At 43.9% G+C, this 144,179-nt stretch overlaps 1 protein-coding gene across 1 annotated transcript; it reads right to left on the bottom strand.

Annotated features, from left to right (window-relative positions):
• Positions 1-22,170: 22,170 nt before the first annotated feature.
• sema6cb (semaphorin 6Cb) lies at positions 22,171-113,332 on the bottom strand. The gene is made up of 20 exons (XM_029503530.1): positions 113,202-113,332; positions 100,965-101,130; positions 79,001-79,201; positions 75,487-75,601; positions 74,304-74,361; positions 70,142-70,198; positions 69,673-69,774; positions 63,057-63,147; positions 61,937-62,059; positions 61,197-61,285; positions 60,823-61,040; positions 60,155-60,286; positions 59,803-59,958; positions 57,783-57,959; positions 57,236-57,373; positions 49,562-49,639; positions 39,256-39,314; positions 39,021-39,071; positions 36,439-36,594; positions 22,171-26,154 (listed from the first exon to the last, which is right to left on the bottom strand). The coding sequence occupies exons 3-20, from the start codon at positions 79,140-79,142 to the stop codon at positions 24,821-24,823; spliced, it is 3,276 nt and encodes a 1,091-aa protein (XP_029359390.1). The 5' UTR covers positions 79,143-79,201; positions 100,965-101,130; positions 113,202-113,332; the 3' UTR covers positions 22,171-24,820.
• Between the last annotated feature and the right edge of the window lie 30,847 nt (positions 113,333-144,179).

Consider the following 144,179-nt stretch of genomic DNA (forward strand, 5'->3'; position numbering starts at 1 on the left):
TCAGAAAACTTTTAAAATCTTTGAAGCGTTTCAGTCTCAAGCTGTTGTTATGTTGACATGAGGATGCACAAACTGATCTGCAAGGTGTACTGACTGCAGGATCATTCTGCAGAAACCCCCTCCGTTTGCTTCTATCCAGCAAAAAAAAAAAAAAGAAAAAGATGTACAATAACACAGATGGAAGCTGCACAAGCCATAAAGGAGGAGGTGGTGCAGAATGTACACAAACTGCGTCCGACACACTGAAGGTAGCTCGGAGTTATCTAAGTGCAAATCAACTCATCAAAGAAATAAACTCAAGCTGGGAAAAGATAGAAAGTTTAATCTGCTAAATCTCCATTGATACTATAATTAGGGGCTTTACTGGGGCCGTGTGTGCGTGTGTCTACACCCCGTCGTGCTCCCCGAGCTGCAAAAGCTCCAATCCCACGCTGCTCAGAACTGTCATAGCGTGCGATGTGGCTCATGCTGAGGTGAGGACACGGCTTGAAACTCTTTAAACTAGAGGACCTGTGGCGACAAGTGGAGCCACCGAGCCGACTTTGTTTCAGATCTGAGGAAGTCGTCTGGCAGTCTGGGCCGGACTCAAGTCGCAGGCCTCATGATGCATCAGAAAGTCCGGCTCGGTACAAAGCTGGGTTGTTCTTCCTGCCAGATGATTCCCTTCGACGCAGCACAACGTTTGTAACAGTTAACACAACACGACATGTGACGCAGCAGACTGAGCTGCATCAACACAATCTGAACCTGCTGACCCTGAAAACCAGTTTTAAATACAAATTTAAAAACAAAACTCTGAACTGAGAACATCTTCTCTGCTCCCGCTCGTCAACCCGCCATGAAGATGAAAAGCTTTGTAGAGGAGCTTCCCCTGACCTTGTTCAGACCAGGACTGCAGCTCTTTAATCTGCCTGCTAAACGAGTACAGCCATATTTTACTTCCATCAAAATGCCCGTTGTGGCCAAAATCCAAGAATCTAAACCACAGGGTAAACAGATCGTCTTGTTTTTGAATGTTGTTCAGAGCTTATTCAACTTTTTGTCGAAACCCAATCTGTATTTATTTCCTCGGTCTGGTCCATTACCAACTTCACACGCTGAATATTCCTGGCATCAACTGAAACACATAACTTCTTTTAATCCACAATTTTACAGACACCGCAGAATAAGTGCAAAGTCCGTAAAATTGTGGACAAACATGTAAAATCAACTATTGAACATTCACAGTTAAAAATCATACCGACAAGCCCGAACAGCATATTTGATCAAAGCTTTGAAATTTACTTAATCTTACTTAAAATGTAAGATTTAGTTTTTTTGTGTTGAAAGGAAATTGAAAATATCAACAAACCTGGAGGCTTATTTTATTACTGAATAAAAGCTGTATGGTGAGTAAGTGAACACAGTACATGAATAAGTGCCTGATCTGTCATGTTGTACCTTTAAAACAGTGGCTGAACACTCCCAGCTCAGTGGTAAGATGGATGTCGGCCAGCTGAGCAGACCCTCGGTGGCCCGGTGGAGTGACGCTGAAATCACATCTTTACCGCCGTCACGTCCCCATTTGGCCGAGATGAGAGTTAAACAGCAAGGCTGCATGGCTGCAGTCTTAATATACACACCCGTCGTGCACACTGTCGGCTCAGCAGCCTCGAAGAGAACGAAAACACAAAGCACAATGCCAAAGACTCACAGCCAACACATGCTCCATGATGTGATGCCAGAGACTTGGCAGCTACCAGCTCGAACCTGCTCATCTCCACTCGATACCGCTCAGCACTTCACTTATCCCTGCTTTTATTTTCTAAATGCTACCTGGCTGGTGTCAAATGGCTGTGAAATAATAAAAAAATAAATAAATAAATAAAATAAAAAAATTTTAGAATAAATAAAAAAATGTGTTGAAGCGCTGATCCACCTTGAATGTGTTGGCCCACAATGCCCTCACCTGATGTGTTTTTTAGTTTTTTTTTTGAGAGTTTGAGGGAAAAACCAGAATAAATTGATGCTTATCAGGCTTTTCTCATTACGCATGGTGATACAAATAAACACTTTTCATGCATCGCCTCCTCTGCCTCATCTCAGCTCGGCTAAAAGCATCATGAAGTGCTGAGGGAAATAATTTGGTTGGAATGAGATTTAATTTGGGTCATGTGGCAAAAAAAAAATTAAGTCTAACAAACAGGGAAAAAAAAAAAAAAAAAAACACTACCAGGTTCTGGACCCGAATGGAGTCATTCCAAAACAAAGTACTACACATTTTACTTTATTTAAGTTTGTTTCTGCCCTCTGACAAACCCCACAGCGGTCCTGTTACTAGAAACAGTGAACACGCAGACTGTAGCGAGAGTCGGATTTTGTTGCCACGGTTCCTGCCATAGCCCTCAAGGCGTAGTTGGCTTTATGAAGACGTGATTAATTTAACATCCGTTGACCTCCGTTGCCACGGTTACCACCATAACAGCAGAATCACCATTTCACACAGAAATCAAATTGCGTTCTGCTGTGTCCTATTTTTTAATAATTTGTGGTGATTACCGCGACCGTCAGATGTCGTCCAGCAACTAAACCGCTAAACCGAACAGGAGCTGCGTTGCGTTGCATTCTTTGGAGGTTGGCGGCCCCCAAAGTCTCTGCAGACCGAAGTATCGTCATTGTCAGGATGGCCGAGCGGTCTAAGGCACCAAGATCTGACCTCCAAATGGAGGAGTGGGTTTGAATCCCACCGTAGCTGAATTTCCCTCAGGATAAATACATTATAAATCTATCTATCAAACTTTGATGTCACATACGGGTTTATTTACCCAACACTTAAAAACCAAAGTAATCCCGATGTGCATTGAATTTCAGGATCGGCTGGGATCGACCTCGAAGGAAAAGGAGTCTTCTTTTATCACATCGGCTGTATTGTATCGTCCTGAAATAACAGAAAGGACGCGGCTCCTGAATTAAGACCAAGCTTTTGGGCCGGAGGAAGCTGAAAAAGAGTCTGCCGGCTGAAAACAAACAGCAGGCGAGTGCTTCATGTATAAAGGAAGGAAGCTCAGCGGAGGTAACCAGAGGGCAGAGGAGGCAGGACAGGGTTTAATTTCACAACACACACACACGCAGTGTGGTGTGTGTGCAGATGAAGAGGCTGTCCCCTCCGGAGGCCCAGTTTGATTCCCCCCTAAGCCTGTCAGGGAGGTGAAAACAGGCCACCGGCACCAAATATAAAGAAACCTGGCAGACTTGGAGAGACAGGTAATAAAGCCTGACGAGTGGAGAAGCAGCTGAGGCACACTGGAGCTGGAGCTTAGTAAGGCAACAGTAAACAGCCAGAAACAGCCAGAGTTCAGACAGAAGCTTCCTCCTGAGAGACGAGGTCAGCTCCACACTTTTCAAGTTCAGCCTTTAGCTTTCGCCTAAGAGAGTTCAGGTCGAGACACAGAAGAGAACAACAAGCTCAGGTTCAGGATCACATTAAAACAAAGACAGTTCGGGTTAACGCTCAGGTTCAGACACAGAGACGGACAAAAACGAGTTCAAACTCACATAGAAAGACAATCTTTAGTTTCAGTCTCAGGATCATTCAGAAATGATTTCTTCATGTCTCAACTCGGACTAAGAAAACTAATTTAGATGGAGCAGTTTGAGCTCATTCGCTAACAAACACACAGAAGAGGGGGGGCAGAGACAGAAAGATAAAGATCAGCTGCTCGACAGAAGAAATGAGAATCACTGACCGCGGGGAGCAAAGGAGGAGACGGACTGGGTGACTCTGAGGGAGGGATCTGTAAGGAACCCGGCGGGGGCCCAGAAGGTCTGAGCTCCTGTCAGCTCTGGAAGACTCAGGGGGAACTTCAGCTGGTTGTTCTCTTCTTACCCTGAAGGATAAACATACTTCTCCACAAAACAACACAAATTAAAAAAGAAAAGTTCAAACTCACGATTTAATGAACGAAACGATAAATGAAAGTAGTCACATCACGCTCAACACCAGCTCCCAGCTCCTGATGAAATCTTATGAATGAGTATTCAGTATTTGTTCCTGCAGCTGAAAATGTCTTCAAATCCCTTTGAAGAGGATGATTAATGTGATCTGCTGGTTCTTCATAGATCCACCTGAGTGAGCTGGAACCAGAATCTGGACCAAAATTCTCTTAAATATCTGACTACATAATGACGGCAGTCTTTATTTTACCAAGCACATCTCAGACTCTCTTAAAAAAGGCAGATATAGAATAGAATCTGTGAAAATCAAAAAGAAGATGAACAGATCAGGAGAATGAAAGCAGCACATTTTAGGAGAAACTAAACTATTTACGGGAGATTGAAACCAGGAAAAGCTTCTCTTCTGACGGGACAGCCTTAATCTGAGATCTGCTGCGAAAGGACCCGAAGGCGCTGAAATACAACGAGGAGAGTTTAGAAAAGTGATCGAAGTCGTTTCCAAACAGGAGCGACGTGTCGGGTTCAAGATGTAAATTCTGTCCTTTTCAATGAATAACCAACGTAGGGCCTGACTGCACCTCACAAGGAAGTCAGATTATATTGAAGTCGATGGGAAAATTGCCAAAGTGAATCAAACAGGACAGACACTTGTTTCCTTCCTTTTCCATGTGAGGTACATTTTCACTTCCCTTTCCAACAGAAACTTCTCTTTTCTCTCGTATTTTTTCAACAAGAAAAAAAAAAGACAGAAGTCAAATTGAGACACACAAACAGCACCAAATCATCCTCGCAGCACAAACTGAAGGCGAGATGTTCATTTATTTATTCCCAAATGTGATATTCTGTTTGATACAGAATAATGTCGGCATTCAAAGTAAGCTACAGAATTTTACAGCATCAATGCTGAGAGAATTCATCCGGATACAACAGAGATCAACAGCACTTTCTTTACTTTAATGTACTGGAATAAAAAAATAAAAAATAAAAATGCTTCTCTGCTCTCCCAGTTTTCCTTTATTTCACCTGACAGGTGCATTTCTGTTTGACTCCTGAATAATTGGTTTTTACAGAACAGGACAAAAACAAGTGCTGGTGAGTTTAGAGGCTTAAATAATGGAAGTCTTGCAGACCTGAAATGTAATCCTCAGACGGTTAATGCGAAGCAACGATTAAGTAACAAATAACCGGAGGCAGTCGTTTGGCGGCGTCAAGCTTAATTCTCAGGAATAACTTTCATCTAAAAGTTCTCTTTTATGTCAAGTACTCGGAGAGAGGAAAAGTCATTTCACCAAATCTGTTAGGCTCATGTAACAAAGTTACGTAACGCGTCATTTGCATTTAAAAAGGTGCGTTCGACCCTCGCAGGCAGTGCACCTGATTCGGGGAAACTTGTGGCGGACGCATGAGGCCTGATGGTCTTTCTGGTCTGGCCTTATCCGCGGGACGGAGGACTTTCTAATTAAATTACATTTCTAATGAGGCCGCTAAATTTGAGAAAGCAAGTCAACAGTACACGTTGCTACAACAGTACAGTTTTTAAATCGGGGATAAAGTTTGGAGAGGCTCACGTCCGAGTCGGCCATCAAGGGTACTAAAAGCATCGATCAGGGCGCTATTGATTTCTCCGCTCCTCTCAAGGCTTTTTCCTCTGACGGCTACTTTGCCTGACACCTTTTCTCCCACAGCGGCTCATCTTCACTGCTGCTGTATGAACTCTGTGGCACACACACACGCAGCATTAATTAATAGCTTTGTTCTGCCTTCAACTCGTCTATTCCTTCAGACTAATTGCTGGCAGACACATCTCGGCTAATCCAATTTGGAGTCTGAACAATCTCCAGGAGAGTCTCAGACATTATTGAGTATTTGTGGGAACCAGCAGGCCTAATGGCTGCCGCACGGCTCTCTCATTTATCTCATCTTAAAGAAGGATCCTCCTTTTTTTTTTTTTTGTTGCTCATTAGCAGCCGTGGATGTACATCACGCTGACTCGATGGCCCCGGACATGTTGTCTCTGAACTCTGCGTGTTGCTGACAGCGTGAGCACCTTTTAGTAAAATATAAAGGTTGGTAAACAACATGTATCAAACTTAAGCAGATGACAGCAGCTGGAAAAGACTCAACCTGCACGAATGGCTGAATAGCGCACGTCCTGCTGTAGCACCTTCAGCTCCACATGGATGTATAGATTCCTTTATTCATTAGCTCTGAGGGGGCCGATGTCGGGTAGGTGTCATTTACATTTCAACTATTCAAGGACGCAGCAGTGTGATTTCATTGTGCCCTTCTGGAGTCTTTTAAACGTTTTAATACTTTAAAATCAACAGTATCACGTCTGCAGATGTTAATTAAGCCGCTCCCACACCCCCCATCTGCACATTGGGTTAATTAGAGAGTTGAAATTAATGAGGTGTGTATGTGAGTGTGAATGGCTGTTTGTCTCTGTGTGTCAGCCCTGTGATAGACTGCTGACCTGCCCCCCCTGAACAGTTTTCCCTTAAAAGGTTGAACACCGGATCACCTGTTTAGCCATAAAAAGGCTAAAACCAAACATTTATGTGTCGACGCCGCTCAGGAGGAGCTGCACCAGCAGCCAAAGGCCACAAGGTGTCAGTCTGTCACTGCAGATCCGCTGCAGGAGACGGACCCAGGGATTAATGGCTGTGGTTAAACGTAGTCTGGGGGGCCTTCAGTCCTAACAGACGGGATATTGTACACCGATGTGGTGCATAGAATATGGCCCATCGCGTCTTAGCCGATGGGACGAGTGTTTAATTCAGCAAAGTGACTGGAAGGAATGTGTGCTGCTCGCTGACAGGACACTGCAGAAAATCGACCGTGCACTATATCTCTGGCTGTCTCGTCCACATTTCTGCACACACACACACACAGTCAGACAGCCTCTGTGTTTTTGGGCCATTGCATCATTTATAACCTCTGCCCCCTGTGAGCAGAAGCCGTCCAACGGTCTCTTGGTTTAGCTCATAAATTGGCTCACGACTTTGTGTTCATACGTGCTGTTTACTCCAAAATGAAGGATCAGGGCCACAATCCTTCCTCCGCCGCTCGGAGGCTAATTGGCCGGATTAACTAACCTTCTGATCGCCACGACAAAGTTTTGTTGTGTTGGATCGTTAGAATTAATGCAGCAAGTTGATTAGAAACCCAGACTGAAGGGACTGGAAAAGTGGAGAACTTTTGTACCTCAGAGTGATTCCCCTCAGTGCTCAGCACCGATTCTGGCGGCTGTGGTTTATCAGACTGAGAGAATCTCTTTGCTGGTGATAAATTTACATGAATTTTTCTCCGCCGTGTTCGGGAGGGTGAGTCAAGATGACATTTTGCAGTCGAGTCGATCACAGAACTTGAAATTTCTTCCTCTGCTGTCACGTTGTAATAACTGATTTCATGTCAGTCTGTTCGGGAAGTACATTTTCCTGAAAACCGAGGAACGTTCCTCCGCCGGCCTCGGCGCAGCACAAATTAGTGGAACTTTTTTAATAATGATCTTAATCGTCTTTAACAATGCTGCGACATGCCGAGTGACGATCATACGCGTTTCCACAGGAGACTGTGTGATATTCCGGTCCTTGTTGGGAGGAAGGCCAAGCTGTGTCGGTCCACCCCTACATTCATCCAACAGCTCAGCCTAATTGGATTTTAATCCAATCCCTTTTACTGCACCGTGATGATTTAATTCATACGTTAATGCTGATTTCCTTTTTTCTTTTTTTGGAACGATAGCCACTCGACATAAAAATGCACATTTTTTTCAGGATCTTTCAAAAGCAGCAGATTAAGCGGAGAAGCAGCAAAGTGAAGCAGGTGGATAACGGTGCTGCAGGAAAACAGATACTTTAACCTGATGCACCAGATGGTTCGCTACACCGGAGAGTCTGGTGAGGCTTCGTGGGAAACTGTTTGGAAAAGGGAAAAGGGCAGGAGCTTCTGAAAACATACCTGCCAGATTGGATGACTGGTTGAACCATCTGCTCATCATGTGACGTAGGAGGAGGCGGAGCTGTGAAGATTGGTAGTTTGGTGGATGTTTTACATTAAGAGCTCAAAAACAAGTTCCCTCCTGTTGAGCAGAGATCGGTCACACTCGGCTGACACCTCGGTCTGGTCTTTGCTGTCCTGTAAGCACAGACCAGCTAACAAAGCCACAGACAGCACATGCTGTTGTAAAAAACGTTGTTTACTCAGGTACGTTCGGGATGAACAGATAGATGGAATGAAGTTTGGTGGCTGTAAAGCGCTAGTTTTTGGTCACAGGCTGCTATCGTGGATACACAGTGACTGTGGCGCTAAAATAAAACACTGGCACTCTTTTTCAGTCATGCTTTTGGCTTCCAGTCCAATAAATGAATCTTATTTTAACTCTCGATTGGTCTCAAAGGAAGTGGTGAGAAAAATATCTGTCTTTCTAATATTAATTTCTTTCACCAGCTAGTTCTTGCAGAACCAATAAATGGCTAAGAGCAGATGTTGGTCATTATATCTATTTCATTTTATTCCATTTCTGAGTTCAGTCTGGTTCCAGGAAGGGAGGAGTGAAAAGCTGTTGCTAATCTTCAACTCTTAAAGCCGTGACATGCGACAGACATGATGGAGTGTGATGGAGATACAGATGGAGTGAAATACTACGACAACAACATAAATGATTTCAGACTGATGTACAGTGGAAAACGACATGACAAGCAGAAAAATAACCAAAAAACTAAATGGGTTGAATCCAGAGGGATTTAAATCTGGAGTTAATGTGTGATTAGTGATGTATGTGTGGAGAAAGCTATTCTACCATGTGGTGTTTTAGCGTTCGGCCCAGCTCGTCTTTTACTGCCTTCGCTTTCAGTTATTTTGAAGAAAAAAAACCAAACAAACTGTTGATGAAGTAATTAAAGAGAGCAAAGACGAGCAAATCTCTGAAAATTAGTCTGATTGTGTCTGCTATCGTGTGACAGCGATTTCTCTACTTTCGGTCTATCAGGATTTTAGAAGAGTCTGACTGCTGATTAAAAATGAAGCGCACATAAATGAATAATAAATTTGAAATAATTATGGTTGGTCTTCGCTGTTTCGGGGATCTTGTTTACATGGAAATCAGAGCTTGAAATCGTTGATTCCTTCTTCATTCTGGATATCGATATGAAACTATCGTCTGCTGAAGCTCTAACTGGTGAGCGAAACGCGGCCGAGCTGATTGTGCTGAATTCAAACTGACGGGAATGATTACATATTCATAAAGCGCCGTTTTCATCTCTTCTTCATGCGGTAGCGACACAAGTCTTATGAAGTATGTCTGTTGATTTGTCGAACAAGAAAACAAATGGGTGGCGAAGACAGAAATCAATGAGGTGAGTCGTTTCGATCAATCCTGTGGTCGCCCTGCTTCTGGTTTCCATTTTCTACTCGCGCACAAACACACACACTCACACTCCGCACGACCCCCAGACTCATTTAGGGCGACAAAGACTGAACACGGCACCGCCTGCACGGAGAAATCTACATTCCTCAAAACTGTCATCTCCTCAATCTCACGTCGCCAGTAATGATCCTGAGACGTCGTCATTTTGAGACGTGCAATTTAAAGAAAAAATGAGTTTGAGGAGGAGGACAAATGTTTCAGAGGGAAGGGAGGGAAAGTGAGAGGGATGGTGATGGGGGGGGGTGTTAGCTGTGAATCATTGGTTGGATGGGAGCACCGATGTTCCAGGACTAATTGAGTATCAGAGAAGGGGGGGGTCGGCCTCAAAGCTGCCGTCGTCAGCTAAAAGCAGGTGGGTGGCTGCGAGGGGACGTTTGGAAAAATGGAGCCGCGGAAAAAATCCCTGACTTTAACAGCACAAAGCTTCAGATTTTTTTTTGTCTCCTCAACTTGGCGTTCAAAATGTTTCTTTATTACGTCGATTGAAATAAACAGCTTCCTTCATATTAACACCAAAATATATTTGATGCAGTAAATGAGTGTGGAGGAAGCTGAATTCTAACAGACACGGCTGTTTGAAAATTTGTTGTCATGTTTATTAATATTTGATCGTCTGACGTCTTGGTGATGTTTCTCATGTTGGTAATTAACTTTAATAAGCTGAATCTGCTCATTAAAGGAGATATTTCTCTTGTTATTGTGAAATAAGCAACATGTTTGAGAAGAAATGTTGTAAATGTTCTTTCACTCAACAGCAGCCTCACTCCTTTCCTCCATTAAAGTGAGCGTGCTAAACAGACGTACTGCAGCAAAACAGCAGCAACAGTCGTTACTTAAGCCGTCTTCTTTTGCCTCCAAAACGTTTCGTGTTAACATTTCAGTTTGTTTGCAGGTTTGCTGGTTTCATTGTTAGCTCGATGCTAAGCTAATCACAGGCTGGCTGTAACAGCGTGTTAACGTAGAAAAGTGACGTCGCTCATCTGATGGAACTCTGGATAAGAACGAGAAGAACACCCGAGGAGGCCGTCTGATCGATGAAGCAGAGAGAAAAATAACACAACTTTCACTTCACTTTCACTAAAATCTCTGCTTTCGATTTGTTGAAAGACGAATCAGGTGAAACAGAAATAATGGAACAAAATTGAAGATGTTCTTTTGATGTGTCACCACGACTTCAACATCACAGAAATAAAATGTCTGGCTTACTTCTCAGGTATGATTTTGGTGTCTTCAGAGTTTGTGCTGTCTGTGTGTGGTTTGTGTTTATGTGCAGTCACACGCCGATGACAAGATGAAAAGAGGCAGCTCCTTATTTCAGCTGATTACTTTGATTTGTGAGTTAATCTCTGACACTTTTTTTGCAACAAGAATCAAAGTGCTGAGCGGAAGGCGGGAGGGATGAAGACGTAATCATTTCTCGCCGGTTTGGCTCTGCGAGGTCAACGAAGGTAAATGGACGACATGTTTCTCGCTGACGTGCCGGTCACACAAACAATTAACTTATGACCCGCGAGTAATCACCTCTGGTTCAACCATTCAGGACACCGAAAGAGACACATTTCCTCTTCCCGCAAGAAAAGTAGCAGAAACTGGCCCCTAATCTTCCCCGGCTGATTAGAAAAAGAGTTGAGAGGGAAATGTGCGGGAGAAGCTCTCTCCTCCTCCTGATATGATATGACTGCGGCACGATTTGGTGAATTATCGGTGAGAAATAGAGACTGTGCCAGGAGAGAAACGGTTATATTAGCTGCTGACCTCTTTAAAGTTGTAGATTATTCAAAGGACAAAGTCTGAAAAGGCCACTTTTTCTTTTCCTTTGTAGGTTTGAGATCTTCTGTGAGGACGGCTCGATTGTCAGACACAAAACCAGTCGCTCTGGAGGAGAAAGAACATTCTTTCTTATTTCGTACGTTGATTTTCAGTTGGGACCATGTTGGACGATTTGCTCTCGGCCTTGAAAGAGAAACCTTAACTCATCTCGGTTCCGTGGTTCCTTTCTGCTCAGTTTTCCGAGCACGAGGAACACGTGGATATCAGGATCCAACATCTGTCTCCTCGTACCCATAAGCTCTCGGGTTTTGGGGGTTTTGGGTGGTTTTCTGTATCTGTTCAGGATTACCTTCTCACTGTTTCACTTCTTCAACAAGCCAAACTCTCTGTGTGGTCACAGAAAAAGAAAACGCTGGGAACTATTTGTCTGGATCTTTTTAAAATAATATCAATTTAGCCATTTTTGAATAAATCCCCTGAGACTTTCGTAGTCTGACTAACTCAATTATTTCTGTAAAGGTTTGCCCACTTGATGAAGTAAGTACGTACGTTTTTCGACTGTCTAACCTCATTCTTTTCATTTTTGGTCATAAATGGCAGAATTTAGTGAATGAACACTGGATAGTTTAAATAACAGTCTGTATGAACACAGAACCAAACAGCAGGTTTGTTGGATGTTCTACAAAAAAATCTTTCTGCAGTTTAATTGCTGCTGGTCCGTCATCCTTCACAATAAGAACAACGTCAAGCGTTTGACCGGCAAAAGGAAACATAACAGGTCAGTCTGTTGAACAGCTGAAACAACAGCAGGCCCGTTTTTAAAAGGCCCATTAATCAAAGTTTCTATATCCACAGTCAATCAAATGACTTTGTTTCATGCACTATAAAAAAGGGGCAGCTCTCGGAAATTGCCCCGCTGAGAATCATCAAACTCTGCAGCTTTAATTAGTTTTTTTTTTAAGCCTCTTTTACCAAAACTTTTTGCTTAATGTGACAGATGATGTTCATCACTTTTGTCTCAGGCAGCCGCAGACGGTAAAAAGTGAGTAAAATCGAGTCATTGCAGTGAAATAAGTGCAATCAGTGCATGAATCAAAATCAATACTAATGTTGTTAAAGAGGCAGAAAACACAAAAGAGGACGATGTCAAACTGAAACAGGAGGTGGACCCAAAGCTGTGAAGAAACAGCATGATGTCTTTAGATTTTCAGGTTTCAATTAGACAAACCAAATGTTTGTCTAATTGTACATTTATTGTTCACTTGATAAATTGGATGCAATTCTTTTTTCCGCTTTGCACAGTTTGTGTGTTCACCTGCAGAAATCTGCAGAGAAATCTGTGAGCCACTCTTGAAAGGATGATCTGAACTGCACATCATCGAGACAGCGAAACGAGCTTCCCTCCTCAGGAAAGCTGATACGGCAGCATCAGTGTCTGCTCATCGATTGTGGCTCCTTTGTGCATCAAGAGGGAAGCAGCGGAGGACACAAACTAAAAAACAACGTCTTGGACTTTAACCAGCTGCACACAGATTAAAGGTCGAATGTCAGCAGAGGGATCAGATTTCACGCTAAAAAACACGATAACTGCTGTTTTCCACCTCTGCTTTGAAACCCGGTCTGTTTTTCTGTCTGATCGTGGACACGGTCGGTCTGGCAGGACAGATTTGTGCACAACGAGCTGTCGGATGATGATTATCTGGAACGGGAGGGAGCGCCCAGAACTGGTTGTGCTGTGGGATTTCCAGCTGGCGCCGGCAGGACAGCGATAGAGGGGGGGAGGCGAGGTGAGAAGTGGGGTGAGATGTCCTGGTGAGGACAGGTGCAGGGCGAACAGGTCCTCATGAAACAGACAAGCACAGGTGGCTCCTCGTCTCCGGGTGAAGGCGTCCGGACCTCTGGTCGGCCTGACCGCTCCGGATTGAACCGGTATCACACACAGACACACACAGACACACACAGACGTGTTACTGTCGCACTGTGTGGGTGTCAGGCATCGAGCCACGAGTGCCAGACATGCCGAGCATACCGGCCGTAGCACATAACCTCCCACTGACCTCAGCTCTCACTGTGGCAAAAGGCCAGAGTGTGTTTCTGCACACAACAGACACACAACACCAACACCTGCACTGTGTGTCGGCAGTTTAAAACCGGAAAGCTCAGCGACTCTGCACTGACTTCCAGAATCAGTCAGAATCAGAAATTATTTCTGGTCAGTTACAGACGTTCTGACAAATATGTACAGAAAAGCATTAAAGGACCAGTTCACCCAAATTCACATTTAAAAAATATCTGGTGGATTTTTACTCTGAATATTTTAATTGTTCCTGATTTATTCGGCGATATTCATCTCTGATCTTTCTGCTGACATCTCTATAATAGAGGTGAGTGGAACTTCTTGTGCGGCGCTCAAAGCAATCAAAAATGACATTCAAAAGTCAGCAGACATCTTTTTATCATTTCCTGAAACAGCGCCCCAGTTCCGTTTTTGATAACGCTCATGAGTCGTGTCCACATTCGATCAATCGATGATATTGAATGGGCTGACGGTGAAAACACTTTTCTGAAGATAATAAAATGGATCACATAATAAAGGATCAAGTATTAATAATAATAGTATGTTTATCTTTCCTGCTCAGTGTGTAAATAATACACACTTAACTCCAACATTTAAAAACCTTCTTATGAGCCAACACATAATTACCTGCTGGCAGCATTTCCAGAGTTCGTCTGGATCTGAAACAAACAGAAGAATATAAGATATTAGAAAGAAGGCGTCGTGAGGAAGCTCAGAGTTTGACTATCGATTATTTTAATATGTGAAACAAAACCCAGTTTCTGCCGGAGAACAGGCAGTTCAGCTGATCTCCGCTCCTCTCATTACTTCTTCTTCGTCTGGATTTGGTTTAACAGAAAACAGATTTCGTTTTCAAAGGTTCTTCGGCTTGATGATTAGAACTAAAGACAAGTTTGTTCGTACTGACACACAACTGAAGCTAAAATAAACCGACAAATTAACAACTAAAGTCTGTGGACAGGAAACCAAAATGATCTGAACTAATTCACTAAATTAAGGCGACGAGCTGATTGTTCCAATCATGTAAACGGCCATTTAACCTCATCTGAAATGTCCAAGCAGGCAAAGAGATTATTATGGGATGGAGGGTTGTGTTAGATTTTTTTCATGTTTGTTCAACAATACAACACCAGACACAGTCTGGTTTATCTCACTTATCTGGTCCTCTGATTAAAACACACTTCAGTCTGAGAATTCTGTTTTCCCTCCAAAAACAGTTCAATAATAACCACAAAAAAAGTTTATTTTCTTCGTGTTTCACACGTAAAGTTGATGAAATAGAGGCGGCTCTCCGACGAGGTTCATTTTCAGCTGTTTTAATGTCAGAAGATGTGCGGCTTGTGAAATGTTTCGGTGACTGTGGGTGATAATAATAATAATGATCTGTCATAATCTGTGATTAGGTTCACGTCTCCTGCTGGAATAATTAGGTTCAGACCAGCTGCTGGTCTCGTAAAGGGGCAGGGAGGTGCAGAAAGCCTCGTGACACAGTTGCAGGAAATAATTGAAAGTGAACCGTCTCCTTTCGCCGCTGAAAACGCTCTAACAGCTGCTGCTTTATTGGACGAGCCACGTCAGTTTTCTGCACATCTGTTTTTTGTCTCGTGCTGAAATGGTGTTTTTCAAGACAACTTTTTCTTCACGAAGAGAAAAGCTGATAAAATCTTATAAGAGGCGAATTCTGCTGTAACAGAAGGTTTCAATCCTGAAGAGGGATAACAAAAATAAGAAAGAAAAAAAAAAAACAGGATCAGGGCCCAGACCTGCCTGAAGAAACAGAACAAACCGCTCGTTATTGAGTCAATCTCCAGATCCTCGATGAAATGTGCTGAAAGAGCCGTTCTGTGGAGGGCGGTGTTTGTAAAACGGTTGTTGGTGGCGGCTGGACGGAGATGTAGGTCAGCTCAAAGTCAGCGCTGAGTACAACTCAGTGAATCAAGTGGAAGTGAGGAAACGAAACGTTTAATCAGCTCCTAAAACGGCTGCCACACAGGAGCCAGAGGGTTTGTGGGTTGGTTTTTTTTTTAATTTGTTTTGTTTCTCTCCGTTCAATCAGTCAGGAAGGATTTCATGAGTCGGCCTGAGCCCTGTGACGTCGTGTAACTGCTGTAATTTCTGCTCTGGCTCGCCGCAGCATAAAAGGCTCTTTCATGGAAATGCTTATGAAAAGGCAGCAAAGCCGTATCAGATTGAGAAATCTAATAGTTTTCACTGAAGCCATTTTCGGGGGAAAAAAGGGAGTCGGGGGGACGGACGGACGGACGGACGTCTTGTCTCTGGGTGTCCTGCTGCAGCTCCAAGTCTTTCTCCTGCCGTGTTTATGGGGCATTTAAAAGCCTCCAAATGTGCTGCGGTTTGCGGCCTACAAGCCTCCCCCTGCCTCCCCCTTCCTCCACCCCCCCGGGCGAGCTGCCAATGTGGGCTTACAGTTAAAATAAACAGCACCGACACAGCGGAGGGAGACTTATGAAGGGATGGGGGGGGCTGAGATTCTGATTCCTTTCTTGGCTTGTAAAATAACTCGACTTTATTTTTATCCGTCTGATAAAGAGGTTGCGGGCAGCAAAAGCAGCTTTCTTAAGTTGTATTTCATGTAAATATTAGGAAAATCCTTATTTAGCCTCCGTTTACTGAGACAGTTGAGCAAAATCAAAAGGTATCAAACTGGAAAGGCGAAGCGCCTGGACTTTCATTTCAGAGGCTGTATATCCGGCTTTAATGAGCCTTTTTTAAGCCAAGAGTAATTTGTGTTCCTCGCTTCTTGTTGCCGCCGCTCGTGGTTTGAATTTCACTTAATTACACCATCATTTCAATCATTTGCTCAACAGCAGGTTGGAGAAGAGATGCTAATGCCGGGGTCAGCCATCGGCCCAGTAACGGCCCGTTCTGATCATTGGACGACGCTTTGGACCTCGAGCCGTTCTGACATGTCCGACATCAGAAGCCATCCATCACATGGAGCACCGAGTCTTTGAATTTAGTTTCAGATTCACCAACAAAAACTAAAACGTGCAACAGAACACAGATTTACAGCTGCAGAGCTGCACGACTCCGACTACATTTAAAGAAAATTATTTTTACATTTACTACATCACTACTACTACTATAACTACTACTATAACAGTTTTTTAATTCCTTTCCATCAAAGTGTTGAGAATTTCTCACCTGCAGTTTGTCTGCTGCTGCAGCTGAGGACGCGGACTCGACTGGTGACGTGTCGAGATGGTTTCGGCTCAAACGCTGAACAGTAAATCGTTTTCCGCATCACTCGGTTTGGCTGGAATTCATCTGGACACTGTAGGTGGGATCTTTTTGGGAAACCTCGGACAGCAGCAGCAGCCTCTCTAATTGAAAGAAGAAAAGCTGCTGAATGGACACTTTTCAGTTCAAACACTGGACACTGGCCTGTTTGGACAGACTTCAGTATCATGGCAGCACCCAGATATGATGCAAACACCGGACACTGTGGAGCTGCGGGGGCTGTTTTCAGGACGGGGACTGAATTTTAAAGATGAAAACTTTAAGAGAGTCATTTTCTTCCCCGTCAAACTCTGAAAAGGCCAAATGGGCAGATAAGTGAGCTCTTCGGTGCCACAGAGCTCCATTTTCAGTTGTTGGTCAGATCCTCCTCTGCTCGTGTCACAGTGACCTTGGAGAAGACACAAAACCCCAAACCGGATGATCAGGCCATCTTTGTGTGTGTGTGTGTGTGTGAACAAGGCGCATTGTGAAGCAGAGCGGATAAAAGAACACAAACACAGTCGGTCTACCAAACGCCTGTCGGACAAAGACAGCGACTGGCAGTTAAAAGCGTCGGATATGAAGGAAATGTTGGAGAAAACCTGAACTGAAGGGAGAGGGAATGTTTACCTCCTTCGTATCTCATCCTTTAACGCAAACAGGTCTGTTGTCGTGTCCTACGACGACCTGGCCAAGACAAAAAAAAAATAAAAATAAAAATAAAAAAAAGCACACCTTCTACACAAACACAGACAGGATTTATCACACGGACAGAATTCTCAGTGAAATTTGTTAAAATCCTGAACCAGACCAGGATCCAGAATAAAACCGCAGCATCAGCTAAGTCGGTATCAAGCTGGATCCTTTAAAAGCAGGTCAGCAAAATAAACTACTGTCAACAAAACAAAACCTACTGACAACAACAACAACAACAACAACAACACAACATAGAACGAATATATCCGGGAATCAGAACGTGGTCATTGGTCGTTGTGGACATTTTGTTTTTTTTAAAGCAGAAGATAACATCTGAGGGAGAAGGTTGATCCGACCTCTCTGTCCTCCATCCTGACTGTCAGGCAATCAGTGTGCCAATCAAACAGCAGCCCCGCCCCCTGACATTTTCCTTTAAATCATTTAAAAAAATTAACCTCTCGTTGTATCATGTTGTCATTTTATAGGCTCGTCACATTTTACATGTAAACTCTTCTTTTGCTCACTTAGCGAAGATCACCAGCAGACATTGAACCGCGATGACGTCCATCTTACAGAGAACGTTTTAATTCCTTCTCTCCACGTTCAAAGCCTGCAAAAGTTAATTAGAAAACCGGCTTCACAAAAGTTCTAGCCGACTCCTTCACCCCGTTTTCCAAATCCGTCCTGACAGCGAAGGCTCCAGCTGCCAACTTCACTGAAAACTTCCTTTACTGTCAACTTCAGCAAGTTTCTGTCACCAAATGAGATGAAAGTGGTGCCGGGTGTTCAACAAGCTCAAATTAATGCTCACTTTAACGAGGCGCTTTCTTAGATCCTTTCAATCGAATCTCGGAGGTGAAACGGTGAGGAGAAATAATGTTTATGATCCTGAGGAGGTAGACCACCAAAGGCTCCGCTCCCTTTGTTAAAAGATCAAATTGTTGTCTGATGGATGCAGAATAATGACACAACCCTCCGTCATCAGAGACGCTCGGACATTTCAACCAGCGGCTGACTGCTTCGCTTTGGAGGTTTAATTATTGATATATGGATATTCCTCTAACAAAATGAAGGCCATTCAATAAAAAAAACTGTCATGGCAAGTTTTGGTTTCGCTGCTAGGCGACGAGTCATGGTCGAAGCGATGACTGTTTTCCAACTGTGCAGTTTTCTGAAAGTAAAAAAGTTCGAAGCTCACTGCGTCCTTTTCTTCGGCTGTTACAGCTAACAACTCGTCCGTTTAGCTCCTTTAAATACATAAATCTCTTTGGAGCGCGTGAGCGTGCCTGATCTGGCCTCTGCGCTGTGTTTCACTGGATGGTGAAGACTTTTCATTTTGAAGCTGGCGACAGTGATGAATGAGGGAATATGAAGAGAAACCCTGATGGAGGGCAGGAAGGGGCGAGGAACAGCCCCGAGCATGAGTCCTGAAAACAGGACGAGCGTTTTCCACTGATGAAAACAAAAGAAAAAAAAGAAAAACTTGTCAATGCCGGTGATTATTTCACTGACAGGTCTGGACAGTGAAACATCTCTTTGCCCCCTTCGCAGCTTTTCAGACAGACATAATGAGTTGTGATGTCGGCTGTCAGACGTGGGGAACAGAAAGCCATATTGAGGTTCATTCCATGATTCCACTGTAGATGTAGTTTTTTTTTTTTTAAGGCTGGAGGGTTGTGCCAAAGGTGCAGGAGGTCACGCTGCAACGGCTGACAGCACAAAAACCCATTTAAAGGAGTAAAAAAGCAAAAATCCACACAGTCGCTGGTCAGACAGATTAAGGGAGGTAGGGGAGCGTGTACTGTAATTGGAAAATGTTATTTCTCTGTCAGTCACAGCGTGATGCTTTCTTACCGTTTCCCTCTTCGCGGACTCGGAGGGAGCAGAGAACCGAATTAGAAACCAACACGTTTTGGTACGAGAACATCTCTGACCACATTAAGACAAAAAAACAAAGAGGTAAACATATTAGACTTACTTTTTGGACACAACTCCAGACAGCCTGATCCTGGGAAAAAAGGTCAATTAGAAAAAAAAAAAACGTTTTCTTCGTGTTGACTAAATCTTCCATTTCACACTTGCCCTGTTTTATAACTGAAGCCAACGACATGACCATGTTGTGCCGTCCACTTATGAGCGCCGACAGGTGAGGAAGGGAGCATTGATTCTCTGTCAGTGGGCGGGAAATAAGAGGCGGCAGGTGAATGCTGAGTCCTGAAGTTGGTGTCGAAGCAGAAAAACGGTGAAGATGTGTGAGACTTCGATCAGGACCGACCACAGGCAGCGTCTATGTCGAGTCCATGTTTGTTATCATAGTTATGAATGATGAAATTATGAGGGAAGGAACTTCTTCTTCTTCTGATTATTTCGTTAGTTAGTTAGTTTTTTTTTTATTTTTGCTCGGCTTTTATTTTTTTGTGCCCTCAATAAAGAAACGATCCTTCTCTGCATCAGAAGTGGACTGAACATCTCAACGTTAAACTGTCTGATATGTGCGACAGAAAACCATTTTGTCACACTAAAATGAGTGTGTGTGTCTGACGTTTGAACAGTTTTGAATCTGGATATTCATCGTGTGCGTCTTCTTCTATTTTCCCAGTTTGGCTCCTTCATCTGCCAACAGCGAGCAGGAGACACGACGCTTTGAGATATTCCTGAAACAGAAAAAGAGCTGCAGTCCTTCAGAGTCCAGACAACCGAAGAGCTTCGATAGTTTCAGCTGTGATCTCCGCTCAGCACGAACCATCCAACATGGTGTCCGTCATTAACAGAAGGGGGACGTGCGTCTTCACTCAGATTACGTCAAACGCATATTTGACCTTTTCTTCTCATCACGTCTCACCCGGAAAAACATTTACAGGTCTAACAAATTACAGCGAAATAAATATCCTCCTGCCGCCATCAGAGTTATTGACGAGACTCAAAAAACGTCTTCCGTCTTATTTCCATCATCGGCAGCCATCGAGACAGAAACATGTCAACAGGCCCGACGGAGGCCGACCTATCCGGAACGACGGGCCATCGACTGCTCAGAGTCCAATAATTATGCTGAGCTGCTCACGGACCGGAACAAACATGGTCACCTCTTCACACACAGACACACACAGACACACACAAACACACACGATTATCTAATAGACAGCAGGGGGATAATTGCATAAATGGATCGATACCGCCTCATTAGGAGAACTGTTTCGGCTAAAAGGTCAATCCGGCCGCCCATCAGCCCGTTCACCGTGTATATTAAGAGCTCGATGTCGTTGTGCCCGACAACACAAAATGGATGTATCCAAGAAAATCGCTTGCTTTTACAGGACGGCACGTCGAATGGAGGGATATTAGAAGGAAGCTCACACGTGAGAAGTGTGTTCTTCACGTTAACATCAGACTCCATGAACTCCTCTGTGGGTCCTCCGGCCAACCAGATCAGACCGCCAACTGGACACCACTCATCATGTTTCCTGGAAATAATTTCCTTTCCTAAATCAGCGGCCTTCACAGGAAGCTGTCCTGTCAGCGACTTCCTGTAACTGTTGACTATCTCCCGGAGATGATAGATCAAGATTATCTGTTAATTGTTGGATCTTTTTGATATCAGAAGCTAAAAAAAAAAAAAAAAATCACACCTGCTTCTGATCGTTTTGAAATAAGACCTGTGAGTGACGCTTCTGAGACTTTTATGTCATAATCAACACCTCAAACGTGACCCGCTGAATTTTATTCCCATCCTTCATCGTGAACGAAGCAGCTAATCAGATTTTTATCTTCCATCTCAGCTGGAACGGACTAATGAAGTTCAAGCAGTTTGATCTAAAGGAGGAAACGTGAATTTTACATCTGTGCTGCTGATTTGAATTCTTTACCACGCAGATTATTTTCTGTTAATGCCTCATTAGCATCAACTAAAAATCTGTAATCAGAAAACTGATTTATTTTTTGTTTACTGTTCATCGTGAACTTGATGCATCGGTTTTATGCTGCACGGCCTTTAATGATAATCAGCATTGTCTGTATTTCAGTTATAATCACAGACTTTATAGAAGTTATAGAAAGTAAGAGAAAAACTTTTCATGGACATAAAAAGACTTGAACACTTTGTTTGCAGTCGGAGAAGCAGCTCAGGTGACTTCAAGGTCTGAAATAGAAAATCTGTTTCCATGCCAACTTTCACCATCTGAGGCGAACAAATCATTTCGAGGCTTGTTGTCTATTTTCTCACTAACTGATTTTTACACTCCGGATTCAGATGTAATTGAATATGGAAATGACACAGTTGGGTGAAGATGAACGGAGTACTTCAACATTTTGATAAAAGCACTCGGCTGAGAAAGGGCCCATATTGGAATATCTCTGCTGTTTTATTTTGAAGGGCAGACTTCTTTTTGGTTTTAAGAGCCAAAAAGCATCTCAGTGTAGTTTGACATCTCCTCTCTCAGGCTTCTCTCTGAAGAGCAAGGAACAGCAGAACAGCCAGCCAATCGGAAGACTGCTTCGTTGTGACATCAGAAAGTCCCAGAAATCAGACGGCTCCGTTTCTGAATACAGACTGTGAGCATTTTTCTGTCCACTGAGACTTTTGATGCTTTCACCGTATTAATGTAGAACCTGGACCTGATTTAGAATCAAAGACCACATGGAGGTCTTCCTTCAGACCACATGGGCCTTTAAACCAAAACATTCACCCCCCCCCCCAAAACAAAAACAAAAAAACAACAACAACAAACCGCTCTATAAGAGAAAGTGGTCGAAAAATCATGTGATGGAACATCAACCTCCTGCATCTGCAGGAGAAATCACTCGGTACTCAGCTGATTGTTGACCTTTCCACCATCTTAACGTGTTTTTGGGATGGACAGTGACCTCAGCGGGTGGCGGGGGCACATTTATACAACATGATAAAAACAAAACCGTACCCTTGCAGCTCAATATTTCCAGCTCTGTGCATGAATTTCAAATTATGGCACCATAATGTGTTCCTTCACCTCTCAGGATTAGTTCAACACATTCACCAGTGTGGACACGTGCATCATATTTTCATTTTATTCTTAGAATAAGAGACATACAATGGTATTCTGTGAGACCAAATTCATAGTAATTCAAGAGGCGTAGCCAGAAAATCAAACAGAATAAAAAACATAATACTGAATCGATGAGACCCCGCCCAGAGAGAATGTATTTACACCAAATCAAATACTGATAGACCTTTTAGAGGCGACGCCGCTCCCTCTCTCCAACAATCTGTCACCGGCAGATAAAAAAAATGAACCCCACTCTCCTCAAACTCAGGAGCTGACGTTTGTCCTCCCAGAAACGTTCACGTGTGACCTTAAATCAGGTTGGAAGTTGAGTGTTTGTTGTTCAGAAGGCCATTTAATGCTCTGCTGCCCGTTAATAACCAAATCAGCTTTCTTTACAACAGGCCTGGGGGTCAGCCATGTTTTCCTTCATATGCTGGAGTTGGAGAATGAAGGATCAACTTAACGGGTCAAATGAGCTCTGGGAAGCTCCAATCAATAAACACTTCCAGATACAGTAAATAGCGTCGTGCTGTTTTCACAGACATTGATCACGGCTCCAGTCCAAGTGGCTCTGCTGAAAGTCACGCTAACTCGGAGGCAGCGCCAACCGGCACCGCCGTCCCCGAGAGGGAATCCGCCCCCCAGCGGATGTTTTGGCGGCGTGGCCATGTCGCTTCCCGAGTGTCCGTCGATCCGGGAGACAATCTCAGCTTGTCGGATCACAGTTCATTGCACTTCTCTGTGTTTCATGTTGCCTAAACAGACACTTTGTCATCTCCACTCCCACTTTTTTTTTTTTTTTTGACACAGGTGAGTCAAAACCTACAGCCGTAACCATCGCAGAAGAATCATGTTCATAACCACAAAATCCTGACTGAGAACTGTCAATTCTTTAGCTAATGTGGCTTCTGTGATGGCTACAGGCCTGCAGGCGACGACACGAGAGGAGCCGTGAACTGCTCCTGAAGAAACGCTGCTGCTGAAAGAACTAAAGTGAACAATGGCACCCAAAGGGAAAGTGACACCCAGTGGAAAGTGACAAAACATGGAGGAAGGAAGTCAAACCTGAATGTCTGCAGTCTTCGGCTGTGAGGACTTTTCCCAAAATAATAATAATATTAATAGAAAACCAAAAACATCTGCAGTCTCACACTTCAGGGATGCTAAAAAACAATTTGAAACAAACAAACAAACAAAAGAAAAAAACAACAACAAAGCAAAATGAAGGGTTTCATTCCAAAACACTGAATCCATAAAAAAAAAAAAAAAAAAGGAAAGAAGGCTCAATATTATCATAAAATATGATTCCATATTAAATGTTACAATCATATTCACAGTTACCAGTTTATCAGAACAGGTGACAACTTTTTAAATGACAAAGATCTCATTCTGGAATGAAACTCTTCAAATACACAATAGATACTTGTATGACACATACACCTACAATATACTGTAGCAGAGTAGCCGTCCGTGCCCCTCATTAGCCCCGCCCCCCCAAGTCACACACTATTATTAAATAAGGCACACATTTACACATACAGTTAAAATTTGGCTAGTAATTATTCCTTTATTTACAACCAATAGCCACGAAGTTAATAATTAGAATAACTGCAGTCCGTTCTGTGATTCTGTGGCACGTTTGTCTCGTCCTCTTTTGGGCTCCAAACTATTTCTGAGTTTACAGTTTTGTTGACTTTCCGTCTCGGAGGAGCACCGATCTGATAGAAACATTCTCGGGGGAACTTAAATGGACCCGAATACGTCGCTGACCTGACATCTGCTGGGACGGGAAAAGAAAAGAGAGAGACGAGCGTAGCTGCTTTTCTGAAGTTTTTCCTTATTTCTTGTCGACACAAACGAAAATTTGGTTCATTGTTTTTCAGCAAACTGACGATGAGCGTTGTGTTGATTTGGTGTCCCAAAGATATTTCTTCAGGAGTGATGGTTGTTTTGGGGGGGGGGGGGGTGTGTTTGATATGGCCAAAGATGAAAGCGTATAATAAGGCAAAGACATAACTACTTTCAGGGGAATTTTGCTGACTTTTCACCACAGGTTACATATACTGCATATGTATATGTATACATATACGGTGTGGATATAAACACACATATATATACACACACATGCATAATATAAACACATTCGAGGGTGGGGGTGGGTGGAGACTGGTTACCAACACTACATCAGAAAAGGTTAAGCAAAAGCCTGAATCTAAGCATCGCAGGAGCCTCCGGGCTTTTCAGTGTTCAAGATGACTGATGTGACAAGTTCTTCCAACACCAACGCGTCCAAAAACTAAGTTGCATTGTAAATCCACACTGAGGACATCGGCAGCCTAATATAAGGAGGTGGCGTCACGTCACCCACCTCAGCGGTTCTATAAGCGAGTAGCTGAGCAATACCAATATGGTACAAAGATATTCGTTGGACAAAAAGAAGAGGGGGGTGGGGGACAACAACAACAAAAAAAAAAACAAAAAAAAACAAAAAAAGTTTGGTTGAGGCTTTTGTCCACGGTGACACAGGCTGTCACATGATCGCTTGTGTTTTCTCGAGAAGAGGCGCAACCTCGAACCCACTGCTAACTCTTCAAAGGGAAGGTCCTGCAAGAAGACACAACGAGGGACGCTCCCTCTGTAGTCCACAAGTGAACGTCCTCAGTAGTTGAACTTCCCCTGTTGGTTGACCGGGGACGTGGCGGGTATGAAGAGGGGCTTCGGGGGAACGTCGGGTTTGAGAGAGGAGGCCCGGCGGATGATGGCGCCCCGGTGCGGGACCTCCTGCTCTCCGTTGTAGCTGTGCTGGCGTGCCAGGTACCCGCTGGGGATGAGAGGGTAGTGAACCTCGCATGCGCTGCCTGTCGAGTTCATCCTTGCTAGCAGGGGAGGCGGCTGGTGCGGCCCGCCGTTTCGTTGGCTGAAGCTGTGCTGGCGAGGGACCATTCCTCCTCCTCCCCCTGCTCCGCCTAGTCCACCTCCGTTGGGCATTTTGGTGGCCGCAGCTATCAGTGAGTGCCTCTGGGAGGAGTGCCTCCTCTCCAGGGTGGACTGGTGGTGCGGGGGGATGTCAGGAGGAACATCCATGCGTCGGGTGAGGCTGTCTCGAGGTAAAGTGGAGGAGCTGTAGTACGGCGCCGACTCTGTTTCTGGAATTTGGGGTTGGATGCGGTTGGCGAAGGCTAGCTGGCCTCCGCCACCACTGGCCATCAGACCAGACGGACTCATTAACTGGGAGTTCTTGCTGCTGCTCGCTTCATGGATGTGCTTCAGGAGCTCGTCCAGCGACGTCACTTCCATCACCTTCTGTGGATAGCCGGGATAAGGCTGCTGAGAGAGCACACGCTCAACATTGTGGATTTTGCGCTCCTCTGGCTGGAGGTGACCTCCCACTAACGGCTGCCCGTTGGCCAGGCCGTGGGAATAGGGGAAGACCTGCTGGTGGAGCAGGGCCGAGCTGGGCCTGGAGCCAACGTTATGGGACTTTGGTTCTTTGGCATTGTTGCAGTTCTGGTTCTTCTCCCACTGGTTCTTGAAGGCTTTCATGCTCTTGATGGGCAGCTCCGGGGTCGAGTCTGGTGTCGGCAGACCGGAAAGCTCTGAGGAATGGTGGAGGTGGTGGTGGTGGGGGTGAACCAGGTCTCCCATTGTCATTCCATGATGGCCGTTCCTCCTCGGTGGGTGATGCTCCTTGCTGTTGGTGAAGAAGGAATTGTAGATCTTTGGAGATGACACCTCCAGCTTGTCGTCCTTACTTTGGCTGTCCAGGAGGCCGTTGAGCTTCGCCAGACTGCGAAGGGACAGAGCGTGTGGGATCGGGGCCTCGGGGTCTTTTGATAACTTCTTGGTCTTGTGGCCCGTGTGGTTACAGTAGCAGGAGACCAGGAAGCCGGAGAGAAAAGCGCCGAGGACGAAGGCCACCAAAACGCAAGCGATCAGGAGAGTATAGTGGACGCTGTGATTGGTCTTGTCCAGCTCAGGTGGCCGCCTCACACCTTCAAAACAGAAAAAGATTGAGAAGAAGGTGGATGCATTAGAGCTTTTCTGACTGAAGCACAAGAAAAATAAACACACACACACACACACACAGACAGACACACATTTCAGCAGCTAATATAGGTCAAGTAGCAGCTGGGACAGACAGGTTGTGTTTACAGGGCTTCACCATGTGGGGAACAGCATGGGAGACATGTTTGAACTAAGCTCTTGGCTTCTTTTCTTTCCAGTGTTGATAGATCAATAGTCTTTCTTTTTAAGACCTGTGCTTTCCCTTCAGACCGGCTGAAGCCAAGAGTTCCCCCGTCACTGAGAAATCAACTCTGAAATGAGTTCGAGCTTTAAATATTGATGGGAACAGCAGCAGGAACCTGATGTCATTTTCACAGACTTTGCTTTCCAATGTAGGGATCGGGGGCGAGAGCACCTGGTGTGATGAACGGGCCAAAAATAACAGGTCTATCCAGCAGCTCAGTGAGCGCGGCAGCTTCGCCAGCATCGACTCAAATGAGGTTGTCAAATTCTTTCAAAATGAAGCCGAGGGGACAGTCTGCGCATCAATGCACCGAAAACACAAGGTTACTTAGCCGAGGTAAATCTACCATGTAAACGTCCTTGGGTGATGTGACCTTTGGACTGTGTTTGCCTAATGGCGTGAAAGGCGGCGCTGATAAGAGGAGTGAAACCTGCCACCTCTCGTAATCAGAGCTCATTTGCAAGAGCCTGACGCCATCTGTGGTGTCAGCCCCTTCTCTCTGTCCTTAATGAGAACTTCTGTGAATCTGATTAGTGAGGGCGGGGGCGGCGGACTGAGCTGCACCGAGGAGGAAGAGAAAGTGCAGGTGTTCCATACGAGTTCAGTTCAACAGCTCTTCGGTCGAGGAGTGAAAATGGGAAATGTGTAAATTAGGCTTGATGATGGTTTATGAGATGTTTAGAGTGATGATGATGAGGCTGGTGTCAGGGAGATCAGCCCAGTAATTTGGTCTGCGTTAGGATGGATTTTAATCTTTTCCCTGAATTAAGTGACCCAGACTTGATGGACTGGCGGCTCTCTGAATATTCCTGAAACAAACACAGTGCATCACAACCTGGTACATTCTCAGGAATCTCAACAGCCGACCGTTGATGAAGCGACCAGATGTTTTGGCTGGACCAGTTAACTGGGAAAAGAAAAGTCTCACCACAGCTTCAGAGGACGTATGATATCACTGCATCATCCAAACCTGTCTGATGGTAAACCCAAATCCTTCAAACCCGATGAAACTCTCCAGTTTTCAGCTTTGAGACGACGTCTCGAAAGGATTTTAATTTTAGTGAAACAGTCGATGGTGCGATTCAGCGAGGCCTGGGTGAACATTATTAAAGGTAATGAGCTCGTCCTGAAAGGAGCCAGAAAGAGTCTCCATCGGTGTTCGCCTGTGATGTCAGAGGGAAATATGAGTGGAGGTTAAAGAGGGTGAGAATCCGATCAGAGACTTGTAATGAATCCACACGGGGGAAAAACCCGAATGAGTGAAATCTAAACTTGTTTACTTTCGCCTAAAGAGACACCTGGTAACTCCGCAGCATGTGAAATGGAGAGCCCTCGTTGCAGCTTTGATTTGATTGAATCTCATTACAGACGCAACGGGATGCAACAAAATTAGAGTCAACGTAGTTTTATCTGTCATCATGACGGATCAGCAAAGAGAGTTCACGGTCAGTTCACAGAGAAAGAACCAATCACCAATCCACCTCATCCAAGGGGTCTGAAGTTAAATCAAGGGCGGCTTAACTTCGTTTAATGAGAGCTTTCACAGACTTCAGGTTTATTGGAGGTCATAAATGTCAGCTGGTATAAAGCTTGTTTGGAGAACCGGAGGCGTCATGTGCAACTAAACAGCGTCCATGTCACGTCCTCAATATAAGCTCTGCGACGATACGCACAATCTGATACAAAGCCGATATAAAGTGGAGAGGCGTAATTAAAACACAACATTTAACAGGCGATGTAAAAAGGGGCGACGAGAAACTTCCTCCCTTCTTTATCCGCCAATCTGGAGGCATTGTGGAGATTTATTACCTCATCGTCACGTATCAGCGTGTTCATTTCGGAGGTGTGCTTCTCTGCCATTTTCCAGAGAAAGGGAGAGAACAGGAGACACTGTGGTGCACCATAAACTCTCTGGAAGTAACTCTCCAGTTAAAAATCATCCATTACATGAGACGCCACTCAGCTCTGCAGTTACCCCCCCCACCAATCTCTGGACCAGGCTGGACGCACTGAGAGGCTGCCCCTGGTTGAGGGGTATGAGTCAAGTGCTGCGACGGCGGGGTGCGTGAAATGTGCGGTTGAGGTAAACAAATCCAGAGCCTGCCGACGGCCTGTCACAACACGTTTCATGAGCAGGCTGGATGACTCAATCAGCGGGTATGTGGGACATATGGTGCCACCGGTCACAGTAAAATTAATACGCCGTGAATCATACCAGCAGCCTGGCAGCAGCGAGGTCGCACACAGGAAACGCCTGCCAACTCCACACACCTACCTGATATTGTTTGCACTCATTCATTAACATATGGAAACTACAGCTACACAAATATTTGATATTTTTACATGTATCTACGTATATGAAAAAAAGGAGCTAATGAATGCTTTACATTCATTTCACAAATTGTCTTTAATGTTTACATTTAATTCACACTGAGTCAGCGTGCCTTTCTAAAATTGTCACATTATATTTCTGTATTGACTCAGTATGGTCTCAGCTCAGTTAAGGCTTAATATAGAGAAGACCAAGTCTGCCAAAAGGTAAAAAGACAGATGGGATGCGTGAGTAGAATCAAGGGAGGAAAAGAGAGAGGGAGCGGGAGAAGGAGAGAGGGATGGTGACAGCCGGGGGGGAAAAAGAAGAGAGATGAAGGGATGAAACTCAACCTTGGTGACAAACTGGCACTGAAGAGGGGAGTGAATGTGAGAGGACTGAGAGATCTGAGACACGGGGGAGCGAGAGCAAAGGAAAGGAAGGGAGCGGGGATGAAAGCAAAAAAAAGGAGATGGAGAGAACGAGTGAACCTACGTGCGAGGCGCAGATTTAATGGAGGAGGAGGCGGGGGAGGGCCAGGCGAGAGACAGACAGACGTGACGGGGTGAGTGACGGAGCGTCACTCTGCTGGGTTTTTGAAGCCGGGCGCTCTGCGGCACAGCTGTGATACGGTTGGAGAACAACCGTCACGCTCCTCCACAGCGCCGTCGGAGGAGAAACACTCCACATTGTTAAAAATAGATGGCGCAGTACATTATGTAAACAGGCAGGTTTTTACCCAGCGTCGCCGGCGCCGCCTCTTACTAATTGGTGACGGTTTCTGCATGAGGGAACTAAACCGAGGAAGTCTGGCTGTTGTTGTTTTGTGTGAAGTTCTTTTTCCACCCCCTGCAGGTGATGAAGTTCAGTCTGAAAACAAATTACAATGAAAGCGATGACTTCTCCGGAGCACGTGAGCGATTAAGTAAATGGCTGTCTTCTCAAACTCAAATCAGCTTCATTAGCAACACGGCTTCTCCGTGACACCAATTACTGCCAACACGGAAGTCTCGTACTTCGAATAAAGACATTAGAGCATCAGAATCTCCACAACGCTCTGTAGGGAAAGCAGCACCAGGCCACTTCTGTTTCATGTTCAAGGTCAGATAGGAAATAACTTTTTCTCTCCGGTGCACGGCTCCTCCATTATATCGAGTCTTTTCTCGAGGGTGCGTTTAAACACTTTGCAACCTGAGAACAACTTGTGTTCTATTTTTTGCACATCAAGTGAAGACGTTCTGAAATAGCCCTTAATTAGTTTCTGCTTCCACAAGCTTACAAGTGCATGTAATTGTTCCCTTAATGGCTACTCCATTCCAGTGAGAAGCCAACGAGACAAAACGGCCCCGAGCTCCATAGGCGAGCACGCAGCCCCCCCCCCCCGATCAACCAACCCCCTCCTGCTAATACTGCAGATTTATTTCTCCCTCACTAAAAATAACCATTTAATTCCTGAAAGACACCCAGAGGTTGAAGATTGGAACAAATGAAAATTTTTTTTCTTCCTGTCTTCCAAATCTGGGTGAAAAACGGAGCAGCAGCTCTGCTGTGTCGACGTGAGCTTTGGTAATTTGACAGTTTTAATACCTGATGTCTGCGCGCTGACAGACATGGTTAACAAACAGAGCGTGAACGTGTGTCAGGACACGTGCACGCACACACACACACACACACACACACACTTGAGTCTGCCGGTGTTCAGGGCTCTGGCTGTTGACTGAGTGAATTCAATCATGTACACTTGTTATTAGGAATTTGCATAATATTCCAGCTCAGTGCTCAGTCAGCTAGATGTGGTTTAATATATGCACATGAGCTAACGTGATATGGTGTAAATGTAACAGATCCATTCCAATTGAAAAGTAGTAGTAATGAGAACTACATTTCATTTCAGGTGTGCCGGTTCATAGATCTCATTACAGTTTTGATTGAATACTGTTAAATTAAGCGTGCGGTGGCATCTGGCAATCGGAGCCACACTGTCTGTATGAAGTCCTTCAGTATTTACACCTGTACTTTAAATTGAACATCCGGGTGCCAAGCAGCAGTACACATTTAGTTTCTAACAGTCACACAACAAATAGTTTGCTTCGTGGGTTGCTTCATTCAGATTGCAAAAAAAGTTTGTGCTAATTAAAGCAGAAAAAAATAATAAATAGAGGATTTTATAGATTTAGTTTTATTTAGTTTTACTATATCAGACGTTTCAGTTCAGTTTTTCAAATTTGACTTTTAGCAGCATGGATTTTAACCTTGTTGTCGTGCTGGGTGGATGCAAACACCTCCTGAAACATCTCCAGCACCAAAACTGTCTGTAACTGTAGTTTTTGCAGCCTGGGTGAAGCAAACCTTTAAACGGGGATCTGATGAAGTCATCGCAAGCTGTGAAACCAGGCGGAGCACATGCACAGGGTGAGGTACATATTCTTTTTACATGCAGTTGCATCAGAGATGTAGAAAAGGGAGAGCTGTTTATTTTCCATTCAGCGGCAGGTAATGCAAAATGGTTCCACCTGTTGATCCGATCTGAGAGGAAAAGGCAGCACTGGAAGAACCTCGGCTTTACCGGCCAACTTAAAGAAACCGTCCACACCAAAGTCAGCTTTCTTCCACGAGGTGAAGCTTTGACCTCTTTCTGGTGCTGTTCTACCTTTCGGACTGAAAATACCACACTGGACGAGGATCATAAACAATCCATAATAACAATCACCATGTGGCGGGCTTTTATCGCTAAACCATCAAATGTTCGGAGGTATAACATTTATTTTCCAAACAATCTTTGTTTTACAGCTCTCTCCTCGTGTTTTAATACATATCTATCAATTTGTCACTGTCTTTGGAGTGAACTGCTGCTTTAAGAGATGGAGAAACTGCTGGCAGGCCTCTTAAATACCCGTGCGCAGTTTCAGCCATCAGCTGTAAATCCCGAACGACAGATCATAAAAAGACGATGAAAAGGGTCAGTGGAGGATTCAACAAAGGAGGCAGGTACATCTAAAGGGTTAGTCCAACTAAAAGGAGGAAAAGGGAAAAGAAAACAGGCAGGTAAATGGGAGAAATAGTCCCCAGAGCTCAGTGAAACAGATGAAAGGGTAAGGGGTTAGGGCTAAGAGCCAGGACATCAGCGTGGGTGGATTTGATCACTGTGGGCCCCGTGGATCGCCGCCGAGCTGACACCGAGCTGACACAGAGCCGGGCCGTAACGGCCGGCGTGGAATAAAAAGACATTAAAGTGTTGGTTATGGAAAGTGGTGTGTGTAATGCCTATAAGGTTCGTTTTTACAGCTCATCGCAGGGTGTGTTTTCGTAGTAAAACATGATGTCACTCATAATTACTGTAGAGTGCCCTGAGCCGAGCTGAGGGGAAAAATGGCCCGGTTTGTGTGTGACCTTTAATGAGTGCCATTACACCATAACTATGACTCAGGGAGGCCAAATTGGCATCAAGGTCTCAGAAAGTGTTTGCCTGTGTGAAAAAATTGTCCTTACGTGTGACGAATCATGTGAGAGCAGACAAAAGGGTTAAAGACGACGTGGAATGTTTTAATCTTCAAATTTACAAACTGCCTGAGGTTTGAAAACGACTGCGATCCATCTGGAATTGTTGGTGGTTCTGTATTCGTAAACACTGACTGCTGAAACTTGTTTATTTTTGCTTGATATTATATTCAGGAAGAATATTTAATATTAAATGTTCAGTTTTTGTTTGGTTTTGCTTCCCTGATGTGATTGGAGGGGACACACGGTCTGAGCTCTATCAGTGGCTGGATGGTACAAGTGGTGTCTGTTGCCATGGTCTTTAGAAGTATAAATAACTCTTTGGAAAACTAGCTGGCATCGATGCCCCCCCCCAGGACACCAGCCCCTCTTCATGGAAAAGGTTCAGTCCGAGTTCACTTTCTGCTCTCCTCCTGTAGTGTTTTAATTAGTCTGAAAACGCCTGCTCTATTATTGAGCCATCTCCCTTTGCATGTCAGCTAAATTAGCTGCTAGCCTGGCTTTTTAGTCCAACCCACGCTGGCTCATCTAAATGAGCAGAAGAGTCAAGGAAAAGGTCAAATCACAATACTGAGCAGGAGAGGGGCAGAAAACAAACCAGAGAGGTCTAGAAAGCAGCAGTCCTGAGCAACAGTTTTGCTCTCACACAGGTTTCTGTGTTCACACACAATGGAGACGTGGGCGTATTCCCCCGTCCAGAGGCAGCTCGGCTCAAACCTGACTGCTGGCATTTTTCTAAATAACAGCAGGTCAACCGGTTCCTGCCCTTGCCTTTTAGTCTTCACTGGTGTTTACATAATCTAATGCAGCTCCCCTTCTCAGATGTTTCACCTAATGGTGTTCAGCTGTCGATAACCGAGCCGCAGAAGTCATACAAACTAGTTTGGTTACCTTCAGTGACTTTGTTTCTTCTTTTCTTTTTTACTGTAGTTGGTTTCTTTGACTTTCAGACTCTTTAAGAAACGACATATCTGTCTTAATGGTCACACACAACAAAGAAGAGCCTCTGTCCTGCAGCCTCACTGTAATTACTGACTATGCAGATAATTATAGTTTCTCTAGTGAAAGAAACCGAATCGCCAGTTTGATCCAAAGATTTTTAATGTCTGTGAGAGAAGGAAGCATCTGTGAGAGGTTGAGGGTTTGGCTTCTGGCACAACAACAGCTGGACTCCTGTCAGAAATGAACCTGTTAAGTCCAGTTTTCTGGAGGGCTGCCCTGCAAGCTGCTGTGTTGGAGCCTCAAGTTTAGTAATTTAGACATCAGCCATCATGTTTAATGTTTTGTTTTGTTGTTTTGTTTTTTTTTTTTAAGCAGAAGGTGGAGCAGAAGGTGGAGCTGAGGAGCGGTGAGAGGGAGGACCTGACCTTTCCTGCACTTTCTTATACAATCTGCTTCCTGGTCTGTTTCCCTGCAAATGTAGCATCATTTAAAAAATGAACATCATGTTGTGAGACTGAGACCATAAAGTCATCAGGAAACGGTTTACTGAGGAGGAGGGACATTTTCCCATACACGTCAATACAGTATGATTTAAATATGTAACTGTGAGAGACGTCTTGGATACATTAAGTTTACTTTTATGTGGTTTGATTGATCGTCAGCAGCCGTCCATCCACTTCTTCCTCTCAGCTACAGCTGTGCACTCAGAAGGGCTTTAGCTGAATACATAATTAATACACAATAGACGGACACTCACAGGAAACACAACTGATGCTGATGCCATTAAACTGCTGCAGTTGATGGAAATACAAATGGATTCCTAAAGCCTGAAAAACGTGGCTGACGGGGGCTGAACTCAAGACCTCAAGTCCTCTGTGCCAAATCCAGGTCCAGTCTGCGTTATTCTTTAAAGATGGGACTTCGTAGCTTTTCTTCACATTGTATCAATAATGTTTTCTGCTCCAATCCCTTATTCCACATTTATATTTGATAATAAGATCTAACGGTGAGCTGGCAGCTAACTGGAGCTAAAACAAGAAGATTCTGTTGCTTCTAAGGACAATGAAAAGATGCGTGTCCGTCTAACGCCACTTTTCTTTCGGCACCTTTTCTATTTTCCTCCGCACTCGGACCGGCCCACCTTGTGGCTGCTGGGAGATCTGTGACCCAGCTGCAGAGCCTCTACATAAAGAAGTGCTGACAAAGAAGCTGATATACGGTGAGAAATGGACAGGAAGTGAGCGAGGGAGATTGGAGGCCGTCCTGGAACTGTGATGCTGTTACTTCCACACCGACTCCTCTCCCGCCTTATCAACCCGCCTGCCCAGCTGCTCCTGATTGAACCGGCAGCGTCACAGCGGCCGGCTGAAATAGATTGTGTTGCTGTTTTCTTGTACATCCAACACCTCCCTGCCAATTCCCCTCCCTCCTCCTCCTGTTGTCCGACTCCCTGGCTCAGGTCCCTGCTGCTTATTTATTTGTTAGGGCCTTTTCTCATTTGAGCCGGAGCAGCTCATCATTGCAGCAGCGGAGTCTGGCTGTGTGAACAGAGACCTCTTCCACCCGGGGAGGATTTATGCTCCTCTGACAGGGCACAGTACGAGCGAGCAGAGGACAAATACAGCCCCGTGTATCACGTCCAAACTGAGCTGCACATTCTCCCTAAACATGCGGCAGCTCATGCTTTAGCAGAAAAAAAAAGCTCCTACAACTTTGTTTTTTTCTTTACGTTTGTTTTCTTGCACTTCTCGCCATGACACGCCTTGTTTCTCAAACCCAAGAGGTTGTAATGTTAATCACTGTGAGTGTGGACTGTCAAATTAAAAATGTAAGAAATAATGAGACTCCAGCCTATAAAGATCAAGGTGTAATTAAATATTCAAGAACTGGTGGGAGTTTTATAGGTCGTGTCATTTATGGGGGCAGCTGGTGCAGATCCACTGCAGGATTACAGGTTTGATGACTTTAACTTTGATGTGTGAGTAGAGATCTTAAAGCAAACCAAAAAAGTGGCGTCCTCCACAATCCCTCACATTACCAACACCAGCATCACAGTTCGACCTTCGGAGCCTGATGATCAACCAATTCAACTTTTTTTTTTTTTTTACATTTGAGATTAGGCTCAATCTATTTCAGGGTTGAAAATTGATTGAAGTATATGAATCACTGTATTCTCTCTGTCTCAGTGTTTTTCTGTGTAACAAAGGAAATAATTATTCGCTTTTGATTTAATTTTGGAGTAACAATTATAAAAAGTAAAAAAAAAAAAGAAGTTTTATTTATTTACATATATATATATATATATAGATATATATATATATCTATATATATATATAGATATATATATTAATAAGATGTTGTAATTTAGCTCATATTGTAGTAAATTCAGCTGAATTCATCCTTTCAGCCTGACTGATGAACAACAGCTGCTGGAGGTTCTCTATACTTCCAGTCCACGTTAGCCGCAGAGGGAAATGACTTCTGTGCTGCTCTGTACAGCAGGAACGGTGATTATAAATGGAAATGAGTGGTCTCGGGGAGAGGCAGAGATCTACGTAGGTTAGGATTTGAATTTTTTTTCAGCGTGTTGGAAAACATTGAGAGGAATATTTAAATTGACGAGCTAAATAAAAGATGAGGGTGCAGTGTTGTTTAGACTCAGGTTGATTTGAGGAGTTAATTAGAGCCGTTGCAGCATCTATTTAAGTCATTAAATCTTTCACATTAACGGCTGTCGCGATGAAAACAGTGAGACGTATGCCTGAACATAAAGGGGACGACACCATCCTTTGCTAATATTTTCCGAGCTTTAGCTCATCGACGTTTATCTGCGTGTCCGACCGACCGACCACACACGGCTCTGATTATGCAAAGCTGTTTGCAAATAGCGCATCACCAGGAAGAGAAAGTCAATGAGCAACACTTTCTGCTGTTATCTAAGAGACTGGTTTAATGAGTTAATGGTTAGTGAGCTAATCAGAGTGATACTTCAACCTGGAACAACAGCCCACCAACACCCCCAACTCATTTCACTGGTTGAAACAAGTGCCATCGTCAAGGACACACAGGAGGGTAGGTGGGATGACAGGAGTGATACAGTGAAGGTATGGAGGCTGAACACAGGGAGGGAGGGGGGTGGGGGGGTCTGTTTGTACCAGAGTGAAACATCAGTTTTCTAGTTTTGTGTTTTTGGTTAGTCTGCGTTAGAGGTGTGCGGTGAGGCGTTTGGGGCCCAGCAGCGCAAAAACCCTGCAGGTTAGAATCCCTCCCCCTTACCCTCCATCTCCACACTGATTGGCTCCGAGTCAGGTGACCCCTGTTCCCCCACTGGGGGAGGGCCATCAGGACCTGTACCTCTTTCAGGGTCACCTGCCTCCTTTGGGAATGCCGCCCCATGATGGGTGGTGCTGGCGCTTGTGGGTGTGGTCTTCCCTGTGTTGTAATGAAGGAGGGGAAGGAGGAGGAGGAGGAGGAAGGGGGGAGGGGAGGGGGAGGGAGGGTGACAGAGTGAGTGATTAGTGAAATGTGAATCAGCTGGTGGGACAATCAACTGCAGAAAAATGAGGGTGAGTCCTGAGTGGAGAGAAAACCGTCACCCGTTAACACAAAAACTCAGTGATGATAGTGAGCAACGTGATGGCACACAGAACAGGAGTTAATTCCACCCCCACCCATGTTATTCACCATCTGGGACACCTCACACCTTAATTTGGATACTTCCATAATCTCATGGGGCCTCAGCTCAGCGTATCAGCGGCTCTGTTTTTTTCCTCACTACGAGCTGAATTGCTTCACAGATCTGTCCTGTCACCTCGAGGCAGAGCAGCAAACATTACGATGGCCGTGTTTGGATTCATTTCAAACATGTGCAAAGAAACATGCTGGGCATTAGCTGCCACGGGCCTGGTATCATCAAGCATATTCATCTTGATGACACAATCCACATCTTGATTGCGTTATTAGCTCTCCATTGTCCTTGAGGTCTTGTGAGCCGCATGCTGCTATTGGCTTGTGCCCCTGCACTAATAAGCCAGCCTTAATCATAGTGTTCTGCAGAGCTCACAACAAGACTGGAGGAGAAGGACTTGTTCTCTCTTTCACCGTGAGCCAGTTGACAACGTTCTCTCTGAATGAGAGGCCCCGTCAGTCCACCATCTGCGCCGGGCAAATTAAAACTGTACACTGGGGGGTGTTTGGCCCTGGCACCTCAGACAATAGCTCCAGGACTCCATCATCAATTCATCACAATTGTGTTCTGAGTGCACATAGGCACTTTTTGTTTGTCCTCTTTTACTCTTGATGAAGTAAACAATAGAAAGTGCACGTTGCACAACAGAGGAACATTTGATTACCTACAGAAGCGGGCGTTTGACTCGAGCCGATTGTTTGGCTGAGAGGGAAGAGGAAGAAAGAAAAAGGTCCAGCTTTGGTGCACTTTTGAACAGTAACCCAGCCTCAGTGTGACTACAGCTTTGTGTGGCATACGGGGTGTTTTATTGATAACTGACTTAAAAGGCCTTTCGTGTGAAACAGATAGGGACAAAAAAGCAGCAAAAAATGAAATGATAAAACAACAGAAACTGAATCTGACTTCAAACAGCGGTGAGGCATCGGCCCGGCCGGAGCCCCGTAGGATTAAGCAGAAGGGTTGCTCATCGAGTCTTGCTCCCGACCGAGTGGTAATTCCTCCAGCAGGGACGTTTTAGAGACTGCTGAGGCATTGTGGGACCGTGGAGGTCTGGGCCGAAGATCCTGGCAGACAAAACGGCCTCTGTTCTGAGAAAGACATTGGAAGCGACGCAGGATGGATGGCTCTGCCGAGGCCGTAATGACTGACATCCTCCAGCATGATGGGCTCAGAGCTGATACTAATCACTGTGTTGGATCAGCTGCTGCCATTAACTCCCCTGTGTCCCAATTTGCTCAGTGACAAAGGCAGCTGACTTTGAGCAAGTCCTAAAAACTTCTCATAAAGTTGAGACGGGCCTTCAGTTAGTTTGGCTGGCACGTAGCTCTCTGATTGAATATGAACGTTCTGAATGCTGCAGCTGAAGAAAGTTGTGCAGCACCACGCCTTCGATCGTTTGCGAAGGCGAGCCAGCTCAGCGGCCTTTCTGTTCCTGCTCCAGTCATGCCAGGAGCTGAGCGGCGTGGCCGGCAGGGGAGTAATGGGACGTGACAGGGATGATGATCCTTCTTGATACAAGGCATTAGGCAGCCTGGCCAGGGGGGGGGGCATACAGCCGCCTCAAGAAAAGACTCTGTCTGGGGAAACATTTAATTTAGCTACATTTGGGTCTGAATGGGTCTGATTATTATTTCACCGATTTCATTAACATGATACGAAACAGAAAAGGACAGGAAGCAGATTATCAGATCAGAGTGGTAATCGTCTTCCAATCTTACCAAACATATTTGGGGAATTACAAAAGAAAAAAAATAAATAAATAAATAAACAGTCTTCGTGGTCAATTGCAGCTCCTGTTCTGGACTACAGCTGAATTTAGAGCTTCATTTACAGATTCACTATCCGATAAGTGCTATAAAAAAAACTCTGCTTTGTTTACACCACCGTCATTATCTGTCTGCTCATGTACTTTGTTCTAACGCTGGCACAGCACCTCAGGATTATCGTTCAGTTTATGTGTTAACCGTAAAGAGAAATGGTGGAGAACACTGAAAGTAAGGCCTTGGGCTGCAAAGCAATAATGGTTTGGACCACGGAATAAAACAAAAGGCCTTGTTGCACGGCTGTTGATGGACCAATGCAGCTTCTGATGGAATCAAACCAGCCGGTCACTTTACTAGCCTTTACCCTGAAGAAGCTAAGTCAGAAGGTAAAAGACGTGTCCACTGACCATACGCTGAATCTAGCGCCGTGTTCTGCTTGCGAGTCGTCGCCAAGACATCTGGAGAAGAGAAACACAAAAAGGCGTCAGTGTGTCTGCGCTGTCACATCCAAGACACATAAAGGAGAAAAAAAAAAAAAAGAAAAGCTGAAGCTAAATTTCACACTGAAACAAATACATCTTAATGCTCCAATTCAATTTGTTCGACCTGCAAATGAGGGAAAAGCAAATGTGTCCATCTCACCGTGGCAGGTGTCAGGCTGCTGATGGAAGCCGGTCTCCACATCCTGTTCAAACCCGCCTCTGTAGAGAGACACACAAACACACAAAGACACCGGTCAGTAAATTTGCATCTTCCCCCAAATCTTTCCCAAAATGGGTTTTTGCTGATGAGGTCTGCTTAGAGACGGGGAGGTAAACGCACTGTAACAAAATGTAATTTGTTTTGTGTCTGGCCGAGGTCGAGGCGCGCGTAGCTTCTATTTGTTTTTTGGACTCGGTGGCCAGACCTGAAGGGAAAATCCATCATCGGATTTTCTTACAAGGACGCACATCATCAATTTTCTGGTGCTCAGCAGATTCCAGGAGTTAGTAAAAGTTGTACTGTCCTTTCTTTTTCCACTCCTCCTCTGCTCACTCTTCTGTTAATAATTTTAAACAAATTTTAGGAGCCATCGGGCACCTTCTGTGGCCGCTCTGTATTTTAGTCTGCTTTGGAAATTGGTACCTGCAGTCCCAGTTTAAAAAATAAAGTGGAAAATGTTGATTCAGAGCGACCGACACAAAAACCGACACATGTCATTGATGTGGATATTTTCCTGGAGGGCTGAACACATTAGGTCCGTGTGCAGAAACAGCAGAATCACACATGAGGTTGGGTTTTCTTTTTTGGACGGTGAGCATATGGAAAAGGGCCGGAGTCTGCAAGAAAACCAACCACACATACCAGCACCGCCTGCCGGAGCATCAGGAGGACTTATCGAGACCTCAACCAACCCTGACGTTGCACATCGGTTTGTGAATTTAGAAAACAAATATTTGGAGCTGAGGAGGAGCGACGGCTGGATCGGACCTGTTCTGGACTCTCTCCCAGTTTTAAAGTCGTCCCAGATGTTTCTGGGCTACCTGAGAAACTCATGAGGGCAACAAACTCAGACAAAAGCTGGTCTGTCCAAAAAAACCCAGAAACCGGTCTCATGTTGGCTGTGTGACGCAGCGAGGAAGCACAACAACCACTTAACAAACACAGGAGGCCAAATGCATGACTGTTTTCTTTCTTTTTTATTTTCAGAGTCAAAAATCCGACTTCAAGAGGCGTTTCAAGTTGAAATTTCCAACTGAGTTAGCTTTAGGAATTTACAGCCCAGTCCAGTTGCCCTTGATTGCAATTGTGCAGATTCAAGGCAGAAACGTTTCTTTTCACTTCTTCGTACCGTCTCATGTTGGAATCCGGTGATGAAATAATGAGTGAACTTTGGCAGGTTGATTAGTTTTTGTTGTCAGAGTGGTAATTATGTGTATGGATGATTGGATCTAATCAAATAAACTTCAAATCTGAGGCACACCGACAAATGAAAGCTCAATCACGTCAAATGAATTCTTCCAAAATGTTTTTTACTTTGTAGTTTCTGCCACCCTGGACTTGTTGCTGCGCAATTCAAACCTTCGTTATTCGTCTTTTGAAGCTCTCCAATCTGACATGAAAATGTGCTGGTGATTGATGGGACGTTCTCTCTCCAGCAGACACAAACATCTTTCACCTTGGAGTCAATCACAAATCGAAGGCTCATCCAGACGCATCCATTTCGGCGGCGGAGTAATGGGATTGAGCTGATGCACGGTGGAGCGGAAGCCCTTCTAGCTCAGCGGGGCTTTGCATCAACGCCAACAAATCCTCCCACATGTTGTAATGAACCAAATAAATAGACACAAGCTCAGATACTGCACAAGCCGAGTGTAATGATCCAGGAGCCGTGCAGAAACACTTTGTACATGCATGCACGCACGCCTACTCTCTAACAAACCAATTAGTTCCTCATATAACCTAAATACAGACCTACATCTCACACGGATGATATGCAGCATCCGTCTATAATTAGCAAGCAAACCGCACTTACACACACATACGCACAATTCATAATGCTGTATATAGTTTTGTTAAGAGACTCACAATCATTGACAGAGCAGGAGAAATAAGAGCTATCCAAGCTGGACACGGGAGACAGTGAGCAGGGAACGACTGAGAACCTTTGATGCAGCTCAAACAAAAAGAGAAGAATGCACTTAATTTCTTTCTTCAGTGTGTGCGTTAAAGCAACAACTCGGCAGTCTTCTGTCAGGTGTAGAACACCTGGTGCAGTAAATTACACCCTCTGTTACTCACAAACGCCCGGCTCTCTTATGGTGAAGGACGGGGTCCTGATTATCAAATCAAAGACTGCTGATGCTCAGCGCTGAGGATGAGCAGAGAACAAACTTAAAGAAAAAAAAAAAAGGAAAAAGGCAAAATATTTTGAAGAGTTCACATTAATCGCACCATAAAGGACGAGCTTACAAGCGACTGCAGCAGTAAAATGCCTGCATGTATCAACACAGCCGGCAATTCATATTTCATTTACAGCTTCTTCATGGAAAGCACAACTTCTGCCTTTGCTCTGACTGACGTCTTCCTTCATCAGAGTCCACATGGTGTTTGCAGTTTATTCCAGAGGAGTTCTCTGTGACTTCTGACGTGAGCTCCTGATGCAGTTGTTCAGACTGAGCTGGAGGGTTTTATGACACAGAGGGATGAGCGCTTTCAGGCTCTGGGGCCTGCTATATGAAGACCACACAGACCGTGAAGGCTGAGACGGTCCCAGTCTACTGTCCAACAGCAGAGTCCTGTCCTCTTCTTGAAGACATTCATCACCTGTACGCTGAATCCTATTGGATTACACAAATGCCACATTCTTTGAGCTGATTTCAGTGGCTGAATGCAGCCTTTGAGGGACGTGGGCCCTGAATTGAGACTTTATTGTCGCCTTCCGGTGCTTCAGGAGAACTGTTGATAAATGATACAAAGATAATGAGACGGTTGCTGAAATGACATTTGCTCCATCTGCCTTAAGAAAAGGCTTGGAATGTGTGACTGAATTAAAATCTATTTTCAGCCCTGGAAGCTTCAAATGTTCACATCACACCTGTGAAAGCTGCACACTGGACCGAAGCCCTGTTTCACACGCCCACGTGCAAAACTCAGGTTTAAGTTCATCACGGAGAAACATGAATACGAAAACAGACATTTTTTGACTTTAAATCTGTTAAATCTGAGCCTGCAAACAACGTTTAGTTACCCGGGAGGATGACAGGTCACGTTTAGTGGACTTCTCACCGAGCTTCGCCATAATAGACCTTCTCTGGACTTCATGCACTTCAACAAATACACAGAACGCGACCATCAGGGAAGAATTAATTTTTGTTCTGCTCGGCTTTCCAAGCACAAGATGCCTCTGGCTGTCAGATATCGACATCTGTCTGCCTTTACCCATAAACCCTTTCAGGCTGGGTCGGTGCCCTGGTGCTGGCTCAACAAACATCCTGACTCTTCAGCTGATGACGTGACGCTGCTGTCTCAATGTATTGATGGCGTTGTTCTCATTCAGCTCCCCCCCAAAAAACTTTGAGTGAGTTTTGGTTGAGCAGTTTTGATGTGTGATTATTATTTGTGTCCTAGCAACGATAATAAACGAGGCACAACAACGATCCATTTAGCAGATCGGAGAAAACACATTTTTGGCCGGCTCATTTCAGGATTTAATGAACGCTGCGTTGACTCAACCTTAAATAATGTACCACACAGATGTATTCACTTAAGGTGAGTGTCTACACAACAAATGAACACCTGCAGCTGAAAGTCCATAAACAAGATAAAAATGCAGCCAGAACGTAATGATTTTGTGAGCAGCCCATATGATAAAACCACCCAGTGCATGAATACAAATGAGTTTGGATGGATAGAAATGTTTTGGTGCCTAATCTGCAGAATGAAAAATAAAAACTCTTCCATAATGACACAGACTAAACTGAACACAACCAAAACATGATAACGATGATAATCTCATTCATGCAGCCCAAGATAAAGCACTCTGAACAAAAAAATGAAAATGCATAGAAGCATTAAAATCTAAACTCCAATCAACTGATGAAGCTTTTGAACTGTTGGATGCTGATTTCATGGATTTCACTGTAAAGGCTGACCATGCAGCATCTGTCCACGTTCACGGAATATAAAGAAAATGGACGCAGCTGGCCATCTTGGCGGTGTTCTCCCAGCCAATCCTAAAAATGTTCATCTTTCAGACATATCTCAGGTCTATGTCCATTTTTATGTCCAGTTTATGTTCTCGGCCCGATTTTAATAAAATCGTTTGTCCTCCTGACGGATCGGGACGAGGTGGCGCTGACAGTCAGGAGATGTGCAGTCTCTAAAATCAAACAAATGAGAGCAGCAGACAGCGACTGAGGTGCTCAGAAGGTGATTAGAGAATCATTAAACACGGTTGATATTCAGGACGGCACTCTGAACTGCTGACATTATGCAGCTGAGGAAACTTGGATGGGAACAACCAAAAATAGCGAACAAAGACAGAGAGAGAGCAGCGTGGTTTATTCTCTAATCAAATAATTCAGGTTTTGAGCCAAAACCATAGCTGAGATTTCCACCTGGCTCTGTTGAAGTCCTCCAGCCCCATCTGCACCGAATTTTGAGCCTCTTTATCTCCTCCAGCATTAACATTTTAACACAATTTCATGTGGGATTTTGGCCACAGCCTAATGACACGAGTCTACCTCAGTCGTCAGTCGTTCTGTATGAGCTGTGTCAGACTGCCAAGGTAAAAAAAAAAAAAACAACAAAAACCTGTGCATGTTGTTGGAAATAGCTAAGTGTGGGTGTCTCATTTTGTTTTTAGGTGTTAATAATCCTGGTTTTCTCCTTACAAGGGCAGCACACATCTGCGGCAAATCATCAAAACACCTACTGTCTTCTGTTTACGTACACACACAAATCAGCATCTTTACACTGGGAGATGTCGTTGTCTCAACGATGCGCCAAAGAAAAGATCTAATGTTCCCGGACCGGCTCCTCCTGTCTAATGTCCAATGGCGACACAGCTTCCATCTCTTTGTACTGTACTGTGTACTTGTTTTTGTACAGCTCATAGTTTTACATGTTTTTCTTCTATTTTGAAACCTCCTTGATTTTCTGTTTTACTTAAGTCAATTATTATTTGTAGCTTTTATCTTGAGGCAATTTCCAAACAGAGCTGGATTAGACATTCTCTTGAAAATATTTACAGAGACACAACAATTCCCACCAAGAGTGAGTGACTGGAGACAGTGGTGAGAAAACCCTTTTAAAGAGGCAGACATGTCGAGCAGAACCAGATTCAGGGTGGGCGGCCATCTGCCTCCACCGGTTAGGGTGAGACGGCGAGAACGGGGGAAACGATCGCCAACAGAGGAAACCACAGAAATGTTCTGCTGCCTTTGTTGAGCACTTTGCAACGATGACTTTGGAAAGCGCATGGACAGAAAAAAGAAAACACCATGAGACCACCAACCGCCGTGTCAGAAAGCATCAAGACACGACTCAAGATGCTGCATTCTCTGACATTTTGTGCGTTTTCTTAACAATAACCAAAAAAAAACAAAAAAACAAAAAAAAAACCAAAACAAAACACAAACAAACAAAAAAACAGTATATCACCAGCCTCATCTGCAAAGGGGCTTCAACCTGCTCTGCACAGCTGACCTGCTTTTCCTTCCCATCCAGAGTGTTTATCCGTCTCCTGTCCTTGGCCGTGTTCTGTTTTGGCACTGTGCTTTGGCGAGACTGATGCATTATGGATGACACAAGAAGTAAAACAGCCCCAAACGCTGTGAAGTTGAGCCGTCCGGCCGCACAAACTTTCAACGTGTGAGATGAAAAGACAGAAAGAGAAAGAGAGCTGCAAATCCTCCTTTCCCCCTCCATCTCCTACCCTCTGGATCAGCTACAAATCAGTCATTAAAATTTATGCCACCTCTGGATGAGAAAGGACTGGAGTAAAAAAAAGGAGGCTGATAGTCCATGAAAAGAGTGATCTGACAGAGGAGACAGAGAGAGAGAGAGAGTGGCGGCGGCGGTTGGGAGGAAGTCCCAGGAGGTTGATGACTATTGAGCCGCTTCATCTCAGACTCGGGTCAGGCTCCTTCTGCTGCCGCCTGATTCACATCAGTTCCTCCTTCTCGCCATCCTTTTATCGCCCTCCGTTCTTTTCTCCCCTTTCAGCAGCTCTTCCTCACCTCCGTTCAGTGATATATGTGTTTTGAAAAAGGAATCACTTAAGGCAGGTTCAAAATCAGATGTCACACAGACAGCCTGTGCCAAACGTTTCTTTTCTCCCAGAAAAAAGCCAAAATGTAAAACAGATGGTTTGACAAAATTCTGCACTTTCACTCTCCCCTTTCTCACTTTAGCGCCTTTAGGTTCGTTTATTTCATCCTCCTTTACATCCATTTCCTCTTTCACACCTCCTTTTTCTACTGTGCAGTTCATCGTGGCCGGTTTGTCTCCTTTGGTCTTCCTCTTGCTCTCTGGAAGGGGCCTGATGGCTGAGACTGGACAGGATTCCTTGGTTCTGGTCCACTGGTTTCCATCATGGCTGCATCCTGAACGCCAAATGCCGTCCCATAAATCAAACCTTGGCGAGCAGCTCTGGAGTGCCTCGCCTGCGTGAAGCCACAGCGCCACTTCCTCTCTCTTCGCCTCCAGTGACAGCTACCAACTCCTAACCTCAAACCACACACCTCACTCTTTACTTCATCCTCAACTCAAATCCTGAACCTCACATAAAACTTTTCCATCCTACTTGCAAACCTTCCCTTCTCATGACTAAACTGGATCCTTCAGTGAAATCTGATTAGCTTTAGATCGTTTCTGTGTGTATTATAACAAGCTCCAATGTTGCCTTTCACTCCTGAACATCCTGCCTGTTGTGAGCTGGCTGATTGTGAGTGTCCTCCTTTTGACTCCTCAGCTCATGACATAATAAAAGAGTGATTGTGCAGAGAAAAAATGCTTGAAGTTGAGGATCTTATGTGTTTTTTTATGCTCTTGCTCCGATGGTAAATATCAGGTTAGCTTAGCATTTAGCTCCGTCTCAAAGGTCATAAAATGTGCAGCTCATTTATCAACACGTTGTATCCTGATAGTTTTATCCGGAGAAGATTCTGGTCTAACAGGAGGATTATGCGCATGATTATTTCTTGGCCGGCTCAGAGGCTTCATGAAGTCTCGTCTCCACCATGACTGCCAGACGATCAGCTGCTGGAAACAGCTGAAGGACAAAACTCCCCAAATTCACTGCAGACCGACTGTGAGCAGAAACGAGTCCTTAAAAGTTAAAAACAAAAGCCTGCTCCCACTGTGAGGTCTGAGAAAACAATAAAGGATGATAAAAATAAGGGAACCCAAATATCACACTGTCGAACACACAAATGTAGGAGGGCACCGAGAAACCAGCCTCGAAAAGAAATAAAGAAATAAAAAATAAAACCCCATTAGCCTCTGTCTGCGTGAGGGCAGGGACAGAAATATGTCTGACTGGCCAAGCAGAAGAAATGCAATAATTCCAGGTCTGCCCATTTTCAGACGTCTGGGGGGGTGAGTCTGTCCACACACACACACACACACACAATATTTAGAGCCAATGTACATAAAAGTAAAAGAGCAGTGATTTAGCATCAGGCTGTACATCAACCACACAGTGACACGTGAAGTCCTTGGCTGTCAGGAAACAGACAGGAGGAGTAAAGAGTACCCTTAACTGCCTCTGCTCCTCCTCATCCTCCACCCTTCACTGCTTCCATCTATCTGTCCATCCAACCATCCATCCGTCTTCCCTGGTTTACGTTGGTGTGTCGCTGTGAATGAAGCTTAGAGAGGAAGACGACGGCGATCAACAGTTCAATAACCGACCTGTCACTTTTAGAGCAAACTGGAATCATATTGGATTTTACCACATAATGCTGCTTATACTGTACAAAGATTTGGTGACTGATGTTCGATGGGGAAACGGAAAATGGCTGTTTACAGGTGAGATACAAACAGTATCAGTCAGTTTAAAGGAAGGAATTTTTTATAAATCACAGTGAAATATATTTCTGAAGTTACTCATTTATACAGTTATTGTAATAATAGTGATGATAGTATTTTTACAGCACTTTCAGTGGAGCTTAGAAAGTACTTCACAGAGTCAAATGTAAAACATCCAAATAAATTAAAGTGAAATGAAATTCAGAAACTGAATCGTGACTTTCTAACCAATTTGAATCCAACCGAAGTCCAAATCCTCCTGACAGACTTTGAGCTCTCAGTCTTTAAACTGCATCTTTTTAGATAAAAGTTCGGAATCATCACGTTCAAAGTTTGAGTTGTTTTTCTGCAGGATTCTTTCTGGGATGCTTTTACCTCGTCTTACATTTTCCAGGCTAATCATCACAGTTATTCCCTACAATACTGGGAATAACATGCCACAGCTATTTAACTAAAACTCAGACTGTATTTAAGGAGCTCAACACTTTCAGCTGTGAACTGTTCCAGCACCTACCAGCTTCTTTCTGACCTCCAGTGTATTTAATCACACGGCTGCACTTTGTGTGTTTGTGCAGAAACTGCTGTTCAGACGTTCTTTATGTTGACTTTGCCCACTTGTCTAATTTGCAGATAACCTGCTGATCATCAGGAGGCCGAGCAGGAGCTCAACCAGAGCAGATATGAAAATGATTGCTTCTTCTCCTGCTCAGCTTCACATTGTTGACTAAGTTACACATCTGTCCACCCTGACTGAGTTAGAGAACTGATAATGACTTTATAGAACTGTGTCCACCCATGTGCTTTCAGACTGACCAAACAGCACGCTGTCTGATCTCACTAATTAGTCCAACTACGTCCAGGGAAGACTTAGCGGCTGAAAGCTCCTGCTGGAGTGTTTGATTAGAGAGCAAATCTGCACACTGTTGTCTCTTGGTTGCTCATGTTTGGAGACCTCTGTTAAAGGACAAGTCAACAATGAATCCAGTTTGGGGGGAAAATTACTGCTGCATCGTTAATAAGGGGAAGGTTTGAAGTATGCTTTATTTCTGGGCAGCGATATGAAATCAGTACGAGGTGTCAAAGCAGGAAATTACTATTTAACACATAATTAATATGATGACATCCTTTTATTTCTCCCTCACTGAGGCTTGAAAAGTTCTTATTTAACTTTATCTGACATGTCCACAATGGGACATGTCACAAGGCCCAGTCCAATTAATGTATGATATTATGAACGTATTGGAGAAAATTTTAAATGCAGCTGCACGTTGGTGGTGAACCTCCATTATGGGGGGCTGTGGGTTCCCTCCAGCTCCCTCTAATAGCCCCAGGGAGAGGCATCGGGGTAACTGGGGACTCAGAATAGTATCTGGGTTGACTGGCTGTTTGTCTCCTTCCTTTACCTGCCGAACCCCAGCCTCACTCAATGTCAGCTGAGATTGGATACAGATGGATGAAATATTTTAAAAACATTTCACTGAAACTTTTCCTAAACCATCTCAGTCCTTGTTCCACTCTTCTGTGAAGATTGAAACGACCAAAAGAAATTCACAACTAAATTAAATCATCGTTTAAATAAATCCAAATCATGACAGCCTCTTGTTTGTGTCAACAGTCAGCAGTCCTGCTGCTCTGAATGTCTCAGTTTACTTTGAATGTGATTGTTCTCTGTACCTCCCAAACTTAACAGCTTGACTCAGGTGACATATTGTGATATGTGATATTATTGTGGTGAGGTATTATTGCAGTATTTTGGCAGATGCCATCGAACAATTTACTGTAAGCAAGGCAATCACATCAGTGGCACTCCACCTCCGCTTCACCTGTCATGAAATATCACTAAATATGAAATATTATTGCCCCTGCACTACAAGATTCTATTAACAGAAACTCAACCAAGACCCATTTTCCCTTGAAGCCCCTAAAAACACGACGAGCTGTTGGTTGAGCTGCTCTGGGATGGACTTTTATTGTGAAAGACGAGCAAAGGAAACAGTAAAGGCCTGGGGGGGCCCAACATGTGCAAACAATGACTGTGCAGCGGAGACACCAGCAGAGTTCTCGGAAACATGTCAGACGATCTAAATTTATAGTAATATTTGCCCTTGAAATTATATCGTTTGCAGACTGCAACTCCAGCGCAGAAACTGTCTTCAAGTGTCATAACTTTATAAACGGCCAATATCTCTTAATAATACATCGGCACTTCAGTGCAGGCCGTTGGCCTAAATGAGTGTCACAGGTGATTCTGGAACACGCACTTAAGAAGAGCAGGACACAAACAACACAGCAGTGGAGCAGCTTTTATCAATTTCAGAGTCATCATTAAATCCCATGGAAGGCTGTTAATGGTCGTCGTGGCAACATTTCTCAGTTTCAGCACATAATAAGCAGAAACTAGGTGTGGATGTGTGTGTGTGTGTGTGTGACTTACTTGAATCCAGGTGAGATTGTAGCACAGCTGCCGGATTTCAGCCAAATGCAATAAGGGTCCCGTGACGACAGACAGCTTCTGTACAACAGACACAGACAGACAGACAGACGGTCAGTGATGGAACACCGAGGCTAACAGATTTTAACCACGCTGCCTCATGACTGGATGTCTAATGAGCATCAGCTCAGTTGGCTGTAAAAGGAGGTCAGATTTTATTGATGTCTGTGGGAAAATAGGTTCATGTCTCAGTGTTTGGATACAAGTCTTTGGTGTCTGGTCCCATCTGGATTCAAAAACCCAGCATGGCCGACAACCACACTGCAAACCGCAGCGTCACAAAGCAATAGGTGATACTTCCTGTGATGTAAGACACACAAAGAAGAAGATGAAATCGCCATCGTCATTATTTTCAAGGAGTCTTTAGTTTTGTCATTCAGCAGAACAAAAGCAGGGTGTGTTGTGTTTCACCACAGTTCAGTGGTTCAGTGGAAGTCCAAGTCTTCTCTGAATGGATGCACATTTTTAAACGGGCTCGTCGTTGTTGAAGCGCAGCGTCTTTGCAGGAATAAAATATGTAATTAGCTGCTATTTATCATTCAATCACGAACAATCATGTTATTTTGTTGTCTGACTCCATTGGAGCGATTTTTAGGAATTGTCTGCATCCGACCAATCCTGATGTGTGATTGTTTGGACTGCGTTTATTACATGTGTTTACACCTATATAATGAGGAAGCTAACTTCTATATGCATCATCTCAATCAAAGTCATAATTCAAACAAACAGACCTTCTTTTCCATTTCCTGTAAACCAAAAATGCCTCATGTAAACAGATTTAAAAGAGTCGGGGAAAAAAGTAAATAACTACAAAGTATTTGCACTCTTTACTGAGTGAAAACAGAAAACAGATTCTGTACTCGGGCCAAAAAACAAACAATTCTAATGTGACTACAATCTGCACAAAGGCCCACCATCCATACAGTGTAAATTACACAGGAATGAAATAAGGATCTGGGTTTAAAGTATGTTGTTTGAAGATGTGGGGGGTTTCTTTTTGCTGTTTTTGTTTTTTTTTTTTTTTAAATATATATATATATATATATATGTGATGTGATGTGATGTATATATATGGTGATGTTGCCAATGGATGGGCGATCGATCTAATTTATTACACTCCCTAATAATTCACACTTGACCCCCAGCTGAGCTCTGTTAGCCCATCGCTGCCTTTAACTCTGCCTTTTGTTGCACACACTGTTCCTCTAAGTGGGCGTTTGTGCGGGTTCACTTTCCGGGGCAGCCACGCTGATGAGTCCTGAATGACCTTTCTGTGAGAGGACAGCAGTCAGCAGACCAGCCGGTGCGCTTTAAGTCTCTTGAGTGATTCGGTGAAACAAACCCTGGATGAACTGATTTGATGGATTGTTTACTTCCTCCCTTTAAGGCGGTCCCAGTCTGGACCGCCATCGAAGGCCGGTCACATTCCCAGGAGGGGAACCTCCCAGCAGAGCCACCACAATCACTCAGAGAGCAGCAGGTCTGCTGTGCCGACTGAACGGCCGCCTTATGCTTCGTTTAAGTCTGTGGTTTTTAATCCAGCACTGTGGAATGAGTCGCACAATCCTTCTGGCCTCCACTCTGCCATTCTATTCTCCCAAACAACACTGTTAGAGGATGTGCGTCTTTGTGGGTCTGTGGTATTCACCCAGCAGCACCAACATAACGAGCACAAAGTGCTGAGTGACAAACGAATGACAGCAAACAACAATCCTATTTATTTACTGCCTATCTGCAGCAGCTTCAGATACGTTTTTTTTTTTTTTCCCTGGCCCATCATGCTGAATAACATCAGAGATAGAAGTAAAGCAGTGAAATGAAAACGCCGATGGTGTGCCAGAGAGCTGCTATCTCACCGAGCAAGTTTTAATGAGATTTAATGACAACTGCCGTGAACCCTTTTTAATATCAACAATTACTGACACCAATCCACACAAAGGGTGCAGGTGTCGCACTACCTTCGCCCTCAGTCTGTAAACATTACAGAGATACCCCACTGAGAGCGCGGCAGCAGAGAGCTAATTCAAAGAAAAGAAACTATTCCCTGTGCGACGCCTGCAGCTGGGAGCCGAGTGTCAATTTATCTGAGAGTCAAAGTATTATCCGCACGCTTTATGTGAACAAGTTCCAATTCTTTTTTTATAGAAACAACAAGAAAAATGAAAATAAGAACACCCACCACCAGTTGACCTGGGGATCCTGCAAAGATATGTAACAAATCCAGACTGACTTACAGCTTAGTATAAAAGCAACAGCTCCTGCTCCAAAAATGACATTCATGGAATAAACGGTGCTATTGCCTTCAAATCAAACCATGGAAGCGTCCTCTGATCTGACACCGCCGACCGCAGGACTCTGTCAGTCCGTTCCAAAAACAGTCCAGCGTTTGTTGATCTGTCCGTTCGCACCAACCTCGTTCCCAAACAGGATGTGCAACAGTGTCAGAGAACTTCTGCCTTCCTTCAACCTCGGCCTTTTTAAAGGCCCCATACAGAGCAAAAGTACATGTCCATGTTTCAAATTGATTGCTTTGATCATAACAAAGACCTGATTTATATGTTTATTCATCTTTGTTTGTCTTGGTGGCTGCTGCTGCCACTTTGGAGGACGGGAGAGAAGATTTAATGGCATCATTTTACAGACCTCGAGTTACGAATCAGTGAGATTTGGACGGCAGCTTCCATCTGAAATGTGTGATGATGTTTTCCTGTGACCTTGTTGCAAATCAATTAACCTTTGGAATAATAAAGCTGAGAGCCCAATTATGTTATTGACAATTATGTAATTAGGTACATATAAAAAAAAAAAGTTAATTTCCCAGGATGCTCACCAGCAGAAAACTAAAAACACCTCACGGGATATTTCATGAAAAACAAAGCCGGTGTTGAGTTGAATTAACACCTCTCGACAATCTCAAGAAAACAAATTTAATAAGATTCAGTAAATCTGTTTTATAGAAACTGCCCTCCCAGGAAAATCAACAGCACTGAGCGTTTGTAAAATTATATTTACATGTATGTGAATCATTACTTCAGGCTTACCTATAAATACCTTCAGGTAAGCACACAAATTTGTTTCCTCAGCAGAAACAACTTTCTGTCCCCCCCAAAAAAAAAATCTAAACTAAATCCCGAGATGTCATTTTCTTCCTTTGCAGCACAGCCTTCTGGGAATTAGGGCCTTTAAATGAATCCCGCCTGTGTGTGGGGCTAGCAATGTGTGACAGTGCATAGAGCAGCTCTAATAAATGATTCATACCCTCGCCATGAGGTATGTATCCAAAGCTCTCCCTTCTGTCACATGACAGGAACGAAGGGAGAAGACGCCGCACGAGAACAACTGTCAAGATTTGTGAAAAGCTGGTGAGTGTAGCTGTTTGTCTCCGTGTGATGTTGTTCTCAGTTTTTATACGATCACTCCCATCACTCTTTAAAACTCCAGACTTCTCCTACAACGCCTCCTGCACGTACTCTGTCACGCCACGATGAGCATGTAGGTGAACTTGTTCACCTGCAGCCGCACTATTAGCTGCTGATGGGGGGAGGCTCATAACTTCCAGCTGTCATTGAGCCAACATTCAGGGAATGACACGACGGTGTGCGACACTGATGGTGAATAACTGAGCTCTATGAGGTCAGGAAATTAACATAACACGGCATGAACTCACTTTAAGGTGGGAGGTGACTAAATAATGCTATTTTTATTATGAAGCTTCTGAGTTTTATCGAGGCTTTTTACAGGAGTCACACTATGAGCATTAAAGGATGACTCTGCTTTATTACGGCTTGGCTCTTGGCCATGGTAATAATAAGAGTGTACTCAGCAGCTCATTGCTGAAATGCGTAAATGTGATGACGTCTCTACAGACGAGGCCATCAGTTTAGTTCAGTGAAATCATCCGGATCAGGGACGGTAACCTTCTGTCCTCACTGTCTGGATGATTACTGCAGCTGAAAACATACAAGTCTTTTCAACAAACATCATATAGTGACAAATGCCTGAGCGCAGGTCCTCACAGATAGTGTTTGGAGTTACGACTCATCTATCAGGAGCAAAGGAGGAAATAATTTGATCTAATGTGACAAATAAAATGCTGAGTGAAGCTGCCGCTTGCTTCCTCTGCTCCAACCATCAGGCAACGCTGGCTTCTTTTAATCACCAGCACGATCTTTCTCTGAGGTTAACCTTGGTGAGCGGCACAGGTAATACCTTTCTGCTGCTGTGACAGATCAGTGTACCGAGTTCTTATCTGAGATTTCACAACCTGCAGTGTGAAGACAATACAATTACAATCATAACTACGAAAAGACCTAATGATAAAAGCTGAGCTATCCTACCTTATCCTGTTCTACTCCATCCCATCCTGACCTACCTTGTCCAATCTTATACCTCATGTAGTTTGTGGCAGTAAAAATAATGATTTATTTATGTTGGACCATCCACTAAGCTGAAACTGTTCATACAATAACAGAAAATACAGATTTCAGGGTTTAGGGCCTCTTCTGGCCTTTTATTGTATTTTTTATCTTTTTTTATTAAAACTCCCATTTCATACAGTTCCTCGCCGCTGTTCAAAACAGAGCATTTTCTGAAACCTAATATTGGCAGCAGGGCCTCAAGTGAAAAAAGAAACCTGATGGTGCAGGAGAGAGAGAGAGAGAGAGAGGGGAACAAGCCAAGAGTGAGAGAAATGCAGCGACAGAGAGAAAATGGAGGCAGAAAACAGAGAGATGAAGTAAATCTCATCTGGAGGGAGACAGATTCATTGGTGTGGTAAAGCAGGATATGGCATCTGAAACCTGACCTCCGGGCCAGTGCTGATGAGGCTTACGGGGGCCCCTAATCCCAGGATGAGGTGCGCCGTAGTGCTAGTCTCTAAAAAGGATCTGGGGATGTAGCTGACCTGTAAGCTTAAGTAAGAAAGGCCATCTTCATTTTCTCCCTCCACTGTTTCTTTTTGTTCCTCCTCTCTCTCCTTCAGATTTAGGAGAGGGAAAAAAAAAAAAAGGGAAGATGGAAGCCACCGGCGCTGGCTGCTGGCCAATCAGCTGGATCCAATTTATGACTGAATGATGCTGTGAGCGTCTCCAGACCTTTGCAATGAGAAGTTAGCATGCTATGGGTGTACATCCACTCTCTGGGGTGTGAGGGGGTCGTGGGGCCCCACATTCCTCAGAACCCCCAGAATAGATCCTGAAGCTGAGGAGCTACCGCATCAGCTGGAGTTAAAACAAAGACTGAAGGTTCTGCTGCTCATAAACTCTGAAAGTGGCATCGGCCTCCTGACAGCAACCCTGTCAACATTTTCTTTGCTGCAGTTTACACAACTCTACGCCAGACAATAACCTGTGGCCACTGTGTTCATGGGCTGATAAGATGCCCATTGTACCCGGCACTGTTGTTTCAGCACCGCAACCATTGAATTTTACAAGAGAAGGATAATTCATTCTCTGTAGTCAGTAAAATTTCCCCCAGTTGGGACTGACGGATTCATATGTTTGTTTTATTTGACCAGCAGTTGCACAAAGACAGGGATTACATTTAGAAACTGAAACCTCAGTCTGGGTGAGGGATTAGAGAAACCTGACTTCCCCAGATGGATTTATCCTGGAGTTACTGGCTACTGCATTTCTTTTCACGTGTTCAAAATAACTGCAACTGAAAGCAGAACTAACTCAAAATGCACGAACAAATCACCTCCTCCCTGGATTTATTGGCTCTTTTAGACTTTACAATACTTTCCACATTTGCTCATTCATAACAGTTTTACAGTTTGTAATCTTGTTTTTTTGGAAGCAGATTAGACCTTATTTGGAGTAGAAGATGGGGCTGAGGAGGAGTGAAGGCTGGGTCTGACTTCTTCTGAACTGTTTTCTGCTTCCTTTTGTTTGGTAAACGATCTATTAATACTAAATCAAAGTCTGCCACAGCTCCTTTCTTAGTCTATCATACCTGTTTACATAAACTAACATGGCAAATGTAAATCCCGGGACAGGAATGTGTCACGCCCCATTAGAAGTGTTTCTTATCGCAGAGGATCCTCCTGTCAGTAGAGTCAGATCAGGTCCATCTTATAAAAATGTTCTTTGTCCTGGTGTGGCAGCTGCACCAGAGCTCCCTGCAGCTCGGTTCATTTCTTACTCTCACTTACCTGCCAACGGCACAAATAACCTCACGCTACTTTTACTTCTTTTTTTTTGGGAGGGGGAGGTGGATCCTCCCAGCTCTGTGAGCCAGGCACATAATAACATAACATCTGCTATTTGGTGCAGGCTTTTGTCCAAATGCATCCAACAGCATCATGAGTGGACACATTTCTTGAATTGGTACCTGCAGGGAAAATTGATCCTACTTGAGTTACCTGGCAACGTTGATGCCATTTGCTTCCCAGGACTCAGGGAAGAAACCGTACAATCGTGGCATGCAGCACTGAGTGTGGTCTCAATCTTCAGACTCCAAAATCTTTAACTTGCCATTCAGTGATTTTTTTCCTGCTTCCCTAGAAATTTTACAAAGATCCTTTTCCTGAGATGTCTGACACTCCCCCTGCAGGTCAAACTTATGGAGCTCTGGATTTATTTAACTCTTGGGTGCGGGCCGTGGTCTAAACTGGACTCATTTGCCCCATTTTCACTATTTTGACACATCTTTGGAATGTTTTCTGCCTTCACAATGGCGTCTAAGAATCGTGTCACAGCCAATAACCCTGTTTGCTTTGTATTTGTTTGGACCAAAAAGTTCGACATGACAACTCGATGATGACACCTGAAGCCTACTGCTGACTGATCATGTGACCGTGATTCACGGAGGGAAAGAGAAGCAACGCAACAACCGCGCCAACAGCGTAACAACTCATGAATCCTGAGAGATAGCTTTAGGTTTAACCTTCTTCTTCTTCTCTAATGGCTCCAAAATGTCATTAAAAACCAGGAAAACACAGCTGAGAAACTGAGCTAAGTAAAGTCTTCTATCGGTCCATCAGTCACCCCTCCTTTGTGATTAAAGGCAGTGCAGAAGCTGCAGACAGTCAGCTGATCAGAGTGTGGGGGGTGTGCACGTCATATCAACCTGTCATAAATGTAAAACTGTGTCGGGGCAAATTGAGAATCATTAACTTAATATTACAAATAATTATCATCAGTTACATTAATGAGTTTGCATGTTCTCTCTCTCGGCTGCTTCCTCCCACAGTCCAAAGACGTGCAGGTTAATTGGCAATGACAGGCGACTTGCCTATCAGGACACAGGTGCATGTTCTTAGTGTGAACAGCGCCGCTATTTATTTAGGAGCTGCCAAGATTTGACTTGACACTTCAGCTGGTGCAGCTCCAGCTCTTCCTGCTTCCTGTTTCCCTCAGCCTGAGGCCTGGCTGATGTTTGTGAAATTAAATCTAACTATAAGAACTATATATAACAAAGTGGGTCATTCAAAATGGGACAGTCCACCTCTGACTGGACCTGGATACAACTAAGAGTGCCCTTTTCATGGACTGCTAAGTTACCGTCATCAAGTTATTGTCACTATGTTTTGTGTTGTGTTTCAGATCGTGTGTGTGTGTGTAGCGGCCATAAGGGAGCGGGAGGGCGGGGCCAGCGGCGGCTACGCAGGTGACTCACTTCTTGCAGGTGCTGTAGTCTGAGCAGCGGCTGAGCGGCACACGGATCACACAGCTGGAGAAGGCCACGAACAAGGCATGATGATCCCGGTCCAACTCCAGACCCAGCACCCTCCTGTCCTCCCCCCGCACGTTGCATCTGGGAAGAGAAAGAAACCACCGACCGTCACCATCAGACATTTTCCTTTTTTTTTTGTATGTATTTTTCATTTCCAGTGCTGCCAACGGCTGGCAGAGTCAGAAAATTATACAGAAAAGCCAGCAGTGAATCGAACTCAATGCAGATAGACTTTTCAAGCTGTGCAGCCAGAAAACAAAAGAAGACAGAGGAGGGGGGAAAAAAGGCATCCCCTCTGGCTGTACAGGGTGATGCAAAGTGTTACAATAGACCAAAGAGTGGGTGGGCAAGACACATCAAGAGAGAACACAGAGAGGAGGAGAGAAGGAAAAAGAACAGAGCTGCAGAGAATGAAAACACATACAAGAGAGAAGAAGACACACAATGAAGGGGGAAAGATGGAGAGCTTAAACAAGAAAGGCTGTCTAACTTGTTGGGGTTGTAGACGTCGATGTCCTCCAGGAGCAGTGTGCTGAAGGATGCGTTGGCTCCATCGGTGCTGGCCAGGATCTTCAGCACGTGGCCGTTGTCTGAGCCCAGAAAAACCACCGTGTAGTTCTTGTACGGCCCTGCAGACGTGTCGACCGCTATCTGGGTCAACTTGAATCTGCATTGACCAAAAAAAACAAGGCGAGAAGCAGCCATGTTAAAAGTACTGATACGGTGTATTTATGGGAAAGGAACGCTGTGTTAGGATGTTCTGAACTGAAACTGCTTCTAAGGTGAAGCACGATACAGGGAGCAAAACGAGCCAAATGTACTTGTTAGCGTCCTGGTATTGTTGTTTTCCTTTGTCAAAGTTAATTTCCCATGATAAACAAAACAGTGGGCGAGCACTAAGCTCATTGTACAAAGCATCAGCGTGCGATCAATCACTTCATCTACCAGCCCACCGTTCCTTTCCACTGTCGCCCACATCATTTAATCCCTTCATCCTATTAATTCATGCGCCCATCTATCCATCCACCCACAGCCATTCAATCGATCCATTCTGCCCATTGTGCTGCCGCTTTCCTCCACACGCTGCAGTAGCCTCTCCGAGTCACGCTTTCGTTTTTTTGTTTGCCCCCCCCCCAGGTCTTGTTCTGTGTTTATGGGGAAAGTCCAGCAAACCGTCACTGTGTCTGCTTCGTATTCATCCAGCTCCACGCGGTCACACCTGGGAGCCTCCCAGTATCACCGCAGCTGGGTCCTGCTGGCTCCACTGGAGCTGTTGAGGATTAAGAGCCACGCTGAAGGGCACCTTGAGTCTAGTCACTGTTGACAGAGGGATAATCTGTTCTCATTCACTTTCTCTGCCTGCCTCTCTGGCCCTGGGACTTGAACAAACAAACTTCTGGTAATAAACCCAGTCATATTTTTTTGGCATCGCATCCCTTCAAACATCTTTTATAAAGGACACCTGCGGGGGCTCCCGTGCCCTCGTTTCTCCCCCAGTCCCTCCCAGATGGTCCTGCGGAGGCTGCTTTGTTTACCCACACGGACTTGACTGGCACATCCCCGCAATGAGTCTGCAGTATCGCGTGATGCACTTCTGGTTAGGTTTCATTTATCTAGCTCATCTCTGGGGAGAGGCGAGGCAGATGTGATGTTTTTGGAGCCAGATGTGAAATGGCGCATGTTTCCCCAGCAGTGTGGAGCCTCTGCAGCGTCTGGCTGGCTGTCAGCCTGGCTTTGCTTCAGGAGGCACAGAGGAGGCTTGTGTATACCGTGTTTGTGTGTTTAAAGTAGATTCCACGATGTGTATCGGCTGCCTGCACACCCGTGTCTGAGGTTTGTGTCTGAGACACTTATCAGCGATTCAACATTCACCACGTCATCATAATCTGGCATCAGTGGATTCTCAAATGTCACAACACACATGAGCACACCGACACACACCGGTGCCTCTCTCTCTTCCCATGAGATCTGCAGAGCGGCGTGGACCTGCAGGTCGGGTCAGCATTAGAGCCCCCCCCCCCATCCCCCCTCCGGCATGCCATGGAATCGACCGCAGACTGAATCCGATGGGTTTTAATAAGGGACACGGTTGTGTGTTCCACCTGAGCTCACGCATCGATACCAATCACACCCCTGAGTGTTGAACCAAAGCTAGGACATTATGTTGATACAGGAAAGAGAAAATAATACCTGCATTCGAGATGGTCTTGGTTTTCTATTTACAGCCAAGCTCAAACTTCTGTATGCAGTTTAATGACTTTTCATGGATCAGGTTTAACAGGAACAAGCTTTTAATGGAATGGAGATTAATCGAGATCTATTAATCGATAATCTGAATCTATTGTGATAATCAAAGAAGCATGTGTAAAGCAGAGTGATGGCTTTTTTCTATTTACTTCTTACTTTGGTCAAAATCCAAAGAAATTCAAAGTAGAATAATTCCCAGCTGCTGTTTTAAAATGTCTTTCAGTCTTGAAGTTTTGAAGGAATGAATAAAACGTGTCCAGTACCTGCTGGTGGTTCTGGTGAAGTACGGCCTGTCGTTGACTGAGGGGACAGACTCGTCCATGAGCGGGTACGACTTGATGAAAGTCAACGTGTCGTCGGGGAAGGTGGTGGAGGACTTGTAGGCGGCCGCTGAGCCCTCGCCGGCGCAGCAGCCCGGCCTGTGCAACAAGCAGAGACAGGAAATGCATCAGCACTGAAACAACAGATTTCAAAGCGCTGGCAGCTGTTTGATTTGGGAGAGAAGCAGGAGGGGAAAAAACATGGTGTGTCTGGAAGGACTGGAAGATTTTATTGGTCAGAGTTGTCTGTGCGAGAACAGTAACAGCAGCAGCATGCAGAAGGGGCGTCTCTCACCTTGGCGTCGGGACTTGATCCTCTGGCACTGGCGTCCACGCCGACTCGCTGTTCCTCTGCTCCTTAAATTTGCCGCTGAAGGCTTTCTCGATGTCGTCCATGTAGAAAGCACAGACGGCCGAGCCGGTGATGCTGTTGAGGTCACGAGTGAAGACACAGTTACAAACCTCCTGACTGTCGAGCTGTTATACCCTCAAACACTTGAGACTTCATTTTATTTTTATTCTGCGCTGCTCTGAATGTCTTTCTCTTCCGTACTTCCTCTGCTAAGAGCTTTCTGGCTGTGTTGGGCTGGCTCGGCCTCGGTGGCGTTCAGTCACATGTTTCTGAGGAGCAGTTCAGAGCTCAGAGAGCTCTGCTGTTGCCATTTTGGTGGTGACTGACAACTTGATAAGTAGTTTTAGGATGAAATGTGTTTGTGTGTGCTCATCTCTAATTTTGTTTGTATTTTCACAGCAAAGATGATAAACCGCTGTGGGTCAGCTTGGAGACAGGGTTGTCACGGTAACAGACAGAACAGGTGTAGCATCACGCCTAGCCACTCTTTACCAGGAGGTTATGACACCTGCTGTCACGGAGTATTTGTGTGGTGGTACGTCTGACTCGACCGCAGCTTTACCTCTAAAACAAACAAAACAAACACCGATCCCCCGTCATGCCTGTCTGACCTGTTGGCCTGCGTGGTGAAGACGCCCAGCACCGCCGGCCGGTGGTTGATCTGCAGTACGTTGGTCAGCGACTGCAGGACATCGAAGTAGAAGAAGGAGTCGCCGGGGACGGAGCAGTTCAGTCGCGCTTTGAGGAACGAGGTCCAGTAACGCTCCAGCACCCGGGGGGAGCCGCCATTGTCGTTCTTACAAACACGAGCAACTCTGGAGAAAACCACCTGAGAGGATGGAGGGATGGAGGGGAGTCAGCTCTCATGATGTTTACCACAGCGCACAGAGACGAAGCCATGCAGGAAAAAACAGGACAGACGAGGTTCCGATGTGGTTGGAATGAGGCATTCGTTCGGACGTCTGGTCTGAAATGAGTCCCTCACCTTGCCGAGAGTCGTGTACTCCACTGCGATCTCGCTGAAGAAAAAGTACACATAGTTCCCGTACTCAATGGCATGGAGGAAATGGGGCTCTGTGGGAGATGAGAAGAAAAGATGTGTGAGAAACAGTCTGGCCGTGATGCCTTATTTCCAACATGACAGCACGTTGAGAGCAAAGCTGGTAAACACAGATGCTCCGTTTGGAAAATGTGTCCTGGAGAGACGCAGGGGAGAGTGTTATAAATGTGAATATTAGCACCGACAAATAAAAACAGAAAAATACACTCTTAGCATTGCAAACAAAGCATTTACTGCGCTGACACAGCAAAACTGGTGCTGGATGAGTCAGCTGCAGCCAGAAGAGCCATCACTTACAAATCTTTCTCTCTCTCGCTAAACCATTTTGAAAGTTTATATACCTTTATTCATCGTTTGTGAAACTTCTAGCTGGATGCTGATTTCCTGCAGATGGACTATAATTGTCCTGAATCGCTCCCCAGACAGCAGGAAGTGGAGTGTGTTGTGCTCGACTCCAGTAAAGCCGAATCGAACTGTACTACGTGTTTTCCAATGCTTCTTGCAGTGTCGCAGCAGAAAGGTGCCGAAAAAGACTTACATTGATTTTCTTACACCTAATGTTGAAAAAGATTTAATAATAAAAGCTCTGTTTTCCTCAGAGATCTAGGAACCCCCATCGTTTTTTTTCTCGTACGTTACTGTACGCCGACATGCTGGGCGCTCACCTCGCAGCCATTTGGAGTCGTACTTCACCGTTCGGAGGACGGGGCTACTTTCTCCCAGACTTCTGTAAATGACTGCATCGCTTGCCAAGAAGTCGGTCATGGTGGCTGAGTAGAAATCACCACCTGAGACACAAGAGTTAGGACAAGAGTGAGAGGAAAAACAAAACAAAACAAAAAGTAATGGTCATGAATAACCCTGTTTTCAGTCACAGGTGACTTTTATTGCCCTTTAAAAAGAGGCAAAGGAGAACAGATGTGAGAGAAAGTGTCACTTTTAATAACACCCTGTGTGAACTTTGCATAAATGTCAGTGGAAACCTGGCAGGATTTGAGTGGAAGTTTGGCTCTTCCCCTGAACTTGACCCTGACGCGTCCACGAAGTATCAACTTCCTCTGTTGCTACGATTAGTAAAGAAAATCTAACCACAAATCAGGATCCATCCAGGGACAAATAAAGATCATACCCTGTGTTTATCTGCTCTGAGCTGCATTTACATCTCTGACTTCAAGCTCAAGCTGTTTTCCAGAGAGCTCTGACATCCTGAAGTGGGAGTTAACAAGTAGTTAAGTCTGTTATTAAACCTCGATTGGATCTTTTATCAGGCGTCTTTCTGCTCAATGACGTAAATACAGCAAATTGTACCTCTGTCCAGATTTAATTCAGAAAAGTCATGTACTTAAATCCAAATGTAATAGAGTTAACACACGTCAGTTTTCTTTTTTTTTAATATCTCCAATCAGGGTGTCCATTAGTTCCCATTCATTTCTGTTTGAGGAGAAAATCAATGCACAGACTGCAGAAACTTACATTTTGATGTCATCCATCCGAGTGATCGTCAGGTCCACATGAACATTTGTCAAAGCTACATTATCATTATGAAGTCAGACCTTTAAAATCAATGCACACCTGCTCTGATTTACCACATAAGGATAATGGACCTGACAAAAATGGATGTAGTATTGATGTTTCCAGAAGAGACAGCTGTTTGTGTGATTGATCGATCGACGATGTAAACCTTTACCCATGAATACACCTGAAAGCTGCACTTTGTGTATGACAGATGCTCTTCATAATTTCACTATCAGGTCAGCCGCTGTGGGGATTTAACTTGCAACTCACCTGCGAACAGGCCGACGTTGGACTGGCGGGACTCGAAGGGACAGCGGGCCTGTCCCACCACCTCCTCTCCTTCCTGCTCCAGTGTGGACATCTAGGTCACAGAGGACTTTATAAGGCCATTTAAAGAACAGTAAAGCTCAGCCAATAAAAAAGGCACAGCAACAATCATAAAGACAAAAGCAGCGTTATTGTTTACACTCGTAAACCCACGAGGCCCCTGCTGCAACGAGCACCGGAGTCAATGAGCTGCACACAAAACTCTTTAATGTGGCGACCACTGTGCATCTGAATGTAAAGGATGTGAAACGAATCGAACTGTGACGACGAGAGGAAACACGTGCATCGTAAAGATTAAAGTTTCATTTGATCCACCGTACGGGTGTGAAGTCCGAGGCCCTGCTGCCACGAGCCGAGAGGACAGTTTATCTCTCACACGCAGATATTTAGCCGTTTTTTCAACCTGCTGTTAACGAGGTTGTAACCTCAGATATGACAAAAAGCAAAAAAGCAGTCATGTGTGTGTGTGTGTGTGTGTGTGAAGTGGAGGCTGAATGCATGCAGAGCAAATTCACTGTCGTCTGTTGCAACAAGGGGACTCACATGCACAAACAGCGTTCACAGTCCATTAACACGTGGCTCGGTTTATGTGACGCCGCGTCGCCTCCTCTGACACGACAGCGTGTGTAATGGCGTGTTACATTCACGGTTATTTTATTCTATAAATCATCGGATCATCCTGTTTGAAACACTTTCAAAATGGCCGTCACGGGAGTCTGTTTCTGGAAAGGTCACTGTAGACGACATCTATTTACACTTCCACCTCAGATGGGCGTGAACTGGGTTTACGGCTGCTCTGCGTAAGCGTGGAAATACGATCACCCAGCGATGAAAAAACTTTACGACCATCTAAAACTCTGCCCCGGGGGATTTCAGATTCAAATGCAAGAGGTATGTGTTTACACCCTGAACATGATGCAATCCAACACAACAGCGCTGCCCTAAATATCACCCCTGTGAAGTGTTCACTTGTTGTTCAGACTGAGTCTCTCGTCGGCACCGCCTCTGTAATGAATCGTATTAAGTGGCTCTTTGATTGTAACCGCCTCATCATCAAATGTGAGCACTGTGCATATCTGGATAATAACATAAAATAAAAACATGAATTGAAAATGGGAAAAAGGCAAAGGCCAAGTGTTTTAATGTTTCACAGTTTGGGCTTTTTGCCAAAGAGAGCAACGTGAAAGAGACGTGACCGAGGACACGAGTTAGATTTTCTACTTTTTGGCACAAAATGTAAAGATGTTACAGTCTTCCTTAAAATTCTTACTGCTTTCCACCATTTACACTGATCAATCATAACATTATGACCACTGCCAAAACAGTCCTGGTCCTGGAGGACGGTGGGCAGCAGATGCTTCAAATGATTGTGAGGTGGAGCCTCCGTGGATGTTTAACACGTTTAGTTATCATTCTGTGTTCTTATAATTGCTTGTTTTCCTTCCAAGTCCAAGTTTTCCATCCTTTTAGCAGGAGTTTAAAAAGAAAAGCAAACAGATTTGAATAAAAGTTTGCGGTAAGTTCAACTTTGTTCAAATTTGATTTTGGTGTGGATTTTATTTAAAACTACTTATTTCCAGTTATGTCTATTCATGCTGAAATGTCGGTACTCGTAATTTATAGTTGCGGTTTTTAGGAACCAAAAACCGTCCCAGTGTAGTTTTACGTCTCTTCTCAGGCTTCTCTTTAGAGGTGGCTCAGACTAAAGACTGATTGATTTTTTTTTTTTTTTTAAGTGATCTGATATGTAATCAAAAAGTGTCCCCTCAGCATGATGTCACCAACTGGTTGGCTGTCAGCCATCTTGCTTTTTTTTATTATTATTTATTTTAAACCAAGAAGAAACCATCTTTGGAAGAGAAGGTGGGGCTGAAGAGGAGGTTAATTGTATTCTACAATTAACTAGAAAACTTATTTACTAAACAGGGAATTTTTTTTCCAAAATAAACCTCAGGAAGTCAGGAAGTCATCAAAAAAACATGACATGCTGATTCAAGAGGCAAACAAGGGGGAAGAAAAACAAAGAGAGAATAGTAGTTTCGATAAACGCGGTTAAGAGTCTCTAATCAGTAATCAGAAGATTTGTTCAATTGAAATTACATTTAAGTTTTAAAGCTGATTAGAAATCAACAGTATTGTCCTGAAGGCTCGTTTGCTGATTTGAAGTGAAACAGTTTGCTGATCAGGGAAAAAAAGAGAGCTGCGCAGTGAGTGGGAGCTTGTTACTCCAGTGTGCAGATGAAGACAGATGGATCTGATGTTTCCAGGTTTTGTTGCATTGCAGCCGCGTGTTGGAAACAGCCTCTCTGTTGTCAGCACACCAGCTGTCTCGACAGTCCGGTCGGTGGAGATGCGTCCTCACGGCTGGGCATCAATTCATGTCTTTTGACCAACACACACTCGAACTGCACACTCAGACGCCTTTCACTCAATCCCCCGTTGTCCTCTGCAGATTTTCCCAGAGACAGTTTCCTTGATATGATTTACACTTCCTCCCACTCTCCCCAGCTGTCTGGATAGTCATCTCTTGTACTTTTTTTTTCCAGACTAGGGAATAAAACGAGTGCTGGAGGGGTAGAATTCGGGGAGGGGGGTAAAGGCAGACAGAAAGAATGTGTGGATGTGTTTTGGTTAAACTATAAATCAGAGGTGGAGTGTCAAAGACGTTTATGCGTTTCTTTAAACATTCCAAATCGACCTTGGCCCTGAGTACTGACACCTGAGACTTGATCCTGGACAGTGTGTGGAGACTGGATAGACAAATCAATGCACAAATGGCACCAATAAAGCGTTTAATATTCCTGCTTTGCTTTTTAATTTGCCTAATGTGACATCTGCCTCTTTTCTAAAGATATCAAATTAAACTTGAGCAGAATAAAGTTCAGCCAATTGGTCTTCCGCTCCAGAACAGTCACACTTTCTTATGTGGCTCCTTGCTGATCCTCAAGTGGCAGGAAATCATTTACTGAGCTAATAAATTAAATGAGAAGGAGGGGCATCTTCCCATAGGCTTCAATACAAGGCTTATGGAGTCGGCCCCTGATGGTTATTAGTTAGCTTACAAGTGTCTAAGTGTATTTTTACATCCAGCTCATCCCCGATGTGGACCGTCATTGTCTCAATTGAATATAAGTCTCTGTTTAGTAATAATAATAATCCACAGAGGGCATTTATTCACGTTCTGATGTTTGATCTGGACTGGAGTAGATGTCGGGTTTGAAATGGATCAGTTTTTGGGCTGATGAGCAAGTCAGCAAGAAAACAATTACAAAGCAGAGCAGAGTGTGTGTGTGTGTGTGTGTGTGTGTGTGTGTGTTCTTGTTCTTCTTCTGAGATTAAATTATCCATCTGATCAAACAGGCCTTTTGGCAGCATGTGGTCCTTTTCTGTCTTGTTTTTTTTTTTTTTTCATCTGATGCATTTAATTCACTGTTTGAATCTCATTCTTCTTTTGTTTGATTTTAGTCTTTTAACGGTGAAGCACCTTGTGACCGTCAGCAAAAAGTGCAATACAATTAACCGTTGCGTCCTTGCTGCTGCCAGGGCGGTGAAGCATGTGGATCATTAGCCAACTGCAGAATAACGTGAAGCTACGAGTCGTAAAAATGTCGGTGTCCACAATTAACACGCTGTAATTTTTAAAAAAAATCTGGTTATTTATTTCATCCTGTGCAAAGATAATTTAAAACATATTTCCTCACTGACAGTATTAACATTACACGTTCAATTAGTTTGGCAGGAATGTCCTTTACTTGTATGAAATATATTTGTATTATGTTTATAATTGATATTAATATCATCATTTCAGGGGCTGGGATAATACAGAGTACACTCTTCATTAGCTGCGACAGAAGTGTGAAGATTTCTCAAAGTCAAGGGCTGAACTCTGTCACAGACTCGCTGAAGACCAACCAAGAATAGAGAAGTACAGAATTACGGACCATCTGTGCTGCCGTTCTTTTATTAAAACCGTTGCCATCCAAATTGGGAACAACAGGCTTTTGTTAGTGCTTCCGTTCAATGTGTAAACCTTTAAGTGATTTCTCGTGCTGCTGGAAAAGGACAGAAGAAGCCCGGGTTAGCTAGTTCGCAGGTCAGCGGTGGAAAAATAAACGTAAAATCCTGAGGATCTCAGACATAAGATTTACGGCCTCCTTGTTCCTCTAATGGCCGTGCTGCTAATTTTCTTCTTCTCTCCTCAAACTGAGGGAGCGTCACCTTTTCAGTGTCCTTAATGGAAGGCGTGCCTTTCCTGCAGCACAGCGGTTTGACTCTGTGCGGCTGTTTATCGGGACTATCGGAGGGATAATTGTGTCTGGATTTGTCTCCTCTCCTCACTTTTGTCCTCTCTCCCCTCTGTGTGCGTGTTAAGAGCTGCTGTATTATTACTATCATCACCATATCTTGTTTTCTGTCAACAGATTGCTTTACATCTGCCACTTTGAGCCAACATATTATTCAGCCGGCATTAAGCGTTTGAAGCCGCCTCACCACGTAGAGAGCATATTCACAGGGAACAGTGTGTCCTCTGTGCAGATCTGCTGCACTTAAAACAAGAGATATTCTCTTTGAGTCTTGTACATCAGGCATATGTTGCTGTGTGTTTGTTTAAATCTATGTAATCACTGCACATCTTCACATGTGCTGCTGTTTGTGAGGCATCACTTGAGGTAAGAGACTGAAGCGACGGCTTTCTTTCTTCTCAGCGGACAAATGCTGCCTTCAACCTGCTTTGACCCGTCTTTTGTAGCAGCGTCTGTGGGAGTTATTTCACAGTACCTGCCTTTTTCCACGCTATGCTAGCATGCTGTTATCTATTGTCTGGGCTTTACTGAGCTGAAAGTATTCAGCAAAAGAAAGGGTGTAGTGTTTTATTTGTTGTTTCTTATGTATTTGATGAACTTTCCCTGAGTTTTCTTTTCAGGGTTATTGAATATTAATGTTCATTTTACGGTTTATTATTATACTGTAAAATATCCAGCCTCATGGTTGCTTAGGAATGGGACACGTCTCCCCTTTCTCCTCATTTCCTGCCTCTGTCCACTGTTCCTATCCATCAAGGCTTAAGGTAAAAGTAACAGAAGAACAAGATGACTTTCCATCATCAAAGTAGTTGTGAATGGGAATAATCATTTATATTTAAAAATCACGTATCTCACTCTGTTTGCCTCCAGGCTGCACGACTGTAGAGGTCCAAAGTAGTTCAGTTAAAACTCTGTGCCACAAGGCCAGTTGGACTTCCATCCACTGTGAGTCTATCAGACTGGGGGAGGAAGCCGGGGGGAACCCAGCCAGGCACAGAAAGGCCACAGATACGGGTTCAAACCAGAACCTTCCCCCTGGTGTTCACCGCTGCTGACAGTAATGTCAATGACAATAGAGCCCGATTGGAAAATATGCATCAGTTAGAACAACAACACTGTGAATCTGTTCCTTCTCACAATAGTTGTGGCTGAGGATGCTCCAGATAAGAAAGTTTCACATGGTCCGCAGTCTGCTCATGATGTCCTGCAGTGTCCGTGTGCGATGGCGGAGACTTCCACTTTCTTTTTTTTTCATTTTGGCTCTCTGTTGCAGTTACTCTCTTCCGATAATTAAAAAGTGTTTTCTCTATAATATATCCGTTACTTCCTCTTATTCATACGATTGTTACTTGACTTATCAGTAATCTTAATGAACTGGTGTTTATAACATCAGCACCAAAGAATGTTGGCTTATGTGATGCTTCTTTAAAAACAGCACATTATTCCAGCCCAGCAGGTCTTTACAGCTTTCAACCGTGAAGCTGCCTCAGCTGGAACCGGCTCTCCATAGGGGCCAGATCAGCCCAAACTGGAGAAACTCAAAGCTGCTCTTGTCCTCTGGCTTCACTGAATTATTTAATGTGGAGCTTTAATTAGATATTATATGTTTTGTTTTAAGGCAGAATGATGTGCAGTGATTGGGCCCCCCCAGTCCAAAGACGGATTGGGTTGAGTGGTGCCTCTAAAATTGTCCATAAACAAGAATGGGTGTTCTTTGTGTTTGAGCCTGATGACAGCATGGCGATTTGTCCAGACCGCCCCCCCCCCTCCTGGTTCCAGATCAGCGGTATGGATGATGGATTTTTTCATCTTTTATTATGTTCCCTCATTATGTTTATTACTTCTATTTTCATGCTTCTTTTATTTCTGTAAAGCACACCAAATGACGTCTGTGTGTAATATTGCACAACGCAAACAATAAAACAAACAAACAAACAAACGCCATTAAACCAACAGTACATGGTCTACCGTCCTGCGAGTGTGACACTGATGTATAAAACATCTGCGGCGCTCGAGTGTCCGCAGCTCGTGTTTACGTGGTTGTTTATGACATGATAGCCCCGCTAGTGGCACTTAAAGGATCACGAGGCGAATCCTGTTTACGGTTCGTTGTTTCCATTAGCATCTGAAATGATGTGGGTGCGGCGGGAACGGCACACAAGGACGCGGTCAAACAAATCTGGCAAACAGCTGTAATATGATCTCTTATCTGTAATTGAGGCCAGGAGGTGGCGTGCGGCAGTGCGGTATCTCACCTTATAGTTGCGGCAGGTGGGATTGAAGGCGTTGGTGCCGCATGCGAAAAGGGTCTCGTCATTACGCGGCACCAGCACTTTGATGTAGTTGTAACATTCGTCCTGTCAGGAGGGAAGCAGCTTGAGGTTATTGAACATCAGGGAGCAGGTCAACGTGGGCGCCTAGCACGCCAACGACACACTCAAAGCAAAGTAGCCATGACAATCTACGTAAACACACGCTTTAGTCATTATCATAATCCCCTGGCACATTCTGGTGGTTTCACTGCTGCTCTTGGGAGGAGAACTCCGGGCGCCCCGTGGTCTGTCTGGCACGATTCTGATAAGCTATATGCACACCTTAGCTTGGGAAGAACATTTTTTGTACAGGAAATGAAGTAGGAAGCAAAGGAGTGGGAGAAACCAACAACGCACACACACAGAAACACAGGAGCTAGAAGGAATGGAGAGATTGGAGAATAATACTCACGCTGTTCTTCCCTCTCACGGTGCACTTCTCCACATCCTTCGTCTTCCAAGTCAGTTTCTGAAAAATGAACACAGAGCCAACTGTCAGCTCCAAGATGAGCAGTTTCTCACCATCCCAGCTTTTGTTGCTCCGAATCGTTCAAGTGCTGTTATGAGACAGCTGTGATGAAAATCTCATTAACTTCAATAAACTGTCGGGGAGAAAAACAAACAAACAGAGGAGAATCAGGGACGCCCACAGCGGCCTGAGCAGCTCATCAGTGGGCCGTTAAATGGTGTGGTTCCTCAGTGATAAAAAAAAGAAAGGGAGTGAGAGAACCGGAGGGAATCAAAAGAGCCGCAGAGGATTATTCTATCACTTCACTGTCTGTATGAGGAGGAGTCAATTAACCCCAATTAAAGGAGCGGTCAAAAGCTCTGCCCTCTTCCAGCACACACTTCCTGTCTTAGTGCTTGTTTTTCTGGAGGTTCATTGACTTGTTAACAGGCTCTGCCAGCTGAACGCCCCTCCCAAACAACTCAGATCTGAACCGCCGCACTGACTGCTGACTGCTGGGAAGTTGCATACGTCCCCGTTAGTTTTTTTGGGAACGGCTCCTTGCAGAGACAGAAGCTTGACGTTTCAATGAGCGACGTGTAAACATTCAGGGGTTAAGACACGGCCATTCCGAGAACAAGAAGTCCCATCTGGTCTTCGACGTTTCTGCCTCACGCGCCATCACAGTATTTCCTTCACTTTTTAGGCTGCTGTTAATTTTTGTTGCTTGTCTCTGCCGTCTCCATCTCAGACTTCAGGCTATTTGTATGTGCCCCCTATTAACTACATTACCCAGAGTGCACCACGTGATTCACCTCTTGACAAATCAAGTTAACCCACTTCTCAGAGCTTATTGGAAGTGAATTAACCGGACTTAATGCAGTTTATCTCCAGAGTGAATACATCAGTGCCCGACAACTAACTACTCTCATTTTCTTTGTGGCTAACTCCCTTTTCTGTCCGTCTGTTATATTAATAATTCAAAAAATGCTTTTTAATAACATAAATACATATAGCAGTAATTCTTCCTGTCTTTTTTTATTTAATATTGTTTGCTTGTGTGAGCCAATTTACTTTTGTTTCTCCAATTCAAGCACTGGGCAGCATTTTTAAAATTCAGTCATGTTTGTTTCCTGCGAGCACAGTCCTCATAATAAATATACAGTCGGTCAGCATCTAAACTTTTAATGCACATGTACATTTATAATTCCTGTCTGGACACCACAAGTCTGCATTTGAGTCAACACTTGATGTAACCATCATGTGGGCACAAACAATAAGTTAATTAAAAATGGAGTGAGCCTTTAAAGTTTCGTCCTTGCAAACCAAAGAGGAAGCCAAAAATAAAAAATTGAGACGAGTCTTATTCCTGCAGCGGAGATGTTTGAGCGATATATTCCTTTTCATTCTGATGTTGTCTCAAATTCAGGTCAAGGTGTTCTCGGTTACAGCCTCACCGTGAGCCACCCGGTGATGTAATACATTTTGATCTCTTATCAAAGATGAGGGTCACTTGTCTTGGACCACAGAAAGGAAAAAAAAATACTATTTGTACTACAGGCTCTCCAGTTCCCTTCAACAGACAGCTTTCTTTCCACCAAGTCAGAAATGACTTTGAGCCTTGAATTCAATCTGATGCTCTCGTATGCAGGAAAACTGGCAGCACGTTAGATAAAGAGAGAGACACATCAATGTGGAGAAGGACGACTTTCAACCTAGACCAGCTCCGTGCCTTTTCCACTACATCCACTACAGTGTGACGGCTCTGTATTTTATTCTTTTTCTCTTCTGATAAACAAATCATCAAAGAAAAAACCAACAGCACGTGACTCATTCCCTCAACATTTCCTGACAATAAGCGTACCTCCCGGCACTCACCGGTTCTCGCTGCAGATGTGTGTGTTGTTTTAATGGTAAACATAACAAAGCTTCTCTGTAGAACTTCACGTTACTCAAACGGTAATGAAAATGAAGGTATAAATCCAGCACACAGCTGGACTATGAACACCATCCTGCTCTCCACTGAGCTCGGTGGGAATTTATTGTATGTTGCTTCATTACTAAACAAGGCAGATAAATCACAGAACATTTGAGCAGAAAGATCAATTTGAGAGGGAGGCCACTGTAACCAGCTAGGCTAAAGACACTATTACAGCTCACTAGCACCTAAAAAACAGCAACTGGAAATGAGACAGTAACTTTCAACCAATAAATACATATTTAAGTATTTAAGTCTTGTTGAAAAAATAATAAAAAAAAATAAATAAATAAAAATTTAAAAAAATTTATATATTCTTGTAGAAAGGACCCTGGGTGCTTTATAATATTCTGAGCAACATGAGTGTGTTTGATTTGGCACATTTTAAAATAACGTTGTCAATCAGCTGAGTCAGACCGACGTGTCTGGGAGCAGCATGTGAAATCTCCAACTTTAGAGGCAGCATCTCCTCCCTCCAGGTCCTCGGGTGAAGATCTGACAGGAATTCAGCAGGAGTCAGCATTATGGTAATAAGTCCTGCCTTGTCTATGCTCGATTTGGTTTACTAATAATTACTTATGGCCACCCCGGCCCGGGGAGATAAGTGAGGGGGAGAATGTGAATGAGGGCCTCGCATGAAAAATGAAGAGCCGGTCTAAAAATGAGCCCGGCTGAAGGAATGGATCAGAGTTGAAGAGGACGTATCGTTCTCTGGCGGTATGAGTCAGTCACGCGCTAACGATCGAGCTCAGACAGATAACAGAGAGGGGAGAGTGAGGAATTATGGGACGAGTCTTCAATCATTTTTCTCTTGGTTCCTGCTGTCACACTGCAAGTTTGGTTGAACGAATTAAAAAAAAAAAAGAAAGAAAGAATGCATCATATAGAAAATTTCAATATCTAAAGCTATCACACAGCCCGACTGAAAAAAGATGAGCTAACAACACAAAGCTCAGAAGCTCCAGATCCTTTTGCCACAGACGACACCCAGATCAATAGTTTAGACTCCCCCCGATATGGAGAGGTAGGCAACACAACCAATAAAAAAACAAAAAGCCCTGCTCTCTGAGCGCCTTTATTGAAGTGCAATCATGTTTGACAAATGAGATTCAGATAGGAAGGGAACACAGAACTCGAAAAGCCAGAAGAGCAGCGCTCCACTTGTGTTGGATGTATGTCTGAAGAGAGATTGCTTAATACTTGAATAAGAAGGCAGGCAAAGGGTAGAGAGGGGAAATAATGAGATACAAACATTACAGAAAGTTTTCTCTTTCTTTAAAAAAGAAGAAAAAAAATACACGGAGATTCCTCCAAAATACAGGATGAATGCGGGAAACTCTGAGCTCACATGCTGAAAACATCTGAGCTCTGGTTTTCGGCTCAGAGGATGAAGTTTGTTGTGAAATAGGATGCGGATTTATTTTGATTATCGTGTTTTCGTAACCTTTAGAAGCCAAAATTGTCATCAAAACTAAAATAAGATTAATCTCCCAGCCCTAAGAGGCAGCACACAGAGACTCACAGTGGCTTAAGACGACTGCATTAAGCTGCTGCTGAAAGTCCCAAGAACACGCCGAATGATTGTGAATGTTGGGCCGCTGTAAAACGAAATAAATAAATTTAACTCTCAGCCTGTTGGGTTCTCTTTAAAGATATCATGTGTTTTGTTTTGGGTTTTTTTTCTGCGGACTTCCTCCGAGCTGTGTCCTCAATAAAGATAAAAATAGTAATAATCCAGAGCTTGTTTTATTGTATATTTACTGACTCCCAGAATCCCATTTTAACAGATGAATCTTTGAAAGTTGCTGGCTGCACCTGGCTCTGCTGGTAGCTCACAGATTGTTGATATTGTTGCTGAAGGATCAAGAGACATCACTCCTTAAATGCCAGATCCTCAGAACAAGAATCCATCTTGGATGTATGTTTTTTTTTTTTTTTTCCACCAGTGAATGAAAAAATGTTTGTCATTTTAAAAAACTAAATGTCATGGACAAGCTGCATGTTAAATATTGTGTTTGGTACAAAACCGCATATTGACTCGAACACACGTATCGTGAAAAGTCGCTCTTCTTTGTCGGACCCGGCCGTGACTTTGAAAGGAACACAAGCGGATTTTTGGTCAGGATCAGAGTAGACAGAGTTTCCTACCTGCCGTGGGATTATCTGCTCAGATGAAACAGCCAGATTGATGGCAAACACGTGGTCCCTGAAAAAAATGGAGTGAAGACAGTTAGTGAGGCATGGTTTTCTTCAGACTTGATGCTTTCTGAATGCAAAGCTCTGGAAGCCTCAGAGCCAAACAAACAAACAAACAAAAAGCTTCTGCTCTGCTCAGTAAGGCTGATCGAAGCTGTTCAGCAGCAGCAGGTTGAAGGTGGATGAACAGCCAGCTCATTGGCTTTTCAATTTGAGCGCCTCAAAGAAGTTTCCCAACAGTAAAAGTTTTAGAGCTATCAACATGAACTCAGAGGCAGGAACGCAGCTAAGCGCAGCTGTGGAAAATGTTGAATCCACTTAGGAACATTAAGAATAAGTTTTTTTGGGCGGGCAGGAAACTCAGAAGAGGCCTAATTAACCAACAACACCTCGATCCAGAACATGCATTTAAGGATGAGAGATGTAGTAAAGTAAAAGCAGCTCAGTGTGTGTGTGGGGGGCAGATCAGGCCCAAGTCTGAGCAGAACCAGCAGGGTTTTTTTTTACAAAAGGAAGAATTTATTGTCGAAGGAGTCGAGTTATAAATGACTTTCACTCACACAGATGTTGCTAACTGCGATGACTTCAAGCTGTTTTGACTCGACTCGTTGAATAAAGTTGAAACAAACAAGTTCATACATTGTTTCGGGGTATTTTGGCTGCTGAGTGAGTTCATAAGCACATCGTGGTTCAGGAGTTCAGGTTTGGGTTTTGGTAACTTCTGATCATAAATTCTGACATTAATCTGCTAACGACTAATTGAAAACAGTGATGAATGAGTGTGACTGTCACTGAGGCCTTTGTGTAACCTCCAGACTGTAAATAAAGAGCGACTCACGCTGAAGACACATTGGATACGTGGTGTATGTGTCGCAGCTGCTGCTGCTGATCTGCCGCAGAGAAGCGGCTGTGTTAAATCATCGGCTGCGTCGGCCAGCTCGCTCTTTCAACACACAGTCTACAGATACTAGAATGTTGGATTGCTCTCCATTAAATACTCATCTCTCATTTTATTTTTAACAGAGACTTTCTCTAAAATGCCACCTTCTCCTCATACAGCTGCTACAATTATTTTAAAAAATAGATATATATTTATATTTTTTCCTAATTCAGAAAGTATTTTCCCACTACCTACCGGGCAGCGATGTAGAGCATGTGGTTGATCCTCAGCATCCTCTGGAAGTCCAGGCCCAGGCGGACGGTGTCATTGTCCGACATGAGTCCCTGGAAGCTGGGGTAGAGGTAGGAGGCTGCGGGGAAGAGAGGGAAAAGAAAGTACGCCTTAATACCGACAACAAAGGTTAGGAACATCAGACAAACGCACAACAGTCCGTCTAGGTCTTATTAAAAAGAGTCAGAGCTCAACTTTCACGTTCATTCAAAGAGGAATCAGACAGCACAGTCCACTACGTAGGTTGGCTTTCCAAAGCACTATCTTAGTTGTATGTGAGCCTCAGAACACAATCAAACAACAAAAACCGGCAGCATTTTTCAAGAAAAATGAACAGGAGGTTACAATTTGGCCTATTGTGCTAACAAACCCAGAGCATACACTGTATGCTAATGTGCACTTGTGGAGGTGGATGATTAAGAGAGAGAGAAAAAAAAATAGCATCCAAAGTTAGAAATTACACAGCAGTGTCAGAGAAGTCAGTCTGATTTAAATACACAGCTCCTTAACAGGCGCGTCTGGGGACGGTGCCAAGTGAGGACAAGGAAACAAATCAAGCATCTCAATGGAAAGTGTTTCTCTCTGATTCACGCATGTTTTCAAAAAGTAATCGTTTGTCAGTGGGGTCAGTAAAGGTTCAACTTGGTGCTGCTATGAACTCAGTTTGAATGTGTTCAGTTGGTAAAACGGCTCTGACATGCCTGGTTAGAAAGAAAAAGCTGAAAACATTCAGTTCATTCCCAACCATTTCCAGGCCTGGAAAACAGAAAACCTTTTTCGATTTCTTTACTTTCCAGGAATTTCCATAAACCCTGACAAAAGGAAGTGGTGCAGAGAGAAAGAGGGAGCTTTGGTCTGTTCTTATTTTAATTTTGGTCTGTTTTAATTTCACTCTGCGTCTTCATACTGAAACAGTGGACTCGCTCAGTAGAGGGAGACGATAATTTAAACTGCAGGAGATTGTGCTCAGTGCTTTAAATAACAGAATGACAGTCAGCCAGCGGATGGACACACTCTGCAAGTGTTCAATAGGAACCCAAAAAAAAAAAAAAAAGGATACTCAGGGCAGGAATAAAATTAGCCTGCCCCATGTGGACACCCGGCCTTAACAAAGACTCCCCCCACTGTTTCCTTCCTCTTTTTTAACTAAGCAAAGACTGAGCTCAAGGCCACGGCGCTCTCTGAAGAACCGTATGAAGTGCCCTCCAGCCTCCCGTCTGACCCAGGCTGCTGCTGAATTAGCAATCCCTCTGGAGATACACCACAATCTGAAATTAGTCTCTCTACGCGGAGCTGTGACCCCCCCCCCCCAAACTGCTCGGCTCAAATCGACTGTTTAAAGATTTAAACGCTGAGTGTCTGGCTGAGCGGTGGACCTCTGCTGCCTGGTGAAGAAGAGCCTCCCAGTGGCCCACCTCCTCTACCTTTCCCCACGGTGAATGAGGATTTCTAATTATTCTAAATCCAGGAGCATGACGCCGTTCACAGGAACGCTGGCTCAGTGTAGGGTAGTGACTAAACTGAGTCTCTTCATCCATGTCCCGGGTGAATGCGGCAGAAACACGCCACCTCACCTGGCCTAACTTTTACACCACATTGGAAGCACGTTCGCCAACTGCCACCAAATATTTGATGCTTCCAGCTACTTCCTTCTGAGGATCTGCTGAACGTCTCTGGCTTTAGGGCTGCTGGTCAGAAATGTGATGACATCACTTTGTGTTTTGGGAATCCATGAAGGTAATTTTTCAGTTTTCTTATTTCATAGACCAACTCTCTCTCATCTCTAATTTCACAGTGATCCAACCGGCGTTGGACTCTGTGGGCCTGTATCCTCAATCAGGTGCTGTGACTCCTGAAATTTACCTTTTAATTCGGTTTTCCCAGCTGCACAACTGGGCTTTTGTCATGGTAGCATCACGAAAGATGGACTTCCTGGGTTACGTTTTGTCCCCTAAATTGAACTTGAACTGATTTGCAGATGACGGCGCAGCTCCACAGTGACAGGAATACAAAAACTACAACTTTCAGTTACTACAGAGCTGATGAGATGGACAGCAAAACAAAACAACCCAAGGAACAAAAGAACACAAAACATGAGTGGGTGAGTGTTTCAAGCAGCTACAAAACCTTTTATTAAGGCATTTTAAAAATAACTACACAAATCTCATCTCTCAGTCATTCCCCTTGGATGGAAGAGAGTGAGACTTTAAATTTACAAAACTTGGGTTTGTTTCCAGAGAACGTTAATGTCCCAAAATTGACCTGATCATTCTAATGAAAGAAAAATCCCTGTAAAACGTCCTGCCAAGGGTGAGTTATAAATAACTTATGAAGCTCTTTCTGTACAACATCTTCACTGCGTCAAGCTAACTCAGAATTCAGTCATAAAAAAGACTAAATGCTGAGGTAAAAGAAGTAGCAGCCCGGATATGATTTCATAGACTGCAGTCTGACAAAGTGCTACGATTCATAAAAGGAAGTCTCTCGGAGTTGTGAGGGACCTTGTGCCACGTTGTCACCTGCTGGAACCAGAGGTGACAAATAGCTCTCATTACACCTGGGATAAGGCTCCACATATAGCACTATTAGCGTCGCTATTTCTGCTAATGGTTGCGTTGCTCTCTTCCAGATAGATCAATTACAGCGTGCGGGCCACAGTCTCAGCCACCTCTTAAATCAATTATGGGCCATTACGCTTAGCAGCCAGGATCTCTTCTGTAGACCTCCCCTGTGATTGGTTGGCTTTGATGGATCCCTACGGTGGTCCGGTCTGAGGTTTCTAAGATCCAGTCCACCGTCAAATCCATTATCTAAACTCCCCACTTCAGATATTTATTTAATATTTTAAACGGGAGAGATGTTTTTACAGCAGTACTTCTGGTCTCGCTGGCTAGGACCCTGATTTTGAAGAATACACTCTTCTACCAGTTACACCACTGCTCGGTGCATTTGCTTCAATACTTCAGTTGTAATTGAATTGGATGTAGTTGTTGAAAACATTAAAACTTGTATAATTTGAAACTTTCCAGTCATTCCGATATCTGTGGGATCTGCTGGACAAAAATCAAAACATGGAGGCAACAGCTTGCGACTTCCTTCATCTGTCTTCAGAGGGCACAGCGGTGGAGTGTCTCTGGGTTTGAGACTAGGGCCTCAGGCCTTCTCTGTCTGCATGGGTTTCCTCCTGAAACTCAATGTTCCTACTGAGGTTAATTATTGATTCTAAATATCCCGGCTGGGCGTTTGTCTCTGTGTGATGGTCCGGCTGTTTTGGTAGCACATTATGACAGAGGTGGTCTTAATGTTGCGGCAGATCAAAAACAGCTTCCAGCTCCAATCAATCTGCCGACGCCGCCAATAAAACAGAACAAAGGACTGAAAACATTCCACTGGCTAAATAAACCTCACTGGACCTTGTTCCCTGGTCACAAAGACTTTTACAACAACGCTGTGTCAAAACAACAGATTTCAGACTTACATTCTCTGCCCACGATGCTGATCGGTTCTAGGTCTTGTGGGAACGGTGTGGCTCCTGAGGACAGCTGAGGTAAGAAGGCGGCTAAGGTGAGAGCCAAGATGGCTGGCAGAACGGGCGGAGGCGAGCTGGGCGTCAGCCTCATTTTGGCAGAAGATGAGACCTCACCAGAAACACATGGCCCACAGCAAATTCACCTCCCACCTACAATGAGACAGAAGATAATGAGGTTAGTATATCTGATCTGCTTCAAATTTACAGATGGAGACTGAACTTTTTACATCGTGCTTTTAAATTACATGATTGGACGACAGAGAAAGGAGGCAGCTAAATTCTTGTTGGTTTTATGGCACAAAGACATTAAAAAAATCTAGTCAGGGAGAGAACCGTAAACGTCAAAGGAAGGAACCAAGAGGGGAGGCAGGCTGTTGGTGCCCTGATCAGCAGGACAACTGCCTCATTTACCACCAGCTAAGATCTGCCACACCTGACGTGCCACAATTAACCCTACGCCTACGCCGAGGAGACAGCAGAGCCTGACGGCAGCATTCATTATGTCTGTAGTTGAAGAGCATCTTTAAAACAACTTCCAGAGGGTCTTCAGTGTGAATGGTAAAGTTTAGCTGAGGTCAGTGAAGGTTATTTAGAAAAGGTTCAATAAAAATACAGTGAACGTGTCAAAGGTCTCAGTCCACAGAGAATGCTGATCCGTCAGAACTTCTGGAACTTTGTGATGTCACAACAAAGCAGTAAGTTCAAAAGGAAACACAGGAAATAAATGGGTCCTTCAAGTCCCTCTGTAAAGATGCCCTTGAGGCCGCCACAGATAAACCCCAGTCAAGAGGGTCAATACGGGAATAAAACATTTGCTACATTGGCTCCCAACTGTTTCTCTACATTATCAATTTCATACAAAATCTCAGTGGAAGAAACAAAAGAAACAAACAAACAAACAAAATAAAATAAAATAACAAAAACTAATAGAAGCAGGTGAAAGTGAGTGGTAACTTTGAAGAGTTAAAGAACAGTTCTGGATCTACACCAAAATCAAATGGCATGTTTTGGTTCACAAATATATACAGACTTTCCACAAACCTATTTAAATGTTTTCTTTTCTTTTCTGAGTTCTTGCCAATTAGATGGAACACTTAAACTCCTTCCTGGTGTCCGTAAAAAGAAAAACAAGTAATTATATGAACGCAAAATGATAATTATACATGTTATTAAAGCCATTAAAGTTGGTGCATTTGCAGCTCTATACACCTGGTGAAACGTAGACGTACACACAGAACCGGCTCACGGGAAGTGAGTCATCCTTTCTTACCAGACATAGACAGATTAGTTTGATTTACATAATGACAGGAGCAATTCAGTGGGTGAAGAAAGCTGGCACCAGTAGAAAAACTCAGTCAAGAGAAAAGTCAAGGATAAAAATGCCGAAAAGAAAGTTTTCAATACAACATTAGACAAAGAAAAGCCCTTCAAATGGACTTTGGAGGTGAGAGTCTATGAGGGAATAATTAACGTCAAAGCCGAGACTGTGCTCAAATGTTAATTCACACATCTGTTTGACATCTGAGGGACGAGCTGGTGGCAGATGGACGGCAGAGGGATTTGTTCAAACAAACTTCAAACTGCGATGACCTGCACACACGTGCCAGCTTATTAAGGGCAACGTGTCCTCCACGGGGCTTCTTCCAAAAAGCCCTCCCAAGTTTAAGCACTGTGTGGCTTGGCAAAGAGACCCAGGCCACATGGTTTTAAGTGGGCACAGAAAATTAAGTCAAGAGAGACACGAACTGTCATCAATATTGATAATAGCCTGCTTCATTTAAATGCAGGGGAGAAGCTGCTGCATTTAGCAATGAGGTCAAGTGATGATCACGACGACATAAATCGAGGGGAGTGGGCGGATGTCTGCTTGTGTTTACTTTGAGAATTACAACAGATTGTGTGGTCTGCCTTGGGCGATATATCAGGACAATATGGATTAGCCTCATATGCCACAATCTGGATTTTTTTTTCCTGCCAAGGAGGACAAGCATTTGAACAAACAGATTATTTTGTAGTGGTATCAGCTGCAACAGACGAATGCATGAGGAAAAAAAAAAAAAAAAATCCCTTAAAATGTCAAGAACAATCGGGGCAGGCAACGAGGCTGAAAAGGACTTTGCTCATGTAAATGCTTAAATTACCCATAAAACAGCTTTGAATACCCAAATACCAAATCATCCCCATGACCAGTTCACCTCTGCTATGAATATGCACCCAAATACAGGGACATTAAATCCTTGTGAGGACGGAAGGCCGGCAGAGTGAGATGATGATGATGATGCATGCAAAACAAGACAACCATTGTAACTACAGGAGTGTATGCAAGGCCAGCCATCAACACTGAAACTCAAGCTAGTACCTCCGCTGCAAGCCAATAGATAGAGACCACGCCGTCTGACTCACTTTATCGTTATTCCGAGCTGCTGCTGGAGACATTTTACAGGCTTTACTGGATTAAAGCAACAGAGTTTACTTAAGCAACAAGGAGCTGCCGGATGACAAGTGGAAAGAGACCTAAAGGCCAAATCAAATTTGGGATTAAAGAATTGATTGCCATATCATTACACGCACTCGTCAGTAAGAAGCAAATTAACGCAGACGGAGGCAGAAGTGCGTGCCGTCACGGAAAACAATGTTCAAAAACAAAACCAACCTCCTTTGGCTGCCTGTTGTTGCAGAACTGGTTAGACTGAGCTGACATGGCCCGTAGCCATTTCCCCGGCGAAAAGGGAGGCAGCTATAGGAAGAACAAAGGTCTGTGATGTAAAAACAAATTGTTGAGCTCTCAGCCAAATCCAAATCCTTCAAACAGAGAGGAGGAAACGCTGATCCTTTACGTTCAGATTTCAAGGTCACAGATAACTTCCTGTTACTGTTACACACCATCATCTCATTATTACAAATGATACTGCACCAATCATGTTTCAGTTGTCTTTTGTATCTGTCCTATATTTATATTATATTTACAAAGTGGGTCTGAAAAGTTAAGTCAATGCTGAAGCTTCATTCTATCTACTGACCATCAGGGGGCGACTCCTTTGAGAGTATAAAGAGATCTGATTGTATTGAAGGCTATTGAAAAATGTTCATACTTCTCAAGAGATTAATTCCTTAGGAAATGTATTCCTAACTTTTTCTTTTATTTTTACTGATACTAAACATTGAGTTAGGAGAAACACAATTTTGTTCCCGTGTGCACTCTTGTTGATGGTGTGAATGCTTAAATCATGTTTATAAGTGCTCATTAAAACATAAAAAAAAGTTTTTGTGCTAAGAGTAAACCATCTTCAATGCATCCTAGCTACAACACAGAATGTCACACTAGTTCTGCTCTCTCTTGCTTTAGCTACTTATTTCCTGACATTTTCATCTTCCTGAGAGTGAAACCGGAATAAAATGGCAGCCTGTCCCATTTGACAGTTTTGTTTTGTCTTGTCTTGTCTTTCACCTAAATGGACAGAACAGAGAGACACATGTGCCAATGCTAAGATCCCATTTTCACTCTGGTGTAAAGGTTTCAACACCCATTCCCTCCCCTGCACCCCCCATTCCCCCACTGCCAAACCTGGGACCCTGAACCTTCCTAATTTAAGAGAACACAAAGTCTAATCATTTAATGACTTTCTGTGCAGTCTGCGGAAGGAGTGGATGGCTGATGAGCTGACAGCTGCCGAAGGGAAATGAGCCACTGCTTATCCCATCCCATGTTTGCTCTCTGTCTTCTAGGGTTTGGACGGGGGGGCTCAGATTGTTTTGTTTTTAATGAACTGGACTTGTTAAGCCATTTGGGACACATTGGTAGATTGGGCCTCTTTGGAGGATATGGGCTTTTTGGGATCCCGGGGCGCACCACTGATAATCTCACATTCATTTGGATTAGCCAACAGCACAGTGGCTGCAGATTGATAAAAATATATCCACACAGAATATGTGAATCCCGAGGCCTTTAAGCCGGTCGATGCAGAAATGAGAGTCCTCATCCTCATCTGTTGGTGTAGCTCAGAATATGGAGTCAGTTAAATTCATAATGAAACTCACACAAATATAGTTTCATGATCCACAGTCCCCGGCCGGAGGTAGCACTCCCATGAAAAGTTAACCAACCAATCAATCCATCCATCCATCAGTTAATCAATCAATCTATTCCAATTACATCTACCTATTGTCTGTCTAGCCAGCTTTCGCCTTTGCTCTGCTCTGATACTTTTTTGTCGTGCACACTGCCCACCGTAATGAACAGGGACATCCCTGGTGTCCTTGACAATTTCCAACACAATTAGCCACATTAGCCTCTGCTCTCAGTGGGACATTGAACAAGAGAGTCCTGCGCCGGATGCTATCACAGCACCATGATAATGGTGACAGGATAATAAGTGTGTGGAATGACTGAGAAGCAGAGTGTGTTTTATAAGTCTTTTAAAGCTGCAGACAATGTTCATGGTGGAGAGGACATGAGCATAACGGAGACGTTGCTTAGAGAATGCTCAGGAAAGGTGATGTTGAATACAGATGAATGCATGGATTATTGTGGTGGTGTTGATGGAGCCTATTGATGCCATCAGTTTACATTAGTATCTGACGCCTTCGCCTACCTGTGCTATCAGACAGAGGCCCATACATTCGATGAAACCTTTCCAATGCCACCCCACTTTAAAAAAAAAAAAAAAAAAAGCATTCTCTAAGAAAACAACAACAAGATGTCAACTTGTCTAGCTTCCATTGCTTTGCCAGACACATAAAAAAAAAAAAAAATCTTCCCTGATGATGTTTTGCTGCTGTCAAAACAACCACGTGGGAATTTTAATGTGACAGGAGGAAAAACAACACATGATATGAACGGCGCGTGGTAAGACAAATGTTTCTTTGTTCAGGCCCGAGCCGCATTGTCCCTCCCCTCCAACTCTGTGTGGAAGGTTCATCAGACCGCTGATCTCATTGCAGTCTCATGACACGAATCTTCAGCTCATGGCCGTTGAGCTGTTTTTCTCTTAGACTCTCCACTCACAGTCCTCTGACATTCAAACATAACGGATGTGGGGAAAGCTAAATTTCCTCAGGGATGTGCATTGAGTAGTTAGTGAGTATTGACCATGAATGTTCTTTCTTCATGCCCCCCCAGACTTCTGTCTGGTTGCAATATATATTTTATTCTTTACCCCAGCGGTTATTTCAACTCTGCACTCAACCCCCTCACACGGGAGATATGTTGCTAATTAGATTTCCTATGGCTAACCACGTAGACGTCGGTGCAGAAAATTGGAAGTGGGATCAAGGAGAATTTGGTAATAATTGAGAGAACAACCCCCACAGGAGGCAGCGGTGGATTCTGCGGGTCCGTTTTCAAACGCAAGTCGCATGTGACGCAAAACATGTCATTCTAGTGGCGATAAGGCCGAGCTCGAAATAAGAATGCATCTCTGAAAAGCAGGAGTTCAGAGCCTGTAGAGCTGCCCCAACCTGACACAGTTTTTATAGTACAGCATACTGAAATCATTCATCTGTTCAACATCTGGAGGAAAAACTTACATATCTGACTATAAATGTGAAGTAACTGTGGGGACCACAGAGGGTTGGGTCTTTTATAATATAAAATGCGTAACTGAATTTCCCCTGGCGATTAAAGAAGTATTCAGGATTCTGATTAGTCCTGATAGTGATGCCTCGACTTAGAAGGTAATTTCGTGCAATAAACTGTTCATTTGCAGTTTCTCAGTGCTAGACTTTTTGTGTATTTATAAATCAATCTATTTAAACATTCAGTTTGCGTACAAGCATCCAGAGCTCCCTACTTATTGGCTCACTCATGCTGTGATGCCTTGTACAACTTAGGGTAACAAAATTTGGCATTGAGAGGCCAACTCTGTCTGTCCATACAAGATTAAAACCCAGTTTCGGCACAAAATGCTTAAAGCTGCACAGCTCACAGAGTGTGAGCATCTTTGCATTATCTGCCAGGTCTGTTTTCCCCTCTTGAATCTGACATTCAGGTTTGAAGATATCTGGTGAAACCTGTCGCTGGCCTGGCCGATGCTGCGTACAAACACTTGACACAGCAGAGAAATCCAAGCAGCGCTGTTGAATACAAACATGTCAGCTACAGGAGCCGGGGATTTTTATTTTTTATTTTTTGTATTTTTCAAAGATCCTCCAGTGACTCCTGGGGATCTCCGTGGTAACATTTTAAAAAGTCCATTAGCATCCCTGCTTGAAGAGGAGTGATGGCTGGCCTCTTGCCTTTTACCAAGAATAGAAAATCAATGGTCCCTGTAGCCCTTTAGTTCTAGGATTAGTATGTCAACTGCCTGGTGTCAGTATAATGTAGTCTTATTCTCAGACTGCCTGCATTGTGCCATGGCAATGAGAGGGCAAGATGGCATCCAGGATGAGACACGTCTGTCAAGGGAGGTCGGGACCCTCCTTGCCATCAATGCCACTCAGCCGGTTCTCAGGGGAACGCCGCTTTAACCTCAGAGCCCACAGAGTTCAGACGAGTGACGGGTTGTCCTGTCGCAGACGTCATTGATTGTCACCCCATGTCACACTACTCTACTCTGTCCTCATCGGAGAATCCCCACAGATTAGAGGCCTGCTTTATACTTGAGCTTCTGTGGCAGATCTTTAGAGGATTGATGTCAAAGTAAAACCAAGCTGACAGCGACGGCCAGCAAAAGTTCTGCCAACAGTTTCAGGATTGCACTGATGCATTCAATTAGTTGTGAGAGCAAAGATGAAAACAATTACGCCTCCATGACCATTTACAAAATTGTCAGTCAGATAGCTACTACTTTTTTTTTTTTTCATGGGAGTACGTGTACCACTGCTTCCATTCAGGCCTGCTCTTCGGGCTCTTTCTACAGAAAGCACACTGGCCAGGCTTCGCACAGAGGAATCTATGGAGGGCTCAGACAGTGAGGCGGTTCTCTGATCGATCTGCAAAAATGCTGCAGGCACCATCCATCGTCCTTGTGTCTATTTGCAATGGGTGGGGAAAAAAGCCCAGAAGGGTCTCAGCGGAAGAACGATCAAGTTTGCACCAGTGGAATCCTTTTCATCCACCGGCTTCCCGTTAATTATTTAGATTCATCTTGAGGGAGGCCTATAAATCCCTGATCATCCTGTGCCCCGTCAGTCAAGCTCCGCCTTCAATCTCCTGCGGCCCTCTGCAATTTCTTCGAAGAAGCTTTACCTCAGGGGTCACCTAATCAAACACATCAGTATAAAATGCTGGCCAGACCCTCATCACCCTCATCTCTTTCTCCCTTCGTACTTAAAAGTGAACGTTATTGACGACGTCTCTTTGTCGTCAATAATTCAGAAACACTACCTGAAGCCTATATTGACAGAAATCCAAGCATTGTCATTCTCTCTCTCAAGGGCTTCATAATTGGATCACGCCCAAGCGTTTCTGATACAAAATGTGGAGCAGCAAGGGCAAGCTGCTGAGTGTTTTCTGTGTTTTTTTGCCGTTTCTATTTCAGGGACTCTGATCTGCCCCTACAGTCTGAGTCAGACGACTTATCGACTTCGGGGGGGGCAATCCCTTTGGAGTGTTTAGAGATAGGCGAGGAAGCGTTTGAGTATCCTAACTTTCTGAGGCAAAACTGGAAATAAAATGAAATCACTGAACGAATCCTCTCTGTAATTGGCAAAGACATTTGCTCGATATAACTGTGTATGAAAATTAAAATCAACATCCCATAATCATGTGTCATGCAGCGCAAAGCCCCACGATGAAAGAAAAGACAGCCAAAATTTTTGTGGAGTTAAAAGAGATTATATTGACAATAACACAGCATGAACCGGTATTTCCCCGAACACAGCCCTGAAAGTGAAATCAGCGTTCTCCCCTGCTAACTGCTCCATCTGTATGCACACTGTGGTAACACAACACCCCAGCTCTGATGTAACTGCTGTCTGCTCTGACACTAAACCAGCTGAGGAAAGATCTGACACAAAAGGAGGAAGGAACAGCTATAAGCTCCTGTCCCAGAACACTTTACACACCGTCGTGCTGCCTGAGCCCGTCACGACTCACACAGAGCTGCTGACCCTCGGCAAGGGCCTGACGGGCGCCACGAGCTGGTGGATAGAAGACATTCAACAGACCGAGCAGGAGGGAAATATGCTAATAAAAGCCTTTAATATATTGAGGGGAGAAAGATAGAGAGAGAGAAGGTGAATCTTTTCATGGTGCCAGAGGATGGGAAGGAGAGTTCCAGCCAAGTGTAATCTGTGAGATCAGTGTTAGATCCAAAGCAAAGCAGTCTGATGAAGGCAGCGGTGATGTTAGCTCATCTCCCCACGGTTCCTCTGATACAAAAACCGACTCATGGGGAGATCGTTTGCAGTCTTTTGATCACATTTGGTGTGTCTGCACGTCTACATGCTTGTTTACTATCCAAAATAACTAATTAATGCTTTGATCGCAACGTGGATGAGGTTTTCCACACTGCTGCCTTGACAAACCATCACTCAGAGATGAGCCGGACTGACGGCAAACCACGACAAATATTACACAGGAGGCGAGTTGGAGGCTTATTATGAAGGGTGGACTTGGGACGGCACTTCCTCACCATGATGATTAGGTCAAGGACATGGGGGAATGTGACGTTTGCGTTCCATTTGCCTGGTTTGAGGAGGCCTAGTGATGAATGGAACGGCCTCCCTTTGGCGCCGCCGCTGCTCATGACCACCACTTTGAGGACTTCAGGTGGTTTTGTGTCCATTAACTCAGTGGTGGACAAAAAAAAGAATGAGCCTTCACTGTTAACACAGAGGCTCTTTGATCTCTATCTCCCCTGTGGTACCAATTAGCTTGCTGCACCGTTTGCAGTCCAAAGTCTTTGCTTTCTATTTTGAAAGACATCCTGCATGAATTATCAATCTACCGGAACTTTTATTCCCTCTCGACAAAAAGTGAATTATGAGTGGCATATCGCTACACTTTGGCTGCCTCAAATGAAGGAAGGCTGAGAGCTGAGGAGATAAGATTCAGATTTTCTATTTTGCTACAATGCAACGAGCTGCCTTTCTGTTTGTTTCACAAAGGATGAGGTCACAGCATTTGATGTGCCGAGACGGAGATTTCTGCTGAAATGATAAGACATAGGAAGGCAGAATAGTTGAGAATTGATCAAAGGAAGATAAATAGCTGTGAAAATTCCTCCACTGCCTTTATCCCTTGTTAGCAAAGGCAATCACACAGCCGTCACCCAGAAGATCCATCCCTGTCACATTACCTCCAACAAGATTATAAGGAAGAAAAAGGAGGGGGTAGGAGGGGGGGCGCTACCACGGGAATCTGTGACAAAAGCACATCTTGTGAATTTCACTTGAATAGGAACAAAAGCAGCGAGCCCCGCTTTTATAAATGAATGATTTTTGCAATCAGACTGGTCGATGCTGATGAAGGGAAATATAAATCAAGGGTAAGAGTGAGGCTTCTTGGCGAGACTGCCTCACAGAGATAATGGCATCATCATGCCTGTGTGGTTCACTGTTCCTGGGAAGATTAAACACTCTATCATTGTCTTTGGGACAAACAGCTCCTCTACGTAAAGCATGCATCCAATTATTAGACGCCTTTTCTGCTCAAAAGCGACATCTACGCGTCAGCTTCGCCACACACCAGGAGCCTTGGGAGGAGGAATGAAATGAGACAGCAGTCGTATCAGGACAGCGTTACCTTTCAGGGCAGTAGCCTCCACTGGCAGCTGACCTCACTTTTATTACCGCTGTCTCACACTGATGATATCATCTCAACACATAGTGAAAGACCCAGAAGCTGTCGAGCCCAGTTTATCTCATTTTATGGCTCTAAAAACTCCCTCACTCCAAAGAAAAGTCAATGGCCACGAGCTACCCTGCGCTCCGGAGCAGTGTGGCCCCCTCATCAATGGCTACTACATGTCGCGAGACATGGGAGGGGGCTTGAACAGCGACGGTGGGAAGGACAGTAAATCTAAATGAGGATGAGGAGGAAGGAGGAGGAGAAAGAGAGGAATGACAGTGTCTCACAGCTCACTGGTCTGGAATCTGCCACACAATCAATTCCACTACTCGGTTTCAGGCTGGCAGGTCTCACTTCAACTGCATAGAGCAGCACAGGCGGGAGCAAATTATCAGCAGAGCTGGATTACTTCAATGATAAGTCTCGATAGTCAAATGAGACAAATACATGATGATGATGGTGATTATCTGACAATCCAGAAGCATTGAAGTGACTGCCCTCGTGCTATGATTGCTTGTAATTTCCCATCGGTATTAATTAAGTACTTCAGACTCTGCTGTTGTATTTGACTCTGTTGGAGACCATTTTGTTTCTTCAATTGTATCACTTGTATCACACAAAAATTACAAATCTGGCAATCTTTTTATACAAACTTCCCATCTAAAGAGCAAAATACATCTGGCCATTTGATGGCCAGCTGACGTGCCCTTCAAAGTATAAACACTGAGCTACAAGTACCTAAATAAAACTTTAAAGAGCCTATTTGTGCAGTAAGTTTACATCCTCAGTGCTAGCTTGCTAGCATGCTAGCGTCAGTACAGTACAGTTCAGATTTCCACATCTGGAGACAAATGCTGGTGTTTTAAGGACTTTCAACCTGTCTTGCAGGATTGTAAGTCAATAGCTCCTAATCGTAGCAGCCGCTGTGTCACAACAGAAATGTGTCCTTTGGTTGTTGTGTTACCTTTGAATCAGACAAGACTTCAGGCTTTAAGGAGAGATGATTGGATCCAGCTTGGAGTGACCGCTGTGCTCTTAAGCTTGCACCTCTTGCACAGCGGTTGGATCCTGAGCTGACACAGTAAATGAGTGTTGGATGAACCTTTCCTTAGTAGACTTCGTCTGATTCGCTCTGTGAGGCGACATCACAGGCGTCAATCACCACCGTCCACCTTTGTTCTCTTTGGGAACACAGCACCTTTACCAAGTCAGTGTTGTGCTGCTCATGTCTCTTCGTGTGTCTGTGCTGCACGCCCCGGATTTCACTTTAGATAACGTCACCTTTCCAGCACTTAAGGAGGATAAGCTCTTATCTCCATTGAAACCCCTAACAGTCATTAAAGGCAGCAGGCCCTGCAAGTCCAACTAATTAGGACTCCAATCATCCTCCCTTCTTCCCAACATATGGGCTACATCACAATGGACACCGAGTTTGACAAGGTAACTACCAAACTGAAATGTCTCTCATGGAGTTTCAGTATAAATTTCAATACCACAGTAAAGACTGGCGATTAAAGAAACTCGGCTCAACTCGTCAGCGCTTCCCTGCGAATCGCTGAACATAGCAACACACTGCCAGAGGTCAAACCATTTGAAAATCCGTGTTTCCTTGATAGACACTCCTTTAAACTTTCTCGAGTTTAAGAGTCCTTGTGCAAAGCTGCATGTCACCCCGCAAATACAAAACAACACTTGATAGCAGGAGATCAAAGCGGCTGTGTAGTTTTCATCTTTCGACTCCCTCGCCATTCCCGCGTGCCAAAGTGTTCCACTCATCTGCATTTTCGCATCTCTCTTTTTTTTTTTTTTTTTTTTTTTAAGTAAGACAGAGCTGATAAAAGGATTTGAGAGTCGACTGATTCATACTGGGAGGGCTGCACGGAAAGGAATAAAAGAGGAAAAACAAAGGCTCGCTATGCCAACAGACCTCCCCACTGAGTCTGATTCATTCTTCACACCTCCCCCTCCACAAGGTACAACCACGTAGTGACAGAATATTATTAATGAAAAAAATAATAATCAGTAATAAGAGAGGATGACGGGGCCATCTAGAGCAGAGTCTGGATACCGAGGTGAGTGTGCGACCAAGCCTGGGTGGTGGTGGTGTCATTAAATTTGAGTGCGTGATAAATGCACTCCGTTTGTCAGATTTGAGACTCTCATTAGTCCACGTTCAGGAGGAGACCTGAGGCCATTATTCTTGTGGCTTCCCTGACAAAGGGCTGGATGTCTCTGCGTAAAAAGAGGCCAGAGATGCGAGTGCAGGTCTGCTGGGGACACTTGTACACAAAGAGACCACTTATCCAGCCGTGACTCGACACTTTCGGCTGAATCCAAGAGTTCACGTGGCAGTTTCACAAATTGAATTTTACGTTGATGCCATGCAAAACTGTCTGTGGGGTGTAACTGTGGTTACTGACTCATAAACATTGTCACAACTAAGAAAAGAGGATGACAACAATAAAGACAGCTTTCCTTTCAGCAGATTTAGGCAGCTATGAACATTTAATTGATGTGAATAAAGAGAGATTTTTTGGGGATTTTCTGCTTTTAGTAGACAGGACAGAAAAATGAAATGGATGGACAGAAGGAAAATAATATCGTAGTAACGGTGGTGGACACGGCCTTTTTAGACGCAGAACCTACAATGTGCTTTTACATCCAGTCTATGGGTTATATTTTAGAAGAGTTACTTGATTAAATAGCTTTCTTCACGCTCAGGCTCAGTGGGCCAACGACACAGCGCTTCCCTGTGTATTATGGTGAATCTTCCTGTCATACTTCCTCGCAACTTCAACTGAATCAACATCCACACCACAATGCTGCCTGCAGCCCCTCTGCCATGTTTTCGTGCAGTTAGCCATTATTTATGTACACTTCTCCAGTGAAGTGTGGCTGCGGCTGCCAGGAGGTTCTGTGACACAAAGAAAGAAAAAAACAAAAAAAACAAGGACACACAGTGTGCAACATAAGCGCTGTAATTTTAGACCGCCGTGTCAGCGCTGTGTCTTTGGATGTTTGATAGGAGAAAGGATGTAAGTACCCAGGAAACAAACTCCTTTATCCTGTGGCGCCGTGTGACAGTGAGTCATGTCAAATCTTCACAGCGCTTCCTTTTGGGCTGCACAGAGGATGAAGGATGGTGAGAGGTGGCCACCGGCCCGGCCCGGCCCGGCGCTCACTGTGATCCGCGGCTGTAAACAGTCGTTTGGACGTCTGGGTCCATCAATACTCAGACACAAGCATCTGCCTGAGGCTCCTTTTACCACGCCGCCGTCCTCGTGGCCTCAAACGGCGTGCTGCTGGCTCAAATCTGCGGCGGGGGCTTATCGTACAACAACAGCAGAGATGTGATGCCAGGCAGGGTGGCCGGTGACACTTTCATTTGTCACTGGTGATAGGGTTTGTTGAACTTCTCCCCAGTTCATCAGCCACCTGGCCTTATTTGCTCACTCCACAGATGACTTCTCAGCCCTCTTGAGAAAGCCTCCTCCAGGATGACCTTGATGCTCAATCGATGCATATTTTTCAGTACATGTGGGACCTCTATGGAGCAGCTGCCTAGTTGTTCATCAGCCCGACGCTACGTGCTCACAAACCCGCATGAGCTCTGTAAAGAATGATCGTGCTTCAGTAATTGACACCATCATTTAAAAAAAAGAGCAGCGGTGAGATTATTTGATTGTCAAGATAAAAACCAAACTGAGCTGCAGATGGAGATCCAGACGTTCAGATGAGAAAAGAGATGACCATAAACATGAAGATAAATGGATTTAAGTAATCGTATCAGGCTGAATACCACAATAAATCAGAAGCATAAGCCTTTAGAGATCCCAGGAGGAAATAATGTCATGTTTACGTCGCTCCCTCCAGACTAAAGCCAACTGGTTACACCATGTGGGGCAAAAGCTCTGAGCAGGTGCCCCAGTTTGAAAACCCATGTGGGGAAAGTCTTTACTGCATGTCCCTCCACCATGACTGTCAAATGAAGGAGCAAAAAAACAACAATATATAAAAAGCAATAACAATTTATGCACATATAATACAAATATATAGAAAAATAAGAAATAGCAACTAAACTTGTAACAGTAAATGTTATGTTATGTTATCTGATGAAATTGTGCAGTTGCACTGACAATAGAAATATTTAAGTGCTGCACTCACTTGTATTCATGTTATTCTGTTTGTTTTTGTTCAATCTTCTCTGTTGCTGCAGCAGAAAGCGATCAGGCTTGTTTCAGGACCAAACTGACAGATTATTCTGATATTTAATCTTGAATTCAGCATCTTTAAACTGCAGCTGATAAATATGTCTCCAAGCAGAAATAAATACAGTAAAGTCAGCAGAGCTCAGAACTGAAGGACACAGTGTAAACATTATACTCGTCAACACTAACAGGAGAGTCATTCCTTTAGCGGTAACCTGGAAACCCCATCAGCATCCCTCTGGGTACATTATTGATTTATTTTTTTTGTTTTTACCTTTGTTCTATTTTCAGCGGGAGCAGAAACTTGAGTTGCAGGAATCGTTTAAATTCCCCAGGGTTCTCTCTAGACCTTAAAACAGTCTGTCTGACTACCTTTCTCTCCAACTCCACTCTATTTTATTTGTATAGTCATAGTTGATTTAACTGGCTGGATGTAGGCGCGGTGACCCTGTTTCGTGACCGAAAAAGACAAATGTGATTGGTTTAAAGAAATGCAAACAAGCCAGAGAGATTTCTGTAGCTTCTGCAGCAGAGACACACGCCTCTGGAGATAGATCTGCTCATCAACGAGTAAGCCACAGCAATCATAACACACATTATCTGAAAGCACTTCACAGAGTAGGGTCACGACCTCTCACACTAAAGAGAGAAGACCAACAGTTTCCACCATGAGTAGGATGAGCTGACGATGGAGAGGAAAAATTATGATGCCGCAGCAAAAATTGTATTTACAAGTTGACTTTTTTTTTTTTAATCTTGCCCAAGTTTATCCCAACATCATCACACAAAAGTAACTTGATGCAATTAGCTGTATGTCCAGGCTGAATCTGATATATGTGATGGGCATGAAAAAAGAAATATATATAAGTATTTTCTTTTTACCTTTCTAGCAACACCACATGGAGACAGACAGTTACATTTTAGAGAAGTTTACTGTCAGAAATAAAATAGAAATTAAGAGGGATATTGAACTTTCAGGTTTCCTGCAAACTCCATGTAAACATTGAGCTGTGTTTCTGCAGAAGATCAACAATGGCAGCCGTGACTCACACACCAGGTACCCAGTGTGTGTCGAGCGTTAAAGAGAGCAGCCTCTGGTGCGGTGGGCCTTTGAACTTCTTGGCCTGTGGCCTGACTGCAGGTTATGGAATCTGATCCACATTCATAAACAGAGTAAAAACACAGAGAATTATATAGAACCCTGTTTGGGTTGTGACAGACGGCTGGTATCTTAACGTTGTGACATTATCTCTTGCTTCTACAACCTATTTCACTCCCTTGTGTGACTGTGTGAAGTGTTTCAACATAGTGTTTTCTGACTCTTACAAATTATTCTCATCAGATTGGAGTGCGTGCTGAAACACTGAACTGTCACTCAGCTTTAACAAAAACATCACACTGTGTCGCTATTTAAAAAAAAAAAAAACTCAGACTGGTGGCATTCACAAATGAGTTGTTTCTCCGGAGGAGGGATGAGGCAGAGTCCCTTTAATCTCTGTGATTTCATTCCCCTTTGCTTCTGTCTCAGTGATTTGGTTCTGCAGATGTCTTCTCTGTGTGCTTAAGCCCTTCAGCCATATGCTGCTGCCGCCCGGACCATGACGCAAAGGGTTTTTAATCAGTCTTCTTGATTACGCACGGAGCACATTCTGTCATTAAAAAACACACAAAGCTTTGAGGCCCACTCCAGCCTCCGAGTCTTTTGGCTGCAGATCTCTACATCTGAAGTTCACTGCATAACCGAGGCTCCCAAGCTCCTCGTTCTATTTCAGCTGGCTGGTTCCCAACAATGTCCACAATACAGCAACCACAGTCCATTCAGAGATTCAAAGCCTGAAGTCTGCCATTCCAACAAAGTCTGCTGTAGTTGAACCAAACACCCGTAGTGTCTATGTTCCCAGATTAATCAACACAAACTGAACAAATCCAATGCTGAGGAGTAACCTACAGAAGCTGCTTTTACATCAGCATCCGCAGCTGACTGGAATATCACACACAAAATGTTCAATCAGATGTTGAATCACCTGCACTGACTCCACATCTGGAGACTGAAGACCATCAGGGGGCAAAGCTGGAAGAAAGTAACTATTACTTACATTTCCCTGATGACTTTATGGTCTCAGTCTCTAGTTTCAAGTCTGCAACACAACATGATGCAGATGTTTTTCAAAGGGAACGTTTCATGTTTGAAACGAGAAGCAAGATGGCCGACGGATAAATTAAAACACAGACCAATGTGACATCACGGAGGATTCTTTCCTGCAGATTATTCCTCGTCTCCATCCTATTTCCCTAATCTCTACACTCATTTATAATTTTTTTTTTTTTTATATAAAAAATGTAAAATTAAAATAAAGCTCTAAATTAACAAAACACACATATCACTGTTTCATTTTGGTGAGCACATGCACTGATATGTTGTCAAGCCAACAAGTGCAAAAACACCCTGAGGCAACAAAACCGCAATCCTGTTCATCTGAAGCTCAGCCAAGTGTCCACATGGATCAATTTTCATGTGCAGGAGTTTCTATCTGAAGGGTGAAAGTGACACAACTTTAACGGGCAAATGTATGAACTTTAGTGTAATTGAATTAATTTAGGTTTTGCCCTTAAAGTAAACATTATTCAATAGCAAAGAACATTACCATAAATTAAACACAATCCTGGACGCAACTGAAAAACAAAACTCACTACTTGTTGTGACCTTTCTGTGTTGTTTAAGACAAAAGTGTATTAAACTGTTGACCTTTTGCTCATTTGAATTGTAATTATAAACAGCCTTGAGTGCAGCTTAGAGGGCTGCCCGACTTTCACTTCAACTTTAAAATTATCCCACGCTCATTATCCAAATTTACTAAATGTTTCCGAGCGTAGGGATGCAAATGGCTTGGGGTTGCAATAAAATTGAGGTTAAAGTGAGGCACGCAGCCACAGTACCTGAATCTTGTTTGCTGACACTGTAGAAGCAGTTATGCTCTTTTAGAGGGATTTCTCTCCCCCATTACAGGGAGATGATTTATTTAAACTGGGCTGCAGATTTGTTTTTGCACTTTACGTTCTGGGAGCTTTTCCTTTCTCCATGAATATGGCGCGGTCCCGGTTATGGGGGAGTGAGGTCTGCAGATTGTTTTTGCTGACAATAAAAGAGCTGTTATCACAAACGGAGGGGCTGTATTTCTGCTCACAGCTTGTTCTCTGTGCCCGAGCAGATTCAGTGTGTTTTCTCCTAAGAAACTGGCCCTCGTACAGCATCTCAGAGTATCTCATAGCGTGTGGAGCATTTGTGTGTTTATTTTTTTCTTTGTAGGCCAGCTGGTTTAACTAACCCCAGAGAAGTTGAATCTTTTGGGGCTTTACTGTGTAAGGGTAATTAGCAGTTGATGAGCAAGAAAATCAGCTAAAAAGGTTCTTTGAAGTCCAGACATTTGTCTGAGAGGCATGTTTCAGAGGAAAGTCGATGCGGTTCTGTTGAATTCCAGCTCAGATCGATTAAATTATTCTTTTCACGGTTTGAGAGGGAAATTCTGAAAGGGTGTCAACCTTTTGAGAGCTGTTCTCCAGTTTTTTAATTTTTTTTCATTTTCATGTGGCCCGAGGTGAGGGAAGAGCATCACAACTCCCACACAGATGATTCCACAGATTTCTAATAGGAAGGCAGCACGAGCATCACATCTGCTGATCAATAACCCCCCCACCAACCTCTACCTGCTTACGGCTCGCAGGTTCACTGAATGTTAAGCAGCCGTGGGAAAGTTATCCTATTCTGCTCCATGTGAGGAGACCTAGAGCCGGGCGTTATCCCGTCCTGAATCTTGTTTTTTTTTTAACGAGAATCAGATACATAAAAAAAGAAATAAATAGAATTCTTTTTTTAAACGGCATAAAGAGAGTTGCTGATATTCTTTTGTATTATTTAAGCTACCAGCACGAGCTTTTATGACTCAGTATTCACAAACACTCCAGTTACTAAAGCCTGAAACACTTGGTTGCATGTTGATTTTATATGTGCCAGCATCTGTGCCAACACAGATTAAGATGTATTTTCCAAATGCTGCGGCCAATCCATGTGAGCTTGGCTGCGATGACTTTCACTGATGTTGCTGGGAATGTTTGGTAAATCACAGCTCAGATGTTCACCAACACCAGAGCTCGTTAGGTGGCTGATGCAGGGAGAGGAAGCGTTTCCTGCTAGTTTCACCAGTGGAGCTCATAAAACAGCCATTTTCTATGAAGACTTTGGACAGATTTCAATGGGAAGTGGTGACACTCATACTTTATGATCCAAACAAATTAGATGGAAGTTATTAAATTTAGATCGTTTTCATTTAAATGGACAGTGTGTAACATCTGCCGCTTGTTTTCTCCCACTCAAAACAATCACAAAAAAGCTGCAGCCCTATGAGCTCAAACAGCCATGACTGACCGATCCACCTCTGGCCCATCATGTGACCACTGTCTGAATTAGACAACCGTTTTTGGGGTGGGGGTTATTTTACAGTGAGGAAGTTACAGATTAAGACCCTAAAGAAATGCCGTTTTTCCCTTGAAACTATTTTACACTTTTACACAAGACTTTTCTGAAATGTCAGTAAGAGGAACCTGATAAAAAAAAAAGTGAGTTCCATTACCGAGGCATCCGTTGAGCTCCACTGCTGCTCTTGAGCTGTTCTAAGCTGAGAAAGTGTTTTAATCTCGGCTGCACTAGCACCAGTTTTGGTGGGCTCGCACTGATCTACCTGACCTGATGGGTCAAGACAGCCGACATTAGAGAGAAAAGTTGGGCTCATCTTTAATCTTTCTGCTCAGATGCCGCTCTCCTCTGTGGTGCTTTTAAAGTCCCTCTCCGACACAGCGGTGAGGAAAAAACCAACCGGGGAACATTTTCCCATCCCTGGGATACAGTCTAATAAGCAATGCCTGTCCTGTCAGACAAACTATGATCTTAACAGACGTTGTGCTGCAACAGAAAGCACCCGTGGGGATTTTAGTCAAGCTGCACCAAAGCCTCATGGGTAAACACTGTCAAGACAGCAGATCTGTAAATAGAACAGCCTGCCAACATGTACAGTAGAGCAGTGATGGTATGTGTCGCTGCAGTAGGCTCCCACAGTCCCACCAGCCTACCATTAGTCTGAGCTCTGTCTCTCTGTCAGAATCCCTCAGCATCCCTTCGCCTCTCCGAGCGGAGCCGAGCAGAAAGCCTCTGACAGTTAGCAAGCGCCTCCGCCGCACACATCATTGATACTAATGGGAAGGGAAGGCTGATGTAGGGTGGCTTGTGTGTCAGAGTTCGCCGGGGTGTGCATGTGTGTGTGCGTGTGCGCTGTAACTAAAGTCAGGATTACACAAGTGGAGCATGTGTGTCTGCTCTGTGGCGCCGAGATCAATTCATGTCACTGCAGCAAATGGCATGACAACCAGTCTCCTCCCCGTCACCATCTGCCTCCTCTGTGCCAATTTGTCACAGCACATCCAAGTGTGGCCTTGCCCTCATTTAACATTGAGCAAGAGCACGAATCAGGAAAAAGCAGGAGGGAGAGAAAGGATGGAGGAGAGAATAAGGACACAGGAAGGCAGCAGTGGGACGGGTCACCTGGAGTCTATCAGAGGGCAAAGGCAAGAAACAGACCTTCCTGGTATCTCAGGTGCAAACCACATTCCTGTTCAAATCTGGACCGGAAGTGTCAGAGCACTCATATGAAACAGACAAACACACAGAGACAGCTGCTGTAATCTGACAGACACCAACAGACAAAACGACCACCTACTTGTCCAGGTGAAATCCTCGTCATCCCGTCACGTGAAATATAAAGCAGCTGTTTGAAGAAACGCTTCGTGAAGTCAGGCTGAACTTCATCTTTGACCTTCTGCCGCTTAAATACGATCAGTTTGTACCAAAATCTGGGGGCGTTTCATTGAGGCGTTTCTCTGATATTGTGTCAAATTTCAAAGAATTCTATTGAGGAGTTCTTGAGAAACCACATTCAAAAAGGCTCTAAACTGCTTTTTGTGAGGTCACTGATGCGTGACCTTTGACACCCACCAAAAATCAGTCTGAGAGAATGAGTTGTGTTCAAAACCTGAAGAAATTCTCTCCCAGCATTGCTGAAATGTTGTTAAAAAAAATGGAAAGAATTCCCCTGAGGGGTTTGGAGACATGGCATTCCCGGGGGCCACTGTGATGCCTCTGTGGCCTCTCACTGTTGACCACAAAAATGTAATCAGTTGATTTGAGTCCAAGTAAACGTTTGTCAAGGCGTTACTGCGATATTATGCCCAAAAGAATGGTAGAAACATCTCTGCTGCTGCAGAGGCATAAAAAGAGAAATAACAATTAGTGACTACGGACAACATGATGCAGTTAAACTTTTAAAGTTGTATATTTTGAAACGTGATTTTTTTTGTTTTCATAAACAAAGATCTCTTGGGTTTTTTTTCCCTGTAAAGCATGTGGGCCATGAACAAACGCTCATACATCCAAACTATGCATCAGACTGAGCTTCGTTTATAGTGGGAAACACACAGTGCTTGCATTGTCAAGTGAGTGGGTGACAAGATATGAAAGCAATGCCACTCAGTCTGTTTCTGCCTGCCTCTCTCTCCCTCTCTCTCTAATGTTTTTGGCACAATAATACCTCTATTCAGCTTAGCAGTCTGATCATGTTTCACGCCTGTGCACCCGCATTGACTATCATTCTGTCCCATTTCACCCCCCTCTGATATGTCTTTGTGTCATCAATAATGACAGGCAGAAAATGGCCGTCCCACACCGAGGCCCTCGTGCCACCGTGACGCCAGCGAGTCGACTAAAAAGCCTCATTCCTGTACGTTCAACCTTCAAACCGAACCACGGTGTACAGCCCCCTCCCAGCAGAGAGCGATGCAAAAGTGGTGGGCTTGTGTTCACTTTAACTGATGCACAATGGCTCCACAATGCACGAGCGCACGGGCGGCCAAAAGAGGGATCCCGGCACAAAAGCAGCGCTTTGAAAGTGGGTGGGGATACAGAGATAGCATTGGTGAGCGTTTGTGCTGTTTAATCGCTGCAAATAAGAGCTCAGGAGGACATGAGCCCTGTTTACCTGAGTGGCCCTGACAGTCTTTGAAAACACACTTCAAACCGGCCAACAGTTCCCTCCCCATTAATGTGGCCAATCTGGGCCTCATGGCGTCCGAGATGGAAAGGGCTATGAGGAATTTCTACAGCTGAGTGTGGGGAACAAAAAAAACAAGGAAACCTTCACAACGCCAATATCAGAGCACTGGTAAAAATACTGAAAACTAAAATTGCACCAAATAACAGTTTAGAAGGAAAAAACTGCTTCTATAAAGAATTCAATTCATACGTTTTGTAGTTTTGCAACAAAGCTGGCTCCAATATAAAATACAAGATTTTAAAAAGGATCCACAGCTCATCAAACCACAAATATCATTCTGCTGTTTAAGAGGCTTTAAAGTGAATTTTCTGATGATGATGGACAGGATGCCCTGTTTTTCTCTTTTGCCAGAGCTTTAGGTAGTTGTATGGAAGAGATTTGAGGGGCTGAGGAAGGGCTGTATATTTCTCTGCACCAAATTACAGAAAACAAGCAGCCCTCCTCTGATCCAGGATCTGCCCAGATGTGGAAGTCTAGACGTGTCATTTTGGCAATTTGGCTTCAGGTTTTAAATCTAAATTTGCTGTTCTTGTCATTACTGTGTTTTTTTTTTTGTGTGTTTTATTTGGAGGTTGGTACATGGAGCCTTTATAGAGGTGGACTGATTGTCTTCATCATAAAAAAAAATAAAAAATAAAAAATAAACTATAACAATTACTAGACTGATCCCTGATTGAAAGGACAAGTGTTTTTTTCCCAAAACCACATAAAATGGTCAAATAAAGCAAATGGACAACAAAAGGGATGTAAACACACATAACATAAAGTTTTCTTGTTTTTTTTGTTGTGAGTGCCCGAAGCATCACAGCTGAACTTACTGATTTTTGTCATGCGCCGCAATTTCCCAATCCACAGTCTTTGGCTCCTCCCACTTCTCCTAGGGAAGATGATGATGATGAGGAAGTCGGTGGGTGGTTTGGGGCTGAGACCCCCCCCCCCCCCCCTCCCTTGAGCTTCGCCCTCTATGAACGTTCAGCAAACTTCCTGTGAGAGAGAGCACACACATGAAGATGAGCAACAACATCAGAGCAGCAGCTGCGCTGCAAACAGCACGTACCCTGTTGGAAGCCCTCCAGGGCTTATCGTCTTTTTTGTGTTTTTATATATATCTATATAAATGGGGCCACTAACCTACAGAACCCCGTGGAGAGGGGCTCTGTGCCCTCTTAGTGTAATCTCCTCAGTCACTCTGCTGTCATAACATCATAGCTAACACAAGCAGAGAGGCTGTAAATAGAACCAGATGTGCCGGGTCGGGGGGCAACATGGCCATGATAGGAAACGAGCGGAGGGGCTTAGTGGTTCTGGACCGGTGCTACTTTTTCTCCATTTGCTTAAAAGCATGGAGGTGCACTTGGTATCAAAGTATATACACTGACAACCAGCATATAAGTTCGTGATTATTCACTTTCAACGTCCAAACCTCCACCCACTCCCTTTGTGTGGAGCTATGTTACAGTAGACGGATGCACCGTGAGGTTCAACGTGCCCACGCTTATGTTAAACTGCGTGGGCATCCGAACTTGTTTTCATAACAATATGGAGGAGACACTGTGCAGAGCAGCAGCAGTGTTACACCTCCGGGTGACTGCTGCAAAGCACGAAAACACAAAACTCCACAGAAGAGAAAGCAGCACAGTGAAACAGCATCAGCACCGAGGTGTCACCTCTGTTTTCACACCTTCAACCACAGCACCCGTGGCGACCCCCAGTGTCCCCTGTCAGGAGCTCGTTCACATCGCTCTGGACTCACAACTTTCCTCACAGGCCTGACAATCGACTCTCTTGGTCTTTGGAGGCTCGTTCGGCCGAGGCTTAAAAAGCAGGACTGCTCTGTCATTAGCTTCACTCTACAACTTCTCTGCCATCCTTCACCTCACCTCCCCACACAAACACCACAATTACACAGATGAACTTCCCGTAGATTCCTTTTTGCAAGTTCAGCAATCTCCACCACAACTGACACACACCCAGACCCCCCTGATGACCGATGGTGACTAATGGCAACTTGTCTATGGATTTCCTGTAACCGCGCTTACTTCCTACAGACACTTTTCTTTTTTTCATCCTGCACCCATAGCACTTAAATTACGGTTGTGACCGCAGAGCGATTCCTCACATCCTTAGTCAAGGATAAAGCGTGTCCAGCTCACCGACTGAGTCGCACAGCGCAGCAGATAAGCTGCATTGCTTTCTGAATTCCTCCTGAATGAGGCAGCTGGCTGTAGCCAACGTGAGCAACATCAACATCACCGCCGACTCCCATCATCGCTTCGCAGAGCCGCTGAAGGCCTGTAAATACTTAGCAGCCCCAGCAGTCTGCAAATTAAGCAGAGCGCGGTGAGAGCTTTGGCATGCCGGCTTATGGTGACTTAACCTGTGTGTGTGTGTGTGTGTCTGTGAATGAAGACGGCGGGAGGAAGCGTTTACTGGCCGCACCGCAAAACGACACTAGCTCAGTCATGGGAAATGGTCTGCTGCAGTAAAGAAACTTGATGTCACCTCTTGAAATGTATTTAAAGTTTACCAGGCTCCATTACACATAAAATCTCTGACCACTCACTTCCACCATCCCACGCACCGGTCACACTGCGGACAGGCTGCAGCTGTTCCTCCTGTCAGAAATCATTACCGTCCATCGAGCTGGGAGATAAGGTCGAAACCAATATCACAAGGTCCCTGACTGTGTTTAAATCATTATCAGTACAGATGGGTGATAAATTAAAGGAAAATTGATTTAAGGTCCTGTTTAGTATAAAGCCATGTCTTTTTGGGCTCTTTATTAATATTGTGAAAGTATGGAGTCCACAGAGGAATACACACAGCCTGGTCTCAGAGACCAGACATCAGGACTTCTGGAACTTTGTGATGTCACCTCGGCTTCTTACATTATAAATTGCACATTCCCTTTTCAGTCCCTGCTTAGCTTTGTCTATATCCCAAATCACAATATTTCTGGCTTTCTGGCTGATTGTTTGACTTTGACTCTGTTGCTGAGAGATGAGATGGAAAACTTGAAACTGAGATGGTTCTTGGTTCTTGAAAACACAAATATGTCAAGATAAGTTCAAACAGTGAGATACTGATCAGATCAGCGTTAAAAATGCTCACATTAAAGTATCGACTGGGAAGGCTAAATCATTTTCATACCAATAAAATGTTCACTGACCGTCCTGTACAAGAACATCAACATTCGTCTGTAAATGTGCGGTTGCAGCTTGTGGTTATTTTCATGATCAGCAAATCGATTAAACGTTAAGAAAATGATGAAAAATGCCAATGGCAACAACCAAAGAGACTGAGGCCGCAGGAATTCCTCAGAATGGAAAAGCTGATGAAAAGGTATAAACAGACTGGTTATTTAAAACGCTGCTGGTCATTTTTAACAGAGATTTATGCAAATTGCAGATAAAATAGCAAAGTAAAGAGATAAAAACTGATAGCCACGGGAGTCTTGTCCTCAAAAACAACATGCAGACCTGGTAACCAACATGACTAACAGCTGCTGCCACAGAGGTTAGATGAATTAGGGCCAGCGGATTCAGTTAAAGAGGACACACGGTGGCTGTGTCTGCCCGCTGGATGTTTTGTTCACCTGTTTTCTTCCTTCTTCTTTCAGCCTGAACAGAGTAGGTTCCAGTATCGATTTTAGCAGATGAGATGAGCTGGTGGGATTGTATCAGGCTCTGTAAGTTCAGCTGGTGGGGTTATTAGATTGGGTGCTCATATAACGCATGGGGGATGAAGGATAATGTTGCCGTGATTGTTTCATTGCCACACTGCGATCACTTTGCCCCAGCGCTCGTGGCATCCCTATAATTTCTAATCTCATTTTCTAGAAATAGTCCCGCAGAGAGGCCCCCTTATCTTGCCATTATAGTTTTGAGGTGAGCCCCATTAACCAAATGAGCTTTTCAGAGCACAACATTCCCATTAACGCCGCTCATACAATCCCTCATCTCCCTCCAAAGTGCGCCATGAGCCTCCCCTGCAGACCACATGCTCCATACTCCGCCAATGCCAACATCTCACTTTTTTTTTTTTGGGTAGACACACCGCATTCCCAACTTTACTCCCACTACTTGATATATTTCCCAGCAGGCCATGCGGTGCTCACTGGGTTGTGGTAGTGATCAATGGCCCCTGGCCGCGGGCGTCAGGGGGGCCCCTGGGCTGCAGGAATGGAGGTATTAATAATGCAAGGTCCAGGCCTGTCATATCCTCCATTAGCACAGAGGAGGCGGGAGGCCCAACGGCTGATTGATTGCTAATTAGATTAATTGCAGTCTTTTAGAAAAGTAGGAGGATGTAATAGACTGGAAGGAGGAGGGGGCATGATGAGTACGAGGGTAGAGGAGGTTGGCTGGTTGAAAAATATCCACCGAGGCTGATTTAAAAAGAACTTTTCAAATTAGGAATGTATGACTCTCCTCTGAGATGAGTGCACGATTGAGGAAAGGATAGCCCGAGAGTATGTAATAAACAAGAATTCAATCAAAGTCCATGCGGCGAGCCATTATTTTAAAAATGTCAAACAAATTGCTCAATTCTCTGCAGGGCTTCTCTCCACAATGCACCTGCATATGGAAAAGAAAAACAACTCCACCACACTGACCGGTCTGCTAAGTGAGGAAGACACTTGTGTTATTTGCCGTTTTCATTTGAGACAATCGTCCCCCCATCTCCCTCTCCTTCCCACATTTGTGTCTTGTTAGCCGTTGCTATCTGGAAAACATGACGTGATAAGCCCGCGCTCCTCCCTTCGTCTCGTCTAATGTCTGTAATGATAGTGTCGCTGAACCAGGACATTTTGCTAAAAGGTGCAAAGGTGTGTGGAGATTGAGTTCCTCTTAATCTCCCTGCTGTCCTTTGGAGATAAAGCTAATCAAACACACATCAAAGCTGAAGCTGTGCCACACAATACGAAGGATTTAGACAAAATGTTCTTAGACCATTCTCTGTTTTTTTTTTCCATGCTTTTGTGTTTTTTCTTATAAAGCTGCCCTTTTAAAAATGTCTCCAAGTCTCCACAAATTGAGAATAAGATCAGCCTCAGCTAATTATATGTGAACTGTATTCACTGTCATCAGGGATGGTAGCACAGAAAACAAGGACAAAATAAAAACACTTCAATATTTCCTTATTTTCTAGACAAAACCTCTGTCAACCATAAAACTAAATAAAACTTCATCACAGAAAGTTCCTCTCGTGTGTTTGGGTCGTTCTACAGCTGATCTGAAGTTTCTATCTTTATCTGATCAGGAGTTCTGCTCATTCTTCGGAGCAGTAATGATGAAAACTCAGCTCCAAATATCTGATTGTCTTTATTCTGTCAACACAAACTCAGAAACATACAGGACAGATCCAGATACTCTGACAACTAGCCTCTGATTGGCTGTGACATCACCCATCGGAGCCAATAGGAGCATCCATAACCTGAACTATTTTTGAGTTAATTTACCAAAGAAAGTGTTGAGCACAAACCAGCCGGAGTTGATCTTCTGTTTTCCAGCTCTAAAGAGAAACTGATGTTTGGACTCGTTCTGAATACTGGCCAACTGCTTGTAATGATGAATCTTTTGGGGAATTTTTAATGCAGAAATGTTGAAGACTGCATCCACAGTTGTTCCACTTTAGTTATTTATGGTTCCAAATAAATGGCTAAGATAGGGTCAGTATCAAAACCCCGAATCAATTAAGCTCAGTATCAACATCACTGCTGCAATTAATTCCAGCTCACATCTGTTACTTCCCCAACAAGTGGTGAGGCGATCGCACACGTCTGAGTTTCTGAGTGCCAGACTAAGTGGCACAATGCTGTGGCCACACTCAACACAAATTTCCTCACACTTCTGACGGGGGATGATGCCAGGGAGCAGCGTTACTTGTCTCAGCCTTTTCTCTCTGCACCACTGGCTCTTGCCAACCACGGGGGAGAACAGTCCCAGCATGCTCTGTGTCTACATTTAATGTAACTTCGCCAGTTTTGGAAACTAATGATTTGATCTTGCAATTGATATGACTGCAAAATATAACAGAGAACTCTTATTCTGCTCCAGTGCAGCCTGTCAGGGAAATGATGTCATCGGAAACAGGAGCCAGGCTGCTGATGATGCACTCTGTCAGCCTGCATTATGTGTGCGTTTAGTGGACCTCCTTCTCTGGCCATCTTATCTAAAGTCGTGGATCTTGAGGAGACTGGTGTCTGTCTGTGTTTCTGACAATGAGATGGCTCTTTACGCCTTCTTCGTCACAAATGAGCTCTTGAGGGGCTGTCAGCATGAAGTGGAATATTATATCCATTAATTATTCTGCTGCTCCGTCCTGCTGGGAGGCAGCTCTGAGTCGGTCCCTCATATCTGACAAAGTTCATCTTCACTCGACTCTGCGGCTGCTCGGGTGGATGTCTGAAGAAGGAACTTTGCTGGACTGCCATGACTGGAATCTGCTGGCACATCATCCCAGAGGACAAAACACAGCCAAGCCCATTCATCCAGCTTTGAAAAACTGTCAAGTTCTGCCACTGACCTTTACATGATTTCAGGATGCATGTCAGCTAAATTAGGTTTCTGAAATCAAGGCTTTAAGGAAACATTTGTGCCCATCACTCAGATTTGAACGCGCTGATTGAGCATAAAAATGGACATAGACTCTGATGGCCATCAGAGGGCGACTCCACTGTCAGATCTCAGCTCAGTAAACATTTTCCTGATGAGTTTATAGTCTCAGTCTTCAATACAACATGATTGGGTCTATCATTTTCTTCTTCTACTTTTTTTTTTTTTTAAACAGGAAACAGACCAGAACCAGAGACCTGGTGTGTTCCGGTGGGTAATCAGCAAAATGGGTCACCACACACTTTGTCGGTGACGGCATGATATTATCTAAATGTCTGGAGCAAAAAATGACCACAATGCGGCACACATCGGTTCTCTCCAGTGATGACATTGTGAACAAGAGTTTGTCTGTGCCTGCTCTCTCTTGTTTTTCCCCTCTTCCTGAGGCCCATGGCTGCCTCCCACCTTCTCCGCTCAGCCCCTGTGGCTCAGTGCAGAGACAACATGCTGTGCTAATTGAAAGCGACCCTGACTCGTCCTTTTTTAAAAATGCGCTGGCTGATGCCCTGTTGTTTTCCCCACCGCCGGTGGTGGCTCTGCAGGGTGAACTTCCAGCCCTCGCCGTGTCAACGTACTCTCTCCAGACCGAGTCCAAAGATGCACAGATTGGAAATAAGCGGCAGATGAGGACATTCTCTTATTCTGGTGTGGCCTCAAAGTGAAGCAGAAACTGATGGATAGTATCTGGTGAGGATTGCTCCAGAATAAACTGAGAAATTCCTCTAAGGAAAAAAAAAGGTTTTTCGTTTGATTGCTCCTTGCATAATATTGTTTACACAATAAAGAAAGATTTTGAATTTGAAATTCAATGAAGATCCAAACAATATTGTCGCAATCTCCACCGAAAGAAACTCTGAAGGACAAAAGCACAAATAGATGAGCTTCAGCTGTAGCACAGACAGCACGATTAGATCGTCCTCATACTTAATTCTTTAATCAAAATGTGTGATATTACACTAAAACAAAGTGCTTGTACCTGCAGTGTTCCAGTCGAGGTGGGCTGCTCTTATCGCCCTCACTGAATGGAAGTGGGGACCATAATGTAATAGGCTCGCAGCTCGCTCATAAATCAACTGAAGAGGCTTTATGCCACATGCACTGACACTCCCAATCTGCCAACTTGTGTCTTTATTAAAGAGCACATTATACGGAGAGGCTTCCTTTTCCCCAGCCAGCCTGCTAAACACCTCCACTCATATAATTATGCAAACACGAGGATACAAATACTTTCTTCCACTGAGACAAATAATTTTTTTTCATGCTTCTTGTGTGTGTGTGTCTGTGTGTGAGATTGGCATTGTTTTTACATCTTGTCACACTCCCTCTTTGCAATTACAGAAATCGTCTCTCTCTCTCTCCCACTGAGCGACGCATCAATTTGGATGTATGAATGCCGATTCGTATCTGATTTGCCTTAGTGAGTCCCTTTGTTTTCATTGGCCAGTGTGTGTGTGTGCGTGTGTGTGCTTTGTTGATATATTGTGTGTTTTTTCTCCTCCACGTCCTTCCAGTGGCTTTGACAGCTAGACTGAACACGATGATGACACGTGAGCTGACAAAGAATCAGACATCGGGGGAAAGAGTGTCGTCAGAGCCGGAGAGGAGACAAACTTCATTTGTTCAAATCAAGACGTCTTTGTCGAGCACTGAATCAATGTGATGTGGTGCTGATACATTTCATGGGACCTTTAGATTCACTTCAAGGTCCCTGCTCTCAATAACACCTGGTCAAAGTCAAGACATCTGAATAAAACCTTTTTTTCATGCTCAACCATAAAGCGCTTCTACGTCTCAACAACAGCCAGTCACAGAGAAAGCACACTGTCCTGGAGAAGCTGATGTGTGTTTCAGGCATATTGGATAATATCTAATATCATGGTTTTTTAAACATTGTGTATTTGGGCTGGCTTGTATCGACATGTTCAATTTAGGATATTGTCCCACCTAAAATGCAGAATCCACATGTCTGAGCCAAATGTGTGGTTGAGATTTGGAAAAGTTAGAAAACTAAGACGAGCAGCGATTCTGAAGATGGAGATCTTAAAGGGGGTTCTTGAGGGTCGAAGGCAAAAAATCAAATCAATCAACAAATGGCATGAATTGAATTTGTACTGAGGAAACGTGAAGATAAACAAAACACAAAATAGGTAAGTGAAAGGGGTCCTTGATTTGAAAACCCCCGATGTACTGAAGCATTCAGGACAACACATCCTGTTAAATGTCCAATGTCCAAACATTAGAGCAGAGATACTCATTGCGTGGCTCATCAAGCTTTAATTGGTGGCTCATGTGGTCGCCTGTAACAATACGGTAACGCAGCCAATCTTTTTTTTTTTTCCAAATGTGCTATATAAAGTGAACACTGTACTACAAACATCTGCATTATACTTCTCCTTTCACTGTCAAACCTGGCAACGCGCTAACACCATTGTTTACAACACCGTCACACTTGGTGATGTCACTGTAGCTCTGCTAGCCAGTACAAAATTGATTGATCTAATTTAAAAAAAGGGCAAAAACCGGGCAGACAGACACACAGTGTTGTAACAGTGAGGATAAAGAGTCTGAGGGAGCAGCAAACGAAAATCAACATGAAGACGCCGGAAGTGGGATGAGCAGTCAGTTCCGAGTAAAAACCGTGTGGCTCTCCTTGACTTTGCTCTGCCAATGTGGCTCTTGTGAAAAAAATTGTGAGGATCACTGCATTAGAAGGTCAATGTTACATATTTAGCCTCTAATGAATAGTTTGTGTAGCCACAGTGCTCCACAGTTGACCTCCACAATAACCTCGACACATTCTTAGGGAATCCAAGATGTCAAATCTCTGCCTGCTCTCTGAGATCTATAACTAAAATGCAACTCAATATTGTGGAGGCTGCCACAATTCTCCAGACCAACATCATGCATATCATGAGCAGGAAAAACACTAAATCCCCTTCTCCCACACAGTTTTGGTACAGAAGATGTACCCGTCGGTAAACACCGGCAGCAGAGCGCGTCCTACAGAGGAAGACTCACCGCTGAGAGGCAGGAATGTAAACAGCTGGCGAAGGCTCAGAGTATAAATTGTTACGCTCAGGAAATAAAGTGCTCAGTATTTTGGGTGGAACAAAGGAGGAAAGGAGTCAGAGCTGATCACAGAAGGTTTTTCCTTCTCCTGTCTCTAATTTGAATGGTGGCAAATGTCCAAGGCAATCTCTGAGGACAGTCCTCACCCACAGAGCTGCTGATGTAAATCTCTGGAGGCCACGTGAACGCTGCACCTGAAACGTATCCAACTTTTAAGTGTTTCTCCCTCACCTTACCTCAACTCGATGTTTTCTAATCAACGAGAGAAGCAAAAGGACAAAAAGAAATGCTACAGACTTTTTAAACTCAAATTGGATGAGGTGAGAAAAAAGGGGACCAAATTGGATTCTGAGGCAATCAACTTCAAAAACACAAACAGCATACAAGAAAGCTGAGAAGACTGTAAGTTGTGCCACCTAGGAGAGATGGTTTTGGAATACAGGACAAGACTCAGTAATAACGAGAAAAACAAAGAGCTCGGTTGGCTGATTTCTCAATTTAGGAAAAACTCAGCAAAATGTGGAAAAAAAAGGAAGGTCTAAATTTATAGTCCTTATTAAATAGTAGTCATCATTGCTCCTAATCTGACTGTGTAGGTTTTGTGTTCCCCTCATTAGTCTCCATCCGGACACTACCCGATTAATAATTATGCTGCTTATTTGAGCTAATCCGATCTGAGAGCAGACTCTCAAAGAAGGTCCAGACGAACCCTGAACAGGTCGCATGAACCGCCATTCATTCTCACATTAAGAAAAACCTCCATGGTCCCCATAGACTTCAATCTTCTATTTACAACAAGGGGAGTCGCCCCCTGACGGCCATGAGACCGACGTGAGATGTAGGACACTTTGCAGATCTATAAGTCCAGATCACAAAGCAAGACATTCACATTCACCTTGTTTTGGTCATGATGCTGACCACATAAAGTGGAGCAACACACCCCGCCCTCCTCCTCAGCAGCCTCATCACACCTGTCTGGCCCTCACGTACCCAATCAAAAGCTGGTCAGCAGAGAATGGGGGGGTGTCTGGGCTTCTGCTGCACCCTTTTTTGTACTTGACAATACAGATCAAATGCAGCCTCGCAGTTTGTGGCTGGGCTGCTGTTTGTTATCTCGTCTGATGTGCAACGTGCGACACAGCACATGTACGGCGAAGGCGAGCGAGGCAGACAGGTAATCCAGGATTACGGTGCAGACGTGTCATTTCTGTGGACGTTATTCCTGCTCGGTCGTCTTTTGTGTGAAATGTAGGGTGCAACCCCATCTGTCTGTTTCAAACTCTCCTCTGGCACCCATCAATGGCGCGCCGTGGCCCAGCATAGACGACGAGATAATGAGCTCCCGTTGCCTTGTCAACGCTATCCCTTTTTTTCCCCTCTCTCGTCAGCCACACTCTTAAGCTCCTGTTTGCCTGTTTCCCGTTGAGCTGAGCTCTTCAGTAAACAAGGCATCTAGACGGTAGATGAAATTTCATATTGTCTTAAAATCCCTTCAACAGGAAACCACAGATGGACAATTCAGCCCCCAAAAGTTTGCTGTTTGCCAGAGAAAGATAAAATTTATCTGTTTGTGCGAGACTGTCTACACCAAAAAAGTCTAAATGTATATAATATATATATATACGTTGAAGAAATGAATGAGAGTAGAGGTCAAAGTTGATAAAACGACCAACCAGAAGCGACTGATCATAACTGCAGCCCCAGACAGGCCTGAACGTGCCCTGAGTGACTCAATGAAGCAATTTGTAGGCAAAATGGCTTAAATGAAGTGAATTCCCACTCTTAATGTTTTCAACTTTTAGTGCTTCCACTCTAATCTGCCTTCAAATAAGATTTCGGGTGTCAGCTCCATCTGCTTGGAAATTAAAAACGCAAATGACCAGGTGAAAGCGCTGAGCTTTTGAAATTCCCTTTATGTTTTTCCTTTCTGCTTCGTGTGAGCTTCATTCTGCTCCTTTATGGTTTCAGAGTTTGTCTGCTCATCTGTATTCAGTAAGGACCTTAATAGGGTACCTAAAGAGAGACCTCTTTTTTTTTTTTTTGTGTTAAAACTCCATTAATCTGCAGAGTTTAAAAAAACATTTACGTGACCGTTTCTGAAGACTGTGTGTTAAGATTACAGGTGAGACTGGGTCCCTTTCTACAGCAGACCTGGCGAATACAGACAGATTTTTCCAACATTCTTTGACCCACTTTCCACCACCACTCACTGATTCTTTCCCGTTCTGTTAAACAGTCAGTCACGTGATTAAGACAGAGCCGTCACATCTCTGGTTGATGCTCATATAAGCATCAGAGCCTCCTTTAGAAATGCTTTGTTTGATGATTGTGTGTCTTTAACTTATTTTGTAGGCTGCAGCTCAGTCGCTCATCCATCAGTGCAGTTTTTGGTTAACAGCGGGGCATCAGGAGCAGAATAATTTATGATCACCCAGGAGGAATTAAGATATCATAGATTTGCTCCCTCAAGAATGAAAATGACAGCAAAGAACAAAGAATTTGAAATATTTGTACACAGATGCGTGTGGAGAAAGAAAGGACAGATTAGATAGATGGCTGTGCTTTGAATGCACAGAGAATAAACAAGTGAAATGAGTCCAAGGTCCAGTCCATCGACTCGGACTCTCTGACACTGAGGGACAGGTTGTAAAGTTTGATGGCCACAGGCAGGAACAACTTCCTGTGGTGAAATTAGTCTTGGCTGAATGGGCCTCTGTGCTTGACCAGCACATCGTGAGAGGGTGGGAGACGCTGTGCAGGATGTTATGTGACAGGTGTGTGAGTCTGTGCTGTGAAGCCAGAGATAAATACCCGAATCTACTGAGGAGTCATATGACCCAGATAGAAAGAAAATCCAGATATTAGCAGGTCTTAGAATTTCTTTTGGTAATTTTAGTAAGTAGCAATTTCCTTCACTTTCAGTCCAGTAAACACATCTGCCTTTGGGCATCTATTGAATATTTAGCAGTTGGCTTGTTTGTTCATTTTTACATTTGTATATATGCTTGTTTTCCTTTTTTGGTGTGTTGCATTTGCAATTTACTGGGCAACAACTGTCATTGCTTTCATACTCTCTTTCTACTTGATTAGTTTTTTCATGTCTGAAAGCTCTGAATGTAACTAAGAGGTCTGAGGTGGTTCATTAGAGAACCTGATTTAAAAATTGTTACCATGATAACATTCAGTCACTTTTCAGTTTTCACTTAATAACCAAGGCCTTTTCGGCATTGTGTATAATGAGAGTTAAAAGCTTTCAGACTCTGGGAATGTCTGAGGTTAAATTGCTCATGAGCTCACACAGATCTGCAGACAAAGTGCACAACAACGTAGAAGTAGAGTGGAAGACAGAAATGATAAATAATGACTTACTCCGTTCTCCTTCACAGCTCTCTACGCTTCATTTCAAGTCAAAAGTGGAAGCTGGAAAGTGTGTTTTATTCCAGTGGTATCACCACGTGTTGCAGCTTTCTTTCTGTGTTTCGGCTCAAAGTGCCTCTCACTGCTACTTGTCCACCAAAGTGGGCGGTTGGGGGAAGAGTCGGGCCACATTCCTCATGTCCCATCTACATTTGCATCATGACATTTCCTGTAGAGTGGCATTCTCTCCCCTCACCTGTGTGGCACTACAGTGTGAAATTCCTAAACCAGACACACACTCACGCTCAGACTGCCCTATCTGATGAGGCCAGCCTTCACACTGTGTGTGTGTTTTTTGTTTTTGTTTTTGTTTTTAACCAGCGCACACTCATCAAGCTCTGAAATGACGGCAGTTTCCTCTTCGCCTCCTATACCACCAAGGTATCACTGTAAAAATGGCCTGTTCTGCATTCAGACTCGTGTCTCCCTCACTGGCAGTTAAGAGGCCAACTTCATCTTGAAACAATCCCTGCTGATGTTATTCTAACCCATAGTCTTGTTAATGAAATGTAAATTTAACAGTCGGGTTTCTCTCTCTGCATACACACCAATCAGCCACAACATTATGACCACTATGAATGTGAGCTTTGGTGTGTGGACCATGATCATATAACAGATGATTTGCTGCCTCATATATCCCACCCACTGACAGGTACCACTGCAGAGCTCTAGAAGAATCCAAGCCTCCAGACCTACGATATAATAGTCAGGTGGTCATAATGTTATGGCTGATGGGTGTATGCTGCAACCCCCCTCCCCCCAGCTGAGTGTGAACAGTTCCTTTGCAGCAGCAGCTGCTGAAACAAAGACACAAAACCAAGGAAACACTGCATTTACTGATGTCTACAAAAAGAAGAAGAAACAAAAAAAAATTTTCTTCTCCCTGAAGTTCATTTGCAAGCTGAATCAATGGCCTCTCACCTTGTGTTGTAATGGATGCTTGTATTGAATTGTCCGCGCAGAAAGAACCTGGTATAAAGTCCAAATTATTCCGACTGGCATGTGACCAGAAAGAGAATGGGAGTAGTTCAAGAACGACAGCATGAAGATATAAGGGAGAAATATCGCACTGCCACAACTCTGGCTTCACTGATGCTTTAATCCAGCCCATGTGCACGAGAAGTTTTATTCCAAAAAGTCGGCACCACATCGTCCACATCCAAGCCTGAATCGTGACATCAATGTTGACAAACTCTAAACACAGGGTGGTAAATAAGTCAAAGCACTTATTTTCAACTCCCACTGAGGATTTGCCAAATGCATGAGTCATGACAGTTAAATGAAAAGATGGCCCGAAGCTTCAGGTCTGAAGGGTTTTATTCAGTAGTGACCAGGGCTCGGCCCCATGTCGGCATGCTGGCTTCTAGCAGTGAAGGCCAGAAGGGACAAGAGGTGGTGCTGACACCCACCACCATGTTGCGGCCTGGCACGCTCATGTGTTTTGGAAGGGGGGAGCTCATGGAAATCAGTGGGGCTTGGCCCAGCTTCACTCCCGCCTCAGCCCGCTAATGGCTTTCCAAGTTTAGGGCTGCCATTTGTCAACTTGACTGATGTCTGCGCCACGAAGATCAATCTTTTTCCATCATCCATCTATTCAACATCAGAGGAAAAAGTACAGTGCTCCAGCACGTTGGAGCCAGATTGGCTCGGGTGTGCTCTTGGTTTGTACTTGCAGGTAGGGCAGGAGGTGCACTGAGCATTGTGAGAATGAAGGAATACATTTTTTGCAGGACTGAAGTGAAAAGATAAAGACAAAACTTGGCATTCTCATTTTGTATGTAATGAACAAGCATTGGACACGGCCAACAAAACCACAGAAGGCAAGAAAGGATGTAGAGATGGGCTGTTCCTATTCCGAGAACATTTTTAGTGGTCTATGAAAAAGCAGGGGTCCATTTTCTCCCCTCACTCCATCAAGTGATTCTTACTGAAGCTTTGAAAACAAGAAACATTAGGTCTCTGGAGAAAGGAGAAAGTGAGAGATTTTTTCCTGAACGAAGGAGAACAGAGGGAGGGGATGAGGTGTGGTAAGTGAATGTAACGAAGAGTGGGAAAAAGAGGGGATGGGGGCATAGTTAGGGAGCAACAGTGTGGGGGGAGCAGCTGAAATAGGTCGCAGGGGCCCCAGGTGGGTCATTTCACAGCGCAGAGTAACACTGACAGGTCAGCTGGAAGACTCACTGCCAAGAGAAACCCTCCACGGCAGCCCTAACACATACACACCTAAAAGCAACACATGCAAACACACACGCGCACACGCTTGCCCACCTCCACCACAAAATAATTTCCTTTTCAATCTACCACACAATAACCGCGCCACTGTTTATTGACCTTTACCACGGTGCTTTTCACCAGGCAATCGCTCGGCTCCTTGGCTCAAAGCTTAGAAATATAGCTCTGACTGCTCAGCTCGGTGCTGGAAATGCACCACCGTGCAGCTGACTGCCTTTCATGCATTCATCACTAGGGCGCCACATCCCAGATGTGTGGAAGTGAGCGCCTTAGGGAGGAAGCGCATCCCTGACAGCTACGATGATTGGATCATCAGGAGGGAAAAAAAAAAAAAGAACAGCAACTTGATGTTCTAACCGTCATTAGCGCGGTAACAAATCAATTAAAGGGAATCACAGCTTTGAAGGCCTGCGTACACATGAGTGCCTGAGAGGCAAATTCCAACACAGTCATTCACATTCACAAGCAAACGTTCAGCGGTCACAGACTCGGCTCAGGCTCCAACCTGGCTGCTGCCGTCACAGTCTGATCTGCCTGAATTAGAAGACGATGCTTTGATCCAGGGTCTTGTAAATTAGCAGGTCACACCATCCCTGCTTTACCAACCGCAGTCTGCTTCACCGGCTGATACTGAACCAGCCCTGCACCCCATCAGGTTTTTGGTTGTGGGACTTGTAGTTTTTATATCCATATAGTTTTTACTCCATATGATAATTCTAGGCTGCAGGTCACACATACCAGGACACCTACTAATGATCTCAGGAGGACCCTCTTTCAGGTGAATCAACCTGGAGATGAGCTGTGACAGATCCCTTAGATCAGTTTGTCTTCAGTGAAAGACAAACTCGTGGTCAATCTGGTTCTGTCAGCAAGTTAATTAAAAAAATAAAAAACCTCATACTCACTCATTTGGTGAAGAGGCGGTATCTGAAAATGAATATCAAATAGATTGTTAACTGATCATAAAGTTCTGATCTCTTTAGACTTTCATCTGAACAGTTTGATGATCCTCAGGAGACAAATAGTTCACTCATCTGCTTCTCAACAGATAGATAGATTAACTTTATTGATCCCAAACTGGGAAATTCCTAAAACTACTACTAAGGGTTACTTTCTAACGCTCTTACATCAAAGACATGATTTATTCACATTCATTTATTCGTTATCGACTTTCATCCTCGTTTTGGTTAGATTATCTTACATGGGCATGTAGTTTTGTAAAGGACTCATACAGCACAAGTACCCAAATGGACCAACGATCCAAATTTTGTAAATCAATTAAAAAAAAAGCACTTTTGAAGCTTAAATTTGAAAAGTGTATTTTCTGCTTGAAAATGGCTGAAACAGACAAAATGGATCATCAGATTTGTTGACTAATCACTGAGTCAAACTTGTGTTCTGGCCAGGCCTCATGAAAAAGCAAAATCCTGATCTCGGGAGATTTTCTTGGTAAATTCGAGGATAAATGATAATAAATGTATAATTCCGCTGTAGAACTGACTGGCACAGGCTGCGATTTTTACCTCTGAATGGTTCCATTCTTTGGAGACTTTATTATTTGTTTCAAGGAGATTTGGAAGCTCTCCATCCCTTCTCGGGGATGAGAATTAGAGGTGGTGAGGCAGTCGCGGTGGATTCGTCAAGGTGGCAACCTTCCGCTGCCAAGCGAATGCCAGTGACAAGCACGAGTCCTATTTGGCTGATGAGCAGCAGGGAAGCAGGTGGGAAGGCTGAGGCTTATCTGCCAAAACAGCCGGGGTTATACCACACCTCCTGCCGCAAGTACTGCCACGACTCAACGACCACACGCTGGGAGAATGAGAGGGGACCAACAGGAAGGGAGATGTAAGAGAACACAGAGGCAGAGATATGGTAGGTTCTGGGAGCAGATCAGCAGAGTCATTAGATGCTGTAGATGTAAGAAGTTTCTGTTTGTAATGAAAAGAGAATACTGGAGGATTGGCTTGGTTTGGGATAGAAATATTGATCAAAGTATGGGTGATTTTAGGCCATTTAGGTGGCCTTTCATATCACTGGTTGGGCTCCAAGCCCATTCATGATAACTGCTAAGATCATTTCACTTATATGGATGTTTAAAACACTTTCATGAAAAATCTTTACATTTTTTTGTTGAGCTTAAAACCTCAAATCCAGTCACGTATCTGTATCACTGCCTTAAAGAGCTGCAACAGACTATGTTTCAAATGAATTTCTGTTCTTCCATGAGCAAATCCCAGACGATGTCTGCTCCTTTGTCACAGTATTGATACGACTCGATGGGGCGGTTCTACTTTGGAGGAGGCGAGAACAAAAAGGTCGAGCAGGGAAACGGAAAGAAAGGAACCATCAAGTGAAAGTGAGATAAGCAGAGTTCACCTGTATTTACCATGTGATCCCCTCTGCTGCGACACACCATCAGCCCACCAGGGGCGCTGTGACGCCATCTCCTGGGTGCTTGAGGTGTCGAGCTCCCGACTCCCTGACAAAGTATGTGTGAATGTGGCAGCCCAGGTGCCAGTTTAATTGAGACCTAGGTACCGCTGTTTTAATGGAAAGAAGACTGCAGTGAGGATACAGCCGACACTACACCTGGGTGAGAACAGCTGATCACACAGCAGGACGCATCTGAATGAAGCCTGAAACGAGGAATCTATCTGTCTGTGTGGCGGTAATGAGCTCCCAAGTTTTAGGGCACAATCCCAAACAGAGAAGGATCCGTGTCCAGGTCTGTCTGCAGGAAATAAACAAAGGAGGCTCATCTTTCTGCAGTGTTATAACATTACAGCACCCACCGACGCCAACACCCCCCACCCCCCGCTCTCTGATTGATGAAAGTGCCGTGTCTGCAAGCACCTCTTTTACATAGTGGAGAGCGTCCCCTGCAGCCCCGCCATTCATCAGCGCAGAGTGGGATGGCGGCATTCAGCTTAATGCATTGCAGACGCACAACAGGTCCGAGGTCACACACTGCTACCATGAATCTATAGGTCAGATTCTGAGGGGGAGGAGGGAAGGCTGAGAGATATCAGATCCTGTCACCTCACTCACAACATTCTCGTGAAACCAGGCGCATCGACGACCTTCACTGACAAACTGCCAGTTAATAGTTTTCCAGCTTCGTCAATTTTACGTTGTTCCAAACATAGCTTCCTAAAAATATTGGACTACAGCATGTAGGACTCTGGAGGAGCTTTGTCAAGTCCGATGACTCAAGTTATGGCCATCACAGTTATCTTGTGTTTAGAGGCTGCTACTTCTGCTCATGCATTTTAATTTATAAATTTAGATCTAGGTTCTGCATTTATACAATAAAAGTGGTGTTTTACCCGCTCTACTTTTACTGGATTTCTCAGAAAGCAGTGAGGTAGCCAGAAAGATGAGATGGGAGACTGCAATGAGATTGTTTCTGATGTTCAAACTCCAAATATATCTTCTCATGGATATCAAACCTTTGAATAAAGCAAAGGAGAAGGGAATGTTTAAACATGAAGCTTATGTTACAGGAAATACCAGAGGTTGTTTTCAGTATACCCCCAAGTTAATGGCAGGGCAATACTAAACCGCCTGAGTAACCAGATTTTTGCCCATTTTCTTCTGCTGCTCATGGAGTTAGACCACATCACTGCTGTGCTGGTTCTTTCATGGCAATTTGACTACACAATAATGCATCTGAAATCCAGTTCACAGCTGCAGTTGTGTATGGTTCACAAATACAGTTTTCAAACTATTTATATTTACTGTGACTGAAAGCATATTGACTCAAGTCAATTTATCCCAATTCTCTGTGGGTGTTGCAGGAAAAAAGGAAATTACAACCAAAGCAGTGACATTACAAAGAGTGGATAAAGATGTGCGTGGAGATTGTTCTACTATAGGCTACTAACTGCAACTTTATGATCCTTTTCTTAACCTCAAGTGCTGCATCAAAACCTGTCATGAGGAAGATTAAAAGTGGAGGGGGGAGTTATAAGCCTCAGAGAAAACACAGTGATAGCCGATGAGTGCAGAGCAATAATGAAACGGCTAAAGGTCACAATATAATGTAAAATAAAAAAAAAAAAATCCCAGCCTTTGAATTAAGGTCGCTGAGCTTCTAATTGCTATTTGAGAATGACTGCAGGCACGCCTCTTTTTCCATATACAAGGTAAAGAATGAGCATAAAGTGAATCAAGCAGACACTGCTGCTACAGCTGCACTGATCCTAACTCTGTGCAGAGGAAAAGGAAAATTACCACGATGAGTAGAATCAAATTGACTGAGAGGATCGGCCGTGGGATCGCTACAGAATGTGACAGCCCCCGTTACCTTTGGCACTGAATTACGATGGCCCCTAAAGCAGAGTGTTTGCCAAAGCAAGTGAGCAAATACGTCTTTATTTTCTTGCTCCTCTTGGCACAAAGGTGGTGGTGGTGGGGAAGAAGGAGGAGGGGATAATTGGCATGCAAGCTTCAGTGGGGCAGTAAGACAAGCCAGGTCCCGAGCTCAGCCGCGGAGCATAACGGCTCTGCTGTGCCCCGCAAAAAAAATGTGTTTAAAGTTGTGATTCAGCAACAGTGGGATAGCCCTGGACAGCACCACTGATGCCATCAATCACCACAAATCCATTTCTCTGGCAGACAACTGAGCCACGCTATCATCACCCCACCCTCACCACAATCCACACACAGAGCAGCACAGCAGGTAGAGACGATTTCAAAAGGACTTTGTTTTGAATTATGATGAAGAGCTGCCCTTGCATCACGAAAAGTGGGGTCACGACTGCAATGATCATTTTGAAATGAAGATTGTTTTTCAAAAAACGTAACTATGGTAACATTACTGAGGTCACAATCTCCCCATGTATGACAGGAGGTGCGCAGTGAGAGTCAACTGTGTGAATGGACACAAAGGTAATGTGGTAGGAAGAAAATGGGAAGGTGGGGGGGGGGGCAGCCGATCACCTCTCCTCATTAGCTTTGCCCAGGCCTGGGGAGAGGAGGGAGGGAGGGTGGATTGGTTTAATGAAGACTCCTGCAGAGAGGGTCCGTCTCTCCTACTGTGCCGCCCAGCGAATAAGCCTCGCAGACAGATGGGCTCAGGAACTGATCAGTGGAGATGATCTACGGATACCAGCTCAGACTCAGATACTGGGATTTAGCTGAGGTGGGACACAAAATGATGGATATCAAAGGCGCTAAAATGTCACTGGAATTCAGTACTGGTGCCCAGTCTTAACTGGAGTTCCATTTGACATGGCAGTGCAGGGGCAGCCCTTGACCTTCAAAACTAAACCACTCACACTGATTATTTGTCAGACTTGTGGGACCGGAAGACTGAATCAGTCCTTAAAAAGATTTGCTGGGGTCTGAAGGCGCAGACGTCTGGAAATGGAGGCTATTTGGCCCCTTGCCTCTGTGTTGTCCTTCGGAGAGCTGTCCCCCTTTTAGCCCTGGCTCTGTGTGGCATCTATCTTTCATACGAGTAACAACGCCTCACAGCCCCATGCTGCTACTCTCATTTTCATCGTCTATTGTTCCAGGCTCAGAGATTCAGCTCAGCACAGCGAGCCCTGCAATTCTGTCATCTCCAAAAAGCTCAATACTTGCCTGCACTGCTGATAAGCAGCCAAACACTGAGGTGATGAATAAATCACAATACAGCACATACCCACTTACTGACACAAGGAGGAGGCCTATTTATTTGGTGTATTTTGGATTATTTCGGAGAATTCTGAATCCAATCCGGTGTACAGCTTCATGCTGCATCATTTGGTGGAGGTTCAAAGATCACTGCTGGCAATACGAACGTGTGTATCATTATTCTCCAAAGTGCTATCTGCACAGGAAGGCACCGAACAGAGCTAAGTATTACAGTCTGATGTAAAATATTTTTAGACCAATCTGGGTTAAGATGAGGATGATGGAGTTTAAAATGAAAAGAAGCCATTTACAGATTTTTGACACACTAAACAAATTCAATGCTTTTTTTTTTATGATTATTATTATTATCAACATCGGGAAGACTCCACCTCCGCAGCTTTCATTTAATTGGTACTCTCCCTCCCTGCCCTCCTTCACACTTCTCATACCAAGCACCCCCCCACACACACACAAATCGTGCAGAGCTCTCCAAATGCTCTTAACCTTGCCTGCAAAACAGCTAAGGCTAATGTTTTAACTCAAACCAAATTCGATCAAACCTGCAATCCATTTCCTTAGGGCCATCTCTTATTTTCTGCCACGTTTTCCAGCTCTCATCATCCAACTTCAACAACATCATTGTGGATAACCTGATAGCTGAATGGTTGGGGGAAATGCTTTGAGCAGGAGTCCCCGGTTCAGTACGCCAATGTGCTGGCAATTCCCGTTTTAGCTTCAACATGAAGATGTCAAAGCCAAAATTAAACAGATCTCCAGCAAAAGCTACGCATAGAATGAATAGCAACTGTCTGAGACATCAGTCTTCAATTTGTGATCTGAGACTGAGCCCATAAAGTCATTAGAGAAACATTCATTGGGGTAACAAATGAAGTGAGCAGTATGGATGTCTTCCCATGGAAAGTTCTTCTAAAATACTGTGAGCCTTTATTCTGAAAAGTTCTGACAGGAAGGTTGCCTGACAGGCCTTTGGAAAAGCAGGCATATGTAATATATAACTGTGGGACACAGATGTGAACACCAACAAAGCAAGCTCCTGTTAGACTTATCAGCGCCTTTGTGAAGTTAGTCTTTGATTCTGTTTGGGATGCCATCTAAAGGGGAATCCACAGGCGCTCCGGTTCTCAGATGGGCAGCTATAGCAACAAAACGTCACCACTTGCCTTCCACGCCTTGCATTGCAGCACTGAGATAAGGTTGTGAACCTGTGACAATTTCTTTTGACACGTGTCAACAGGCTAAAATGGGCCTGGTGAACGAAGTGCATCGACTTCAACGGATTCTTGTCGTTGAATCTATGGTACTCCGGTGGGGGGGGGAGCGGGTGCTCCGACAATTCAGGCTTTACACCGTCACCATAGCTACCGCTGCCTGACACCTCTGGCAGTGGCAAATGGACTGACCACAGTGGAACATTTGAGACGACACTGGCACAGCCTGTGTGGATCGTCACACAATAAAGCCCTTGGAGAATGAGGGAACAGTCAAAAAGAGGCAGGTACATTTACAGGAAGTGAAGGACTTTATGGACAAGCACGGCAGAGGGTGAAAAGGGGAGCAGCACTGGCAGGGCGTCCATCTCCAGGCGGTGAATAGTGGAATGTTAATTAGGCCTCACGAAGACGAGACACCTCGCTTTTAAATGTCACGTCCTGGTGAGGACAGTGGAGAGCAGCCACAGAGTTTTGCTGACTTCTGTCAGACGAAGGCTGGTTGCAGTTTGTTTGCCTTTCCAGTGGTAATTTCTTTTCTGCTCTCTTTACCCCGAGCATTTTCTCTTAACATTCTCCTGCTCCTTCTCTCAGCCCTTCTGTTATGCTGTTTACTCTGTGATGAATGGCTCTATTTCAAGTTGAGCATTTTTTTTTCTTTTAGCTGGAATAGATTACAATCTGTGCAATTGTGTAGAAACAAGATTGATCTCAGTTATACAAAAAAAAAAAAAAATAAGAATTAAAAAAAAAAAAACTGGAGTGGGCAGCATAGGAAGGAAAATACTGACTCCAACTGCACTTCAGTCTAATGTAGAAATTTCCAGAGCCTTTTTTTTCCTTCGACAGGAGGCTTCTCAGGCGGCTAATGCTCTTGCAGAAACAGGTCTCGATTAGAGGTGGTGGTGGTGGGGGAGGACAAGAGGGGAGTGTAAACAAATTTTTGCGGTGGTTTGTAATGAGACATGACAGGGTGAGAATACTGTGGCCTTTCAAATGGCAGGCCTCGTTATCAGCCTGGTTTCATTGCCTCACAGGGGCAGAGATTCAGATAATGGGGCATCAGTAATGAAGGGTAGGACAGGAAACCTGCTGAAGCCTAATGTAAGAGGTTGCTCACCAAATGGGTTGAAGTGCCACTGAAAGTGTACACTGAGTGTGTTTCTACCACCTACGCAAGTCACAAGAAGATCCATGTGAGCAACCCTTGTCTTAATCAGGTTAGAGGCTACACTTTTACAATTTTCCATGATTTATTGTTAATATAATGTCTAAAGGATGGCCCCGGGTTCCCACTGAATATTAAGGAATACCTAAAATTACTTGAAATAATAATTGCCTCCCTCACAATTCGACTAAAATTAATCACACAGGGCAAGTGGATTGGAAAATGAATCCCTTCCTGCTATGGTGAGAGCAGAGCTGTGATTTCAACAGGGACTCGGGCAGGTTTGGTCATGGCAGTTAATGTGAAGACAAAATAAGCTGCGTTTTTTAGTACTCATTTGGAGGGAGAGGAGGTTGGGTGCACATCTTTAATTGCGTGACTTACTTAACCGAAGGTATTGGAGGAAGTTGGAGGATTCTCAGTCGGCGTAACGGTGCAATAACTCACAAGCCTTCAGGTTGCCTCTCCTCCCTCATTCGGGAGTGAAAGAGAAATGACTTTACATTCTCCAGCTGGATGCCAGGGGAGAGTGAAAGGAGAGGGGGAATGAGTTTTATAGAGCCATAAAAAAAAAACCTGTCCAAGGTCTAGGGAATTGAATGGTTTACACGCTGGCTGCCAGCTTACATTTCGTCTTAGTGTCACAATTTGTTTGGGAGCATCACGGACGCTCTAAAAAGAGCGAGCTCTCTCCCAAAGCCTCTCCGGCAGCTGAAGAGTTGCTAAATGTCACTCACGATCACTCAACCACCAAAGAGAGAGGAGAGAGAGGGAGTAAACCGGAGGAGAGAGAGAGGGGGAAGAGTTAAAAAAAGGACTAAATGAAAGAAAGTAATACAGAGACAGTGACAGCGAGTGACAAAGACAAGACTGCAGGGCTGATGATGCAATAACAACCAAAAAGAAAGAAAAAATGCAGACAAGGGATTTAGACGTAAAAAGAGAAAACGTGAACACTCAGACGTGTTAATCTTTGCCTCCTCAGGTTCTCGGTGTAATATGCAGAGCTGGGAACCGTCCTACGGTCGGCCAGTTCATGGATGGCTAAAAACTTTCCCTGCCATTAAAAACAAAAAAATAAAAAACAGAAGCAAACAACAACAAAAAAATGTTGCTTTTTATTTTTCAAACTGATGCCGTCTAGAGGATACAAGCCTCCTCTCATCTGCCCTGTGATGGCAGCAAAGAGCGTGGGAACAGCTTCCAGAGCTCAGAGCGGAGGTGGGGGACTGACCCTGACTTATCGACCAGCAGTCGCAATGCATATCCTCCTGCTTGATGTGGCCACTTGCCAAATGCATGGTCTGTTTATAAATGGCGCCTATTGATTACAATAAACATGCATCTATAACCCCCCCCCGGCCAAGGATACAGGTGGACAAAGTGGTGTTTACATAACACATAAGATGTTGGACCAGCGGCGGTGCTTCCTCAGTCTACATTCCTTTAACATTACCTGCTCAGGTGCATTTTTTACAAAAAACTACAACATTTATATAGTTGCAATTCCAACCATTTAACTGAAAAGAGAGAAGATACTGCGTTCCGGCTAATCACACAAGCTGCATCGGTCTGTGGCAGCCTGCTGTTGCCACAGGCGCCTTTTAGAGTGCATTGTCTTGTAGGTGTGAATTTGAAATCAATAGGACTCAGAGTGGCAGCGGCAGCCTTTCAAACTTTTTGACCCTTTACTGTAGCAGCAGCTGGAGCTGAGAAGAAGTCAGGGCTGGATCATGCAATTGTGTGTGTTAGGATCTGTCAGTCACAGGATAACCACGCCCCTAATGCATAACCTGGTTCTACAGTAGGTCTATTTTTCTGTGTTGACTTGAAAGTAGAGATGGAGACTCTAAACTAATCAGGAAAATGTTGACTGAGCTAGATTTAGATGATTACATCCATTTTACAGACACTGTGGTTCTTCCCCTTCGGAGTCAGACCCCTGATTAAATATCTGACTCTTTCAAAGTCACACTCCATTCACTTCTACTAGAAGTGAACAGTAGCCATGGATGTACAGACAGCAATCACCTGGATTACTTTGAATGCCAAAGGAAATTACAGACCTGTTGAAATGAGTACAGATCTGCCGTTTACGTCTGAACATGCCAGAAAACCATTAACCCTGGAAGGAACTGTTTGCATTGAATCCAGCTGAATTTATTTCAAATTAACTCTTTCATGGTATTCAGAATGAGATGAGATTATTATAAGTGAAGTGTGTCAAATTGGGCTTTGGGTCAATACAGGATGCGTCTAGGTGGTTTGCAATTAAACCTGATTCACCTTGAGCGATTGGTGAGAGCATCTCATCGTGACTGGTGGCTGTCACAAAGAGCCACTGGCAGCCCAGATGTGTCATTCAGTACTCAGGTTTGTGCTTCCAGAGGTTGTCTGGCACATCGCCGCAGTTTTCACAAGTTCCCCCTTCAGTCGGCGGCGGGAGAAACGGCACGATGTCAAACATGGCATCAATATTGAGATGCTCCTCTTGCAGCATCAACCATGATGAATGACAGCGAGGCATTGAAAAGGCCCCTTTCTCTGAGCTGACACCACTGATTTGAATATCAAAACATGATGTAAAATGGTGATTAAAAGCCAATTACTGCTCGCATCAATGAAAAGTCAATTAAGTGTTGCGGGTGTGGGGCTGCAACTGGGCTTCTACCAAGGTGATGACAGGAGAATCAGAAAAGAAGGGGGAATTCAAGGGTTACAAAAGAGAGGGAAGTAAGGGGGGAGAAAAGAAAGAACAGGCATAGCTGAGGTGGGGAAGAGTGCAGCAGACAACATTTGGAGATCCTCTGAGAAGAAAGAGAAGAGAGAGAAAGATCCTCTGCTGAGGAGACAGGATTTCTGCCATTGCCGTCACCAAGCAGTCATGAATAATGAACTATTTGCTTAACGGCAGGTTAGTGGCAGGTTAAGAATTAAACCTCCAGGGAAGAGGAGTGTATTCTGAGAAAATCTTAAAAAACAAAGCCCATCGTCCTCTTATTCGAATCATTCCATTATAAAGTCCTGGATCCTTCTACCCAGCCAAGTTACAGCTGATTGATCCTGCAATTCTTATTAACGCACCAGTAACGAACAGTAAATACCACAAAAAAGTGCAAAGCAGGAGTTGTTCTGTCCAGCTGCCAGGTTTCTGATTCAGCAGAGGGGCCATGTTGGCCATATTGGGGTGCAGCACTGGTGACACACTGCTGCTGCTGCTGCTGCCGCCACAACAGCCTTGGCATCCTGGGAGATGAAGACGAGGGTGAACACACTGCTGTCATACCTCACTGCCAACCAATCGTTGGTCTTACTGGGTTTCCATAGCAGGAGAAAACTAAATAGTGAAAGAGGCAAGCCAGCGCTGCTTAACCCTCTGCTTTAATTGTTGAGAAATGGCTGAAATTGCCAGAGTACACACAACACTCTCAACTCGAGAGGCTTGTTAGAGTGTAATGAAGAGGTTTGGAAGGAGAGGGGATCATTTTAAAGAGGAGCCGTCCTGGGGTAGAGCTGTGTTCAGAGTGTGTCTCTGCATGTCTGTCTTTTCCTGTTTCTCTGAGCCATGACAGGGCCTAAGAAAATCTGAGTGCTGCAGAAAGCTTAAGTCCGGTCTTTAAATGCAGTCTCACTCCGCAACTTGGCAGTCAACGACTCCATTCCCACCTCAATTTGCTGCGTGGCTCCGTCCCCTCCCTCACTAATTCACACAAATCACCACCAATCAACTCATGCACACAATCAGCAGGAATGGATTCTGCTCACGCACACACACCAACACCAGTATGCAACTGTATTCAAGCACACAACCCAGTGTTTACAGCAAGGCACGTTTTTTTCCCCTTCTCAAGATCTGAGGCTCTGGACAGGGTCTGGGAATAAAGCCTGGAGTTATTTAAAGGAAGAATTTGACAGTGTATCAGCTGGGGTCAGTGACACGACGAGGGCCAGATGGCCATTTAGTCTGGCTGCACTTCTATCAGCATCCTCCGCCTCTGTACCCAATTTGTCTGGTGTTATTTCCAGGAATCAGCGCTGGATTGTTGTACTTTACATTTCCTCTGAGTGAACTCTCCACCACTGCGGCCTCTCTCACACCCCAAATGCAAGTAAATAAATTAGCTTTACTGCAAAATGCAGCGAGGGAGAACACAAACTGATGGCTTGACGGCTGATGGGGATCAGGTCCTGAGAGCCAGAACAGGTTTGAAGATGAATGAGGTGCAGTTTAAACTGCTCCCTTACGACACATGCTTTGACTTGTTAGCCAAACTTTATAACCAGTGAGCTTAAGCTTTTCATTTTCAAAGATTAAAAGAATGAACCCACGCCTTCATAAACTGCTGTGGCTGTTTTCAAAATATCTGTGCAGGGATGATGAGATAGACATCTTTCTCCTGCTGACCGCTGCTGGTCGTGAGAGTTTCATTATTGTTTTCATTCACCTTTTAAGCCTTTCGTTAAAATAGCTGGCTGCTTAGAGATATTAATGCGTCTCAGAGGGCAGTCAATGTGTTTGTTTCCTTAAGAAGATTTTCAATGCAAAAGAACATAAGACTGACAGACAGACAGGCTGAAGGTTTCAAAACCATAAAATGTGTCACATTTCATAACTATTGCACCTGAGCTTTAATTTAAGGAAGAAGTAAGTAATGAAGTTTTACAATGACTGACATTTGTAGCTGTAAAGCCACTTTGAATGTGTCCTTGCATTTGATCATTATCAGAATCAGCACCCTGATATCTTATGACCCTTCAGGTGTGGCGTCCCAGGTCCATAAAAGTCAATGAGGACGAGTTATGATTTACAACCATAATAGGATGGTAATTCCCCCTCCACCCCTGCCCCCCCTCTTGGACCAAACGAGCATGATCCCTTTGAGCTGGAGAATATTATTTATGATTGTGATTTCCATATTTTGAATTTCAGCCTTACGAAAACATCAGATTTTTGAAGCTACATTCAAATGTAGACAGGTGTCAACCTGCTGCGATGGCACTCACTGGTTTGTCAGCTGCTGTTTTGATGCCTCCCCTCCTTTGTAATTTTGTTGTCAACATTTTTTTAAACCATAAAAAAAAATTGTTTGGAGGGGTGGGATCTAGCCTGCTCTGCCCTCGATCAGGTCTATAGCAGAGTCTACATAGTCTATTTCTCTAAGAGGAAAAAAAACCCCAATATGTTGTATTGAGGAAGACCTGAAACTAGAGACTGAGACCATAAACCTTTACTGAGGTAATAAATCAAGTAGGAAGTAGGGTCGTTTTCCTATAAATTCAATATAACCTGCCTTCTTTTTTCAATGGAGAGCCGGATTATGGTACGCCAGCATCTACATCCATTTTTATATTCACTCTATTTTCTTGAATGTCATCTCCCACTCGTTCCTCATGTGGGAGTTCAAAGGCAAAATGCCACAAAAAAATCATGTCAGGATGTGTTAGTCATTTTGAGCACATCTTGTTTTTTTCAGCGATTACCTTCAAGTATTTTTCTTGCAGTATATCAACATATCACAGCTGATTCGATACTAGTGCTAGATCTGTAAATTCCCTGGAAAAATATAACCTGTTTATTACCTGACAGCTGCTGTGACAGCTGACGGTTGTGGGATGAACGGGTGAGGAACTCTGAAACAATAGATGACAGCTGCATGTAAATTCATGACTCCTCTCACTCTTTGTAGTTTGTGTGTGATCATGCAAAGGTTTCTCTGCAAACCAAACATGTCAAGGCAGCAGACTTGCTGAAGCTCAGCTCAGTTTAGATCATCATCACCAGTGAACAACCAAAGGATCCAAAGATGGGAGTTGTTTATGTTGTTCAAGAGGCGAATTTCATGGACAAAGTTCGCTTTGAAATAATTTGGACAGCCAACAACATGCCAGCAAGAAGGAGCTGTCCAACAAGTCCCACACATCATCAGGGGCTTTTGTTGAGCAAAACAAAAAAGAAATTAAATACACAAAGGGTGCTGAAACTGGATTTTGTGCCATTGTGCACAACAAAAACAGGCAGGGACCCATGGTGTATTGCGTTAAACTCCTGAGACTGTGGCCAAAATGATTCAGCCACAAGGAAAAAAATGTTGGTACCCGCTGGGCCAAACCTTAAAAACTCTGTGTGACCATCCATAAATTCTCTTCAGAGAAGCAAGAGTTCACTTTTAGCTGAAGGGCTCCAGCACGGTTCAGTGCCATTACCATTTGAAAAGGGAAGGGAAGAGTGCAGCAGTTCGGGGGCGGGGGTGGCGCTGTGGCTGTAGAGCAGCATGCAGAAGGCTGAAGGCGAACGTGGCTGACTTGTTGAACTTGGCACATGGATGAGCTTCATTTGTCAACAGAACACCGGAGCTGCTACCTATTCAGGTTTCTGCCCTTGAGATTACGGCAGCCCGGTCTGACTCGGCATTATGCAGTTGGAAGGCACATCGCTGCCCGTGCAGGAAACTGTAACAACCTTGGGAAAAATAATCCTCCCACCGTGTAAAATAATCCTCCCACTGCGTAAAACTCATAACAACAAACTCCCATGCTGCTCTTTTACATACTTCTTTCCCCACTATACTTGTATCTCATATCAGACAACAGGCCAATAAAGTTGGGGGCTCTAAAATATGCTTTTATTGCTACTGTTTTCCTGCATTATGTATACAACCTTTGGGGTGGGAATAAAGTGATGACTAATTTATGAGATGACGGGGTGGTTGAGTGCCGGTGTGGCGGCCAGACCCAAAGGAAATGTGTGGCAACAGACATATACGCAAGTGTAGGGTCCAGACAGCACAGTCAGAAAGCATTAGGCCAGTGATGTTTTTCATTGTTTGGTTCCGCAAACCAGAAAATTGGATTTGAAATAAAAAATAAAAAAAAAAGCAGAAAATAATCATGCCAGTCTGGAGTGCAGACCAGTGGAGCCTATTTGAAATCTAGAGCCTCAGGTTCAGGAAAACACATCAGCAAGCCTCTGACGTGAACTCGGTCCAACTCTCACCTGCTGAGAGGCCCATGCAGGGTCACAGGCAGGCTGACCCAGCTGACACCAGGTTCACCCTGGACCCGTCACCAGTCTATCACAAAGCTCACACATAGGGACTAACAACTTTTCACACTCACATTCACACCTTCAGCATAAAAGAAATTTAGAATCACCAGTTAACCTAACGTGGAACCCAATGTGATCTTGTGTGCATGCAAACTCACACACAGCACATAAAGGTCCCTGGCCGCACCCTTTGGCGGCTTTGATGGGCAATAAACACCAACGAAGACCAAGACATCGTTGAAATGGAAGTAACTATAACCAAATCAAGACTACAGAAGACACACAAAATCTGAACCCACCAACTCAAAGTGCAGGCTGAGTAGCTTTGGAAAGCCCAGCAGCCCCCCCACACTATAAGCCTCTGCCACCTTCTGATGCTGGCATCAGCTTCTCTACCCCAGGTTGTGCGCATCGCGTTGGGGCATGCTCAGGATTAGTCTGGGTGGAGCAACGGGGCGACGGGACAGGAAAACAACAAATGCAACAAGAACACAGCGTGCCATAACAACAAAGTCACGTCTGTAAAGAGTTAAACTGCTTACAAACCAATGTGCAGCGTCAACAAGATTTCTGAGTGCATTGTATGAGTGTATAACCTTCCTGAGATGAAGTGTGGGCTATATAATAACCATATTTCAAGTTGTGACAATGTTGTGTTCTTATCTAGTGGACTAACCAAATAACAACTCTCTCACTTTAACACGCAGTCATACAAGGAAGGCTACAGTGTAATTTCCATACAAACTAGTATTTTTGACAGAACATTCAGTACCTACCCACTACTGAATACTTTCCTCCTGTAAAATCTGCAGTCCAGGTAGAAGCAGAGGAGCTGCGACAAGGGGGTCATTTCCAAAACCACCATCTGTGACAACTGTGCTCAAACTCAAAGTGAGGTTCAGCTGCCTCAAAATTATTTTGTGCACTTTTATTCCTAAAGTCCATGTATTTCTGCAGCAGCAGAGAAGCCCTCGCAAGGCTGAGGGAATGAGAAAATGAAACCGTGCTCTCCCTGGTGTCTGCGCTTCTGCACCGTTTTGTCAAGAACCAGTTTGATTCCTCCTCAGGGGAGGGGACGGCGCTGGCAGCCAGGTAGGTGAGCAGGTAAGTAGTGACACCTGTTTCCACCTACTGGGTCGAATGTTGCTCTCTGCCAGTAGTTTTCTCCTTTCTCCCTTTTTAGCACATTCCCACGCCCATTTGGAAAAAGAGTGGAACCACACACATACAATCACACACCCACAAGCCTGCAAATTCGGCCAAGCTATTTCATGGAAGGCTGAAGCACAAACACTGGGCACAGAAGGCTGAGTATATGCTGCAGAAGGCTGGTGATAACAGTTGGTTGGACTACAGCAGTGAACATTTCCGGAGCCTTTAGGTTACTACTACGGATTGATAACCACTATGCTAGCATTTAGTAACTCATTTCACAGCCAGGAATAAATTCATCGTTTCTGCAAAATGACGAAAAAAGCTTTTAGAAACAGCATTTTGACCACAAATTGGGCCCTGGGATTTATACTATCATACTTAGCAGCCATTTAAAGCCGGATGAGTCACCGGTCCCTTATTACGGTAAAGAGGAGATATGAAAAGTCTTTTAAGAGTCTGCCAAATACGGTTTAAGACACAAAAATATTACCTTAAATAATAATTTGTGTCTGACATGGTTTGTTTGCAGAGATTTCAAATGCCTTTATAAAACAAAAATCCTCCCTTCGCCATGACTACAAAGTCAACTGTCAGTAATAAGTGCATTCAAAGTTCTACATCCCATTTGTCTAAGTTTCAACCTGAAGTTATCAGTATGTATGGACGTAGTTGTGAGTAGTGAAGTCTTAAAGTGATTGCACACCTTTTAAACTCAAATTAGAGTTAAATTGACTGCACTTAAAAAGGCACTTACTGAGTGTTACCAACCACTCAGAGTGCTTTACAGTAAAAGCCGCTTCCGTCCATTCACACAAAGCTTTATCCTACACAAAGACACAGAAAATCTGGGGATTAGCATGTTGCCAAAGGACAATTTGCATGTGGGCCAGAGGAGATGGGAAATTAACCAGCAACATGCTGATTAATCCGTGCGGGGTCATGAGGGGGCTGGAGCCAATCCCAGCTGCCAGTGGGAGAGGGCAGGATACACCCTGGACAGGGAGACAGTCGATCGCAGGGCTGTCACATGGTGACAGGCAACCGTTCTCTCTCTTGCCAATGGGAAATTTGTTTAGTCGATTTTGGGCATTTTTATGTCTTTATTTTATTGTGCCGGAAATGGGGAGTCAGGACTGGGAGAGGCATGCAGTAAAGAGTTGCATAAGCCAGGACACCTACTCAGAACTTGTGTACCTCCACTGTAGGCACCCGAACTATTCAGCCAGGCAATTTGTATAGTTGCCAATGAACCTATTGTGATCATCTTTGGACTGTTTGAGGAGGCAGGAGAACCTGGTGGGAACCTAGGCAGACCCTGGGAGAACAGGAAGAACATGCTCCATAGAGAAAGCCCCTACGAGTTCAAATCCAAAATATTCTTCCAGGGTGAGCACATTTCACAAAGTCAAAAGTAAAAGTATATTTATTGTCAATTCTACAATATATACAGGACACAGAGAATCAAAGCTGTATTTCTCTTCAACCGTCAGTGCAAAAAATAAGCAAAATCTAGACATAAAAATGTGTCTTCAGTAAACGCTAAACAAGGAAGGGTTAATAAAACAGGTGATACTTTTGAGGCTGACCTACACAAAAGGTGCTACTTCCAAAAACAGTTTTTATGTATGACAATCTGCAGGTGCGGCCCCGCTCACACAAAGAAATCCTGTTTAAGCATGACAAAGTTGCCTGCAGATACAAACACTCCCTGAGAAAAGTCAACAACTTGTGACCTAACCCTCCCTGGGCTGAAAAGGCCGTGGATGACTTGATGTGACGGGAAGGAACGGTCCTGTGCTTTACCTCCGCCACTGCCAGGAGGCCAGGAGCAAAGCTACGGACACCTCCTCAGCGAAAAAGCCTTCTTGACAGGGCAGCGTGAGTGTAATAGAGTTGAAGTTCTCCACTTGGAGCTGGAGAGTACTGAGTCACCATGGAAACCCAGACGGCTGTTTGGCAGGTTTGAGCAGCTTTTGGTTTTTCTGACACTTTTTCAGTTTGAGGGCTTCGGCAACAGTGTTATTTCACTCACGCTTATGAAAAACCTCCAACTGCAGCCAACCCCACCCTGAGCCCTCTCTGCCTCCCCTCCGTCTATGATCATCCTCTGCATTTTTCCCTCATCCTTCCCCCAGCTCAGTAAGCCAATCATCACAGCCCCACGGTGTGAGAGCGTCTTAGCTACGGCAGATAAAGGCTGGGAGATTGTCAGTAATGACGGGTCCACCGGCTCCGAAACTTCCCAGGGCTGCTTGTTTCAGCAGTAATTACGATGGGGGGAATGGTGCACCGTGACTGGCTCTAAAAAGCTTACCAAGCCTTTTGCTTGTGATGCCATGTCAACTTTTTTACGGTAGGCAAGTCAGCCGGGTAGTAAAAAGAGGGGGACTTAAAAGCTAAACAAAACGTGAGAAACAAAGAGGTAAAAATCAGATGGATGTAGAGTCTGCGCCAGGCAGGGTGGAGTAGGATGGGAGGAAGCAGGGAAAGAGCTGTGAAATCTATGAATAGGGATGAGATTGGATCATGAGTTCTCTGTTCTCCAATCACAGCTCTGTTGAAGAAGGTAGAGGATGAAGCGATAAGGCAGGTGGAAGGGAAAACAGACGGAAGACAGAACAAATCATTCTAGGCAGGTGATGGACTGGAGGAGGAAGGAAATGGAGTGAATGAAAATAACCGTAAACAGGAAGAGTTTGTTGATATCTGAAAAGACTCCGCTGCACCTTGGAGGGTAGGAAAAAAAAAAAAGGTATCATCTTCCTTCCGTGAGCCTCTTTTTCTAAAGCTGGCCCATCTTCACCTTCTCTGCAGCTCAATCTTCGCCTCCTCTGGTGCCCCCATCCACACACAGGTGCCCATGAGGAGAACGTGCACCCCCACCCCCCTCTTCACGGATCAGCCTCCCCGAAGGTGGGTGCTGATGTGTGGAGGTATGAACAGAAGCCGTGGAGAGAGTGGTACTTTGCTTCTTCAAAAATTGAATATTGCGTGCAGTGGGGGGGGGGGGGGGGAATCAGGGAGGGCTGAAGATGAACTAATTTCAAACACCTACACATATGCAGAGGTATGAAATGGTTTTATTGAAATGGTGGGAGTTAGAGTGAGAGGAGCTGGGAGCGGGGGGTTTCTAGGGACAGAGGGAGATTTAGAGGAACGTGTCCACCCGTGTCAGCCACCATACAGAAGTCATCTATCATAGGTCAGTCACAATTTGCTGAGCTACAGGACAAAAAAAAAACAAAATAAAGGAACAGGGGATAAAGGAGCACTTAATTCAAGTCAGACTGCTCCACAGCAGAGAAAAAAAATCCAGATTCCAGAAAAGGGCATTTATTTCAAAAGGAGAAAATATTAAGAAGATTATTTATGCCTTGAAATGGATGTGAATGATTTTTTTTCATGTGCCAGACTGCACATGCGAACAGAGACAGAATTATTGATGAAACATGGCATAGACACATCAACCTATCAGTCACGGGGCTTTATGTGTCTAAAGTAAAGAAAGAATGATGAAAGATCTGAACCACCTGTCATAATGCAGACATACATGTTGCACCATACGGTTCTGGACTGTTAGGACCAGATGCTTTTGGCTCTGGGGTTGGTTTGGGTGCTTGCTCAGAAAACAGTCAGTCCATCAGAAGAAAGGCATGGACAACAGACTTGTTGCTAGAAAAAGAGTCCTAAAAATACAAAATATCTTTATATGGATATCCAAATAATAAGTGTAAAATATAGGATATTTAAAATAAAAAAAATTCAAATGTCAATAATCAGTTATCAAAATTCCATCATTCAACCAAGAGGTAATTGGAAATGCTTTGCAGTCAATCCATGTAACATTTGCATTAAGTGATTAATCTATTAATCAATAAATCAATTAATAAAAAGATCATTTCAAGCTATTTCACTGATCAGTTTCTGATTCTTTGGCGTGTTTAGTTCTTCTTATTTCCCCATTATCAGATATGAGAATAACTGTACATGTTTTCAGCTGCTGGGGGTATAAATCAGTCTGACTATGTCACCTTGGGTTGTAGGAAAGTATATTGGACATCATCTGGCATTTTATAGATGAAATGATTCACTTGGTGGATTAATCAATAATGACAATAATGGTTAGTCGCAAAACACAACAGCTAATCGAATCTAAGCTTTCAGGCCCCGCATTTTCTCCCTGACAGGCCAGTGGAGACAACAGCGACCGACTCTATTGACCCTAAAAGCCGGTGGTTTATAGGCGCAGATGATTCAGCATGGTTATTGACCAGAAGCTGGGGACATGATGTGGAGGAACTAGTCTGATTGGTCCTGACAGCCAAGCAGTGGAGCCTGGTTATTTCAAACAACATTTTATAGACAATTTCCCCTCATAAATTGGACAAAAAGAGACGGGCCGGCTTTGCTGTGAAGATTCAGGTATTTCCCACCTCCAACGGCCACAACTCCTCACTTTGAAATTGATTTAGTGGAGGTGGTTGCTTTAGAGCTCTAACATATTAGCTTATTTATTTACTGCAGAGCACGATGTTATGTATCTGAGAGGCTCTCTTGCTTTTTATAACTGACTTTACAGATTCCTTGGGCAGGATGCTCTGGTAGATTGCTATATTAATTGTTTATGTACTAAATGGATAATAGCTTGCTGTTTGCCTGAATTTGAATGTGCTCAGCTTGGGTTCAATAGAGTTTGTTTATTGAGGTCCAGGCTGCTGTACAATGACAATGTTTTGACTGATGTCTCCTGCTTTATAAGAATCAATGGGTCTGTTTCAGGTCATCACAACAGCTAAATTAGCAAAGAGTTGAGACCTCACAATCAGTGGGAGAGAACATTCTTATTTGGCAAATGAATTCTGTGCCACACAGTTTCATTTATTTACTGATTAATTTTTGCATCATCTTAAGAGCTATTGGCAGGTTTTTGCTTTTTTTGTTGCTGTTTTTTTTAGCTTATAAAAATATAGGTAAAAATATAGCTCTAAGATTGGACAGGAGGTCCAGGTGGCTTTGTTGTGACATCACAAAATCTCAGAGGTCCTGTCAGCTGGTTTTAAGGTTCAGTTTCTGAATACAGGCTCTGAGCATTCCTTTGATGCTTTCACAGTATTATTATTGGACCAAGAGCTGAGCTATAATTAACCATTATTCACACTGAAGATTGTTACTGTTCCCCTGTACCTTTGGCTTATTTTGACCATAAACTGTCCAGAAAGTGTTGAGTCACAACGTACTTTTGCTCATCTTTCCAGAACACTCAACCTTCAATGTCTGGCAGTTTACAGTATGAGTGTATCAACGATTAACAACGAGCGGATTCGCCGACTTCAGGCAACCAAGTGGAATTATCGGAATGACCCTATATTGGCTGTGAAGGGCAACTTCTCAGCTTTCAGAAACCGCTTGCATTTCTAGAGAAAACACTCGCAAACTTACGGTAATCCAAAGCGCCATTGTGTGAATGTGTCCCCAGGAGCACGCTTGATTTAATGGGTTTAAAGAGGACATGGACATCTACCTTTGGAAATGAAAAAACTAAAAGTAATAAATAACAACATAATTAGTTTCAGTGCTAACTCTAATAACACTCTAACAGAAAGCACATCTCTAAGATTGTGAGTGTGCTCAGGGGCAGACTTGGGAAGAGGTCACGAGGTGATGGTCGCTGGTGTTTGGGATCTGCAAGGCTTCATTTAAAAAAGAACAACTTTCAGTAAATGTTTCATCCACGGCTCAGAACACAGTAAACAAACTGCAGGTCTGATTTCACCCCCAGCACGCTGATATAATCTATAATCCATGTGAAGTAAGCGCTACTAATGACATGATTTGAATAGAATGAGATAAAACTCAGTCACAGCTGCTGCTGAGGAAGCCGTAGTTAATGACATAATCCTCCTTGTTGAGCTAAAGCTAACTAACCTTTATGAAGGGGTTACCGCAGGGTGAAACTTTAAATGGCTTACTGACATCTCACGCCTCCATGGTAGTATGTGGGCGTGTGCGTGTGCGTGTGCGCATTAAGGTCCAATTGAGCTGCGTATGTCAACTGCACACTTTGTGAACATCAAGTGGTATAAGCCCAAAACGCAGCAGTGCATTTAAACTAATCAGCATGTTTCAGACGTGTCTGTTGAATATGTGAGGCGGTGAGTTGTGGGACTGATTGCAACCACAATTTTTAAAGCGATGAAGGCTATTGATCAGCTCTGTTTAAATGGCTGGACAGAAAGAAGGGACCCCCTCGGGGGCTGAACATCTGGACAGCCTCAACAAAAAAAAAGGACATAAACCACCATTAAATTAGCCATTCCTGGTCAAAGAACCTGCCAAGACCAGCTAAGGTTGGGCTTTGGTCTGCAAGAAGAAAAGGCTAGAATTGGCATTCAGACTGAGCTCAAATGACTATTTCTCAGCTGCAGCTCTCATGCTAACAATAATAAGCCAAATACTGTCTTGACATGGACAAAGACACAAGCTATCACAAGCAATCGCTCTGATGAAGGCACAAGCAGATGGTCCATCTATGCAAGCCTAATAGACATTCCCCCCCCCTCCCTTTTTTTTTTTAAGCACAAAGTAGTAGTTCTTTTGATTGTCAACAGGAAATATGCTGCCGTGGATTCAGGATGAATGCCAAATCAGGGGTCTCATTCTTCAACAAATAAAGTTGTCAAGCCTGCTAAGCAACAGGAGCAGAGATTTGTGATGCAAAATTTAGGATGAGAAGAGAAAATGATATCCTCCCCCTGGATTTGTTTCATTTCAGTTCTATAACAGCCACGGATGAGCACTCCTTCATAGACTGTGTCCTGCAAAGGGGGCTGCCTCTGAATTACGCCACACCTGGGGAGTCATAAATATTGAGTCCTGAGCTTTGAAATTAAATAGGAATATAATTTTCATACACATTTATTAATTTCCAAGACTCAGAACCATAACCATCTTCTGGTTATTTAGTGCCTGTAAACACAGCATGAAGCCAACACTCACCAACACAGCCAGCAATCACTGTGATGCACACATTATAATATCAGAGGATTTTCCTCATCTGGAAAGAACTCACTCTGATGTAATCTCTCCCGGGTTATCAAACTATTTAACATCCAAAGACATTTCCACTGACTCAGAGAAATGTGGACTTTGGAAACATCAGTTTATCTGTAACAAAGACCAGTGCAATGACAGAGACACACAAACATCCTGTGAGTACAGGATCATGTTTGTCCAGGAGAAAACAAAAAAGTTTTCTCAAAATGAATAGATTTTTGAGATATTGAGGGAAACAAAGTCAAATTACTTTGAAGAGTGTGACCTCCACTTGCACTGTTGATCGTAATAAAAGCACATTTGTAGTTAATTAAAACATGATTGTCAGCATGCCAGTAATACATAGAAGCCATCAAACTTTTAATGTTTTCATTTTAAGTTCTCAAACATATGAATGATGTGTTTCCATCATTGTAGGGCAGGGTGATTAATCCATTTAAGTAATGAATTCAAAACCGTGGGGACAATTTCTTAAATGAAAATGGGTTTTCTCTCCAACTTCTAAGATTGGGCTCCCGGAGTTCAGAGTGGGCAGAGACTGTCGTTATCCGATGTGCTTCACAAAAGTGCAGAGATTTGATTTTTAAGCCATGTTGAGCAGCGCTACATCATTGTACTTTTATCTTATATACATGTTATCTTATACATCGTTTCTCAGAAAGGCCCAAAGGCTCTGCAGGCATCAGCACCCACTGTTCTTCAGTTTCTCTCTACCAGAGCCACCTCAGGAATGGCACAGAAATAAATAATAAATAAGAAGCTGAGGTGACCCCCTCAGTCTTTGCTTGCAGTGGACCTCATTTACTCCCACCTCCTCGAGTCTCCATATCCCTGCAACTTTGAAGTCCGGCCAGCAAAGGGCTTCGAAAAAGCCTGCAATCTCCCCACCATGACCAGGCAGAGGATTAGTCAAGCCCTGCAGGCCCGAGTGGAAAGAGGACGGAAGAGGGCTGGAGGAGGAGTAGCGCCATTTTCCACAAGGGCCATGTACACGCAAGCAATTCTTCCCTTCCAGCCAGACCCGTGGGGGATTAACAAACTACTAAGGAAGCAGAGAATAAACCTCCAGCCTGCTTTTCTTGAGTTCCACAGAAACCAATTTACAGCTGAGAACTGAGGGAGGCCACTAATTCTCCACATAATGTAAACTGCCTCCTGCTCACAAGAAAAGAAAAAAAATCTCCTTTTATGAGCTGACGTTTTTAAGATGCCTGAGTCAAAGAGGTGCAGCACACATCTACAAAAGGATTCAATTATTGATACAGGAACTTTGTTGTTCCAAAAAGCAACATTTTAATGTTCACAGGGTGAGGAAAAGAAGCAGTTAAGCCCCTTATCTCACCATCAGGCTTGATACAATCAGTCACGGAGGAGGTCACCCCGATAAGTTTGTTTTCCATTGTGAACCAAAGCAAGAGATTATTCCTCTTTTATCCATTTTGAGCTCCAATATTTGCCTACACTTTGGGCTGTAAATATTTCAGAGCAGCTTTGTTCACACGTATTTTCACTGAGAGAGCAGAATATAATCTAGATATCAAACCAACACCATCTAAATGTGTCACCAGGAATGGCTAATGCAAACATTTGTATTATCCTTAAAGGTGAAAAATAAGAGCTATTTTTTCTTATCTTCTTACACAAAGTGAACTCAAGGAGGTTATCCTGCAGTCATCAGCTGTGGTAGACAACTGAATGAATTGCTGGCCTGTCTAACTGAGGAACAACTGAGTCACAAAATCTGCAGCATCTCCAGATACAATATGCCAGAGCTATCAATTAGTGATGGCAACTTAGCTTAGCAACCAGGACACAGAAACAACAGGGTTCAATTTGAAAATAATAAAAAAGGCAGATCCAAATGCTGCTGCCTCCTCGGCAATAGTGTTCCAGTAATGGGGTCTTTTGTCTTATTTGTGACTGAAAGGAGCTTGAAGACTTTGCCCTTCATCCCTTTGTTGTTACAGTGTCTCTTGGGGGAAAAGGAAGATTGGCCCGTTCACGTGGGCCTGTGCAAGGAAGAGCTAGGCGGCCATGCGAGCACATCAGCTTGAGCGGTCTTAATAAAGCTTCCCTCTATCCACCCCAGAGATCTCCTCACCCCAATTATACGCCTGACACCTCTACCCTCCTCCATCTCCTCTCATTTCTCAAAGTCCCCCCTCCTCTGCTGCCACCGCCGCCGCTGCTGCCACTTTCCAGCTCTGATCATGATTCTACCTTGTGTGTGCTCAAAGCACCGGGAGGCCGGTGCTGTACGCTCAGCTGCCTTAGACTTGCACTGGCCTAACATCTAACTCACCTAACATTTAATCAAGACATCACTTGAGTAATGTGTAATAATGTGTCCAATAAATAATAGTAAAAAAAAAAAAAAAAATTTATCAAGGTCACAAAGTGAGCACAAGATCAGGGGCCAAAAATCTGCATAGATTCCTGACGAAAAAAAAGCCTTTTTAGGCCTTCAAAACTCGGCTGAGTGCAGAGGTCAAGTTTAGAAATGTTGATAAATTTAGGACACATTCACACTCCCATAAACCATAAATGGATGAAGCCATTCTCTTAATCCATCAGTAATTAGACAAAGAAGCGACAGAATCTCACTATTTGTTGGTCGATTATAAAGCCCATGAGTAAAGCACAATAACGTTGACTAAGGCCCTGCTTCAGAATGAATTTCATTTGTCAGGATTTGTTATTAAAAAAAAATTATATTTTGAATTAATCACAGATAAGACATCTCTTTTTTTAAGTAAAAAAACAATCAAAGTATTTTAAATATGATTATAACTTAGAAGGCCACCCTGCGTAAATAAAGAAATAAATACAAATAGCAACACTGCGTGAGTTATATTTGCAGTTTTGTTTTTGATTTTTTTTTTGGGTTTGTTTGTTTCTGCACTTATCAAGTTCTCTGGCTAGAACATCTAACTTCACTAGTCTTCACTTTTTTCCAACTTTACTAGTGGCATAGAATCAGTCTGAGCTATTTTGGAGTTCACTGCCCTGCAGCCTTTTAGCAGAGTGAGATGAACCAAACTGGACATCATTCCATGTCAGTCGCCTTTTATTGTGATATGTGATGAAACAACATATTGTTCCATTTCTAATCATGTTTCATTAACATTTAATTAAAATGTGTGAGCTAAAGTTGAAAAAAAAAATGCTCTTTAGTAATGGAGTTAATTGTAGGGTAGAACAATTGATGAAATATAATTGAAATGGAGTGCAGATCATAGGGGTTTGTTTGTTTGGTATAAGTTGAGGTGATGGTCAGACAAAGCTAAGCTTTTGCATAGAATAATTCAGGCTTTGTCAAAAGTTTTGGCACAAATTGATTTCACTGATTAGCCTGAAAAATGATCAGTTAGCTTAATTCATGACAATTTGAAGTTGGACAACGATGCCAATTTTCACAAGGACCCTCAGAAAATGCCAGGGGCTTCATTTTATACTATCTGCAAAACAGGTTTATAAAAGAAGCAGCAAGAATAGGAAAAGATTTCAAAACACACAGGTTAATGGGTCTAAGAAGGTGGATGCTGAGCCAACCATATCATAATGAAGCAAAATGTACCATTGTCAGCTGATTTCTTCCTGAGGTTGTCAGTGGTATGAATACCAGGAGAGGTAAGTTCATTATGCTAATTTGACCTCCCTGACAAACCAGACTCTCAACCTTTGCAGGATAATAGGTTAGCAGCACTCCCTCCTCCAATTAATAGAAGCTCTGTGAGTTGCACTTGTTTACAATGTCCATGCTTCCTTTGCAGTCGAGCCATGTGAACCACAACAAATCAAATTAGATTAAAAAAGGGTTAACTTCTCTGATGAGGGGCAAACCAAACAAAACTAACTGAATGTATGATCACAACCTGATGAGAGTAAGAGCTGCCAGTCCTGCCGCTGTATTGTCCATCATCACTTGTTTGAGACATTTTTGTTTTTACCTTCAGATGCATCAAGGTCACAGCAGGCAGGCATCTGGCCAGCCATCTGTTTTCAGCCATCCCATGAGGCGTCCTGTCATCGGCGCTCCTTGGCCCTGTCCTCTACTGTCCACAATGAGCTTTACTGGGGACATGGCCCAGCCAGACGAAATAGCTCTGCTGTGATTCTACAGGTTTCTGACACATTTCTGCAGCCTCACAACGGCCCTCCATACTGACAAACTCAACCAGGTGTGTTTGCCCCATCAGCGTCCACTCTAAGCTCCATTCAGGGAGACACTGGCCCCACAGACTTTGAATTACTACCTCTATCCCCCAAAAAATGAATGAATTAAGCTCGAGATGGTGGAGAGAGGGTCACTCCTCAGATTGATGTCCTGATGCTGGGCGACTACTGCAGGCAATCCCAAAGAGTTTATTTTATTGATTTATTCAATTGGGGAAATGAAATTCTACTTAGTTTCAGAACAATGTAGGAAACAAATGTGTCCTGTCCCTAAGTTGGGGTTTTGCAAAGTTTAATTAAAACTGTCAGTTTTCATGATCATAAATCCACAATATACAACAAAGACAGAGTGAGTCAAACACTGGAGCAAAATGTGTTGATTATGATTCATAGAGCGATCAACAGCAAGAGCAACACAAAATAACAGACAACACAATTAATAGTATAATCATACTAATCGACCATGGTCGGAGCAATAATTAAAAATTGAGATGGCAGCACTAACCGTCTGGCGATTTTATTGTGATTTAGTGTGAACCTGGTAACTCTTTCATCTCTAACGGGGCCGACTGAGCCACCATGTGGATTAAACAAAACCCTGATGCAAAGAAATTAGCTGTAACGATTTAATTATTGGAGTTAATCAAGTTTCCAGAGTAACTGTCACAGCCCACCCAGATGTCATCCATTGGTTTGTGAACTGTAGCTTCGAAGTCTCGAGTTTGTAATTTGTCTGTTGGCCATCTTTGGTTGTTGGGCTTTGTTTTTTTTGTTTTTTTTTTTTTTGTTTTGTTTTTTGTAGGAAAAAAGCATACTTGGAGGAGAAGGTGCTGAGAAGTGAGGCCTGGATCTGATCTTCTCTGTGCCCATGCTAAAATACATCACCTTTACCTCTAAAACAGACCAGTTTCCAATGCAAAGCTTCATGATTTGATAAATATATTTCTATAAAGAGTTTAACAAAACTACTATTCTTCTTCATCCATGGACAGCATTGGCTTCAAACTACTGAAAGGAGCACTGACAAAAACACAAACAGATATCTCTTATATGGAGTGACTTGAAATAATAAAGTGAAAGTGATTTGGCAGAAAACAGAATCCCCATCACACACACAGCAAACGGCTGATATGAGAATGTTTTTTCAGGGCTGCTGAAATGGTACTCAGCAGCGCAGCGCTAAGCACAAAGCTCCTTTCAGCTCAGTCTTTTCATGGCAAACAAGTCACTGTATCAGCTGACCTAAAGTGAGT

This window comes from Echeneis naucrates, chromosome 6 (assembly GCF_900963305.1).
Source record: "Echeneis naucrates chromosome 6, fEcheNa1.1, whole genome shotgun sequence".
Classification (NCBI taxonomy): Eukaryota; Metazoa; Chordata; class Actinopteri; order Carangiformes; family Echeneidae; genus Echeneis; species Echeneis naucrates.

Bases quoted from the DNA above. Each gene is read 5' to 3' on its own strand.
- sema6cb (XM_029503530.1), bottom strand. From the start codon at position 79,142: ATGAGGCTGACGCCCAGCTCGCCTCCGCCCGTTCTGCCAGCCATCTTG. The intron at 61,286-61,936 runs GTGAGCGCCCAG...CATCTCCCACAG, and splicing joins CGACTCCAAATGGCTGCGAG to AGCCCCATTTCCTCCATGCC. The intron at 49,640-57,235 runs GTGAGTCACCTG...TCTGTTGTACAG, and splicing joins GACTACAGCACCTGCAAGAA to AAGCTGTCTGTCGTCACGGG.